The sequence below is a fragment of the Onychomys torridus genome, chromosome 11 (genome assembly GCF_903995425.1).
Source record: "Onychomys torridus chromosome 11, mOncTor1.1, whole genome shotgun sequence".
Taxonomy (NCBI): domain Eukaryota; kingdom Metazoa; phylum Chordata; class Mammalia; order Rodentia; family Cricetidae; genus Onychomys; species Onychomys torridus.
In genome coordinates this window covers 79513162-79657340 of record NC_050453.1, presented here as the reverse complement: position 1 = coordinate 79657340, position 144179 = coordinate 79513162, and the positions used below count along the sequence as shown (strand labels likewise).

At 43.3% G+C, this 144179-nt stretch overlaps 1 protein-coding gene across 1 annotated transcript; it reads left to right on the top strand.

Annotated features, from left to right (window-relative positions):
* Positions 1–130442: 130442 nt before the first annotated feature.
* On the top strand, positions 130443–130634 carry LOC118592927 (cytochrome c oxidase subunit 7C, mitochondrial-like). Its single transcript, XM_036202005.1, has one exon. It carries the CDS (start codon positions 130443–130445, stop codon positions 130632–130634), a length of 192 nt encoding a protein of 63 aa, XP_036057898.1.
* The last annotated feature ends 13545 nt before the right edge of the window (positions 130635–144179 follow it).

Here is a 144179-nt window from a genome sequence, read left to right as displayed (position 1 = left end):
GCCTTAAATGCCAGATTACTGGGTAAGAGAGGGAACCCAGTGTTGCCATGCAAGCGTTCTCTCTGGGGGAAAGGTATACATCTCTGGGCTCCACAGGGCTCCTCTTCTGTAGCTGCTGAGGGAGAGTCCAGCAGTGTGCTCTTTCTAACTTGGCTGCCTACTAGTCTCCCAAGAAGGTTTTCTTAACCTCAACAGAACTGGGAGGTTCTGTTCCCCATCGCTCCCCTTCCTTCCATCCTCTGAAAACCTCTCTGTTCCTTCCCTGTTCCTCTTGCTGCCCAGCTCCCTCCATCCCTCCCTTTCTACCTCCTCTGTTCCTCACATTCTCCCTCTTCACTGACATTAGCTGGGATGGGTGATGTTGCAAGTAAAACTAATGTTAAAGTTAAAACAGCGAGGGTGTGGGGGTGGGAGGGGTGCCTCGGGGGGTTAAGAGTTCCTATTTCTCTTACAAAGGACCCAAGTTAGATTCCCAGCACCTTTTTGGTTGGTTCACAAAGACCTGCAACTCCAACTCCAGGAGATAAGATGGCTTCTTCTGGCCTCTGTGGACACCTGCACACACACACACACACACACACACACACACACACACACACACACACGGAATAACACTGGAGAAGATTAACATGAGGGCTCAGAACTAACTAGATAAGACAGAACATGGGGATTTGGGAAACCACAAGCCAGCTGGCTCCATAGCTGGTCCTTCCCTCCCCTGTGAGCACAGACAAGTCACTACTGCCCTTACTCCCAGTAAACATCTCAACTTTGTGGAAAGTTTCACCTTTATACACATCTCTGAATCTAATATGTCTCAATGCAACAGACTGAATTGTGAATAAGGACAGCTTTTAAGATATTCTCTGCCTCCGGGTGATGGTGGTGGTACATGCCTTTAGTCCCAGCACTTGGGAGGCAGAGGCAGGTGAATCTCTGTGAGTTCAAGGCCAGCCTGGGCTACAGAGTGAGTTCCAGGAAAGGTGAAAAGCTACACAGAGAAACCTTGTCTCAGGGAAAAAAAAGATATTCTCTGCCTATTCCAGCAAGGAGAATATATCAGGGGTATAAAGAAGTGGAGAAATTGTGGTTGACATATTGTGCACCCCAATAAACTTATCTGGGGGTCAGAGAATAGAACAGCCATAATATTAAATATAGAGGTTAGGCAGTGGTAGCACAGGCCTTTAATCCTACCACTTGGGAGGCAGAGATCTGAATCTCTGTGAGTTCAAAGCCACACTGGAAACAGCCAGGCATGGTGACTCACACCTTTAATCCTAGGAAGTGATGGCAGAAAGTAGAAAGGTATATAAAGGTGTGAAAACCAGGAACTAGAGCTGGTTAAGCTTTCAGGCTTTCGAGAAGCAGTTCAGCTGAGATCCATTTGGATGAGGACTCAGAGGCTTTCAGTCTGAGGAAACAGGATCAGCTGAGGAATTGGCAAGGTGAGGTGGCTGTTGCTTGTTCCCCAATACCCAGTTCCAGGTTTGTTTTGTTAATAAGAACTTTTAAGATTCTTGCTTCAAGAAATAGTATGCCAAAAGTTGTACTATATTATAATTATAGTCTATTGCAAATTCATTACAGTATAATGTAATATATTATATACTATATATTATATTATTACTGTTATTACTATTATTATTATTATTATTATTATTATTATTATTATTATTACCTGGAGTACTAATATACTCCAGATACCAGAGACAGGCACTCTGTACAGTGTGATTCCCGCTTCTCTGTCATGCCTGTGCTAAAAATAAACCTTGATTGCTTGCTCACCCCCTGTGCCTGGTGTGAATTGTTCTCCATACTGTGGGTGGGAGCAGAGGAAACTCCTGTCCATCACAGGAGGGACATCGGGGCCACACAACGGAAATGTGGGGTTGAGGAGGAGAGCACCTGCAGGTGGCTGCCCCACAGCCTGCAGGAAGCAAGTGCTGCTGAGAGAATGGCCCAGTGAGGAAGTCTTCTTCTTGGATGCAGACATTACCCAGCTGGGTGTTCTGGCCAGGTCCAGTGCTACAGAGAGACAGTGCAGTCGAGGAAGAAGGACCAGCTCCTCTAGTGGCTGTTCATGTGGCCACCTCTCCCCAAAGAATGTCCAGAAGCTGCCAGAGCACAGCAAGGGCATGTGCCCCACTGGTGTGTCAAATATAATTAATAATAATAATAATAATAATAGAAACAAAGCTTTTGGAATCTGTGCTTGTCTGAATACTGTCTTGTGAATCTGTCTGTCCCTGGCTCTGTGTCTGTATGTCTGTGTGTCCCCACTGAAAGGTTTTGCTCTCTCTCTTACTGGACAGCACAGGAAGCATCACATGGGGAAGGAATGAGGGCTGGTTTGCAGAAATCTTTAATACAGTTTTACAAGGGAGTAAGTCATTGATTCCAACTGACACAGATAACAAACCGTTGCTACCAAGCTGTATGTTTTGTATGTTTTGTCCAACATGTATGGTGAATATTCATCACTATCATGACACACATACAGACACACATGCATTACTCTTAGGTCAGAGGAATGGAAAGGTAAGATCAATGCATGCGTTAGCTTAGTTAAAGGTGATGGCATGAGAGATCCAAGACAAGCAAGGATGGTTGTTACATTGTTCTCTTAAAAGCAGGTTAAACAATAGCCCCACTACACAGAAGGATAGCAGTCCTTTGTTCTTTGGTGTGAACAGCTTAGATGCAAGAATGTAGAACATCATAACAAACTTCTGCCCTGGATTCCTCCTTTGTGCCGTAAGCCTGTACTTAAGGTTTCCTCCCTCATTCAATAAAGAACATTCACCGTTCTGCTGAGGTGAATGACCTGCTGTCTTTTGTCTCTATTTTTTAATCCACAGCCCTTGCTCGGACATGGTGAACTGGTGGTGGTAGTGCACTACCACTACAAGCTGCATCCTTGGAGCTCCCTGCACCATTTACAGGTAGTTCAGCTGGTCAGAATGTCTCTTTACTGCAGCCACTGTTACTGCTTGGAGAGCCTGGAGAAGGAGCCTTGTCAGCCTTCTTGCAGGAGCTACCTGAGATTTTGAGTTCTGTTTATTTCCTGAACCTTGTAAGTTTCATTTGCATCTTGAGTGTTAAGTGATCTCCCTCCACTACTGTGAGGACCTGAGTTCAACATAAAAAGCTGACTGTGAAATACAATCATCTGTAAAATCCAGTGCTCCTCCAGGAAGTGATGGGATGGAGATAGAAGAATCCCCAAAGGCTCATGGCCCAGCTAGCCAGGCAAACATGGCTGGGAAAACAACAGAGATCCTGTCATGAACAAGGTGGAGGTCAAGGACCAACACTCAATATCCTCCTCTGATATCTCCATGCACTTGATCTCTCTCTCTCTCTCTCTCTCTCTCTCTCTCTCTCTCTCTCTCTCTCTCTCTCACACACACACACACACACACACACACAGAGATGATAGATAGATTAAAAATGAATAAAAAATGAATAAAATAAAACATATACACCAAAAAGTAAAATGGTTTTATTTAACAGCCTTAAGCATGTGCTGATCTCTGTGTGTACTAGACATTTAAACACTAGAAAGTGTTTTAAACCATTGGATTTTCAGATGTTTCTAAAATTAAATTTTCTGAGCACCACCATGATTCTTCATCTCACAGCTATAACTAGGTCTCTGGCAATGGTAATGGACTGACACTTAGTGAGGGCCCCCTGGATATCTTTGAATCTGACTACAGAAGTAAGGCTGTCACTCAGGCTACATGCCATCAGCTAGCATGGTTACCAGGTCCTGAAGACATGATATTCAGGCATGGAGTGATTGTGTGGTTCCTTTTTATTTTATTTTTAAATTGACACATAAAATTATACACAGGTGTCTTTGTTTCGGTGTCTATTGCTGTATTAAAATACCATGACCAAAATAACTTGGAGAGGAAGAATTTACCTCATCTTACAACTCTCAGGTCATACTTCATCTCGAGGGAACTTAGAGCAGGAACTCAAGGCAGGAACCTGGAGGCAGAAGTTGATGCAGAGGCCACAGAAGAACATTGCTTACTGACATTCTCCTCATGGCTTGCTCATCCTTCTTTCTTACAGAACCCAGGCACCAGTGAGCTGGTCCCTCCCACACCAATCTTCATTTAAGTAAATGAATTATAGGTTTGCCTAAAGGCCAATCTTGTGGGGACTTTTTCTCAATTGAGGCTTTCTCTTCCAAAATGACTCTAGCTTGTGTCATGTTGACATAAAGCTAGCCAGCACAAAAAGTATAGTATGTGTTGCATTAATTTTTCCTAGGGTGATAAGAACAAGTATCTACTCATCCCAGATAGGACAATGATGACAGACCGAGGTAAGCATTTCACCAAACTCCAGCTTGCAGACTCATGAACTTATTGGGCTTATTTACAGAGCTTGTGTGAAGGCAAAATAGGCTCAACACTGCCAAGTCCCAACTTCATGGAAACTGAACCGTAGAGTCCCACTTTCCATTAACCTTACACTTCCTGCATACTCTAGCATCCTGCCAAAATCACCTGAAGCCGGGGCAAGGCAGGAGAGAGTAAGAACTTAGGTGAGGGTCCTCTGACCCTTCTCTCCCTTCTTCCATTAGAGAGTATCAGTAGCTCCATCACCATGACCATGGACATAGTCGTCACTGTACTGTTCTTCTCAATTAGTTGTCATCTGATACAATGCCAACAATTCCTCCACTCCAAATTGGCAATGGGATGATCGTGCTATGCTTGGAAGAGAACAGCTATAGCACCACAGGGTACCATATAATGTTTTCATGCATGAATATATTATGCAGTGTTCAAATCAGAGTGACCACAACCACGTCCCATAATGGTCATCATTTCAGTGTTGTAAAAACAGCCCAAACTCCTTTCTGCTTTCTGCAACCAAAAAATACACCATATCCATCTGTAGTTACCCACTATGCAATAGAACCTCCAAGCCCACTTCCCCAATATTGCTACCTCCAAGCACTTGTTGACTAGCCACTTCCAATCCTTTTTTCTCCTCACCCTAGCTGATGATGGTTGCTAGAAGCTGCCCTCCCGCTTTGAGAAACCAGTCACTCTAAGGAGCTAGATTGCACAGCCTAAACTAACTCCAGCTAGAATCACTGAAGAAGAGGAAGCCTTAATTGAGAAATGCCTCCATTAGATCAGGCTGTAGGCAAGCCTGTAGGACATTTTCTTAGTAATTGATGTGGAAGGGCCCAGTCCATTGTGGGTGGGGTCACCCCAGGGCTGGTTGTCCTGAGCAAGCTTGGGAAGCCATAAAGGGCAAGCTAGTAAACAGCACCCCTCCATGGCCTCTGCATCAGCTCTAGCCTCCAGGTTCCTGTTTGGCTTGAGTTCCTGTTCTAACTTCTCTGATGATGAACTATGATATGGAAGCATAAGTCAAATAAACCCTTTACTCTCCAACTTGCCTTTGGTTACTTGCTTCAGCACAGTAACAGAAACACTAAGACTAACGGTTAAGAAACACTCTGCTGTGACTTGACAGTTCTAAATATATGATACCTGGCTCTTCCATCCTCTGACAAGTGTGCTATGTTGTGCTAAATCAATGACACTAAAAATCCTATCTCCCCATGAAAGGTTAAAAAGTTAGGAATTTCCTTCGGGGCTTTTTTCTGAAGGCCACTCTGGGGCACTTCTCTCTTTGTTTGCTTGTTTTCTTGTTTGTTTGTTTGTTTGTTTTTTGAGACAGGGTTTCTCTGTGAAACAGCCCTAGCATTCCTGGAACTCACTCAGTAGACCAGGCTGGACTCAACTCATAGAGATCTGCCAGCCTGTGCTGGGATTAAAAGAGTGTGCCACCACCACCCGGCTTGGGGCACTTCTCTAAAGATGCACCATCAGTACCACCATCCCTCTCATGGGAACTGACTCTCTCCTCTCTTATTCTCATTTGGAAAAAAAAAAATACACATGTATGGGAGTGTATGCTCATGAATAAAATGCAAGCAACGGCCAGAAGAGGACATCAGATACTCCTGTTAGGCCTTTTAAACCTTGTCTACCTTTGGATCATGTTTCTACCAGACATCAATACCTTTTCATGTGAGTGCTAGGAATCAAACTCAGGTGCTCCAAAAGAGCAACAAGTGTTCATAAGTGCTGAGCCATAGCTCCAGCCCTTACTGAAGCTTAGCTCCTCTGTGGGTTTTAAAGGGAAGCCTCATCTATGTTTGTACTATTTTCTGCCTGATGCTTTCCATCCCACATACAGACTTGATCTTGTCTCAAAATCCCTTCTCCAAATAAACCTCATTCCCTAAAAGCAATGCTATGTCATCTTTCCTTGCCCAGACCAATTGCACTCCATTGTCACATTTAAGTGACACTATTCCACTATTAACTCCCATGAGCTCAACTCCCAGGGGTTCCACATATGAATGAGATGGTTGTGTGACCATTTTCTCAGGAAATCTGATTACTTTTCCAAGGCCAGGACAAGTGTTGGGACAGTTAGATGATAAAGAAAAAGCCAAAAAACTTCCAAGAGAACTAAAAGGCTGGGAACCACCAAGGAGAATCTACCTATTCATTACCTCCCTCTCTAAACTGTGACCTGAAGAACACATTTGTAGCTACCAGTAATCATATTATTCTAACTGAAAGGTCTCAGGCTTAGAGTTCAAGGGGACACTGAGAGAAATGATCTTTGGGGCAAGAGAATTACTAGATTTATTAGCACCATGGACAGACAGACAGACTGCGGCATGGTGTGACTGTGAGGAGAGTGCAGGCCCACCTGCATGAGTGTGGGGTCCCTTCCATGTCTAAGAAGAAGGGACAGGCTCCATGCCACAGGACTGATGAGCAGCCACAGTCCCTTCTTGCAGGTAAGCCATCTCTCCACCAGCTAGGAAGGTGGGGAGGTCAAGAATCTAGACAAATGGTTGCTTTTGTTCTGGAAAACAAATTTAACCAACATGAGAGAGCTTTATAAAATGGTGCGGTTTTGCCCAACACGAGTAAGCACCTTTGCCTTGGGGCTTCTTTCTCATTCGAGGCTTCCTGGTGTTTTTGGGTAAAGTAACGCTCTCAATTACTTGAAAATACATTGGCATCTGGCATAAACACGATCAGAGAGAGAACAAGGTTTAAAACACCCAGCAGGGCTGAGGAGATCACTCAGTCATGAATCACTTGCCACTCAAGTACAAGAACTGAATCTGCTACCAAGAACTCATGTGACAATACCAGGCATGGCAATAGGTGCTTACAGTCCCAGCATGTGGAGGCAGAGACAGACACATCCCCGGGCTCATTGCCCAGCCAGCCTAAACTAATTGCTGAGTTCCAAGCCAATGAGAGACCCTATTTCAAAGGAGGTGGGTGCTATTCCCAAGAATAGCATGCAAAATTGTCCTCTGGCATCCACATGCACCCACACGCATGCATGCATTTTCATTTACACACATGTGCATTTAAAACGCCTCAACAATTTCCTTAGAAATAAAATAAATGAAAAATGGTAAATGAACTGTAGCTGCAGAATAAGCCTTGATATGTGTCAGAAACTGGTGACAGCATACAGCAAGTAGTGCTCACTGCCCTGGGTTCAGCCTCCACTCCCAAGTGCAGGGGGGATTAAGACCTGCCCCCTCAAGGGTGGCAGGGCCATAAAAATAGCAATATTGGGACTGGCAATATCGCTCCGTCAGTAAAAGCACATCCTGCCAAGCCTGACAACCTGAGTTCAATCCCTGGGATTTACAGAATGGAAGAACCAGTTCAAGAAAGTTGTCCTCTGACCTCCACACACCTGCTGTGGTGAACATTCACACATATATGCACATGCACATATATCATAAATAGATAGATAGATAGATAGATAGATAGATAGACAGATAGATACATACATACATACATATATGCATACATACATACATACATACATAGATGATAGATACAGAGATAGACAGATGATAGGTAGGTGATATATGATAGATAGATAGATGATAGGTAGGTGATATATGATTGACAGATAGATACATAATACATACATATGTACATAGATACATAGATACCTAGATGATAGATAGATAGATAGAGAGAGAGAGAGAGAGAAAGAGAAAAATAGCAGACAGATATGGATGGGTTTAAAGCTGGGTGGTTAAATGGATTGATAAGACATATTATATTATTGATAAGACATATATCAGTATTTAATATCCAGGGTGTTTCTCCAACTTTTCTCTTCAGCTCTGGCAATTAGTCCCAAGTAAAGAGGGTATCAGAGGCCCTCTGGCAGCCATTGTGGTCATGGAATATGGGCAAGCAATAAAGTGTGTGAGTGCGATGTTAGTCACTGTGGAGATTTCTTTTCCAGCTACCTTGCCTCTGTGAACATGTCACCAAACATCTGAGAATATGTGTGTGTGTGTGTGTGTGTGTGTGTGTGTGTGTGTCTATTGTTAAATGTAAATATCAATGATTTAACTGAACTCACAGAAAATGAGGTCATTTTACATCTTAAACCAGCAAAGTCAATTTACCTTGATTAATATGTTTTTTTAACTTAAATGAACAAATAACAATTTTCTTTAACAAACATGGTTCTGGAGCCTATGGAACTAAACCTTTACCTGCCTGGCTTTTTCTTGTTAACTGTGGTGTCATGGGTGTCTTCTCACTGAAAAGCCTCACATCCCCACCCCAACTTCCAATATTTAATAGGAACTAAAGCCTGAGCATCTCCCTGTCCTCCTGAGATAAAAACAAACAAAAAAACAAAACAAAACAAAACAAAAAATACAAACAATGCAACAGCCGAAGTCCACACATCCCCTTCTTAAATGGAATTCAATAACTAACATCCATCTATGAAAACAAACCCTGTAACATCTAATTTCCACACTAATCTGATTGTAAAGGCTTTTTAAAGCTCTGTGCATTGAGGAAAGAAAAGCCAAAGGGGAATGCACTTGATTATCAACAGTTACCTTTACATTGTGGGAAGATTGGTGATCTTTATCGCTCAAATTTCTCCTTTTCTGTATTTTCAAAGTGTATAAGTACATATGACTTGTCGATTTACTTGTTCACTCATTTGCTTTTAAAACATGGTCTCATGCAGACCAGCCAGTCCTTGAACTCACTGAGTAGCTAAGAATGACCTTGTAGCAGGATTCTTAAAGAGTCTTATTAATAATATCAAACCTGAGGCCAGTTATTGGGGTGAATGCTGGAAGATCAGAGACACAGAATAAGCCACAGCTATCTCACCTTGCTAGTTCCTCAGGTGATCCTGTTTCCTCAGGCTGGAAGCTTCTGAGTCCTCATCCACATGAAACTCAGCTAAACTGTGCTGCTCCACAGCCTGAATGCTGAACCAGCCCAATGCTTAACTAACTAAATGCTTAACTACCTATGGTGCCTGGCCTTCACGCCTTATATATTTTTCTACTTTCTGCATCACTCCCTGGGATTATGACTGTGTGTCCTGATCCTCTTCCCAAGTGTTAGGACCATACACAAATTCTGCCACATTCTGCATATGGGAATTTTTCCCTTTTCTTCCCCAAAGTGTTGATGATTGGATCCAGGGCTTTGTTCATGCTAGGCAAGCACTTTACCACTGAGGACATCTCTATCCTAGTATTATCTTTATATTGACTATATACAAACCTAGAATGACTTCAATTATAAAAGAAGTACATTAATCTAAAATATGTATCTTTTTACCCAATTGTCTTTGTCAGTGTTCTACTGCTATGAAGAGAAAGACACCATGACCACAGCAACTCTTAAAGGAAAACATTTAATTGGAGCTGACTTATAGTTTCAGAGGTTCTGACCATTGTCATCATAGTGGGAAGCATGACAGCATGCAGTCAGATATGGTATTGAACAGGTAGCTGAAAGTTCTACATCCAGACCACAAGCAACAGGCAGAGAAAGAGCGTCACTGGGACTGGATTGGGTATTTGAAACCCCAAAGCCTACCCCTAGTGACACACTTCCTCCAATAAGGTCACACCTACTCCAACAAGGCCACACCTCCTATAATCCCTGCCAAGTAGTGCCACTCCCTCATGATCAAGCATTCAAATCTATGAGCCTATGGGGCTGTTCCTATTCAAACTACCACACCAACATACACAGTCTGTATCATGTTATATAGTCTATTTCTAACAGAAAAGTTGGTACCTGGTGTAAATTGGGCTTTAGAAATGCCTTGTCCCTGGGCTGGAGAGATGGCTCAGCAGTTAAGAGTACTTGCTGCTCTTGCAGAAGACATGTTTGGTTCCCAGAACCTGAATCAGGGCAGCTCACAAACGCCTTTAACTCCAGCTTCAGGGAATCCAATGCCTCTCCTGTCCTCCACAGCCACCACACATCCATATACATAAGCAGTAGTAAGTAAAAGACAAACTTCTTTGAAATAAATTCTAGGCCCATAAAGGACTGCAAAAGTTCTATAGAAATGGTGTAACCATGAGGAGTAGGAACAAACAAACAGCTAAACAGAAAGACTGGGAATATTCCTGCTGATAAAGTATGAAACTATGGGGGACTGAGATTCGATCTTCCAACACATGTGCATATTTATGTTCATGGTGTGTGCATATTTATGTTCATGATGTGTGTATATATTTATGTTCATAGTGTGTGCATATATATGTTCATGGTGTGTGTATATATATATTTATGTTTAAGTATGTGTGCATATTTATGTTCAGTGTATGTATATATTTATGTTCGTGGGTATGTGTGTTCTATGCATACATTCATATGTGTTTTATGAATGTGGGGGTATATATGTATGCATGTGTACATATTTGTGTTCATGGGTGTGGGGTGCACATTCATGTGGAAAACAAAGTTCAGTGTCAGGTCGTCCTCCATCTCTCTTCAGCTTATTTTTTAATAGTCTTTCACTGAACCTGGAACCATCTAGGCCTTTGAAAGAGCTCTAGGCAGCTTCAAAGACAGTTATACATGGAATACTAATGGGTCTGAATCTCATCAATTCAGAAAATTCTCTATAGATTCCAACGCAGACATCTAATGCAGGCAAGGTGTGAGCCCTGCTGAGACTGAACAAAAAAAAATCCACACCTTTCAGATAACATCATGGAAGTAGCCTTCTGCTTTGCCCAGGCCTGGATGCTCACTCCAGCTCTCCATCAAGCCCAGAGTCTTGGCTGGCAGCAAGCTGGCCAGAATGCAAGCTTTAAATCCTTCAAACGGTAGAAAAAACTGCCAGAGTGCCCAGTGCAGCAGAGCAGACCTAATCGGCTTCAAATGAATTCAAAATGTTAAGACAAAGAAATCCAAACACTGAAGATTTCCATGGAGTTTTCTTTTGATGTTTGGGTTCTGGTTGTTACGGTATTTTTCCTTTTACAAATGCACCCATTCCTGTGAAGATATGGACAGTGCCACCCACTCTGAAACAATCAATAAAACTCCTTACACTGTACCAGCTCAGGCTTTCTTGTATCTAGAAATTCCAAGCCACTTGGGTCTAATCAATGCTTCCATCAAATACTTTCAGGCATTCACAGTGGCCTGGGTCATCCTGTCATGAGGAGCACAGATGGAGAAATAAACATCAGAAATTCCCCTTTAGGCCTGGACAGAGAGCTCAGTCAGTAAACTGCTTGCAACACAAGCCCATGGGCCTGAGTCCAAACCCTAGAAATCACATAAAAAAGCCAGGCATGGTGATGCATGTTTCTAATCACAGTACTGGAGAGGTAGACATAGGTGGATCCCTGGGGCTCACTGGTTAGCCAGCCTAGTGCTGGCTTGGCAAGCTCCAGTCTAGTGAGAGACCCTACATCCAAAACAACATGGTGCCTGAAGAATGTAACTCCTGAGGTTGACCTCTGACCCACATACCCGTTTTCTCCCCCATCCCCACCCCACCCCCGACACAAAAACAAACACAACTCATTCACTCACTCATGAGCACACACACACAAATTTTACTTTGAATATATAAATTTGAAAAAACATTGTCAAAAAATCTCAAGGACATGTAAATTGTTACAATTTATTCTAATTATTTTCAAATGCTACCAAAACTTGTAACTAATGCTGATGGTGATGCTGTGGATATCGCTCTGTGTAAATAAAGTTCTGATTGGCCAGTGGCCAGGCAGGAAGTATAGGCAGGACAAGAGAGAAGAAAATTCTGGGAAGTAGAAGGCTGGGGAGAGACACCGCCAGCCGCCGCCATGAGAAGCAACATGTAAAGACACTGGTAAGCCACACGCCATGTGGCAAAGTATAGATTAACAGAAATGGGTTAATTTAAGATAGAAAAGGTAGATAACAAGCAGCCTGCCATGGCCATACAGTTTATAAGCTATATAAGTTTCTGTGTGCTTTCTTGGTTGGGTCTGAGCGACTGTGGGACTGGCGGGTAAGAGAGATTTGTCCTGACTGTGGGCCAGGCAGGAAAACTCTAACTACAAATGGCGCCCAACGTGTTGGCAAGAAATTCCACCTAAAACCTGAGAAAAAAAGATTCTAAAACAGAGCTAAAAACAGCTTCCTAGTTGTCTTTCTTAAGTTAGCGGCAGCCTGCCGTTTTGAGCTACTATGGCGGGTTTCTGGCATGTGCGTCTGACATGCGTGTGGCGGGAATGAGGAGTCTACAAGCGGCACTTTACTCTGCTGCATGGTGGATTTAGCCTTTGCTAGTTAAAAAAAAAAAAAGATTTCTGGGCTATGCACTGCTTTGATAGAACTGCTTCTGATAGTTGATGGTACACATGGCTCTAGACCCAGAGCTGGCAGTAAACTGCACCACCACCATGTTGGGAAGCTGAGGTGGGTGGAGCCAACAGCCACAGCGGCATTTCAGGCTTACAAAGATGGATATTACACAGAGAATCTGGTTTATGTTGTCTTTGGGATTTTTAACTGAAGAAAAAGATTTGATTGTAAAAGCTGTTGAGTTAAATAAATATGTAAATTTTAAAGGTAACTTGACTTCAAAATTTGGATATAAGGATATGTTGCTTTGGAAAAGAGTCTCTGCTTTTGTTTCCACAGAAAGTCAGAGGCTGTGGATTTGTTCCAGATTAAGATACATCAGGTTTGATCAGCCAAGACAACCTGAAAGGTCTCCAATGACACCATGGCTCAGATGATCCAACATCCAGAATGGTTTCAAGGCAACTGGCTCAGAGGTTCACTCTAATGGACTACTCCATAATCCTAAAATTTTCTTTTTGTCCCCATAAGATACAGCGCCCCCCTCCAGCAGGAAGTAGTAAGAGAAACTACGCCCACATTTCCAAAATTATCAAGCTGGCTTTGGAGATGGAATTGGCTCACTCTTTCTCTAAACCCAGACATATTGCTAAAAGAAAAGGTTAAGAGATTCTTGTGTCCCAAATCAGAAGAGCCCTCTGGTATGGGACAGAGAAAAACCAATATTTTTCTTTAAAGCAGTTTGATTATAAATGAGATCTCTTTCTAAAGAAGAAAAGGGGAAATGATACAGATATAAAGGATGAAAGGGTAGATTAAGGAACTTACTTCTAAAGAGCAACAAAATGATACAGATATAAAGGATGAAAGGGTAGATTAAGGAACTTACTTCTAAAGAGCAACAATTTGTTTAAAATGTTTTACATTGGTATAGATTTTAGTCTATTGATACAAACTTAAAGTTAATTTTGTTATACTATGTATATATTTCTACTTGTGTTTAAGGTATTATGTTTGTATAGCTCATTTAAAATTGTAATGGATAATTAAAAATAGATTAATAATTAATCATCTGTGATAATCATACTCATAGCCATGTTAGTTAAGTCTTCTGGGTATACATAGAGATATTTCAGACAGATAGGTAATCTTCAAATACTTCAAAGACCTTCAGAATATGGCATTTAAAATATTTTTAAAATTTAGACTTTCGGAACAATGAGACATGTCTGCTCCTGGCAGCACCGATTTACTTCAGAGAGGAGGATGGGCATTGAAGACACTTCATATGGAGTTTATCTTCACCTTGGCAAAAATAGCCATTTGGGCAAGAAACTGTTCTTGCCTGGACTGCTCGATCAACTGGACATACAGGACCCATAGAAAGGTGACCACTGAACTTTGCTTGACAAAATGGTCCTCAGGCTCCTGCTTCATAGAGGAAACTGACAGACATTCTACGGGACACTGAGAGAAGTGACCGAGAGACTCTAGCCCTGTGGGCTGAAGACAAATGCCCCAACTTTACAAAGGAACATTAGGTGACTGTTCAGGCTGCCAGCTGTCTCTGTCTACCCTGCAAGACTCCCGAAAGTTGCTTGCATCCTTCTCCTGGTTCTCAGGTAATATTATATCCTTCTGAGGTCTTTGATATGGTTGAAGACTAGATAGTTATAATTTCCTCAGTTATGATGCAAGATAAGTTAGATATAAAACCTTAGACTCACAAATATAAGGTAGATAGGATATCTTCTTTAATATTGTAACTGTAATTCTTGCTTGATAATTGTTTTATGTAATTGTACTATGTAAAAGTTAAAACCTTCCTTAAAAAAAAAAGGGGGGGGGGAAGTGCTGTGGATATCGCTCTGTGTAAATAAAATTCTGATTGGCCAGTGGCCAGGCAGGAAGTATAGGCGGGACAAGAGAGAAGAAAGAGAATTCTGGGATGTAGAAGGCTGGGGAGAGACACCGCCAGCCGCCGCCATGAGAAGCAACATGTAAAGACACTGGAGAGCCACACGCCATGTGGCAAAGTATAGATTAACAGAAATGGGTTAATTTAAGATAGAAAAGGTAGATAACAAGCAGCCTGCAATGGCCATACAGTTTATAAGCTATATAAGTTTCTGTGTGCTTTCTTGGTTGGGTCTGAGCGACTGTGGGACTGGCAGGTAAGAGAGATTTGTCCTGACTGTGGGCCAGGCAGGAAAACTCTAACTACATGGTGATGATGGTGGTGACACATTTCAAATGAAATCACATTTACTGCCAAGCCATTGTGAAGAATGACTTAGAGGGGTCAAGATGGCCTCTGCCCACTGGCCTATTCCTACCATCACTGTCCTCCTCAGTGCTCTACATGTTCACTCTCCACCCTCCCCTTCTCTGTTTGAAGGCCTCTCTTCCTCTCCATTATGCCCAAATCCTTCCCATCAGTCACTGGAGTTGCCTGGAATCCATTCTCTCTCCTCCAGCCAGATTTCTGTGGTCCCTCCTCACCTCCCTGCAGAATTCTCTCAGAACCCTCAATGCTGTTATTCATTTGTTCGCAGCACTGAATCGATTCCTGTTCTGTGTGCCCCATGCACTGGTCTCCTGCCCCCAGGGAGCATGCTGTGCTTCCTTGGGTTGTATCAGCTAGCTCTCTTGTGTGTCTCTCACAGCATGGAGCACAGCGCTGGGCACTCAGTCAATAAATATGGAATGAAGCAGAGGGAATTTGGGCAGAATCTTTTGAAAGCCATTCTACTCATGTGTAAACTCTGCACGTTACCAGAGTGGGTCACAAAGGAGCCCCACAAAAGCTGTAGGACTAGGAGAAGGCTCTGTGCTCCAGAGGCCCTGGAGAAGCAATGGAGGGAACAGCTGCCCCTTCACAGGTCCCCCAGGACCCACAAAGGCTTTCCTCACACAGTCCTCAAACCTGCTTGGGTACATCAAGGAGAAGATGGACCCAAACAAGCTGCTATCAAAAGCTCAGCCCAGATAGATCAGTGCCTGGCTACAAAGGCCACACTGATAAAGGCAGGGGAATTCCCAAGGGACAAAGCACTTCTTACCTGGGGTGTTGTTCATTTGGCAGAATCTAGAATCACCTGGAAGATGGACCTGTTCAGAGCATGCCTGGGGGTGGGGCCAGCATCTTGGTTGCATTCCTGTGGCAGCATTCCCTGACTGGGACCCTGGACTGTGTGATTACAGTGTTGCACCTGTGTCCTGAAGCTCCCAGAGACCACCAAGGAGCCAGTTTCTGATGCAAGCACACAAGGGTTTTTATTATATTCAGGTTTGAACCCGGACGACAGCCCTACACTCTGACACAGCAGATAGAGGGAATATGGCCCCGAGCTCAAGTGTGGGATAATTTTTAAAGGAAAAAAATAAATGCAGGCCAGGAGTTACATGCCTTGGCATTTCTGGATTGGGTAAAGGGATATGGGGCAAGGCAATTTTTGTAAGTGTTGGTTAAATATTCAGGGTGAAAACACAATCTGCTGACAGGATTATCTGGATATCTGCAAGGGCCATAATCTGCCAACAGGATGTCTGCAGGAACATCTGGATCTTGTTAAACTTTACTGCCCCGTATCTTAATTGGCTGCTTCTAGGGTATCTGTTTGAATTTTGCTGTCATAGCACATTCCCAAGGTTCTTCCTGGAATTGAGTACAGCCCTCGGTCACTAGGTGGTCTAAGATGGTAACCCTTCCCTAAGATGGAGCCTATAAAGTTAAGTCTAGACCTTCACAGGAGAAGGACCTAAGCAGCTGTCTCATCTCTGTTCTTGGCTGTCACTTCCCCCACCATGATGGGCTGTACCCTCAACTGTGGCAAAAAGAAACACTCCCTGTCTTAAGTAGCTTATGTCAGGATATTTTATCATAACTACGAAAAACGAAACTCAGAGACCACCACAGGATGAGGTAGGTTGTGGGAGCCAAAGGAGAGGAAATGATAGCTGAGATTGGGAGACCCAAAGGGGAGAATCTGAATGCCAACAAAGACAGTGTCCACCCAGCCTCCGAGAAAGAACGCTTGCTCCATAAAAAGATCAGTGTGATCGCGCAGCTCAAGGCAGTGAAACTCTCACTTTAGCATTCCAACTATGGGGGATAGGAGGGGGCTCAGTTGGGAGAATACCTGTCTTGCAAGCATTGTGATAGATGTTCAATCCTCTGAACCCAAAAAAATGATGAGCATAGTGGCAAACATCTTAACTCAGCACTTGAGAGGTGGGGCCAAGAGGATCCCTGGGGCTTACCTGTCAAATCAGTGAGCTCCGGTTCAGTGAGAGACCTGTGTCAGTAAATAAGAACAGTGACAGGAAAAGACACCCAGCATCAACTCTGGCACCCACACATACACACACAATCAAGTGCATGCACACTCTATCCCACATACACACTCACAAACATATACATACATACACACACACATACACACACTCAAACATTCACCTACACATGCTCTTGCACATACTCACATATATACGCACACACATATGTACACAAATTCTGAGTCCTCACTGAAAGAGGGGAAACACTATTTCACAGACAAAAAGGTTTTATGCAGAAGGGTTTATATGACCTCTACATTCACGGGTTTGAATGCCAGAGGTCAGAGGTGAGTGCTGTCACCAGGGATACTAAAGGAAAGGCTAAGCTGGACCATGACAAAAGCTAATGGATGAAAAAATAAGGCAGGAGAGCTGGCTATTTAAAGAGGTGGGTACAAATTGCATCAGCAGGAATCCTTTGCAGGGATTGTTCTACATTTGTTCACAAGAAGTTCTTTAATAAGCTACTTGGGATAGAAGCTGTGGGCTGTAGCAAATTGCCCAAAAGTCGATTGAGAGAAAGTTTGTGAGGTAACTTACAAATGAAGGGATAGGTTGCAGGGTCTGGCAAAATTATGGCGCAGTCTGGCGGTGTCCTTTGGAGAACTCTGCTCAGTCTACCTCCTGCGTCCAGCATCCCAAAACCAAGAGAGAGACCTCCTCTTGATCCTGGGTCTTCCACTTCCTCCTCCGCCCTGCCTTGTGGGTGTGACCATTACCAAAGCCTCAATGGGGGTTGGAACTTCCAGGCCAATGCTGGGATGGCTATCCACTACAAAAGTTAATTCTCCAAAACACAAATTGTTGAATGTTAAATTCAAGGAATAACCAATTCACCCAAAATGCTAAGGCAAATCTTATAAAGCCAGTCCTTAGCAGTTTGCCACAGCTATTTCATAGCACCCTACCCAAGTTAAGTGTCTAGAGTGACCTTGTCCTGACCCTAGTACAGGAGAACTTCTTGCCACGCTAACAGGTGGTGTGTGATGTGTGGGCCTGGGTGATTTCTGCCTTCTGGCAGGTGGTGTACACTTCTATTCTCTCTCCATTGTCTATTCTCCACCACCTAAACCAAGGAGATGCTGAGAGAAGCATTGAGCCAAGACTAGTGGCTCAAGCCTGTAATCCCAGCACCTGGGAGGGTGAGGCAAGAGAGTTGCCTCTGGTTCAAACTGGACTACAGAGTGAGTTCACAGCCTGGGTTTTAGAATGAGACCTTGTCTGAAAAGTTAAACGCACAAAAAGAGTAACAGAAAGAGACAGAGGAGAAAGGACAAGCAGGAAAGAAAAGGGGAGGCAAAGAGGAAGGGAGGAAGTGGAGGAAGAGGAGGAGAAGAAAACAGCCAAGAGGAAGGAGCTGCATCAATGGCTGTTTTTGTTGTGCATGGGGGATCAGGCATGTGGGTGAAGATAAGAAGACAAAGTGTGAGACTCAGTTTTCTCCTCCTGCCATTGAGTCTCAGGTGAGTCACAAACTCAGGTCGTCTGTCATCTTCACTGCCTGAAACATCTCACTGGCCCATCAACTAGTGGTTTTATAGCAACTCACTCTTACAAGAACTGGCTGTAATAGAAGAGAAAGTGAGAGATGGTCTTGAACTCATCGGCACAGGAAAACTTTCTGAACAGAACATCGTTAGCACAGGAACCAAAATCAACTATTAATAAATGGGACCTCATGAAACTGAAAAGCTTCTGCATGGCAAAGGATACCATCATTAGTACAAAGCAGCAGCTGACAGAATGGGAAAGATTTTGACCAACTACACATATGACATAAAGCTGATGTCTGAAATTTAGAAATGATAAAAAAATAAAAAAAAAAAACTGGACATCAACTAATCAAACAACCCAATTAAAAATGAGGTACAGATCTAAACAGAGAGTTACCAAAAGATGAAATACAAATGGCTGAGAATCACAGAAATGTTCAATACCTTAGTCATCAGGGAAATGCAAATCAAAACTACTTTGAGATTTCATCTTAAACCACTCAGAATGGCTAAGATCAATAAAACCAATGACAGCTCATGCTGGCAAAGATGTAAAGTAGGAGGAACACTCACACATTGCTGGTGGGCCAGCAACTTGTACAGCCACTATGGACATCTGTGTGATGGTTCCCTGGGAAGCTGGGAATAGATCTACCTCAGGATCCAGCTATACCGCTCTTAGGCATGTACCCAAAGGATACTTCATCCTACTGCAGAGACACTTACTCAACAGTGTTCATTGCTGCTCTACACACAAAAGCCAGAAATTGGAAATAGACTAGATGTTCATCAATGGATGAAAGGATAAAGAAAATGTAATACATTTACACAATGGAATATTACTCAGCCACTAAAATACTGAATCCATGAAATTTGAAGGCAAATGGATGGAAGTAGAAAAAAAATTCAGTCTGAGTGAAGTAACCCAGACCCGAAAAGATCAATATGGTATGTGAGTATATATGGACGTTAGCTTTTAAGGCTTCACTAAAAGTAGCATCCCTAAAATTACAGAAGTTAGGTGTAGAGTAGGAGACTGGAGGGGAGGTGGGGGCGATGCGTCTCCCTAGAAAGGGGAAACAGAATAGACAGTAATGAGTGAGGTGGAGGGAGGGGGACTCTAAGTATCAAATGGGGAGAGAAAAAGTAAGGGAAGTAATATGGAGAGGAACAGCTAAAACTGAGGGCCATATGAGGGGTCGTATGGAAACCTACTACAGTAGAGGCTTCCTAAATATACATATGTGGAGGTGAAGTGTAGTTGCCAAATGACGGGAGACAGAGCCCAACTGGTATTGCTAGTCACCAAGTGAAGGCTCCTGGTCCAGAATGGGTTACATTAATTAACTTAATTAAACAGTCCCCCACAGGCATGCCCACAGGCCAACCTAATATTGGCAATTCTGCCTCGAGACGCTCTTCTCAGGTGATGCTATGTTATGTCAAGTGTGTAATTAAAGTTAACCATCCTAATGTATTAGGGCAGAAAGAAGCCGAGTGGCTGTAGAGGAACCAGGAGCAAGAAGACATACAGAAGAAAAGGATTGAGATGGATTGTATACAAGTATGAAATTTTCAGAGAATAAAAATAAATAAATGAATATTTTAAAAAGAAAATGGGACACACAAAAGTTAACACCTATGTTTTTTCCTCAGAAGTGTGGAGTGTAGAAAAAATGGTATACAGAGAGAAAATAATTGTAGTATTCAAATTTCTCAAGATGAATTGAACCAATAGGATGAACATATATTATAAAAAGGGATCTATTTGGTTGACTTACAGAATACCAGCTGGGTAATACCCAGCTCTCCCAGAGTGCAAAGAGCTCAGCAGTTACTTGCTTGATGTTTGGGGCTATATGCCTCTGGAGGCCAAGTCTGCCCTCACAGACCTGTAGGATTCTTGAAGAACTGGTCATCAGTCCATGTTGGAACACTAAAGAAGCCGGGTGTTGGTATTAGTAAAAGATGGAGGCCAGAGCAGTACCAATATAAGGATGCACTCGACAATAAGAAGCCAAGGCAAGCAAACAGAACACTGCTTTCCAGATGGTGCTTCCCACACAGGAAACATGTCCCTCCTCACAGTTAATCCTTCCTGGAAATGGCCTCACAGGTGTGCCCAGCAGTGTTTCTGTTAATGGATTTCATGTCCAACCAGGCTGACAATGAAGACTAGCCACCAACAAGGATTTCCTCCCTGTCCTTCAGTGGCCCATGCCTAGGGCTCCCAGACAGGCTTTAAAACACGTGGAGCCACTGGAGAGAAGAGGGAGTGTCCCTCTTTCAGGCTCCTCTGGGATGTGTAGGGGATCTGCATCTGTCCTGACAGGGGCCCACAGTCTCCTTCCTTTTTCCACTTCAGAGATGTCCTGCCTCTGCTGTCATTTACCAAAGACCAAGTGAATTAATTGCCAGGAAGTAAAAGCACAGTTTCTTCTACCACTGTGTGTGAGGTTTTCCCCCATCTGTCTTTCTCTGCTCTCTGCCCTATCCTCCAGCAGCATTCTGGGGATGTGATAAATGAGCCTGTTTTCTTTGGAGAGACTGGATTTTCTAATCAGTTAAGAGTAAATTTTCAAGATGTTATTGGTGTCCCTGGTGGCCTGTTCTGCCCCATTTAATCACACTAGCTTGAAGGCAGAGGAAGCAAAAATGTTCAGGAGAGGTTTTATTTTGCTTTTATGTTTTTTGTTTGTTTATTTGAGTATTTTGCTTTGTTTTGTTTCTCTCTAGATAGCTCTGGCTGTTTCAGTTTGAGGCTGATCTCAAACTCACAGAGATGCACTTGGCTCTGCCTCCTGAGTGCTGGGATTAAAGGCGTGAAGCTGGGGCAAGATTTTAATTTTTTATTTCTGTTTCAGTTGAACTCATACAGATGCTGGCATAGATGTCAGAACAAAAACACAGCTCACAACCCAAAGAGGCTAAGAAACAATGTATTCTGGAGTTGTTATGTCCAGATCATAGAGACCCCACCCCCAAAAGACCACTATAGAGATCAGTATGAAAGCAAAGAGCCTTTATTGTCAATCTCGGAGCTTGGGCTCTCTGTCCAACATAGCGATGAGTACATATAGCCCAAAGCCCTGGCAGGGTGGGGTTTTTACCCTAGCAGAGGTTGGGGTGAAGGGATTTCCAGGGTTCAGGACCCTGATTGGCTGACATTTGTCTAGGGGTTATAAGGAATGTTTGGAATAGCAAATATTTCCTCTAGATGCAGGCTCCACTGGGTGGGGTCAGCTTATGGCTTTTCCTAAGTCCAGGTGTTGCCTGCCAGAAGCTATGTCTGGGCCTCTAAGCCTGCCAATGGCAGCTGTGTGGTCAAGCTGTTTTGGGCCTCCCCACAGTCAGATTGAGTGGCCATGACCTGGTTACACAGATTTAGGTGACCTGATTGATCACCGTGTTCTAAGCCAGTAACAGTTCCATAGTAAGGGAACAAAGAGTCATGGTGAAGGATCTTTTTAAATATGATGGAAACACCAGGAAGGTGGGTTACAGTGAAGTGGGGGAACCTCTGCTATTGGCTTTAGATGCTAGCTGGTGACATTGGTGGAAGCTAGTGGTCCATCAAGATTTCATCTGTTAGTTTCAAGAAAGTTAGGTCAGACACAGAAGTGGACAAGGAATGGCCATGAAGGGAGCTGAAAAGATACAAGATGAATTGGAATGTTGTAGGTCCAGAGCCAAATTATAACTCACCAATGTTATAATCATTGAGGTTCTAACTAGTTAACAACCTTACTAAAGGTTTGTTGGAAAGGAGTATTATTTCCAAGGACTTTTATTCACACTGACCAGTTGTCCTGATGAAGACACAGGACCTGTTCCAGGACACAAAAATCTTGATATCTCAGCTGTCCCTCTTGACTCAAATCTACACCTGTAACAAGACCAAATCATCAAGGAAGCAGCTACTTCAGAGAGGAAGCTAAGGGATGAGAGCAAAATCTGACTGTGATGTCTGCACCCCATTGATGGAGCTGGTTCTGCTGATCCGCTGAATAGGCATCAGGCTGTGATGTCTGCCACACTACTGATGGAGCTGATTCCACTGATCTGGTTGAGTAGGTGAGTGTCTCCTTTCTCCTTCACTACACTGTCTGCATCCCCCTGAGGCTGCACACTAGGTCATAGAGGGTGCTATTCCCCAATGAGTAGCTGTACCTCCTTCCACAGAACCTCTAAACAGGCTCCCAAGGAAGCAGAGCCCTGTAGAGCCCCATGGCCCGTGGCCCCTTGACTGTAGCATGGGAAACTGATCATCTGGGAAGCATTTGTGCCATGAATGAAGAACATTACTACATTCATTTCCTTGATGTTGAGCGTGGTGGTGTAGTCTAAGGGGAAATTGATTGTATGGACAGTTGAGAGCTCGGATTATTCACCAAGTAGTCACATGCTCAGAGGAGAGAAGACACTTCCATTCACTTTCAAGCTTTTGAAAGAATCAGCAGAGGGCTCACCAGGAGCCTTCTAATTTAGGATTGGTTTTCCAGCACCATTCAGGGTTTCTTTGGTGGTGTGTCTGCTACTTTCAGCTTATAGATTTTTTTTTTTGGGGGGGTGGTCATGGCTATCATAGTTTTTCTTAATCTTCATTTTTGAAAAACACTTTCTAAAATGTAACTGTAATTGCAAGTCCCAAACTCCTTGGCTTCTAAAAGCTTTTTCCCATTGATGCAATTGTTTTTATAATGAAGCAGGTTTGTGACCTATTTTCACAGGGCTGATGTAAGAGAAGAGGAAGAACATGGACAGGGGATGTGAAGAGTAGACATTAACTCAATGTTAGTTCTCTTCCCTCCATGAACCTGTGATCTTTCCTGGGGTTTAGCAAATCATTCTAAAGGCACCTTTATGACAACAGGATCTTGTGGCAAGGGCCTGGTGGTATTCTTCAGTGTCTAGAGGATAAAATGAAGGCTTTGGAGGCAACTAGACTTGGCAAAACCTGTTCTTACTTGGCTCCTGTTCTTACTAGCAGCAGGACTCTCTAATATACCATAACTGACTTCATTGGGGTTTCTATTGCTGTGAAAAGACACCATGACTGTGGGAGCTCTTATCAAGGAAAGCATTTAATTGGGGCTGGCTTACAGTTCAGAGGTTTAGTCTATTATTATCATTGTGGGAAGCATGGCAGCAAGTAGGCAGACATGGTGATGGAGAAGGAGCTGAGAGTTCTACATCTGGATTGGCAGGCAGCAGGAAGAGAGAGAGACATCAGGCCTGACTTGAGCATTTGAAACCTCAAAGCTCACCTCCAGTGACACATTATCTCCAAAAGTCCTACACCCACTCCAACAAGGTCACACCTCCTAATAGTGCCACTCCCTGTGAGCTTATTGGGGCCAATTACATTCAAACAACCACAATGTCAAATCTGTTTCCTTATGAGCAAAAGGGGAGAAGTAATTATACAGTGAGGATTTAGTCATGATCAGACCACACATAAGTGTGTATGTATGTATGTGTGTACATGTATGTATGTATGTATGTGTATGTATTGTATGGATGTATGTGTGGATGTGTGTATATGTGTTTGTGGTGATATATTGTTTACCCTAATAAAATTTTCCTGAAGATCACAGAACAGAACAAGCCACTAGATTAAACATAGATGTCAGGCAGTGGTGGCACACACCTTTAATCCTAGTCCTCAGGAGGCAGAGATCCATCTGAATCTCAGTGAATTCAAAGCCACCCTGGACTTCAGTCTAGGAGAGAAACAGAGCCAGGCAGTGGTGGCACACACCTTTAATCCCAGTACTTGGGAGTCACATACCTTTAATCCCAGCACTAGGAAGAGATGGCTGGGCAGAGAAAGGTATATAAGGCATGAGGAAGCAGGAACTAAAGTTTTTTTTTGGCTGAAGCTTTTCAGGCTGAGGAGTCCTAGAGGTAAGAGGTGGCTGTGACTTGTTCCTTTGTCTCTCTTATCTTTCAGCATTTACCCCAATATTTGGCTCTGGGGTTTTTATTAAAAGGTCATTTTAGGGTTTGTGCTATAGTATTGTATATGTATGTGTATGTGATTGGAGGGGTAGATAGATATGTATGTGTGCATGTGTGGATGTATGGCTTTGTTATAGATATATGTGTGTTTGTATATATATATCTGTATGTATATATATACATAGATAGATAGATAGATATAGATAGATAGATAGATGGATGGATTGTGGATGTGTAGATAGATAGATAGATAGATAGATAGATAGATAGATAGATAGATAGATAGGGATATATCTAGTGTGGATGTATCTATGTGTGGGTATATGTGTCGAAGTATGGATGTACGGATGTATGTGTATATGAATGGATGGGTGAATGTATGAATTTGTTATGAATATATGTGTGTTTGTATATGTATCTGTGTATATATAGATGGATGGATGGATTATGGATGTATATATGTGTGGATGTATCTATGTGTGGTGTATGTGTCAAAGTATGTATGTGTGGATGTGTGGATGTATGTATGAGTGTGTATGTAATTTATGAGACCCAGCCCAAGAGAGCTATGATAGTCAATCTTGATCATCAACTTGATTGGATGTAAAACCAACTAAGAGTCAGAGTGGATCTGTGAGGGTGTTTTCAGGAAGGATTAACTGACAAGGAGGAAACCCTTCCCTGACATGAGAAGCCATATTCTCCAGCTTTCCACCCTACTCTAACTGTGATTCTACAGGATTTCTCCAGGCCTTATGCACCACTTGGGAACATATTCATGAGCTAAGCAACTCCTGGATTCTCATCCTCTCCACTGTTAGACCGCCCAAGTTGTATTGTTCAAGGCAACCTAATAACTCTCCTTCCAGTATACATCCATCCTTCACTTCTACTCCTCTAGAGATCCTGCTTACACAGGAGCCATCTGTCAAATGGTGGCCATTTTTATTTCAGTATCTGGAGGTGAATAAGTGAAGGACCAACTCTAAGGCAGTGTCCTGAATAAGACGGAAGTTCTGCTGAGCCCTGGGTTATCCTCTTGTTTTCCAGAAGATAATTTCCCAATTTCTGACCTAGGAACCCCTCCTATGCCAAAAGCAAGCTTGCTCTTCTGAAAGCAAGTACACTAGGGGCATATAGTGAAAAAGCTAATGTCAATCATTCATAGGTCACTGGACAGAAGGCCATAGTGTGATTTATGCCTATAGTTCAGCCAAGAGTCTCGTGAATAGTACACTTCACCAGGCAGGAATCGATGGCATCTCCTACATAAGTGTCCTTTCACCTCAGAGCCCAGAAGTCAATGACAGATGTCGAGAGAATTCTGAACTTCCACAGTGAAGCAAGAGGGAAGCTGAAAGGTGTGTGGTCGATTGCATCTCAGTGACCTCCAGAAGGTGATATTGTTGCTGAGCCTCAACTCTCTCCTCCATAAACTGGCTAAACCCTCAATCCTACTCAAGCAGTGTGTGGAGAGTGGGGTGCAGTACATGGTAGCATTAGACGAGTCATACAGGTAACAGGAGAAGAGGGGGAAATGGATGAAGAGAGGCTGAGCAGATGAGTCTTTTGGGAAAGTGCTTGCTGCACACACATATGGACCTCCCTTTGATTCTCTAGAACTCACATTTAAAAAAAAAATCTAGCATAGCAATATATCCTTGTAATCCTAGGACTGAAGAAGGGAAAACTGGATAGCCCCTAAGGCTCTCTGGCTGGCCAGTCTGGTCTAATTGGAAAGCCCTATAGCCAGCAAGAGTCCCTGTCTCCAAAGATCAAGATGAATAGTAACTGAGAAAAACACCCAAGACTGACCTCTAGCCTCCTCATGCAGACACACTTGCACATGCCAGACAGACATACACACAAATGCATGTACACACAAAAATAGATGAAACACAACTGTTAAACATTGTTTTTGAGACTAATTCCTCCCCAAACTGGAGAAGACATTCAGTCTCAGTTCTGAGAACTCCATCACACCTGCCACTGAATCCCCAGCTGAGCCCTCAGCACTAACACTCAGAGTGAGTGGGAGCTCTGGCCTCTTCACCTCCCACATTGAGATGAGTTCCTCTTGTCAGAACACAGGAGCATTTTCTGAGTGGGCTTTGATGAGGAGCACTCATGTTGCCTCAAGTTGTCTCCATGACAACTTCAACATCAGGATGACCTTCTCAGAGGTAAGGGAGGGTCTATTAGCCATTAGGCAGGTACATAAAGGGACAAATATCTGAACACTTAGGAAAAATGTGCTGCTCCCTTTAAACTATGGTGAGTCTGTCTCTAAATTTGCTGGTTATATTAGATAGTATTATCAGAGCTGTGAGTCAGAACACAAGCCCTGGCAGTGCTAACAAACCAGGTTCAAAAGGTCAAGTGTCAGTGAAAAGCAGAGAAGAGAGTCCAGTCACTAGGATCATACTAGGCAGAGGAACAAAATCCAGTGACCCTCAAGCTCATATCAGGCATAAGATGTGAACATTGCTAAGCAGTCTTGGTTAAAGTGTGGGCCTGCTATCACCTTTGTCTGGCTGCAGTCTTGGTCAAGGTATGGGCGAGCCCACCATCTTTGTTTGGCTGCAGTCTTACCCATAGGTCATGGGTGGTCTGACAACCAGTCAGAACTGTGTGAAATCTCTTCCCAGAGACAAGCTCCTCCTCTAGCAGACACAAATGGCTCATCCTTTTCCTTCTCCTAGAATAAGATTCCTGGGGAAAGTCCAGATAACCCAAGGGAGGGTCAGAAAAGTCTGTTTTTAGGATGCCACCATCCTTACCAGATGGTTATAATAAAAGGAACTGGAGAAAGTTACAAGCAGCTTCCTAATTGCAGAGTAATCCTGACACACTCTTTTTAGCTGATATAACGTAGACTTACTACAATAGAAGTTGATCACTTTTTCCAACATGCAATGAATGGAAAAGCATAACATCCACTGAGCATGTTTAAGATGCCTGGTTCAGATGCTCAGAAGATGCCATGGGTAGAAAGCACTGATTCCTTGACTTGGGCCACAAGGAAGCTAACAGCAGGTGGAAGACTAGCACATCTACCTGCATTTTGTGTCTGTGTCCGTTCTTTAGAGCTAGATACCTGATCCTGCTTGACTCTACACAAGCATGGTATTCTCTAAGGAGTGTCTGCTGACCTGACCAGGATTGTCTCCCTTCAAGCCTGAAGGTACAAAGACAGTGTTGGGTCCTGAATAAAATAACAAGGAGCAGACCACCGAAGTCTATTAACTAACTAGTTAGGGCCACAGAGAGTTATTTGGTTTTGTGACCCTGATGAGAGGCTTCAACACCTTTTTATAGCTAAAGATTATACACAGGACAGAGAATACATATCAGGATTTTGGCCTCTCAGGAATGCATTCTTAGGGTTAGAGTCTACAACTCTTATGGAGTGCACTCTGGGTGTCATAATTGATTACAGAGTATTAGTTCAAGATGTTTACATAGCCTGGGGCTGCTCTAACTGCTTTCCCATGTCTGGGAGAATGTAGGGTGAAGGGTCAGGTAGCTTGTTTTAAGGCCATTATCAGGCTATGGGCTTACAATTTTTCATATTCTTGGACTCTTGCCCTAAGCAATGGCTGTGACTACAACTTCTTGAACCACTGTGCAGCACCAGAACCAAAGCTTCATCAACCTGACCACACCTTGACTAAGACTGCTGACTATGCATGCCTCTTACCCCTCTGCTGTGGTTCTTCCTCCATTTAAAGCTAAAACTCACATGAGCCCCAAAGACAGACATAGGATGACCAGGATACTTTATCTGCTCTTCTTCCCAGTATATGACCATAGCACGCCTTTTGTTGGAATAACAGCTCCTGAATAATGACATGGAGACATTATTAATTATGAAAGCTTGGCCCTAGCTTAGGCCTGTTCCTAACTGCTCATGGCTCATTACCTCTGCTCAGAACCATGCAGCCCACTTCTTCCATGTGTGGCTGGCGGATCTCCACCTCTCTGATTCTTCCCCCAAGTTCCTCTCTCCCCCTTGGAAGTCCTGCCTTTCCTATATTGCCTAGCTGTTGCCCATTCAGCTCTTCATTAAACAAATCAGAAGGTGACTGAAACAGATGAGGTAAAACAAACACATCTTCACAGTTTATAAAGAGCTTATCCGACAGCGTATGACAACTCTTCTTTTGGTTTCCCCTTTAAGACAGGGTCCCATTGTATAACCCTAGGTGGTCTGAAGTTTGCTGTGTAGAGCAAGCTGGCTGTGAACTCACCACACTCTTCCTGCTTCTGCTTCCCAGGTACTGGGGTTGCAGGCGTATACTACCATACTCAGCCTAACTTTCCTTTCCTTTCTTTCCATCATAATTTATCTTTAATTGACATATTGGGACAAGTGGTCAAGCCTAGTCCTTTGGAACTTCCAGAACCAGAGCTTTTGCCCTGAAAGTAGTATGTAGGTTCACCTCTATGTGTGATAATGAGTTTGCCATGTATGGCTCTGTGTGACCATGTATGAGTTTCCATTGTGAAGGTCCCCCTGCTTTGGTTGTTGAGGGAGGCACAACTTAGTACTCCCCTTACTGCAAGTAGTAAGTTTCTCTTCTCCATTACCTCCTGGTTGTGCTTACAGCTTTGCACCCAACAAGATTCTACTTCCGGTTCTGTCCCTGTCACAAGGGTGACTCCTCATAACCAGGAAGCTTTTCCTGTCTTTCATTTGCTTGGTTACTGTGATGGTTAGTTTTAATTGTGCATCCCACTTTGACACAATATTGAATGACCCGGGAAGAGTCTCCATGAGGGATTGTCAAGGTCTGGTTGACCTGTGAGCATATCTGTAGGGGATTATCATGATTACATTAATTAAGGTAGGAAGACTCTCCTATTGTGAGTAGCACAGTTCCCTAGGCAGGGAATCCTAAACTGAGTAAGAATGGAAAAGTTGAGCTGAACACAGGTGTCCTGCATTTGTTACTCTCTTTCCTGATTATAAATGTGACATGAACAATTCCCTCAGGGCCCTCGTTCTGTGACTTCCCTGCAGTGATGGAGGGACCTGGACCTGTGACCTAACATCGCCTTTTCTCCCTTATGCATTTTACCACAGCAGCAGAAATGAAACTACAACATTTACCAAGAGCTTGTTGAATAGCCACCATGCACCCATCACAACTTTGTACACCAACCAAAAGGACAGATGTCTGGACAGACAGGCACTTTCACTACTGCGTGCTCCCTGGCACTGAGTTGGACAGAATGAATGTAAACCTCGACTCTGACCATGAGAACTCTTGTGCCTGGCTTCTGCTTAGTGGAATGATGTTAAGTTCCGCCCCCAGAGTTGCTCTGAGATTGCCCTGCACAATAGTTTATCCTACACTCCTTCCCTACCTCACCATCCACTCACATGCACAGATCTGAGCCCCTAAACTATCCAGCCACCTTGAGCCAGGGGCCAGCACCCCACAAAACTACTGCAGGCCACCTGCTGGTGTGGCCATCCTGGCCTGCCCCTCCTGGCCAGCTTCCTTATCTACTTTCCAGGGTCTATTCTGAATGGCCTCAGCCTGTTCTTGCCAGTCTCCTAATTTTAGGCTGATGATGCCCCTCCCATGTGACTGACATCAACCTTCCTGCTCTTCTAGGGTCCTTGGAACATCACTGGATGGAGTGCCCTCTCTGTAGCTCTGGGATCCTATCAGGAGAGGCTGTGGTACCATGCCCCACCATAGCCCTCTGTGGATATACCAGAAGCTTCATATGACTCTGAAGGCCTCTTCATTCTGATTTGAACTTTGAATGTGGGCCTGATTTTCCCAAGTGCTTAGTTCCCCAAAGCATTTGATCCCCCCTGCCACAGCAGCAGTCTCCCTACCTCCCACAGCCAAAGGGGAGGAAAGTTACATGTGCATTGTCAGCAACCAGGACAGAGTAATCTCAGGGGCACATAATGGCCCCCACACCCTCCAAAGTCCTCCCTTCCTTGTTCACTGGTGCCTGAAATTACTTCAAGAGAAAGCAGTATGTTTTAGCCCACAGTTAGAAGCAGGCCTTTAAACATAGATTTCTCTGGGTGAGAAAACCCAGTGATTAGTCTCTTACTGAATTATCAATCAATAATTCTCAAAGAAATGAAGAAGAATGTCCTGATCTCCAGGGGTAGAGACTGAAAACAATTATGGTCCTTCATTAAAGTACATTGAATAGCATAATCTAGTTTGGGACTCCAGAGGGACAATTGGTAACCTATGTGTGATAGTTTCTGTTAATTGTCAACTTGACACAATAGAGAATCACCTAGGAATGACGTCTCAAAGAAGGATTATCTACATTATGTCAGCTTATGGGCATGACTGTGTGAGATTGTCATGATTGTTAGTTGATGTGGGAAGACCCGCCCACTGTGGTGTGCTATCATTCCCTAGGCAGGGGATCCTGAAGAGGTGGTGAAGGCAAGCTGAGCACAAACTTGCATGCATTCATTGCTCTTTGCTCTTGACTGTGGATGTGCTATGACTTGCTGCCTCAACTTACTGTACCTTAACTTCCCTGCAGTGATGGACTACAACCTGGAATTACGAGCTAAATAAACCCTTTCTCCCTTAAGTTTCTTTTGTCAAGGTATTTTATCATGGCCACAGAAAATGAAATTAATACTGTGTTAAAATGTCAAATGCAAACATATTTGGGTTCAATAATTCCTCTTCTGAGCCGTCTCTGGAAACACCCTTGTTTATATGCATAAAGAGACAAATATCAATGACAGACTGGAACATTCTGACCGAGGCTGACCTGGGACCCAGCTGCTGATCTTGTGAAGCCCAAGAACTAGGAGGTGTTGGTGAGATTACCTTGCTGATCAACCTGTTCATCTGAGATCCATTCGGGAGAGGTTTCAGAAGCCAACATCCTGCAGTCTGAGGAAACAAGATCAGCTGAGGAGTTGGTATGTGAGTAAAACGACCCAAGAATGCAAGAGAAGGAGCCATTCAGCCCCCAGACCAGATCACCAGAGTCATAAGCCCATCCTACACCTACTGGGAACAGGTAAGGCCCAATATCCAGACCAGCAGACCATGTCTCTAGCCCCTAAGCCCCAACCATTGGAGTGCTAGGGACCAGGCAGGTACCCTTCCCTGCTCCCTCACCAAAAAAACAACAAAACAATAACAACAACAAAAACAACCGCTGCAAACACAACAACCACCAGAATCATAAGGCCACCCTCCACCAACTGGGAACAGCCATTGGAGCCCCAGGAACTGGACAGCAGCCTCTTTCCATGCCCTCTCACCATGAAAACCATTCCATGTGACACCAACAACCACTTGAGCCATAAGCCCACCCTGCACAGATTGGGAACAACTGCTCCCTGAGATAGACCCCACTAACACTGATTGGATTAAGCTGCTCCCAGAGAAACAGAACCCAGCAGCACCAATTTGACCAAGAATTCCCAGTGTGCCAAGACTATTGATTAGAACAAGAGAGGCACCCTCAGACACAAACACCACCTGCACTGAGCAGAGGAAGAGATGAGTAGACACAAGTGCAAAAATACAGGCAACAACATAAAGACCTATATGACAACATCAGAACCTAGTGATTCTACACCTGCAAGACCTGAACATACCAATGCAGAAGAAGCAGAAGAAATCAACCCTAAAAATGACTTTAAGAAGAGGATAGAGGCCCTTAAAGAGGAAATTAAAAAGAAAACTCCCTTAAACAGGAAATTTAAAAAAATCCCTTAAAGAAATGGAAGAAAAAAACAAACAAAAATTTGTAAGAAATCAAAGAAAGCCAAGAAAAAGTAATTAAACAGATGAAGGAAACAGTTGAATATTTGAAAATTAAAATCGAGACAACAAAGAAGACTCAAACTGAAGGAATGCTGGAAATAGAAAATCTGACTAAACAAACGGGAACTATAGCTTTGTAAGCATAAGCAACACAGAGTAAGAGATGGAACAGAGAACCTCTGATGTTGAAGACACAATAGAAAAAGTAGATTTGTCAGTAAAAGAAAACACTAAAGCCAAAAATGTCATAACACAAACATCCAGGAAATTTGGGACGCCAAGAAAAGACCAAACCTAAGAATAATAGGGATAGAAGATGGAGAAGAATACCAACTCAAAGGCACGGAAAATATATTCAACAAAATCATAGAAGAAAAGTTTCCTAACCTAAAGAAAGAAATACTTATGAAGATACCAGAAGCTTAAAGAACACCAAATAGGCTGGATAAAAAAAAAAAAAAAAAAAAAAGTCCCCTTGCCACATAATAATCAAACCACTAACATACAGAACAAAGAAAAAATATTAAGAGCCACAAAGGAAAAAAGCCAAGTAACTTATAAAGGCAGACCCCTCAGACTAACACCAGACTTCTCAATAGAGACTATGAAAATTAGAAGGTCCTGGACAAATGTTATGCAAACACTAGGAGACTACAGATGCCAGCCAAGACAAATACCAGAATATTCCATAAATCATAGTTTATAACAAAACTAAGAATTCAGGAGCTAGGAGATGGCTCAGTGGAGAAGTGCACTTGCTGTGCAAGCATGAGAACCCGGGTCAGAATTCCCAGCACTATGGCCAAGGCATGTCATGCAAACCTGTAACCTCAGTCAGTTGTGGGTAGAGACAGGAGAACTGCTGAGCTCGTAACTAGCTGTCATCCTCATTCCAGGTTCAGTGAGAAACCCTGACTCAAAGGAATAAAGCAGAAAAGGTGGTGATAAGAACACTGAATATCCTTCTCTAGCCTTCACACATATATGAACCTCACACATACAGTATATTCATACTGCACACATATATAGAGGCACACAGACACACACATTTCACACATACACTGTATACACACTACACACATATACACAGGCACACAGACACACACATCTCACACATATACAGAGACACACAGATACACACCCACCTCACACATATACATGCATATACACTGCACACATACACTATAAACATATACATACATATTACACACACACTCCGTATACATACACACTACACAGACATATATAGACAAACATATACACACCTCACACATACACATGTATATACACTACACCCAGATGTGCATACACACAAAAATCCATTCATAGGAATCTGGCCCAATAACCTGTGATGCTTCTATTCTATGGAATATTAGGTACCAATTAAAAGGTAATTAGGTAAGTATAACTGGGCTGTTATGAAAGACCTTAAAGATGGTATTAAGTGAAAAAAATAAATCTTTAAGATAACACATGGAGAGTAATCACACTCAGGGCTGAGAAGATGGCTCAGTGGATAGTGCTTGCTTCACATAAACCACATAAATGCCACGTGGGCATGGTAACCTTCCTATCATTCTAATATTCAGAGTCAAGCTGGCTGATTCCAAATTCAACTGAAAGATTCTGTCTCAATAAATAAGGCAGAGCACAATCAAGTAAGACCCCTGACAAAGACCTTAGACCTCCTCATACACATGTCCACACATACACACACACCATACACACCTATGCATGCAAAAATTGGTTGAAAAAGAAAAAGAGTAATTATACTCACATAGAAAGAAAATAAACCTGTTTTTCTTTCAATACATAGTATCAGTATTCAAATATATAAGGAAGAGATATGAAAAGAGATAGCAAAAACAAGAGTATTTAAGAAAACTGTAGTTGGAGTTGATATTTAGGGAGACATTAGTTATATTTGAATTTTAGGTGCCATGATAATGCATTTACTGCATACATACATAATTAAAAACTTTCAGTATTGTAAATCCTATGTTTGGAAAAAACTTCTCTATCATCATTGTACAAACTACACCACTAAAGCTACACAAAACTTCTCAGGGTCTGTGGTGCTATCTCAGTGGGTGAATTATGTGCTGTACAAGCACAAAGACATGAGTTTGATCCCCAGACTCACATTAAAAACAAACAAACAAACAAACAAATACAGTGGCACATGCATTTGGGAAGCAGAGATGGGAATCCTGGGAGAACCCGGGTCTTGACAGCCAGTCAGTCTAAGCGAATCAGTGAGCTCCAGGGTCATTGGGGGAACACTGTCTCAAAAATAAACACCTAGGGTGCAAAGGAGAAAGCATGGTCCTACCCATCACCATCATGGGCTGAGAGGAACAAGGGGTCCCATACACGTGCCCTGGGCAGTCCAGCCCAGGTACTGAGGAGAAAAAACAGGAGGCCCCCCAGTACCTCATGGCACCAGACAGTAGGTCACTATTATGGTGAGCAAAAGTATGGTGTGGTATGGGGGAGAGAGAGAGAGAGGCCCCCCAGTACCTCATGGCACCAGACAGTAGGTCACTATTATGGTGAGCAAAAGTATGGTGTGGTAGGGGGGGGGGGGGAGAGAGAGAGAGAGAGAGAGAGAGAGAGAGAGAGAGAGAGAGAGAGAATGGTTCATGTTCTGTGAACAGCGGCATATCCACAGAGGTGCAAGAAGTGAGCTGGGTGGCTTGATTGCTACCCAAGGCCATGGTGATGTCTGGACCTTGGCTGCTGCCAGGGCCCATGTCTGGGTTCATGTCCCTGTTGCAGCCAAGGTCTTTGTTGATGTCCATGATTCCTGATACCACAGAAGGCCAAGAGGAGAACTGGTCCTGTCCCTTACCAGCTGCAGAACTTCGGAGAGGGGGTCCTACACCTCACCTGGGCAGCACATTAGAGCTGATCTTGTTAGAGGGGGTGTGGATGAGCTGGCCCTGAGGGTACAAGGATGGGAGAGTGAGTTTCTTCCCACTTGTCTGCCATATAGTGGCATGGGTAAGGGAAAGATGCCCTCCCCACCTCACCCTTGCCACCTGTGGAAGATGAGGGAGCTGACCCTCCCCTTACCAGCTATAGCACTCAGGAAACAGGCCCTACCTCCCCTGGGCATCACAGTAGAACTGACCCTATTGATGGGGGTTGGGTGAGTTGCTCTGAGAACCTGAGCTTGAGAGCTATGGCTCCACCCCTCATCTGTGATGTGGTGGCATGGGAGAGGGAGAGCCACCCTCCCTCCCTCACCACCTGTGGCAGTTGGGAGAGCTGGCCCTGAGGACCTAAGAGCAGGAGAGCTGCCCTGGCCCCTCACAAGCTGCAGCACTTGGGAGAATAGACCCTAGACCTTACCTGGGCAACACAGTAGAGCTGGCCCTGATGGTGTAAGTGTAGGTGAGCTGGCCCTGAGGGCTTCAAAATCGGAGAACAGGACCTGCCCCTTGCTCATGGCTGCAAGGGATGAACTAGACAGGGTGATGCTGGTGAGCTCACTCTAGTGGTGAATATGAGTTAGAGCTGGTGGGCTGACCAAGCTGGCAACTACCCAGGCCCAGAACCAGGTTATGAGTCGGCCCACCCCATCAATGATTTGCTGGAGTACATGAAGAGGCACATCCTGCAGGTCCAAAGCTGCAGGATCTCCAAGACACAGGACAACAACTAGACATCCAAGAGGAATCCCATGAGGGTCCAGCACTGATAGTGTAGCAGAAGCAGAGGCCTCAGCCAGACCAATGACCCTTCGCAATGAACACTTGCAAGTAAAGATGAATGGACAAAGTGTTGTACTGTGTGACTCACTATGTCACACTGAAGCTTCCATGACATGATTTTCCTTTTCCCCCCTCTCTTAAATTTTGTTTTACTTTATTTTATTTTGTGGGGGAGGTTGTAAAGGCAGAGGGCAGATATGAAGGGACATGGAGATGAATGGGATCACTATGCATTATGTGAAAGACACAAAGAATAAATAAAAAGGAAGGGTTTTTGTTTATTGTTTGGGTTTTTGTTGTTGTTTTGTCCCCCCCCCCCCCCCCCCGAGACAGGGTTTCTCTGTGTAGCTTTGCACCTTCCCTGGAACTCACTCTGTAGCCCAGGCTGGCCTTGAACTCACAGAGATCTGCCTGCCTCTGCCTCCTGAGTGCTGGGGTTAAAGGCATGTGCCACCACTGCCCAACAAAAGTTTTTTTAAAAAGGTGAAGAGTGAGAGAGAGACAGCTGTTGTGAGTTTTCTTGGGGAAATGTGATACAAATATCTACTCACCCCAGATAAGGAGCCAAGAACAGACAAAAACAATGATTCTACCTAAATCTAACCCTACAAACCAGCATTTCTTGAGGTTATTTACAGAAGTACAGGGGTGATTTCAGGGAATGAATAACACAAACATGGGTGCACCACTGAAAGGCCCACCCCAGCCTCAGTGACACTTCATGGTGCTCCCTGCATAAAAACCTAACACTTTGAGAGGTCAGAGAGTCTCTTCTCCAGGTGGCTCAGCTAATCAAAATTAAATGTCACCTTTTTCCAGGCTAGAAAATTACAAGAATAGAGAAGGGAAGACAAAAGCCCAGGAAGGGTACCCCTTCACAGCATGTCCCTCCAGAGAATGAAACCACACATTTTTAAGGTGGGTTTGCCCCTTTACTTAACCCAATCAAGATGATCTGTCACTGACATTCCTGGAGCCTTGTCTCCAGGATTATTCCAAATCCCGCCAAGTTGACAGTCTATGTCTCAGCCACTGTACTATTGCTGTGAAGAGACACTGTGACCAAGACTACTCTTAGAAGAGTTGGTGTTTGCTTACAGTTTCAGAGGTTTAGTCTATTATCATAATGGTGGGGAGCATGGATGCATGCAGGCAGGTGCTGGAGCAGTAGCTAAGAGCTACATCCTGATCTGTAGGCAGCAAACGAGTCTCTGGGTTCGGCATGGGCTTTTGAAACTCAAGGCCCTCCCTGAAACATAAATTTAATTAATCTTATCAATAAAAACCAGGAGTCAGATATTGGAATAAAATGCAAAAGATCAGAGAAGCAAGTCATTTCCTACCTCTCTAGGTCCTCTGACCAAAAGGGCCGACATCCTGTCTCCACCTCACCTTATCCCTTCCTGTTCCTCTCTGTACAAACATCCAGACCTCTATGATTAGTTAGTGGCTAGCTCTGCCCTCTGACTCCAAGCAAGTTTTATTTGCCAGAACACAAACAAAATATCACACAACACTACCCCCTGTGACACATTTCCTCCAACAAGGCTACACCTGCTAATCCTTTTAATCCTTTCAAATAGTACCACTCCCTGTTGACCAAGCATTCAAACGTATGACACTTAAGGGACCATTCTTATCCAAACCACCACAGACTGTCATACTGGGTAATGTTTAAACAACAGAATTTTACTGCTTGAAGGCCAACATTAAGACAGATATGATGTCTACTAGGGTCTACTGTCTGACCCTATAAGGTATTTTCTAGATAAGTCTTTACACAGTTGAGGGACCAAGGGACCCCTGATGTCTTTTAGGGGGGCTCTAAAGATATCTAGAGATTCATGAGATATCTACCACATGACCTCATCACCTCCAAGAGGCTGTACATTCTAAAACCAGCAAATAGAGGATTAAAACTTCAATGTATGACGTTGAGAGAGGGTACAGTTAAGCCACAACAATGGCCACCTTGGAGTTTGGCCAAAACCCAGAGAAACCTGAGACACAAGGAGTCATGTTCAAGAAGATGGATTAGAGACAAACAACACCCATCCTGGTGATGATGGGAAGAATCCAGAACTCTCACACACTGTGGTGGGAAGAGAGGTGCTGTAAAAGGTCCTACATACTTCAGAAAATGGTTTGGAAATCTCTCAGATACTAAATATGGAGTTGCCATATGATGAAACAATCTCAGTTTTAGAATCAAAAGAAATGAATATATAGGGGCACAGAAAACTCAAATTTGAATGTTTTAAACCAGTTTTTCACAATGGACCAAAAGTGGAAATTATTCTAATGTCCACCAACTAATTAATGAATAGATAAAATATGATATATAGAAATATAGCCACATAGTGGAATATTATGTAGTACTAAAAACGAAATGCTTATACAGGAACCATGAATAAACATTAAAAACGTAACACTAAGTAGAGGAAGCCAGCCATAAAAGGCTACATTTAAATGGTTTCATTTTCATAAAATGTGTTAAGCAAATCCATAGAGGAAAATGTACATTTATGGCTGTCTAGGACCAAAAAGGTTGAGTAGAAATGAAGAGTGACTGTTGGTGGTTGCTGTGTTTCTTTATAAGGTAAAGAAAATGCTTTAGAATTTATATTGATTGTGTAAGTAGTAAATGTTCTGCAGGATATTGAACTGTACACTCAAAATGGGTGAGTTATATGGTGTGCAAGTAGTGTCTCCATAAAGCAGATTTTAAAAAGTAATGGAAAAAGAGAGTCATGGTACCATAAACCAGGTTAAACACCCATGGCTGAGCAGAGTATGGTGGCACAGGCCTTCAATACTGGCACTTAAGAGGCAAAGGCAGGCCCACCTCTGTGCACTTAAGGCCAGCCTGGTCTATATAGCATGTTCTGGGCCATCCGGGGCTATGCAATGAGACCCTGTTGCATAAAAAGTAAAGAAGGCGAAAAAAATAAACAGGCTAAGTAGGTCTCAGGTGCTGTGAGGGGTGGGATGAGGGGTAGGGTGGGGGTAGGTTAGGAGTGGGATGCGGGTGGGGTAGAGTTTGCTATTGTTGGCTCAACTGACACACTACCAAGATGCTTTCTAGATATGTATGCTCATACTCATAGGGATTGCTACTCTGCCTTAATCAGAGAAACTTTCCTTTGTAATGAAAGACAGTGAATGCAGAGATGCATGGCTGTTCAAAATACTGAGAATAAGTGATGGTTAATCAATCACTCAGCCTTCAACTCCACAATTCATGTGGGAGGCCAGCTCCCACCTTTTCAAGGGTTCCTATGAGGAAGAGAGAAGAAGAAGAAACTTTTAGATAGAAAGATAGCAGAGAGGAGACAGACAGAAACACAAGATAGCTTCAGGAGGATCTGGATCAAAATCCACCACGCCCTTCTGTCTCTTCAAAATGGCTTTTTCTAACAATGCCAAGTGGCAAGGCAAAAGACCTCCTCCTTGCTAAATCAAAGCATACTGCACAGCCAAGTGCACATTGTTCCAAATACCTGGTAACCACACCCGTGGTCCAATCATCCCCTCATACAGCTCTGCTGAGTAAAGCAAGCTCAGATCTCAGACCCTGAGTAAGTTCTCACTAGGAAATCTCTGTGAGTCTCTACACATTCATACCACTCCCTCTAAGGGAAGAATGCAGAAGAGAGGAGAGGAAAGGGAGAAGAAACGCTACTCTGTGGGCATGACACAACCCATGCAATCATGGCCTCATCGCAGCAAGGGCTACCTGCAATAGGCCTGAACAAGATGGGTCTATTAACAGCCAATCATAGATAAGGGAGAAACCATGCAGCACTGCCCTTCCCCTGTTGAACTAGGAGTCCTGATGGATTCTAGAAAAGGGGCAATGAGTTACAAAACAAAACAGACATGAACCGGGGAAAGGGAATTGTGCAGGTGGGGATAATGGGAGTGAGAGGGAAATAATATGTGAGGAAGATAGTAATCAAAATGCACTACAGATATATAGGAACCTATCAAAAGAAAAAATAATAAATTTTAATTCGTTTAATAAAAGAAAAAGTGAAGGCTGGGCGGTGGTAGTGCCTGCCTTTAATCCCAGCACTTGGGAGGCAGAGGCAGGTGGATCACTGTGAGTTCGAGGCCAGCCTGGTCTATAGACAGAGATCCACGACAGGCACAAAAACTACACAGAGAAATGCTGTCTCAAAAAAAAAAAATAGATAGATAGATAGATATAGATAGATAGATAGATAGATAGATAGAGAAAGAAAGAGAGAAAGAGAAAGAAAGAAAGAAAGAAAGAAAGAAAGAAAGAAAGAAAGAAAGAAAGAAAGAAAGAAAGAAAGAAAGAAAGAAAGAAATTTACATTTGGAGAGTTTTTTGGAGCAAGTTAGCCAAAACAGTATGATTGACTCCTTGGCCTCCACCCTTGGAGTCTGTTGATCTCCAAGCCCATGACACAGAAGCAGTTGGTCACATTCCTGAGGCACAGCCTGGAGTAGCTCATTTCCAAGGGTATCTACAGGGATTATTGCTAAGCTTGTGGGAAGAGCAGACTACCAGCATCCACTCCTCCTGATGGTGTGCTCTCCCACCTTCCTTATCACATATATAAAACTTTTTATGCAAGATTATTTTAGATAAAAATGTGATGGCTAATCTGGACCATCAATTAGATGAGATTTAGAATCACCATGGAAACAGATCCCTGGGCATCTGTCTAGAAGTTATCTAGATTAAATTAATAAAAAGGGAAGACCCACCCTGAATGTAGGCATCACTGTCCTATGTGGTGGGGCCCCCAAACTGAAGAAAAGTGAGGAAGAGATTGGAGAGATAGAGTGGGAGAGGACTAGAAGTTGAGTATGAGGAAAGTATATTGTATACATTTACAAGTATGAAATTCCCAAACAATTAAAAAGAATTCAAAGGAGAAAGTAAGCTGAGCACCAGCATTCATCTCTCTGCTTCTTGATGGTAGCTGCAATGTGACCAGATGCCTCACCCTCCTACTGCCTGCCTTCACTATAATAAACTGTGCGCTCAAACTGTGAGCCAAAATAAGCCCTTTCTCAAGATGCTTTTGTAGGGTAGTTTGTCATAACAATAAGACAAGTAACTGATACAGAAATTATGCCCCCAAAATCCACCTGCAAACCTAGTGGAGGCAGTAAAGAGAAAATTGAAAGTCTAATGATAACATGGATGTGAGGTGACAATGGTCATACAGCATGACCTGCTAAACATGAATAAGAGGTGATGGATGTCACACAACACTGTCTGCTAAACATGGATAAGAAGTGATGGATATCACATGACTTGGTCTGCTAAACATGGATGAGGGGTGATGGATGTCACACAGCATGGTCTGCTAAACATGCATGAGAGTTGATGGATGTCACTCAGCATGGTCTGCTAAACATACATGGAGGTGATGGATGTCACACAGCATAGTCTGCTAAACATGGATGAGAGGTGATGGGTGTCACACAGCATGGTCTGCTAAACATGCATGAGAGGTGATGGATGTCACACAGCATGGTCTGCTAAACATACATGGAGGTGATGGATGTCACACAGCATAGTCTGCTAAACATGGATGAGAGGTGATGGGTGTCACACAGCATAGTCTGCTAAACATGGATGTGGGGTGATGGGTGTCACACAGCATGGTCTGCTAAACATGCATGAGAGGTGATGGATGTCACACAGCATGGTCTGCTTAACATGGATGAGAGGTGATGGGTGTCACACAACATGGTCTGCTAAACATGCATGAGAGGTGATGGGTGTCACACAACATGGTCTGCTAAACATGGATGAGGGGTTGATGGGTGTCACACAACATGGTCTGCTAAACATGCATGAGAGGTGATAGGTGTCACACAACATGGTCTGCTAAACATGGTTGAGAGGTGATGGGTGTCATACAACATGGTCTGCTAGAACTTCTAGGAATAAAGTGCTGGAAGTTCAGTAACAGCTTCAGAAGAGCGAGAAAGCTGACAAAAATTCACCATTTTCCAGAAACAAAATAGAGAACTTTCCAAAGCAGAATCTGTCTCAGAGGGATGGCATGGTTTGGAGAGCTTTCCCATCTCAAGGTGAAGGGGTGATCATAGCCATACCATAAGACAGAGCCTCAGGAAACCAGCACTGTACTTTAGTCAACAGACTTTATTTTACATTTATTTATTGAGAGGGGAGAGGGTGGTAAAGGTGTGTCATGGTACAAATGTGGAGGTGAGTGAGTCCTTTCCTTTAACTATGTGGTAGCCAGGGATGGAACTCAAACTGTCAGGCTTGGCAGTGAGCCCCTGTATGCTGAGCCATCTCACAGGCCCAGAAATAGACATTCGTAAATGACTCTAAAGAGGAGAGAGGGAGAGAGAGAGGGAGAGGGAGAGAGAGAGAGAGAGAGAGAGAGAGAGAGAGAGAGAGAGAGAGAGAGAGAGAGAGCAGAAGGAGAAAGAGGAGGAGGAGGAGGAGGAGGAGGAGGAGGAGGAGGAGGAGGAGGAGGAGGAGGAAAGCAAAAGGCAGCACCAACAGTGAAGGGAGGCTCTGGGGAAACCTCTCTCCTAGACACTCCACCAGAGCAATGGCAGGAAGTCACTCTTTAAAATGCCTTTTCTGGGCTGATGAGATGCTCAGCAAGTAAGAGGACTGCTGCCAAGCCTGATGACCTGAGTTCAATCCTCACTCTATATGGTAAAAGGAGAAAACAGATGCCCACAAGTTCCTCTCTGTGGGACACTTGCACACCATACCACATTCACACACACACACACACACACACACACACACACACACATATACACACACACACACACACACACACACACACACACGTGTGCACGCACGTGCACTTATACACACATTTACACTACAGACAAATAAATAAATATAATTTTAAGAGGCCCCTCCGAGAGAACCTTGACCACCCCATATCATTTGTTCATTTGTGAACTGCACACTTAAAAAACCCAGAGTAAGCATCAGAGTAATATACACTAAATTCTAGCCAGCAGAACAGCTCTATACTGTGCGGAGAAACTGAGTCTGAACTATGCTATATTCAGCAAGACAGAAACCTTGTCAGAGACGGAGACTGCAAGGAAACAGACAAGGCTTCCAAGCATCCACTGACTATCAGGAAGTACTGCTCAGGGGCTAGACCAGCATATGTATCCCTACCACTGAAGAGTCTTTCACTGATGAGTGAAGCATCTGTGATCTAACCTTACAAAAGACCACCCAGGATGTGACAGACATCTGAAGGAACACAGGATGTGACAGATATCTGGAGCCCAGGAAGGAACATGGGATGTGATGGACATCTGGAGCCTAGGAAGGAACACCAGAAAAGGATGGAACCATTACCTCCTGAGAGCAGGACTAAGTCATCTGGTTGCATCTCTTCTGTCTTTTCAGCCTGCATAAGTCACAGCTGTTTCACCCCCCATGTCCTTACTGCCCCTTTCTTTTTTAAGATTTTTGTTATAATCATGTGTCCACAGCAGGGGTCATGCGCATGAGTACAGGTGCCAATGAGAGGTCAGAAGCATAGGGTCCCCTGGAGCTAGAATCCCAGGAGATGTGGGCCACTCCCACATGATGTGAGTGGTCAGGACTGAGCTCAAGAGCTCCACACTGCTAAGCTGCCCTTTCTGGTTTCATCCCTCTGTGGTCATTAGTCTCCCTCTGCTCTGATTCTCTCCATCACCCCCACAGTAACTGGCACTGGAGTGCAGCACACAGTATCATCAGTGTTCCTTCACATCATAAAACACTGGAGTTGAAGAGACAATGTGATGTGACTGTTGCTGTATTTTCAAAATAGGAACTTGAAGTGATTTCATATGTTCTATCTGACTGCAATGGAATAGTTAGAAATCAGGACAAGGAGATGCCATAGAACTGTGCAAACACATGGAAACTGAACAACACCTGCTGAATGACAATGAGCCACTGAAGAAATCAGATTGGAATGAGAAATTCCCCAGCATCAGTGAAAAAGAAATCAAACCCACCAAAAGCTATAGGATATAATAAAAGCAGTTCTAGGGGGATGTTTATAACTAGGTGCCTTCATTTAAAAAAGAAATCAGATTGTTTTTCACTCGTTAAGAGCACTGGCTGCTCTTACAAAGAAAGGCCTGGGCTTTGGTTCCCAGCACCCACATGGTGACTCACAACCACCCATGATGCCCTTTTATGGTCTCTGTGAGTGCCATGCATGCTCATGGTGCATGCACATACATTTGTCAAATATTCATACATCATAAAATAAAATAAATATATCTCTTCTTTAAAAATCAGAGAGATACCAAAAAAATAATTTCATTATGGCACCTTAAGTCATTGAGAAACAAGAGGAAGCCAAAACTGAAATCAGCACATTGAAACAAAGAATTAAAATTATGGCAAATATTAGACAAGAAATTTAAAAATCTACAAAGAATTGATGAAACAAAGAAGAATTGGCTCTTTCAAAAGATAAACAAGGTTCTCAAACCTTTAGCCAAATGAGCTAAGAAGAAAGTCGACCCAAATTAACAAAAGTAGCGGTAAAAATGGGACAATTAAAAGAGATATCAATGAAATTTAGAAAATCATTAAGACATACCTGAGAAAATTATATTCCAATAAACCTGAGAAATCTAAATGAAATGTATATCTGTCTAGCTATATAAGACCTACTGAGATTAAACTAAGAAGACATAAACAATTAAGATATCTATAAAAGCAAGCTGGGCAGTGGTGGTGCACACCTTTGATCCGAGCACTATAACTAGGGAGGCAGAGGCAGGTGGATCTCTGTGAGTTTGAGGCCAGCCTGGTCTATAGAATGAGTTCCAAGACAGCCAGGGCCACACAGAGAAACCCTGTCTTAAAAACAAAAACAAAAACAAAACAAACAAACAAAGATATCTATAAAAGCAATACAATCAAAGCTGTAATTTTTCTATATTTTTATTAATATTTTCCCATCCTGGTCATAGTTTCCACTTTATCCCTCCCTTCATCCCATCCTCCTCCCTTCCCAGTCCCTCCTCTATCCTACCTCCTCCTCCCATCCACTCCCCCTTTCTCTTCAAAAATGTGCAGGATATCAGCCAGCCATGGCTTATCCAGTTGCAGTAAGACTAGGCACCCCCTCTCCTATTAAGGCTGCATGAGGCAACCCAGTAGGAGGCAAGGGTCCCAAAAGCAGGTAACAAAGTCAGAGACAGTCCCTACTCCCCTCAAAGCAATACGTTTTTAAAATTTCCCAACTGAACAAAACAGGGCCAGACAGATTCACTATGAGTTCTACAGACCATTTAAAGAGCTAACACCAGTTTTCTCCAAAGCATTCCCTGAAATTAAAGAGGCAGCATGGGGGATACCTTCTGTTTATGAAGCCGTTATTACCAACACCAGTGAGAAACCAGAGGCAAGCTCAAGCATTAGGAAAGAGAGCCTCACAATGATGAGGATGGGGGTATGATGGCCCCTGAAGTGGGAGAGCAAGTAAAAGAGATACAGCATCATGCCCAAGACAGCACAATGGGGCCCCAAATGGAGCAAGAGCAGTGCTGCATTGGGATACAAGGCTTCAGATGGGCTGAAGGGAGTGGGGCGACTCCAGGTCAGAGAGGAGCTGCATTCTGAAATAGGCACTGTGGATAGCTTGACTTGAAACCTGGGGAGAAAAGACTTCTGCTCCCTCAAAAAGCTGAGAACCAAGAAGGTGTCTTAGGTCTGGAGAGATGGCTCAGCATCTAGTAGAGGACCCAAGTTTAGTTCCCAGCTCCTAGATCAGGTGACTCACAACTGTCTGTAACTCCAGCTCCAGGGAATTCAACACCCTCTTTTAGCTATACTCACAAGCACAAATCTACACACACACACACACACACACACACACACTTTAAAATAAAATGAGGGGCTAGAGAGATGGCTCAGTAGTTAAGAATAAAAACTGCTCTTGCAGAGGTTCTGAGTTTAGCTCCCAGTATGCACATCAGGTGGCTGACAATCACCTGAGTCCAGGCCCCAGTGCCCACATCAGGTGGCTGACAATCACCTATAACTCCATCTCAGAGGATCCAATACATTCTTCCTGTCTCTCAGGGCAACTGCCTTCACTTGTACATATCCACACACATACATACACTTAAATATGAAGAAAGTCTTTACCAAATAGAGAAACAAAATAATATGAAACATGTTTAAAAGAAGGTTTCTGGTTTTTATAAGCTTCGAAAGAGTGGCAGGAAGTTCCATCCTACATCATGCAGCCTGGCCCAGCCTACACGCCATGGAGGCAGAGAGGAGGGCATGAGATTGTATATTTTTTTTCTCTTTTGTGGTCCCAAGATTCTGTATAGCTACATAAAATTATATGTACTTGGCATGAAAGCAGAAGCAAAACTCTTTAAAAGAGCAGCTGGGACTGATGGTAGGAGGTAGGACGGTGTGGTTAGGGGATACAGGAGGAAAGACGTTCAGAGTATACTGTCCTTGTATGAAAATGTCCTGTGTGCCAAGTACCATGAACACTGAATACACACGACAAAAACTTCAAAGAATAAAAATTTAAAATGAGACTGGGTAGGAGAGACAGCCCTGCAGTCGGGACACTGACTGTTCTATCAGACCAATAGTTACACCATGAGATTTCAGAACTCAGCACTCAGGTCAGATATTTCCTGGCACCTGTGATGCCAGCTCCCAGACAGCTATGTGCCCTCTGACCTCTACAGGTACCTGCACACACATACAGGTACACACACACACACACACACACACACACACACACACACACACACTCAATATTTTTAAAAAATGAAACTAGGGACTGCAGAGATAGCTCAGTGGTTAAGAGCACTCATTGCTCATTCATCCTCAAGGACACAGATTCAGTTCCCAGCATCCTCATGGTGGCTTACAAGCACACACAACCCCAGCTCTGGGGAACGACATCCTCTTCTGAACCCTGCAGGCACCAGACACTCATGTGGTTCACACACACACATGCAGGCAAAATACTAATACTCATAAAATAAAATAAATCTAAAAAACAAACTTTAAAAACAATGGAAGTTAAACTTCAAATGTTATGCCAAGCATAAAGAAAGACAGACAGACATAAAGACAAGCATTCCTTCACAGTAGTTTTTCTACAAGTTTTTCTACAAGAGTAAAATTCTCAGAACATAATAAACTTCCAAATGATAAAACCCTGCTTTAATGGAAATAGATAAATTGCAAGAAGCAGAAACTGAGAAGCCAGGTGCACAGAGATACAGCAGAGCAGCAATGAAGTAAGAAAGTCATGCTCCCTGTCAGCCCACGGGCTGTCCCAGCATCCTCCAAGCATGGTGGGACTTGCAGAAATCCAGGTCACTCTGCCACCCAGGCACCTGAAGCATAAAATATAACAAAAGACGCAGACACTAGAAAACTCTGATGGGAATTCATAGAGAAAGAGAAGTTCAGGAGAGCAGCAGGAGGCATGGCACAACACAGGCCATGATTAACTGCAAATGAGTGGAGTGGCTGGAGAGGCTGGGAGGGGTGAGGTCATCCCAGGGAAAGGAGAAGGCATCCCAAGTGGGGAGGGCCATTTGAACAAGGCAAATGCAGGGCTCAGAAGAAGACTGGCCTGGAAAGTTTGCCTTGTGTTACTTTTCTTTATTTTGTTATTAGTGTATCATCCTGGTTTCGTTTCTGTTACTGGGATAAAATACCCTGACCAAAAGCAACTTAAGAAAGGTGTTGATTTGGGCTCACAGTTCCAGGGCACTCCATGACAAGTGGAGGCGCTTGAGACAGATGATCACATCTGTAACATGAATTGCTAAATGGTGTTTTAATAAAAACTCAGAGCCATATATTGGGTGAATGCTGAAAGATCAGAGAGACAAAGGAACAAGTCACTGCCACATCTCACCTCACCAACTCCAAAAAGTCTCTGACAGAAAGTCTATGAGTTCTCAGCCAAAATGCTCCAGCAGAAAAAGCTGAAAAGGATGCTTCTGTTAAAAAGCCTTTAGTTCCTGTCTCCTCACAACTCATATACCTTTCTCTGGCCAGCCATCACTTCCTGGGATTAAAGGCATATGTGCTTCTCAATACTGGGATTGAAGGTGTGTGCTACCAATGCCTGGCTCTGTTTTCTCTCCTAGACTGAGTCAATCTCATGAAGTACAGGGTGTGTTTGAACTCACAGATTTCCAGATGGATCCCTGCTTCCAAGTGCTAGGATTAAAGGTATGTGCCATTGATTGTCCTCTATGTTTAATCTAGTGGCTTGTTCTATTCTCTGATCTTCAGGTAAATTTTTTTAGGGTGCAGAATACATCACCACACATATCCCATCCATAGTCAAGAGCAGAGAGAAATAAGTACATATGTGCTTGCTGTAATGGTGCTGCCCACAGTGGGCTGTGTCTTCCTACATAAACAAACAATCAAGACAATCCACTGCAGACACGCCCATAGTCCAACCCAATGTAGGAAAACCTTCATTGAGACTCTATTCCCAAGCAAAACTATGTTATATCAAGTTGACAAAGTTAACCATCATGGTATATTGTGATAAGCATTTTTAAGATTTATTTTTTTATTTTTAATTATATGTGTGTATGTATGTATGTGTATCTGCACATGAGTGTGTGCACATGAGTACAGGTACTCATAGAGATCAGACACCCTAAGTGCTAGAGTTACACAAGGCTGTGAACCACACAACATGGTACTGGGAACACAACTTGGATTCTGTGCCAAAGCAGTATGCACTCCTAACTGCTGAGCCATCTCTCCAGCTCACAGTGGAAAGTTTCATACATGAATGTTCACTCCAGTCCATTATGTACCTTGTGTTCACTACCATCCCTTTTCCCTCCCTTGCCCTTTCCATCACTCACCTTCCTTTCACTTGTCTCTGCAGGATCTTTCTGTTCTCTCCTCTATCAGTCACCTCCCAGCTGAGAGGCAACTAACATACTCTGGATTCCTGCTGCACTCCCCAAATTCCCCAATTACTTTAATCAGAGGCATTCATGGTATTCTATCAATTTTCCTGAGTTCAACCAGTCCTACAATTATTTGACACATGCAGTAAAAATTGCAAAGTGGGCCTGGGGAGAAGTCTCAACAGACAAAGAGACTTTCACATAAGCACGAAGATCCAAGTTCCATTCCCAGATCTCACATCAAAAAATAAATAAATAACAGGGCTTCTGTCACTTGTAATCCTCATGCTGGGAAGACAGAGGCAGGCAGGTCTCTGGGGCTGGCACTGGCCAGAAAACCTAACTAACCTATTTGGTGAGGTCCAGGCCAGTGAGAAACATGTCTCAAACAACAAGATAGCTGAGCAGGTAAGGTGCTTACAAGCCTGTAGCTTGCACTAAGGCAGCTTATGATGCAAGCATGCAGAAGTCAAAGGCTAACTCTGGTCCCAGCTACTTTCTAGACCCACCACAGACTCCTAACTTTCCCTGCAAGTAAGATGAATTAGTCCACATTTTACACCTATAAGAACAGATTTTGAGTGCTTAAACTGTTTGTACTAATTCACCAGAGGCATGTGTTGAGATAGGTTATGACCCCCAAATTTGTGTGACCCTCAGAGAACTACCAACCCACAGTCCAGAAAACCTCATCTAATTCTGCTAAGAAACCAATAAAAATGATCATTATTACAACACTAGTATTATTATTTTGGGTCAAATGCTATGCCAAGGACTCCCCTTGAGTTATTGTTAAATTTAAGAAAAGAAACTTTTCAGGGTGGAACTCAGCCAAGCCCCAGCCAGCTGCTGGAATCCAATAAACACCCCACCCCTCACCATGTGGCTAGGGGGAGAAGAACTCAGCCAAATGACCAACCTGGAGCCCAAGCAGAACCATAGGCAGTTGGGTACTACAATGATCTCTTTGTGGAGGAAAATGGCCCAGCCCACCATCATGGCAACCTGAGTGGGGCAAGGAGACCCACATGCAGGCCTGGGGCTGTCCTTCCCAGGCTCTGAGGAGAAAACATGGACCCACCTGGTACCTTGCAGCACCAGCCAGGTGGGCACTATTAGAGTGAACAGAGGTATGGTCTGGTGTAGTATGGAAGAGTGAGAGACAGAATGGTTCAGGCCCTGTGGACAGAGGCATAGCTGAAGAGATGAGAGAGGAAAGGAGTGGGCTGAGGTGGTGAGGGAACTGACCACTTGACTGGCTGCAACATACAGGAAAGCAAACCATGGACTTTGTCTGGGCAGCACAGCAGAGATGACCCTGTTGATGGCAGCAAAAGTAAGCCAACCCTGAGAATGTGAGCATGGAAACCTAGCCCCATCTCTCCTCTGTCATAGAGTAGCATGAGCTAGGGAGAGTTACCTTTTCCCTGCTCCCTCCTATCAATGCCTATGGCAGGTGGGAGAGTTAACCTTGAGGTAACAAGAGTGGGAAAGTTGTCCCTATCCCCACCAGCTGCAACACTTGGGAGAGCAGGCCCTGCATCTCTCCAGGGCAGCACAATAGAGCCGTGCCTGTTAGAAATGGTGTGGGCGAGCCAGCCCCAAATTTGTGAGCATGAGAGAACTGTCCCCATTTCTCATCTGTCCCATGGCATCATGAGTGGGGAAAAGATGATCTCCCACACACCCACCAACACTGAGAGAGGTGGAGGAGCTGACCCTGAGGTTACAAGATCTGGAGAACAGGCTCTGCACCTTGCCTGAGCAACGCCATAAACCCAACCCTGTTGGCAGAGGTGTGGGTGACCCAGTCCCAAAGTAGTGAATAAGGGAGAGCTGACCCCATTACTCATCTGTCTTGAGGTGGAAGAGGGTTGCCCTCCTCCTTACCCTTCTCCCTGCCCCCCCAACAACACCTAGGACAAGTGAGAGAACTGATCCTATGATTATAAGAGTGGGAGAGCCCCAGGAGTCCAGTTGAAGAGAGGGAAGAGGGATTATACAAGCAAGGAGGAGGCAGGTCAAGATTGTGATAGGGAAATCTACAGAGACAGCTGAATCAAGCTCATAGGAACTCACTAAATTTAGACTGACTGCTGTGGAGCCTGCAAGGGATTGGACTAGGCCCTCTGCATATGGAAGACAGTTGTGTAGCTTGGTCTGTTTTAAGAGCTCTTGGCAGTGGGATCAGGATCTATCCCTTGTGCCTGAGCTGGATTTCTGGAACTCATTACCTATGGTGGGATATCTTGCTCACCCTTAATGCCAGAGGGAGGTGCTTGATCCTGACTCAACTGAATGTACCAGGCTTTGCTGACTCTCCATGGGAGGCCTTACCCCTTTGGAGGACATGATGGGGATGAGTAGGAGTGGGGAGCTGGGAATGAGTGGGAGGAGAGATGAGAGGGGGGGTCTGTGGTTAGTATGTAAAATAAATTTTTTTAATTTAAATTTAAAAAAAGAATAGGAAAGCTATCCTTGACCGCCAACAGCTGCAACACTCAGAAAAGCAGGCCCCGCAATTTCCCTGGATAACACAAAAGAGGCAACCCTGGTGGTGAAGGTATAGGTGAGCCAGCCCCAAAGTAGCTAACAAGGGAGAGCTGTCCCCATTACTCATCTCTCATGAAGCAGCATGGAGGGAGAGAGTTGCCCTCCCCCATCCCCATCCATCAACGGTTGAGGCAGGTGGGAGAAGTGGCTCTGTGATCATACAAGTGGGAGAGCCATCCCTGACCCCCACCACCTGCAACACTCTAGAAAGCAGGCCCTGCACCTCACTGGGTCAGCACAATAGAGCCAACCTTGTTGGCAGAGGTATAGGTGAGCCAGGTCTGAAGTTATAAGTGTGGGAGGGCTGTCTGTCTGTCACTACTCATCTGTCATATAGTGGTGTGGGTGGAGGAGAGATGACCCACTTACCCCTTCCCTACTTACCACCTGCAACAGATGAGAGAGCTGATCCTCCCCCTTATCAGCTGCAGCACTCAGGAAATGGCCCTGACTGCCACCTAGATAGCAGAGCAGAGCTGCCCAGTGGTTGGAAGTGAAGGTGACCTAGCCCCGATGTTATGAGCAAAGGAGACCTGTCCCAATTATTCATCAGACATGTGATAGCATGGGCAGAAGAGAGATGCCCTTCCCCCCAAGCCCCATCCATCAACGCCTGAGACAGGTGGAGGGCTGACCCCGGAGTCACAAGAGCAGGAGGGCTCTCCCTACCCCTAACCAGCTGCAACACTTGGTAGAGTGGCCCCTGCACCTCTCCTAGGCAACATGATACAGCTGGCCCTAATGGTGTAGGTATGGGAGAGTCAACCCTGAAGGCATGAAAGCAAGGGAACTGGCCCCACCTCTAGCTCATTGCTGTGAGAGGTAAATTAGCCATAGCAAAGCTGGGGAGCTCACCCTGGTGGTGAGGACATGGGAGAACTGGCTATCAGACCAATTTTACAGCTGCCCAGGCCCAGAACCAGGGTTATGACTTGGCTCCAGCATCCATCCCATCTATAACCTGCTGGAACACATGAAGGGTCCTAACCCATAGACCCAAAGCTGCAGGATCTCCACAACACAGGACAATAACAGGATATCCAGTAAGAGTCCTAGTGTGAACCCAGCAACAATGGTGTAATAGTAACCAGAGGCCTTAAACCAGACCAATGACTCTTTGCAATAAACACTTGCAAGTAAAGATATATGGACAGAGGTGTTTACCTGCGACTCACTGTGTCACACTGCAGCTTCCATCATGAGATTTTTAATCTTTCTCTTTTTTCTCTTAAATTTGGTTTTACTGGGGGTAGGCAGTGCAGGGGTGGAGGACAGATGCAAAGGGACAGAGAAATGAATGGGATTAAGATGCATAATATGAAAGAGATGCATAGAATAAATAAAAAGAAAAGAACTTTTCAAAGACTCACTAATATTTCTATTTCATCACCATAAACAATCAGAATCATATTTGTGAGGTTGTGCCAGGCTCTGCTGCAGTAAGATTTAATTCCAAAGTCTCATTGGCTTTGAAAAGATAACATTTAATCTGTGGAGCCATCCATGCCAGTGTCTAACACAAATCAGTGAAGGCTCCATTCTAACACTCTCTTAAGGTCCAGATCAGCAGATTTTGTCACCAAGTATGCACCATCTTTTTCATCATCCAGAGAGCAAAAACACAAGCATGGTTTGTATGTCATGGAATTAATCCCAATTTAAATTCAGGACAGTACAGTGGGACACATACAACAAACACGTGCATATGTGTGTGTGTGCTCATGTTTATGCAGGTGCATGCATATGCATGTGGAGCCCAGAGAACAGACTTGCCTGTTGCTCCTTGAGTGCCATCCATCTTATTTGGAGGTTATTTGCAGGGAGGGGTGGTTGTTGTTTGAGGCATAGTCTTACTATGTAGTGTGGAATCACTATGTAGACCAGGCTGAGCTTGAACTCAGAGAGATCAACTTTCCTCTGCCTCCTGGGTCCTGGGATTAAAGTCTTGTGCCATCCTGTTTTTTGACACGATATGTCTCCATGGCCTGGAGCTCACCCAGTAGGTTAGGCCAGCTGTCTGTCCAATTCCTCTGCCTCCCATGCAATCCACCTGCCTCTGTCTCCCCAGAACTAGGGTTACAGGCACATGCAAGTACATCAGCTTCTTTACATGGGTTCTCAGGATCAAACTCAAGAACTCATACTTGCAAAGTAAACATTTTTCTGACTGAACTGTTCCCCAGAACACATATATACTGGGTTAACAATAAATTCTCAGATAGGTTCAGAACAATAGACTAAATAACAGAGCTGAGCCTTGAAACTGCACCGTAGGATCCAGATAAAGAATTCCTCTAAACCTGTCAGAAATGCTGATCCATACAAGTTAGGAAAATTCAAGTGCCCTTATTAGCATCAATCATGGACTCCCATCACATCCCAGAGACCTCTCAGATGCATAGTACTATCCTCTGTCCTTTTTAGGTTTACTCCCAGCTCCTACCAGACACCACTTATTTCTGACATGCATTGCCTCTGTAGTCCAAGGTTTTTATGCTGCTTGTCTTTTGGTCTGTATGTTTATATATCATCACAGTCTAAGAAGTTGCTGCAAAACAATAAAAAAAAAATGCTTTGAAAATGAGTTCAAGGAGTTAGAGCAGTGGCTCAATGATGAAGAGCACTTTCTGTGGAGTGATGAGGACAAGAGTTCATATCCCAGCACCCCCACAATAAACCAGGCATCCTGCTCATACCTGTAATCCCAGATCTAAGGAGGTGGAGACAGGAGGATTACTGAAGCTTGCTGGATTCTGGCCTTGGGGAGAAAACAAGAGCACCAGGGTCAGGGAGAGACCCTGCCTCAAAGTAATAAGTGGAGAGTGCTAGAGGAGCACACCAACACCTTCGTCTAGCCTCTGAGTACACAGGCACACACACAAATGAAATTAATTAATTAAACAAATGAATCTTTAAAAAGAAAAGAAGTCACACAATGTAAAAGTGGAACATGCCAGGAACAGTGTAGTAGTTAGGGTTTCTATTGCTGTGAAAAGACACCATGACCATGGCAACTCTAAAAAAGGACATGGAACTGGATCCAGCTTACTGGTTCAGAGGTTCAGTCCATTATCATCATAATGAGAAGTATGGCAGCATGAAGACAGACATGGTGCTGGAGAAGAGCTGAGCACTCTACATATTGATACACAGGCAGTAGGAGACTGTATCACACTGGGTGTAGCTTGAGCATATGACACTTCAAAGCCAGCCCCCACAGTGATGTGTTTCCTCTAAAGCCACACCTACTCCAACAAGGCAACACCTCCTAATAGTGCTACTCTCTATGGGCCAAGCATTCCAAACACACAACTGTATGAGGGCTATTCCTATTCAAACCACTACAAATAGTACTATACAGAGCTTCACCCATGCTGGGGGTAGGTAAACTTGTTTGGAATAAGTGCAATGTATTTTCTGATATAACATATTTTCCCAGGCATTTAAGGAAGCGTGAAACAGATGGTCCACAAACCATAATTATACCCAAAAAGATAAAATGTAAACCAAGGCCAGGCAGCATGGCACATACCTATAATCTCTGCACTCAGGAGAATGGCAATTTTGGAATATCCTGAGTTGTATATCAAGACTCTTTCTCAAAACAAACAAAAAACCAGCCATTCAGAGGAAGCTCAGCTACTTGTTCTACCCAAAGAGGATAGACCAGGGGAAAAGAAAAACAAGTTTAAATGCAACTCCAAGAGTGAATGGCAAATCAGAAATGCTTTGTGAGCCTCTAAGAGATTTGGAAGAGCATAGGATGTGGTTGGTTGGAATTAGAAAGCCTCCTCTGAGGGCAGAAAGGAATTATTTCCTCCAGAATGGGGAGACATCTAGCAAAGACTGGGGGCAAAGCTCAATTGCTAAAGACTGGCCTTGCAAGCATGAGGATCTGCACCAGGTAAAACACGCCAGGCATGGTGGCACACACTTGTAATCCCAGCACTGGGGAGGCAGAAGCAGGAGCATCTCTGGTGTGCACTGTAAGCAAAAACAAGCACTTCCTCCCTTAGATTGCTTCTGTCTGGCATTTCATCCCAGTGACACTGTACATAACCATGCACTCTTTCAGGCTGGGTAGAAACTTTTCCTACTGGCACAAACAATTAACTTGGAACTTGTGCACATGGTAAAAACCTTAAATCTTCATGCCTGGTTAAGAAAATAAATAGGACTTTTGAAATGAAACTGGCAAAAAGAAGAAGAAGAAGAAGAAGAAGAAGAAGAAGAAGAAGAAGAAGAAGAAGAAGAAGAAGAAGAAGAAGAAGAAAAGCCAAGAAACAGACCTCCCTTGGCCAGAAATTCTGCCCCTTGTAGTGTTTAGGGTGCATTGTATGGCTTGTAAATGTGGCTTTGGGGACTAGGTTTGGCCACTCACCTCCACTGCTTACAAAGTGTTCAAAGGGTTTCAACAGTATGAAGACTGTGCCCTGAAAAAGTCTAACCCTTACTTGGTCTTCTACAAAGGCAAGACAATTGATATTTCGAAGACCGTTGACCAGAAAGTAGTGATGGGTCCTTTAGAGATGACTCAGTGGTTAGGACTAGTGGTAGCTCTTCTAGAGGATCTGATTCCCAGCAACCACATCAGATGGTCCACAACCCCAGTAACTCCAAGCTCCAGGGGAGCAGATGCCTTCTCCTGTTGTAGAATATTATTTTATGGTGTGTTTTGTTTATGTTGCATTTGTTTAACTTTGTGAAGCTGTGTTACTGTGCCTGTCTAAAACACCTGATGGTCTAATAAAGAACTGAATAGCCAATGGTAAGGCAGGATAAAGAATAGGCAGGGCTGCAGTCAGAGAGAATATATAGAAGGAGAAATCTGGGAGGAGAGGGGAAAAAAGAAGTAGCCAGAGAAGGAGGAATCCAGGGGCCAGCCACCAAGCTACATAGCAAGCCACAGAGTAAGAGTAAGACTTACAGAAGTAAGAGAATGGGAAAAGCCCAGAGGCAAAAGGATAAATTAAGGAAAGCTGTCAAGAAACAAGCCAGGCTAAGGCCAGGTGCACATAAATAAGAATAAGCCTCTGTGTGTGATTTTTCTGGGAGCTGGGTGGTGGGCCTCCCAAAAAGAGTAAAAATCCCCAAAACATTACAGCATACCAACTTGGGGCTCAATCAAATATTCATCTAAAGCCTGAGGAAGCTGGAGAAAAAAAAAAAAAAAAAAGATGATACGGCTCCTTTAAGAGGATTTGCCTGCTGGTTAGCCCTTGAGCAGCCAGTACATTAAGTAGGAACAAAAAACTAAGCCAAAAAACGCCTACCATAGCTCAAGCATTGGTATTTTAGAGTTCTAGGAAGGTTGGATGCAGTTCTCAGCACGAACCTCTGATCAGGCTCATAAGCTTTCAGCTTAGCTTTCTTCAACCTGAAAGGTGAGCAGAGCGAGCCGTAAAAGCCATGTGCAGAGTTCCATGCCTCTTAGCAGTTTAAAGTTTGTTCATGTGGTCAAAAAGGCTAAAAGATACTCAGTAATAGAGGTCCAGATGGAAAAACCTCTAAACAGGTTATAGTGATTAACAATGTGCATACATTGAAGAAAAGGAAAAGGGTAGGTATAGTCATAGGGAAAAAAAAAGAATATAAAATAAAGTCCTTAAGGAGAGAAAAAAAAACATCTAAGATGGGAAGTACATAAGTAGTCTGGATTTTGTATTTTATTGTTCTTGATTTCAGATTTTTTGGTTGTTGAAAAGCAAAGGACAGTTGCAAAGTTACCTGGAATTGAAAGAGGGACTGTTGAAATTAATCAACCTATATGCTTTAGGAATTCCTTAACTTTTAAAAAGTCACAAAATATATTTGTCAAATAGAAATCAAAAATGCTTTAGAATTTTTTCCTCACAGGAGATGAGAGGCTGTGGATTCCTTCAGGGTTAATATGGATCAGGTTTGATCAGATGAGACGTCCTGAAACTTGGCAGGTGATAACTATCACCAAAAGTTACTGCTGGTCTTCCTAGGACTTGGTCATTATCTGAAAATATTCTCTCTGGGACCCTAAAGATACTTTGTCCACAGATGGAAGTAATATTTAGAAAATTATGCCCACCTTCCCAAGAGTTGGGGGGTGTGGGTGGTTTTTGGTTATTTGGTGGGTTATGGATGTTTGTTTTTATTTAGGGGAATATAGGAATGATAGACTAGAAGGGTAGATTGCTGAATCTACTATTAACTAAGGAACAACTATTGATCTCAAATATTTTGTATCTGTAAGGACTTTTGTATACAGATTTTGTATACAAATTTTAGGTAATTTTTGTTACAACACTATATAGAGAGATATAGATATATAGATATATAGATATTTCTACTTGTATATAAAGGATTGTTGTGTGTTGATATAAATTTAAAGTTTTTTGTCACACTGTATATATGTTTCAACTCTTGTCTAAAGGGTTTTGGTGTATTGATGCAAATTTAAGGTTGTTTTTGTTACCACATATTGTATATGTGTTTATTCTAGTTTAAGATATTATATCTATGTAGTTCATTTAAAAATATAAGGTAAAGTTCCAGTTTTTGAAAGCTATTATTATAAACTATATAGGATAATCAAGAAACACAGGTCAGTAGTTAGTCAACCAAATTTGTAGATATGTTAGGAATGTTTTCTAGGTTAAGTGGATGTATTTTAGATAGATGGTCTTCAAATACTTCAAAGATCCATAGAATATGGCATTTGCAACATTTTGTTGACTTCAAGTTTTTCATGACAATGAGACACATCTGCTCCTGGCAGCACCAATTTACTTGAGAGAAGAGAAGATGATGGGCATTGAAGAAACTCCTTATGGAGTTTGCTTTCATTGTGTCAAGGTTAGCCACTAGGGGGGATGAAACCTGTTCTTGCCTTGGACTGCTGACAATGTACTGTGCAGACTGGACATATAAGAAACAGAAGAAAGTGACTGTTGAACTTTGTGAAAACAAGACAGGACAGTCCTTCAAAATTCCTGTTTCACAGAAGAGTCTGTCAGATATTCTGCAGGACATAGAGAAAAGCAACTGATGAACTTTGCCAATAAAAGGCAGAACAGTCTTTCAAATTTCCTAATTCACTGAGAAGTCTCCTAGATACTATGGGCCTGTAGGATGAATGCCCCAATGTTGAAGAAGGAATTTTAGGTGACTGTCCAGGCAGCCAAATGTCTCTGTCATTGCTAGAGTTTTGGAAGTTGTTTGCAAAGCACATTTTGTTTATTTAAATAACATTATCTTTCTAGGGTCTTTGATGAAGTTGAAGACTAGATAGTTATAGTTGCAGTTTTCCCTAGTTATGATAGAGTATAAATTAGGTATAAAATTTTAGATTCATTAAGATAGGATAGATAATGGAGTATTTACTTTTCATTTGCCAAACACAAATGAATGGGAAATCATTACATTGTGAATGTAATCTTTATTTGATAAGAGTTCTTATTGTGTACAGTCTTATTGTGTTAATGTTAAAACCTTTCAGTTTTTTATTTAGACAAAAGGGGGAAATGTTTTAGAATATTATTTTAAGGTGTGCTACTGGGGGCTGGGGAGATGGGGGCTGGGGAGATGGGGGCTGGAGAGATGGGGGCTGGAGAGATGGCTCAGAGGTTAAGAGCACTGTATTGCTCTTCCAGAGGTCCTGAGTTCAATTCCCAGCAACCACATGGTGGCTCACAACCATCTGTAATGAGATCTGGCGCTCTGTTTGTGCTCTGAAACATTTGTTTAATGATGAAAAGATGTGTTTGATTAAATAAAATTCACCTGTGATCATGAGGCTGAGCCAGCAACTAGCTGACAAGAAGTAGTAGAGAGGAGCCAGGTGAAGGGTTTTTAAGGAGGGGTGAGAGATGCATGAGGGCTTTTTGGAGGATTCAAGCAAGGTGAGGTACTTGCTATTCAGCCTCTCTGAAGAGAAGAATTCCACCTTAACCTTTGAATCTTGAGTTCATTAGAAGGACAGAGGTTTAGTTAAGTTTCCTTTGTAGTTTTGTAAGAGTCGGAACCTGAGGGAACAGCATTACCTCCATCTAAGGCCCTTGTGGCCTAAAGCTGCTGATAGCAGTGGAGTTGCAGTGGCTGATTCTTTCTCTCTCTCTCTCTCTCTCTCTCTCTCTCTCTCTCTCTCTCTCTCTCTCTCTCTCTCAGACACACACACATACCCACAAACTTAAAAGTAAAATAAATCTTTTTTCTCTCATTGTATTTTTTTTTTAAGCTGAGGATCGAACCTGGAGCCTTGTGCTTGCTAGGTGAGCGCTCTACCCACTGAGCTAAATCCCCAACCCTCTCATTGTATTTTTGAATTTTTATTTTATTTTTAACTTAAACTATAGTTACATCATTTCCCCCTACCCTTCCCTCCCTCCAGTCTCTCCCATTCCTCTTACTTGCTCCCTCCCAAATTTGCAGACTCTTTTTGTGGAAAATCACAGCTGGTCAAGATAATGTATGTATACCTTCATTAAAAGAATTGGCTAGCCAGGCAGCATTGGAGCACACCTCTAATCCCAGCACTTGGGAAGCAGAGGAAGGCAATCTCCAAGTTCAAGGCCAGCCTGGTCATCAGAATGAGGGCCAGGGCAGGCAGAGCTACACCTAGAAACCCTGTCTTGGGGAAGAGAATTGGCTAAAGACAGTACAAGTGCTTATATATGATGAGAACAAAGCAGAGGGTCTGTGATCACAGTACAGCACTACCTTTTATACATATGTATGTAAGCTTATATGTATATATAAATATATAAACAAAACCTGCTGCTTCTGACTAGTGTTGCCTGTATGTATGTAAATTCAGGGCTGACCATTTAGTATTGGGTGACCAATGAGGGGGCTCATTCTTGGGAAGACTTTCTCCTACTTTCAGAATTCCTTAGTTACCATAGCTCTTTATCTAGCAGTGGGGGGCCTGTGAGAGTGCCCCCTTCATGTTAGCATGTCCACTGGAGTATCTGTTAGGGTCTTGTTAAGGCAGTGGGGGGGCTGTGAGAGTGCCCCCTTCAGGTTAGCACATCCATTGGTATACTTGTTAGGATCTTGTTAAGGCAGTGGGGAGCCTGTGAGAGTGCCCCCTTCATGTTAGCACGTCCATTAGTGTTGTATTTGTTAGGGTCTTGTTAAGGCAGCCATTTTATTGAGGTGTTATGAGTGCAGCTTCCCTGTCATTTCTAGAAACCTCACAATGGATTTCCTGGTTCTCTGGCTCTTATAGTCTTTGCGCCTCTCCTCCTCAATGTACCCAGAGCCTTAGATATAGGAGTTACATTACAGGTGTGTCCTGGGCCGGGCTCCCCATCAGTTGTCCTCTACACAATTCCTGACTCTATTCTAAGTACTCATCCTTATACAAGTGTGGCTCTCCATCCTCGGGAAAGACAGTTTTCCTTGTAACAGACATAGACCAATTCAGAAAGTCACAAGTGGTCAAGATAAATCATTCTTAAAATGAGTATCACTAAAAGCATGCATACAGATTTCATTCATAGAACTGACTAAAGAGGGGGAAATGCTTGTTGATGAAGAGGACAAGGCCTGGGCCTATGGGCATAATGCAGTGCTAACTTTCCTGTATATCTACATCTAATTTTCCTGTATATCTATATCACTATAAGTTATATGTATGCACAAAAGCTAAGAATTCATTAACTAGGCTCTTATAAGTTTCCATGGTCCAAGGAAGGTAAAATTTCCTATTACTTTTTCCCATCATCCATGTGCCAAGGTTCTAGGGGCCTCAGTCTTAATGTTCCAGGGTATCTCTAAGTCACAGCAAATCTAAAGCTGTCATGTCCCAAACAGAGACAAAAACAAACCATTCTCTGAATTCTTATATTTAATAACACAAGACACAAATCCATTTGAGAAGAAATAGGCCTGATATGTGAATCAAAACATCAATATTTTATGTTTCATTCATCAATCATTCATTACCTACTAGCAAGAAGCACCTTCCAGGGAGTGTCTCTGGGTCTCATCCCAGAGCAGGCACTGTTAATATTTCATGCATGGGGGAGGAAGTAGCTGTTTGGGCATGATAGCCCTGCCCAGGTAGCACAGGGAAAGCCACGCTCTCTAGCAGGCAGAAAAAGAACACATGACAGGCAGTACCCAACACACTGCTCTCTCTGGGCAGGGCTAACATGCCACAAAAATATGAGCACCTAAGTTTGATACACAGAACCCATGTAAAAAGCTAGGCACAGTGTTATGTCCTTGTGGTTCTAGCACTGGTTAGTCAGAGACATTTGGATCCCTGGGGTTCACTGACCAGCCTAATTAGAGAACTCCAGACCAACTGAGAGAGCGTGGTCCCACATGGACGGCATCTGGGAACAGCACTGAAATTTCACTTCTCTTTCTTCTCCATGCACACATGTGCACCCACACACATAACAGACACAAAAGTAAAAGATTATTAATTATTTCATATTTTGATTGTTTGATAATGAAACCTCATTCATCATAAAGCATTTGTGGAAAACTAACAATGTGTTTTGGCTCCAGAAAGATCCTAGGAATTCATGACACACCTATAAACGTGTCATCTCCAGGGCAATGGCCACAATACCTGCCATTTTCCTGCTGCTTGCTGCCCTGGGTACATGCTATTTTTAACTTTTGTAAACTAAAATTTAAGATGGCGAATCATTTTATGAGACTCAGCAAATACTTAACTTATTTTTCCTTATCAAGTTCACTGAGGAACAACTTACAAGCAATAACATCCATCCATGAGAGAACATAATTTAATGAGTTTTGATAGCTGTGTGCACCCCAGAAAGCCCCAAATCCCTCCACAATCAATATATAAGACAGGTCTAGAGGATGGCTCAGTCAGGAAGTACTTAGCATGTAAGCGTGAGAACTTAATTTCAATCCCTAGCTCCCAGGTAAAAGCTGGGCACAGCAGTGTGCATCTGTAATTCAAGTGCTAGGGAGGTGGAGTCAGGAGGGTGTCTGGAACTTCAGCCAGCCCAGCTGAATCAGTGAGCTGCAATCAGTGAGAAATGCTGCCTCAAAATATAAGGTAAAGAGGATGTGGAAGATGCCTAACAGGGGAGGGTAGGCCTCCAAATACATGAGTGCATATGAACAGTCACACACACAACAGAGACAGACAGACAGACTGAAGATATGAGACATTTTTTCTTATCATTTCCAAAATATTCTTCATACCCTATTGCTGTCCACTCTCCATCATTCTTTGTTCCTGGGCAACCCCTGATGTGTTGTCACTATGAATTAGGTAATATTTTCAATTTATTAAGATTTGAAAGCTGGAGAGACAACTCAGTGGTTCAGAGCACTTTCTGTTCTTGCCGAGAACCAGGACTTAGTACCCACCTACATGGCATCTCACAACCATGTAACTTCAGTTCCAGGGGAAGCAGACACCTTCTGGCCTCCATGGGTACAGCATACACATGGTACACAAACATACAAAACACTCATACACATCAAAACATTTTTAATTCTTAAGATGTTCACTTAATTTTTATTGTGTGTGTGTGAATGTGTGAAAGTACATTCGTGCAAGTGCCTGTAGAGGGCAGGAAAAGGTGTAGGATCGCTGGAGCTGTAGTTACAGCAGTTGTGAGCCATCAGACATGGCTGCTGGGAAGCCCACTCAGGTCCTCTGTAAGGGCAGTACTCTCTCAAGCACTGAGTCATTCCTCCAGCCCCCAAACTTATTACTGTCTTTGTATGATGTGAGCAGGCATGCATGTGGAAATCAAAGGACCACTTTGTGTGGTCAATCCTCACCTCCCACCTTTATGTGGCTTTAGAAGAAACTCAGAACTTCAGACTTTCTGAATGAGTGTCTTTACCCACTGAGCCATCTCACCAGCTCCTGGTGGTATTTTATATACCTGGACTCACGTGTTGTGAGCTCTTGGACCTGGCTCTTTTCACTCAGCATAATGACTCTGAAATGTAACTGGACTGTTGGTGGATCAGTTCATGGTCATTCACTAGTGAGTGGTTTCCCACTATGTGAAGATATCAGTATATATTCCACTCACCTGGTGATGGACATTTAGACTGTTTGCAGTTTGGGGGTTTGGGGGTTTTTGTTTTGTTTTGTTTTTGTTGTTGTTGTTGTTTCAAGACAGGGTTTCTCTGTGTAGTTTTGGTGCCTGTCCTGGATCTCACTCTGTAGACCAGACTGGCCTCAAACTCAGAGATACACCTGACTCTGCCTCCCGAGTGCTGGGATTAAAGACATGTACCACCACTGCCCTGTAGTTAGAGTTTCCCTGCCTGGCCCATTCAGGACAAATCTCTGTTACCTGCCAGTCCCACAGTCACTCAGACCCAACCAAGAAAGCACACAGAAACTTACATTGTTTAGAAACTGTATGGCCGTGGCAGGCTTCTTGTTATCTACTTCTTCTATCTTAAATTAACCCATTTCTGTTAGTCTATACTTTGCCACATGGCTTGTGGCTTACCAGTGTCTTTACATGTTGCTTCTCATGGCGGCGGCTGGCGGTGTCTCCCTCCAGCCTCCTACTTCCCAGAATTCTCTTCTCTCTTGTCCCACCTATACTTCCTGCCTGGCCACTGGCCAATCACAACTTTATTTACACAGAGCGATATCCACAGCACTGCCCAGCCCTGTTTCCAGTTTCTATTTACTATAAATAAAGTTGCTATAAATTGAGTTCCTGAGTCTTTATGTGGACACAGGCTTGCATTTTCCTTTTGTGAATAATTAGTGGTAGAAGAAACAGATCATGTGATAGATGTATGTAGAACTTCCTTTGTAGTATTTGTTATATGAGACTTTTCCTAGGGAGACATCACACACACACACACACACACACACACACACACACACACACACACACACATTTACTCACTGCAAATATGGAACTGACAACAGACCAAGGTAGAAATTGCACCAAAGTCCAACTTGGTGAACTGCTGTGGAATAATCCTTTTGTACACTGTGGAGATTTGTCACTTGGATTGGTGTAATAAAAAGCTGACAGGCTGGTAACCAGGCAGGAAGTATAGGCAGGACAACCAAACTAAGGATACTGGGATGAAGAAGGGTGGAGTCAGAGAAGTTGCCTATAGACAGAGGGAGCAAGATATGCTAGAGGACAAGTAAAGACATGAGTCACATGGCAATACATTGATTGATAGAAGTGGGTTAGTTTAAGCTATAAGAGCTGGTTAGTAATAAGCCTGAGGTATTGGCCAAGAATTTATAATTAATATTAAGCCTCTGTGTTAGTTATTTGGGAGCTGGTCGCTGGGAAAGAAACTTCCACCTACAGGGAACCTATTGGGATTACTAACAGGAGTATGGGTGAGGAGGAATTATTTACAGGATCAGGGATGCCTCAAAATCAGCTGCATCACTGAAAAGCCATCCCTGACATGAAGGAGAAAAGGAAAATATCAAGCTTTAACATTAATTAAATATTATTAGTAATCTTAATTTGGAAATACTGGGTATGCAGGAATACTGAGTTCCTTCTTCTCTGATCTGAGATTACAGTGTGAAGCTGAATTACTGACTCCCACCTGTGGGCACCTAATTGCCCAGTCCTGAGCATTGACAACTCCTGTTTGCTAAAGATGAAACTGTCTTGACTAAAACCCTGCAAATCTCAACTCCTAAAAAACTTGCTTAGCTCTGATGGGGAAAAAAAAAACAACTCCTTTGAGACAGGGATAAAAAGACCACTCTAGTATGATCAGTGGTCACTAAGACAAGATTATAACAATGCCTACCCCTAGCTAAGCAAAGAACTATTTCTGGTGGGGCTGGGCCTCTTTGGGCAATAGCTCAGAAGCTATAGGTGTGTGCTAATTGAAGAGTTTTTTTTTTTCCTTTCTCTCCAAGTGCTAAGAGTTTCTTAGCACACAAGTGATAACTCATGAAAGCTGCAACCCTGGAGTGACCACTTGACTTGCAGCCCTCCTGAGTGAGAGTCGCTCTCAGCTAGTCAGTCTCCTCCCCCAGAAGTGGTTTTCTGTTTCTATGACCTTTTGGGAGGGGCATGAACCTTGTAACTTGGAGCTTTCTCAAACATGAACTTTATCTACTCCTGAGTCTGTGAGTCTCTCTCTCCTTCTTTGAGGGAATGTTTCAACTCAGAGAAAATTGCTATGCAACAGTATTTTTGCCAGAGCTGAGGACCAAACCCAGGGCTTTGCACTTGCTAGTCAAGTGCTCTACCACTGAGCTAAACCCACAACCCCTATTTTGTTTGTTTTTAATATTATAAGTACATCATTTTCCCTCTTCCCTTTTCTCCCTCCAAACCTTTCCATCTCTCCTTGCTCTTTCAAATTAATGGCCTCTTTTTCATTAATTATTATTGTATGTATATATGTATATGTATAAACATACACATGTCTAAATATAACCTACTCAGTCTATACATTGTTATTTACACATATGTTCTCAGGGCTGACTATTTGGTTTTGATTAACCAGTTGGGGTGCTCTTCCCTGGGGAAGACCATTTCTCCCACTCTCAGCATTCCTTAGTTCTTTGTGTAGACTTGAGACCTGGTGATCTTTCCACCATTCACTTTGGCATGTCTCTTGTTATTGTACTTGTTCAGCTCATGTTGAGGCAACCATGTTAGTAAGACTCAGATAATATGGTGCACTGGATTCAGTGGGCACAAGGCACACATGTAGCACTCATAAACTCATAGAGGCAAATACTCATACATATAAACCTTTTTCATTTTGTTGTTGTTGTTCTGTTCTTTATTGTTGTTGTTTGTTTGTTTTATTTAAGTCAGGGTCTCACTATGTAGCTCTGGCTGTCCTGGAACTCACTATGTAGATAAGATTGGCCTCAAACTCAGAGAGATCTGCCTGTCTCTACCTGCTTCCCAAGGCTTGAATTAAAGACATGCACCACTGCACTTGGCTCAATAAAATAAGATTTAAATTAATTATTCTTTTAACAATGTTAATCCCAAAGATGGAAGGAGAAATACCACTGACCCAAATCATCATAGCCAAATTAATAAAGCAAGCAATTAATTAAAGAAAATATTTTTATTCATGTATATATGTTGCCTCCCTTAAGGCAGGACTCAAGAGGTCAGCATTGCATGTAAGGGAGATAGGCCTTTATAGTTCTGTGATAGGAGTTCCCAAATGGGGGATTTGCTGGTCAAAATAGGCACGGTAACAGAAGCAGAACATGAGCATAACAAGTTAGTCCTAACAAACTCCTGAAACAAAGACATGGTTGTAAGGTGGACATAACAAGTGAGTCATAGCAACTGTAGGCATAACAGGGTAACCATATAACTTTTTGAAACAAAAATAGGGTTGCAAGATGGTTATAAACACTTTTTTTAAACAAAGACATGATTGCCATTCCTGGAACAGGCAGTTAAGGACCATTTGTGGTTAAGGTTACAGGTGGGACATAGAACAATCCTTGAGAAACAGAGATTTGATAATAAACAGGAATGAGCCTAGTTTGTCTTTACTATAAAATGGCTTTTAAGCCTATATAAAGGCAAGCAGATTCTTCATTCCTCCTTTGTTTTATGTCCCTGTCAAATCCTTGATATGTTCTTACCATTCTTTGTCAGAGGGAAACAAAATTTGTAGTGCAACAAAAGATACATTGCTCATTCATAAATTACACCTATTTAGCTAGCATAGATTTTGGTATGCCAATGGACACTGTAATAGTCATTTTATTATTCCCTTTACCTGGGAGTTTCCTTGGACCTAATATTCCAGCCATTTGTTGAGGACAAGGTGTGACATATTCTCCTCTGTAACTACTTCCTGCTGAAATTAGGGCACCATTGTCAGGGCCCAGGAAGGCTGGGATATTAGCCAAAAGCCAGGATGCAATTAAGGGGTATTTATCAGAAGCATCTGATTTGCTGACCCAACTAAATTAGTCAGGAAATCATCACATCTTGGTTTATATCAGCTTTCACCAAGTCCAAGCTTTCAGGTTCTGTAGGACTACAAGGGGCTGGCTCAGTGTAGGACCCCTTTGGAGCAGTTTGTTGTCTGTAGCTGATTTCTGGATGGTGTCTGTCAGATGAATGGAAATCTGATGAGATACAAACTAGGGGTTTTTTATGTGAAATGCATTGACCAGGCAGCTGCTGCTAAACTGATGAAGGTACATTTAGCTATCAACACCATCAGAGATCTAAGAAGGATAAATTACAGCAGGAAGTATAATCCAAATGGCCTCTGTATGAATTAAAATGACAAAGACTTACCCACTACCTAGATAATTGACCTGGGAGCCTATGGTCTCAGTGGCTTCACTGGCCTTGGGCTGCCAGACCCAGGTTTAAGAGATTTTCCTGTAGAGGAAGAACTGGGGGGCTGACCTACTGTCATGAGGCAAAGTAGAGCAGTCAACCCAACAGTGTCCACAGTTTGTGCAGAGCCCTAGCAGCAGGTGAAGCATGGGGCATGTCTGCCCAGTGGTTAGCATTACCTCAATCCAGGTGGAGTGGTCATGTCCCATTTGTCTTCTTTGGAGAATTTAGAGTTGCTGCTAGGAGCTGGGATGTCTGTCTGTCATAGTAAGCTCTTTTCATTAAACATTTTAAATGCCATATTCAGCACAGTTTTGAAGGCTGTCTATTAAGTACACCTGATTTTGAATAAATTTTATTTGTTTTTAGTTACTCGTTCTAGGTTTAACCATGAAAACATATACAGGAGGCTAAATAAAGCTTGTCCCTGTAAAATGGAATACATTTGTAAATGATTTGATCATTTATAAAGTGACTATTAATCTTAATGCCTTTTGTTTTTATTTTTTGGGATTTGCACATCATGTGCCCCAATCTCATTCATTTCCCAGTCCTATATCTGCCCTCCATGCTTATAGCCTCCCCCCAAAAAGAAGAAGAAAAAACAGAAAGAAAAAAAAAAAAAAAACTTCTCACCAACCCCTCTAGGCAAGGATGTGATCCTCTATCAATTGCTTTCTCTCATACCAATCAGAGTTGTTGAGTCTCCAGTTCTACCATACATGTAACACTCCACTCTTCAATCTATCCTGCCTCTCCATCACATGATAGTTCATCATAGTACCATTGGTAGCTGAGGTGAGTCACACCGTATACCCTTTTGTCCAAACAGCTTTACTTGCAAATATTCATTTTTGATCTGGTTCAAGGCCTCTGGCTAATGCTATGCCATCAATACTGGACCCTCTCTGAGACTCTTCTCAGATATCCTGCTGTTGCCAGAATTCATGGAGATCCTGTGGCCATGGCTCTACAGGATGGACCCTTTTACCTACTTCAGCAGCTCATTGATGGGATAGGTGATAAGATGGACCAATTCAAAGCCCTGGCACTGGGCATGGGTGGTAGCTGAGTTGGTCAGCTGGAGGCCTCCACAAGACCTCCTTTCCTCTCATTGAGGGGAAAAGACAGCAAGTGCTTTTGCTGCAGTTCAGCAAGAGGCAAGACCAGCTCTCGCATGGCTGGCAAGATGAGGGGCCAGCTCTCATGGGCCCATACCATAAGGAGCAGGATCATCTCTCCCTCACCCCATCACTGCTGACTCTGCAGGTCAGCAAGAGATGGGGCTAACTCTCCTAAGGGTGATGGCCAGCAAGGGCAGGAAGAGCTCTTCCATCTGTGTCAGCTGTTGAGGCACAGGTTCAGCTCTCCTGCACCCATGCCACAAGGGGTGGGCCCAACAAAGGGTAAAGTCAGCTCTCACATGCCCAGACCATGAGAGCAGGGCCAGTTCTACCAAACCCATGCCATTAAGAGTCGGGCCAGCTCTTCAATGCCCAAGTCACTACTGGCACTGAAGGTCAGTGAGGGATGGATCCAGCTCTCCTGCACCCACACTGAGAGGGGTAAGGCCAGTTCTCCTGTGACTAGAAAGGGGTAAAACCAGATAAACATGGTGCTCAGACATCAACATGGCTTCGGGTAGCAGTCAAGACCACAGACATCCACTTGGCCTTGAGGTAGTAACACGGGCCAGGAACCTCAACACAGACCCCAGCTGCAGTAGACCAAGGACCCAGACATGGCTTTCAGCAGCATCCCGGGCCTGGACATCACCATGGCCTTAGGTGGATGCACAGGCCACTCAGATCAGTTTGGCCCCTAGTGGCAGCACAGGCCCCAGACATTCACAAGGCCTCAGGCTACAGCCCAAGCCATGGACATCTGAGCTGCCCTTGGTGGCAACATGGGCCACAGACATCAACACAGACCCTGGCTGTAGCAGGGCCATGGATCCAGACATGGCCCTCAGCAGCAGTCTGGTCATGGGTGTCACTGTGGCTCAGGTGGCAGCATGGGCTACACAGATCAGTTTGGCCCCCAGCAGTAGCGCAGCCCTCAGACATCAACATGGATTCAGTTGGCAGTGAAGGCTCCTCATATCAGCTTGTTCCTCACATCATCACATCTGCAGTTCTACCCCTGCCCACAGAACACAAACTGTTCCACTTCTCTTTCTCTCCATTACATGCTCTCTTTCCCATCTCTCCATTATATATTTGTTCAACATAGTGGCACCTGCTGCCCCAGCCCATGGGGGCCAGAATGGGCACTTGTGTGTCGTCTTCCAGACCAGTCCCTAAGCTGTATATCTTAATTATCTTTAATAGTGTACAACAAGTAGGTAACCTTTATAAGATTAGGATTCTACAGTTTTATCCCTGTTAAGTTTAGCCTTTAAAAAAAAAAATCACAGTTCTAGAACTGAAGCTTTTTAGTATCAAAATAAAACTTTAAATTATGAATATAGTCCATAGGGAGAATGGCAACTTTATTTTCCTGGTCCTTTCATAGTGCACCATTGCAGAATGTCATAGTTTCTTATATGATTCAGTTTATCAAAATAGCTGAAGCTTAACAAAATTAGCAAAGACAAGGAGGCTAGACATGCATTCTTAAGTCAGTCTCTTTTAGCCTGAATAGATCTTAGGTAAAGAGAAGCATTCTATAGCCTCTTTGTCAGGCTGCTTAGGTCACTGTCTTTCTGTACAATAAAATAGAAATATCCCAGTTTTTGGTGTTCAGTCATTGTAGCTCTACCCTAACTTTAGTTGGATGGCAACTACATGGGGTGTTAGGGATTCCAATGCATTGGGCCTTTCTCAGGGTGAACCTTTAAGTATAAAAACCATATTTTGGGGTTAACATAGTTCAGTTAGCAAAAACAGTTCATCAGAAGCAGAGCTATAGAGGTTAAAAAGCAAGATTAGCACATTTGAGTATTTGCCCAGAACCATAGACACTGATGTTTGAAGATTACCTGTGAAGTCTCCATATTATTAACCTTCTGTTACAAGTTTTAAGTCAACTTTTATTACAGATTCTGTAGATTTTTAATCATATCCAATAAATTTATAAACCCTGAGGTACAGAAAGCTCATGTAATAGTCTTATGAAGATAAGGAGTATATCTTAGGAAAAGTTTTAGGCAATTAAACCAATGGTCTAAATTCCTCAGCTGCTCTGTCTTGCTCATTTTTTCCCTTGTCATAAAGTCAGGTGGCTTGCCTGACATAGGATAGAAACTTTCCAACTTCAGAGCCAGCTTTTCAATGTAGCAGAAGAGCATAAAACATTATTTCAACATTACCCATATCCAAAAGACATTGGATTTTTGTCTTTTTTAATTTTGTTTTCTGTTTGTTTGTTTTTTGTTTTTTAAGAGAGGGTTTCTCTGCATAGTTTTGGTGCCTGTCCTGGATCTCACTCTGTAGACCAAGCTGGGCTTGAACTCAGAGATCTACCTGACTCTGCCTCCCAAGTGCTGGCATTAAAGTCTTGTGGCACCGCTGCCCAGTTTCCAAAAGACATTTGAGTTCCTGCTAAACTGAATTTAGTGACCAGAAAGCTCAGAGGTGAGGACTTCTAAGTCTTTGCAATCAAAGTAGCCATGGTAAGTGGCAGCAGTGGATTTGGACCTGGGAGGTGGGTGCACAATAGGGGCACAGATGGTGCCATGCTGGAGATAGGCGATTGCCCACATTTTCCCAGCCTGGTGGCGTGGAAGTGACAGCAGCTAGAGCTTGATCCAGCTCCCAAGTTCACCTGTAACTGGCATAGAAACACATACTAGAGGAGAGAGTGAAAATGAACCCAATACATAGAACTCACCCCAGGCAGAATTCACAAAGACAACCAAAACACAGGACAAGACACCAAGTGCCATGGCATCAGAGACAATGCAACTGGCATCTTTCAGAAGTTCACCAGTTTGATCAAAGAAATTTTCTTAACAAACAGGAGGGTTTTTTCACTTGTCTCCCCACAGAACCCAGACTCTGGGAACTCATCAGAGGCTTCCTAAGTGTCAGGATTCCATGGTTCAATTAGGCCAGGCCTTTCTGAGTTCCATCTTGGCTCCTGGTATTCCTGACATACTGTGCTGGGTCTCTCCAAAATCCAGGCTTGGTCCCGGGGATCATGAGATGTCCTTATGGTTCCTCTGCTCTATTGTGCAGCCTAGGCATTGAAACCCTGCCAATGGGTACTCAGGTGCCCAGGCTCTCTGTATTTCTCAGTCCTAAGTATCACCAGGGCATCCACAGCATCCCAAGGCAGGTCAGTTATGAACTGATAACTCTGGCTATACTCCCAATTAATCAGAAATAATGAGCGGGTCGTGGGACATTCTTGAAGGAATACCAGCCTCATCAGACTCCTATGTCCCCAGGTCAGGGATTCCATAGGACCAGAGAACCAGAAACAAGATGTCACAGAAAAGGTTAAAGAATGTCCATGATCTAGCAGTACTGAAGGTATGCCTCCAAACGTTGGAATATCTCCAAGGTGAGCACCCCCTAGGGAACACCTCTTCAGTTCTGAAGGCCATAGAGAAGAGTCTGACTTCTGAATCTCTGAATTTGGGTTGGAGTCTTGATCTCAATGAGGAACTCTAAATGTTAATCTCAAAGATGGGAGGAGAAGGACCACCAACCCAAATCATTATAGCCAAATTAATGAAGCAAGCTTTTTTATTCATGTGCCTGGGCTGCCTCCCCTAAGGCAGGGTTCAAGAGGTTAGCATTGGATGTAAAAAAGACAAGGCTTTTATAATTCAGAGGTAGCAGTTTCCAAATGGGGAATTTGGTGGTCAAAATAGGCAGGGTTACAGGAGCAGAACATTAGCATAACAAGTTAGTCCTAACATCCTCCTGAAACAAAGACATGGTTGTAAGTTGGGCATAACAAGGGAGTCATAGCAACAGTAGGCATAACAAGGTAGCCATATAACCTTTTGAAACAAAGGTAGGGTTGCAAGACAGTTATAAACATTGTTTTTTTAAAAAAGACATGATTGCCATTCCTGAAATAGACAGTACAGAACATTTGAGGTTAAGGTTACAGGTGGGGCATAGCCCAATCCTTGAGAAACAGATTTAATCATAAACAAGAATGAAACCAGTTTGTCTTTATTATACAATGGCTTTTAAACCTAAGATGAAGGCAGGGTGGTTCTTCAACAGCATATATGATTGGGAAGGAAAAGAAGTAGGGGAATAAAGATTTGGAGGAGAAGGAATCAAAATGGATTTGGATTTGATCAAAACACATTATATGCATGTAGGAGATTCTCAGATAGAAAAAAATGTCCATTTATTATACTAGTTTGATTCTTTTTTATTTTTTTTTATTTATTTTATTTATTTATTTTTTTTTTTTGAGACAGGGTTTCCCTGTGTAGCTTTGTGTCTTTCCTGGAACTCACTTGGTAGTCCAGGTTGGCCTTGAACTCACAGAGCTCCACCTGCCTCTGCCTCCCAAGTACTGGGATTAAAGGCGTGCACCACCACTGCCTGGCCCAACTAGTTTGCTTCTATGTTGCTGTGATAAAACACTAACCCGAACCAACTTGGGGAAAAGAAGAGTTTATTTCATATTGCCATTCCCAGGTTGTAAGCAGAGACTGTGAAAAACACTGCTACTGGCTTCCTTCCTTTGGCTTGTTTAGTTTGCTGCTTTTTTTTTTTTTTTTTTTTTTTTACGATTTATTTATTTATTTATTATGTGTACCGTGTTCTGCCTACATATATGCCTGTATGCCAGAAGAAGGCACCAGATCACATTTTAGATGATTGTGAGCCACCATGTGGTTGCTAGGAATTGAACTCAGGAACTTTGGAAGAGCAGCCAGTGCTCTTAACCACTGAGCCATCTCTCCAGCCCTTGATTTGCTTTCTTACACAATAGAGAACCACACAAGTAGCCCTCCCACATCAATCATTAACAAAGAAAATGTCCCATAATGCTGTGGAACAATCTTTGTACACTGTAAATATATATTACTCTCATTGGTTAATAAAGAGCTGGCTGGCCTATAGCTGGGCAGGAAGAGATTGGGTGAGAGAGCCAGACTAGGAAGATGCTCTAGATGCTTCTAGGGCAGAAGAAGGGCCAAGTGTGAGGAGTCTCAAGCCAGACGCAGAGGAAGCAGAATGTGTAGAAAATTAGATAATAAGCCATGATTGACACAGTAGAACTGGGATAAGAAATATGGGTTAATTTAAGTTGGAAGAGCTAGTTAGTAACAAGCATAAGCTATCAGCCAAGGCTTTATAATCAATTCTAAGTCTCTGTGTGGTTATTTGGGAGCTGGCCAGTGGTCCCAATAAAAAACTCCACCTACACCATAACATGCCAACAAGCCAACCTGTTGAAGGCAATTCCTCAGTTGAGTTTCCCTCTTCACAGATGACTCTAGTTGACAAAAATTTAACCAACACATGTGCCTTAATTTGTGTTCACCTAAGAGACCCACACTGATTTTCTTTAAAGAAAAAAAAAAAGGAAGGAAGGAAGATAGAAACAAAGAAACAAAAAAAGTGAAAACAGCCAGTGTTGCAACACATGCTTGTAATCCTAGCACTGAGGAAACAGAGACAGGCAAAGGCCTGGAGCTATAGCCAGCCAGTGGAGCCTACTTGGCAAAGGCCTGGAGCTATAGCCATCCAGTATAGCCTACTTGGCAAGCTATAGCCAAATAGAGAGACCCTGTGTGAGAGACCCTTCTCCAAAACACAAAACAAGGTAGACAACTCCTGGGAATAGCACTTGTTTATGTCTGTCTCTCTCTCTCTCTCTCTCTCTCTCTCTCTCTCTCTCTCTCTCTCTCTCACACACACACACACACACACACACACACACACACACACACACACACACACACACACACACACACCAGTGGAAACACTCCTAAGGAAGGATTTGGGGTCATCTCTGGACTTTTGAACATTTTAGAGAACCTCTAATAGCAATACAGACTTATTTCAGTCAAAAGGCTATATGCAATCCCTTCCAACACTAGAGATTTAAAACAACCACCCCTTTAATACGAGCACTTGGGAAGCAGAGACAAGTGGATCTCTGAGTTCAAGGTCAGCCTGATCTAGAAAGCAAGTTCCAGGACAGCCAGGGACACTCAGAGAAACCCTGTCTTTAAAAAACAAAACAAAAAAAAAAAAAAAAAAAAAAAAAAACTACCAAATAAAGCCTTCCAGCTTGTTCTAAGGAAAGGACATTATTGCCCTTTGCTTTGTGCCAATTTAATGTTTACACCAAATATATGGTCATATGATGCTAGTGTCATTTCACTGCAAGGCAATCTTGAATAAATTGGAGCCAGTAGGGTCCTTACCTGGCTCCCCATGGCCTCTGTAGATGTTTCTGGCCCCTCCAGCTGAGTGAGGCTTGCATTTGCAGTGTCCCTGAGTTCACAGCCCCACTCTTCCTAGCTGTGTTTGGGAGAAGTCTGACTCTGCAGACACTGGGGCTTCGTGGTGCCAAGTGTCTATTCCAAGGACTGTGAAATGCAGAATCCTTGCCACAAGGGAGCACAAAACAAAGACAGTGCTGCTGTGGCCACTTTGAATCCAGCCCCCTGAGCACACCTAGCCTGCCTTCCAGAATTAGATAGCCTTTTTAAAAAAGATCCATGAGACATTCAAATCCTTTCCTTTGTGGAGAGGCCTGACTCTCAGAGAGCAGCATTCTGTCCTTCTGGTATTGTCATGATCAATAAGATTCAATAAGTACAGCTGAAACCGAAAGGCCTTCCCTGGTGAGGGCATCCCCTACCCCCTACCCCCCACCCACACCTTCCCAATTAACATAGGTTCCCCGGGGCTGGCTAAGAGTTAATTCTGCCTGGTGGAGTGGTAGGTCATTCAAAAAGTCCTGCTTCTAAAAGGAACAATGGAGGCCGTTCTAAATTATATTCATTTTGCAGCACCACATATTTAGCAAAGAGCAGAAGTTAAACACCGTTCAAATCATGAGATCCTCAGAGTCATGCCACCGCTTTGCAAAGCAGTCTGCCAGCCTCATCAGAACTTCAGTATGACCCAGTGATTCCGCTCCTGCACATGACTACAAAGACAATGAGAACAGGTGTTCACACAGACAGCGGAACAGGCCTGGAGAGATGAACCCATTGGCAAACTGCTTGCTTTGCAGTCATGAGGCCTTGAATTTGATCACTAGCACCTATATAAAAAAATAAAGAGAGAAATATCTGGGCACAGTGGTGCACATTTGTAATCCCATCACTGGGAAGACAGAAATATATGAATTCCTGAGACTCCCTGGCCAGCTGGTCTAGACAAATTAAGATCTTGTCTCAAAAAAACATGGAGAGCTACTGAGGAAGACATGTCATATTGTTGTGGCCATGTCTTGAGACCAATCCCACCCAGTGAGACCACCACAGAGCCAGCTGATATCCAATGCAAAACACACAGGGGTTCATTGACAACAAGCAAGCCCAGGCTTGGTTGGTATCCAACACTCAACTCAGCAGGTGGAGGAGGACAGCCCTGAGCTCTCAGGATGAGAGGTTTTTAAAGGGAAAAACTGTGAGCAGGGTGATACAAGCCTTAGCATCATATGATTGGCTGAGGATATGTAACCTTTGAATTTACTGGTTGGGGGTTACAGTTATCATTTGGGGGCATGCCTGCACAAGTCCCAGGCTTTGTCCTTGAGCTGCCATGGAGGCTGGCTGGCCTAGCACATTTCACATTGACCCATGCATGTAGCTCTAAGTTGGTGAGTAGTCTCAGACAGTAAACAACTGGCTGAACCTTGACCAGTCAGAGTACATGCAGAAAGGGAGCTACTGCAAGGACTATGTCATGGCCCTCCCAGAAATTGCTTGCTTAAGTCTCAGGAAACTGAAATTGAGGCCTGATCGCTGAGAGAAGACTGAGCAGCATGTTATGGTGTCTGCTTAGTCCTTTCAATATTACCCTCTGGTTTACACACACACACACACACACACACACACACACACACACACACACTCACACACACTAAAGTAAGATTTAAAGACCAATTGCCCTGATGCTTCTGAGTCTACATGCAGATGCTCCAGGCATTGATCCAAGCTGAACAGACCTTAAAGCGTCTCAGACCAGGATCCAAGAGAAAGTCCCAGATGATTCTAGATCCCAGTCATCTTAGTCTGCTCAGCTGTCTTTTCAGTGTCCTCTTCAAATCCTAGAACATAATGGAAAGTAAGGGCTTCACATGCAGTGTCCAGGGGAGCTGTACCACAGCCATAGTCACTGGAATCTCTGGTCACTGCACTGCTGTCTGAGTCTTTGACAGAGAGTGTTGGCTGCTGATGAGGGCTAAGAGCAGGACAGGAATGATGGGATGGCTCATTAGGGCCTTGAAGCTTATCTGGGGTGTTTGAAGCCTTGCTGGATTTAATCTAGATGGAACCCTGTTCAGTCTGTGAGGAAGCTATCCCCTCAGCAGATGCAGACACCTTTTTTTTTTTTCTTTTTCTTTTTTTAATTAGCTTGAAAAGTGACATGTTTCTTTATGGGATTCTCATATTCTCATTTCTAAGAATAACTGTCATTGTGATGGTTAATCTCTATTACCAGCTTGATGAGATCTAGAATCAGCTGAGAGATAGGAAGACCTGTGAAGGATTATCTTAATTAGGTTAATTAAGATGGGAAGACCTGCCTGCTGGGTAGTGCCATTCCCTGGGATGAATCCTAGACTTTATAAACAAGAGGAAGTGGCCTGCCATTGCTTCCTGAAGGTGGACCTGATGGGGCCAGACTGTCACTGCTCCCTGATAGTGGACCCCATAGGACCAACCTGCCACTGCTCCCTGATAGTGGTCCCAATGGGACCAGCCGGCCACTGCTTCCTGTTTGTGGACATGATGTGAACAGCTACTTCAAGTTCCTGCTGCCTCGACTACCCACCCCCCAATGATTGACTGTTCCCAGTGGACTGTTGTTATAATTGTGAGCCTAAAGAAACCCTTACCTTATGGAGTAGTTTTTATGAGAGAATTTTACCACAACAACAGGAAAGTAACTAAGACATGCATATTTCATTTTGGCTGATTTCCCCACCCCCACTCACCCCACTCTTCCCAGTCCATGCTTTCCCCAGTGGACCCTTCAGCCCCCAGAACCCCTTCTGCTTTGTTCTGCTGTATTTTACATCCCCAGTTGAATCTTTTTCCCTGAAATTTTCACAGTTTCATTTTTTCTCTGCTCCTGAATGAAATCCCACTGTGTACATGCCACATTTTTATTATCCATTCACCTATTGACATTTAGGTTGACTCCATTTCCTCACTATTACAAAGGAAGCAGCAGGGGATGGAGAGATGGCTCAGAGGTTAAAAGCACCGACTGCTCTTCCAGAGGTCCTGATTCAATTCCCAGCAACCACATGGTGGCTCTGTGATAAGATCTGGCACCCTCTTCTATACACATAATAAATAAATAAATCTTTAAAAAACAATCAAACAAAGAAGCAGCAGTGAACACAAAGGTGTGAATGTCTCCAGTAGGCTATGGCATCCTTCCAGCACATGCCCAGGAGTACAACTGAGTCATGGTAGTTCTAGTTTTATTCTTTTAAGACACCTCTGCACTGGTTTTTGAGGTGGCTTGACACAGTTTCATTCTCACCATCCATGATCAGCTCTTCTTTCCCCACATTCTCTCTATGATTTGTTGTTTGCTTTCTTTTTAATTTACTATTTATTTGTTTGTTTGTTTGTTTATGTGTCTGTGGAGGTGAGGTGTGTGCACATGAGTGCAAGTATATGAGGTGACCAGAAGATGGTGCCAGATTCCCTAGAGTTGAAGCTACAGGCGACTGTGAGCCACCTGACATGGGTGCTGGGAACTGAGCTCAGGTCCTCTGCAAGAGGACAAGCTCTTTTAAATGCCAGGTCATCTCTCTAGCTCTGTCACTGATTTTCTTGATAATAGATACTCTGAAAGGGGTAACAGAAAATCTCAGCACAGTTTTAATTTATATTTCTCTGATAGCTCAAGATGTTGAACACTTTAAAAAAAAACGTGTATTGGCCATTTGTATTTCTCCTTTCAAGAACAATATGTTTGGCCCATTTATTGATTGTCAGTTTGGGGTGAGGAGTGTGTTGTGTGGTGTGTGTGTGTGTGTGTGTGTGTGTGTGTGTGTGTGTGTTTAATTTTTGTAGTTCTTATGTAGTCTAGATATTAAGCCTTGTCTGAACTCTAACTGGTATCAACATCTCTTACCAGAGGAGACCTGTCACTATTGTCAGTATTGTGTTTGTCTTTAGTGGCATCAGTCATTACTCATACATCAATGACAATCTCAAATCTTTTCTTTCCTGAATCTCTTTTGGAAGAAGGAAAGAGCCACATGATGAGGTCTTCTTCTCGTTAGTCATTGTTCACTTACTGTCTCTATAGATCAGGGCACAGGACAAAGAGATGAAACAGAAAGAGTAGTGCTTGTGTTGAGGCTCTCACAGTCTAGCAGGAAGGACATAAGGATCATCTTTAATATTTCAATTTTCTCACTGTTTACTGTCTTCCGCCCACTGTAAGCCTCATAAGAAAATAGATCTACTGCATTCCCTTAGTCATTCACATTATGTACCAGATAAAAATATTCACTAAAGGACTGAATTCAAATGCCAAATGATCACCCCATCCATCTAGGACTGAACAAGATCCACAACAGAATATGGACTATATAATTTCAAAAGGTAATCTAGTTGGGCATAGGGGCACGTGCCTGTGATTCCAGCACTCAGGAAGCTGAAGCAGGAGAATGACTACAAGTCCGAGGCTAGCTTGGCTACATAGGGAGTTCCAGACCAGCCTGTGCTCTCTCTCTCTCTCTCTCTCTCTCTATATATATATATATATATATATATATATATATATATATATATATGTATGTATGTATGTATATATATATGTATATAAACATGCATGCAAACTAGGCAAAAATGCTCAGGAGAACAATTAATCACACAGACTAGATGAGGAGGTAATTAATACTCCTCCAGGACCAACCTGTCACTCATCTTCTCTTAGCACCCCTCCTTCCTGACTACAGTCCATCTGGGCTCCAACCCCCCTGTCTTTCTGACCTAGAAACTGGATAAGACCCACCTGGACACACTCAATGCTGAAGTAATTGATGCTGGCTTATGGCCAGCTCCAGAACAGAGTTCCAAAACCACAGATTATCTCTATCTGTTATTATTCACAACAAACCCACATATTTCTCACCTCTTAGGGAAATGACCTTTTGCTTCTCTTTTCTCTCATTTAAAATTCCAACTGTTTCATGCTGGATGGTGACATCCCTGATGGATCTCCAAATCTGGTGATCCTTTTTCCCCAGTATCCATGAGCCTCCTAACACAGAAGCTGTCTCATGCCAGCAGCCTAAACCCAGCCCACAGACTAAGGCTCTCCTCCCCATCACTCCAGTCCACAGGCTGTTTTTTTTTGAGACATTGTTAATACAGAAATGAGGGCTGAAGCCTGACTCAGAACAGGAGGAACTCATGCCTTTGGTCCTGGGTGATCACAAGTCAGCTAAAGCCAACCCAGCACTAGACATAGAATAGGAGTCAACGTTAACTAGGTGGTCTGCAAACCCCAGTAGCCAAGATAAAAAAAAAAAAAATGTCGCAGTCCTCCCTTTTCCTTGGCCTTGCACTTGGCCTGTCTTCCTCCTGTAATTAGATCATTGGAGACCATATCAATAAAATTGGTTCAGGCTTCCTCAGCTTCCCCAGCTGCCCCTGAGGACTAAGACTGGTTTCCACATCTTAAATAAAGTTTCCACACTGGGCTGGAGTAAGGAATCAGGGCCAGGAGCTGTTTCCTTCCTAGGAGAGTTAAGTCCTGCTCCTTGTGAAAGGGAGACCTTTGGCTCTAAAGGGGAAAGTTACTCTTTCCTATTATGTTTCTGGGGCTGAGGCTGGAGCTGGGGCTGGGCCTAGGACAGGGGCAGGGGCTGGGGCTTGGGCTGGGGCTGTACTTTTGTAATGGTTATTCTTGATTGTTCACCTGAAAAGATCTGTAATCAACTAAGAGATACTCTTCTTGGCAGCTCTGTGAGGATGTTGCCACAAATAATTAGCTAGGAGTAGAAGACCCTCCCTTAGAGTAAGCGGCACCTTGCTGTAGGAAGCTGGGATGGTGGTGGTGGTTGTGGTGGTGATGATGCTGTTGATGATGTTAATGCTGATCCTACTATTGCTACTGATAATGATGATGGTAGTGGTGATGCTGCTACTGATAATGCTGATGCTGCTAATGCTGTTGGTACTGATGGTGGTGGTGGTGGTGGTGGTGGTGGTGGTGGTGGTGGTGGTGGTGATTGTGATGCTGGTGATGATGATAATGCTGATGCTGTTGGTGCCACTGATGATGATGCTGTCAGACTCTTTTTTGTCCTTCTCACATAAATTGAAGACAAACAACTCCCTGGAATTCTCCAGGCCTTCAGCACCAGGTTGGGACTGCTGAAGCATCTAGCTTCATGGATGACTTCAGCCACATCATGTAAGTCATTTTAGTGAAAAAGATGTGTAGATAGATAGACAGACAGACAGTTGTCAGTTTTTGTTTTTGTTTTTGATTTTTTACATGAGCTCTTGGGAACAAACTTTGATTCCGAGGCAAACACATGGCCAAATGAGCCACCTCCCAGTCCCAATATTGAATTTTTTTTTCTTTTTGTACTGAGTATCCCAAACCTGGATTCTACTTTACATATTTGATTCTTCTCACTTTAGATGCTAATTTTCACAGGCAATACTTGATCTTTACTTGAATTTCATAAGACTTACTCTTCAAATGCATTATCACATACACAATCACAAGCTGTCCTAAACACATGGAAAAGTTTTCCAAAACAGGACTGAGTAACAAAACCATTTTTCCAGCAACAAGTGCAGTCACGTGACAACACAGGCTCCTCCTCTTCTCAGGAGGATTTCCTTTGAAGCAAACACTTGGCAGTTTCTACAGCTTCTCTCTTCAACTGAAGTAGCTCGCATGCCCATCTTTTCATTTCTCCTTCCTTCTTTCCTTCCTGTCTACCCTCCCTCCTTCCTTCCTGACAGGGTCTACATACTTAGACCAGCCTGGCCTAGAACTTATGATCCTCCTGCCTCATTCTCCCCAGCCTACTCCACCACACTCAACTTCACCCATTTTCAAGGGATGTCTAGTGTCATGTCAGCCCCGCTTCTCCCTGCACTCAAGATGCTTCTGCTCCTCCTACCACCCTAATGTTGGTATGAGTGACAGGTCCACATCCTACCCCCCACTTCACATTCACACTTCCCAGTAGAGGTTTCTGCTCACACTGAAGATCAAAAACTGTAAAGGAAGGAGGAAGGAGGAAAACACAGGTCACACAGGTAACAAGTGGCACTCAGAGAGAAGGCGGTGGAGTTTCATGAGCAAGGACATGAGTCAGCATGTGTTCCAACCTGCAGGAAGGTGAGAAGAGCAGCTGAGGACATGAACAGAGGTGAGTGTGAATGCTCACAAGGCTGTGAGGACCAGTAAGGACAAATATCCACCTCAGAGAAATATGTGCTCCTAAGATCAACACAGGTGCTGGGTGTTGCATAACTCATGATTGGCAATTTTGTAGTACAAAGCAAGCCTCTTTAAAATATTTGTACACTTCAGCCCAGCAATTCCAATTTCAAGCATTTATCCCAATATGCAATGTATGGTGGCTTTGGTTAACTCCCACCTCAAACAGATCTGCTGGAAAAGGCATTTCTGAGTTGCACAGAAAATGCTAACAAGTTTTTGCTCTTTACACGTGTCTGTGTGTGGTGTGTATGTGTGCTCATATGTGTAGGAACATATGGTGTGGGTACACCTACACACATGCATGAACATGTGTATAGAGACATGAAAATGGCATGAGCAAGTGTTCCTCAATCACTCTCTGGTGCATTAATTGAGGCAGGGTCTCTCCACTGAACCAAAGGCTCACCTAAACAGCCAGTTTAGCTAGCCAGCTCTCCCTGGGCATCCCCCATCTCTTTCTTCCAAGGCTGGAGTTACAGACAGGCTCATGTCCATCCGGCATTTATGTATGTTCTAGGGACCCCAACTCTACTCCTCACATAAGTGCTTTATCCTCTAAGTCATCTCCTCAGCCACACCTTGGTTTGATTGCCTTGGTTTATAAATATCTTCAATGTTTTTATTTTATTATATGTTGCCATAAAACACAGAAACATAAAATTTTAATATTTATTAGGATATATTAATTATACATAATTATGAGCTTCATCATGACTTTTTCACACATGCTTCAGCATAACAGAAGATAACCAACAGACACACTCTTCTTACCTTCATACACACAAATGCTGAACCACACACATCTGAACACACACATGCATGTATACCCATACAGACGCACATAGATTAATCAATTAATTAATTATTTTTAAAAACATACCTGAACAGAAGGAAATGGCCAAAATGTCACCAGAGGTCCCACTGTGGTGTAATTAAGGGTAATCTTTGTCCACTGGTACTTGATAAGTTTTCTTTAAAAAAAAAAAAAAAAACAGTATTTGGGGTTGGAGAGTTGACTCAGTAGTTAAGAGAACTTGTTTCTCTTAAAGACAGAGGACCCAGGTTCAGTTTCCAGCACCCACAGAGCAGCTTATAACTGTTTATAAATCCAGTCTGGAGGATCAGAAGCCTTCTTCTGACCACTGAGGGCACCAGGCATACATGAGGTGCACATCCATACACGGAGGTAAAACACTAATACACATGGCTTTAAATCTGTAAAAAGGACTGTATTTTATTCTGATTTGTGTCTGAGCGTATGTTTCTATGTAGGTGAGTTCCCAAGATGGACAAAAGCAGGTATTGTATTCCCTTGTGAGCCTCCCAATGATGTGGATGCTTAGAACCAAATTAGTGTCCTCTGAAAGCTCAGCAAGCACTCTTAGCTGCTGAGCCACCTCTCCAGTCCTTCTTTCTAAGTTTTCGACAAAGAATATGAATCATTCGTTCACTGAAATATATTTTCTATACTGTGTGTGTGTGTGTGTGTGTGTGTGTGTGTGTGTGTCTGCACATGCACTGGGTACCTGCATACATGCATGTGTGGATATCTGAGGACAACTTGCAGGAGTTACTTTTTCCCTTCTAACCATTTAGGTTCTGGAAATTGTATTCAGAGGTCACCTTTTTTCCACTGAGACATCTGGTCTACCCTGGAAAAAAAATTTTTTTTAAAGCAATATATTACCTGCTGCCTTCATGGCTCCTTGATCATTACATTACCTCTTTCTTTGTGCATGTGTGTCTCTGTGCTATATGAATGCACGTGTATATGTGTATATCTGAGTATGTATCTATATACCTGTGTATGTCTCTGTATATTGGTCTGCCTGTCTGAGTGTGTACATGTGTATATAAAGACTTCTTAAATTACTGGAATGTACTAAATATCAAGAAACTTGGAGATAGTGTTTAAGATGATAGCTACATTCTTAATCCTTTTATTTTATTGGTATTATTTCTTTACCAATAACAAATTTCACTAGAACTGTCTGTAAATGAATTCAATACTTTTGAGGTGACAGTACAACCTTCCTTAGTCTCAAAATCTGTGCCACCACACCTAGCTCAATAATTACATGCTGATCATTTTTTTTAAATAAGTGTGCATACAAGTATAAATGTCAACTATCCTGACTTAATCATTACAAATTATATATGCAATACTAAGAGATTATACCCCATAAATCTGTACAATTACATTGATACTTTTATTAAAAGATTTCAATTGAGAGAGCAGACAAGGCATTTCAATCTTCAGAACCCACATGGTGGGAAAAAAAAATATCAACTTCCACAAAATATCCTCTGAAGTCCACACATGGACCATGGGCACTTGCACAAAAATAATAATAATGTTTTCCAAAATTTTAAGTATTTAGTTTAACTGTTAGGTGTCCCAGTGGTATTGGAGAATTATAAAGTGAATGTTGACAAGACACATTTGGTATCAGAAGTTGAGTTGCCCTACTTTGTGTGCCTTGGGAAACTATTCCTTGAGCCTCCTCTAGTGGCCTCCCAACACATGTGATCATCAGTGATGTTAAGTGAGAGTAAGCTGCCTGCAAGTGTGGTATGAACCAGAGAGCACAGTGTCACACCTGACCTTAGGGTGCCCGGTCCTATAATATTAGTCAAAGCTCCTTGCCTCTGGGCCTGATATGAACAGTAAAGAATGGAGACTTAGAATCCCCAGTGCCTCTCCACAGCTAAAGTGTACTAGTTCCAGTCTATGATTTTATAAGGCTTGGAACTCAAGTCATTGTTAATAATGCTCTTCACTACTATTGTATGTGGTGAGTTTGTCTATACACACTGACTGAGGAGAGAAAGAAAACAGCATTCAATTGATTTTCAGCAAAAATCAATTCTAGAAAAAAAATTTAACAGAAGCATTCAAAAATATATAAACTTTCTCAAGGAGTGAGTCCAGCCAGGGGGGTTTCTTCTTCTAACCAGGCACAAGATCTGGCACTGAATGTCTACTAGGCTTTCTCATCCCAGGAAAATGCCTCTTGCTTGCTATTCATGTGTTTGCACAATCCCAGATTAGATGCTCAGTTGTGAGTGCCTCTTCCACAGGTCTAAATGCCTTGCAGCTCAGAATCATTTGTGACTACATGAAGACACCATTGGTCTCTCCCTGCAGGATGTTTAATAAAATTGTTTCAGGAAGTGGATTCTGCAGCCACACAGCAGTGATATATGACTGTAAGTTTTCACTCTTGGCCTCCATCCCTTTCAATTCCTAAACTACACTTTTTCCTGCTGCTCCCAGAGCCCATGAAAACTATCTCATCTCAAGGAGTCTTCACCTTCCAGCAGCATCTGCTTCCTTCTATCATCTGTTTTCACCAGATTGTCCATTTTCTATTTCGTGTTTTTACATCCCCGTCTTCTCTTACATGCTGATATGTGTGTGTACATGTGAGACTATGTGTGGGTACATGTGGAGGCCAGGGGTTGATGCTGGATGTCTTCTTGAACTGTTCTCCAACTTATTTTCCTATAGAAGTGTTTTCTCAATTGAGAGACGCTTTTCCTAAATGGCAGTGGCTTGTATCAAGTTGACAGAAACCTATCCAATACAACCTGTTTGTTTTTTTTTCTTTAAAGGGGGGAGTGTGCTAGAGAGATAGTTCAGTGGTTAAGAGCATTTTTTTTGCCCTTGTAGAGGACCCAGGTTTGGTTCCCACAACCATCTGCAACCCAGTTGCAGAGAATCCATCAACATCTTCTGACCTTTGTGGGCACCAGACACTATTGTGATACGTACACACACACACACACACACACACACACACACACACACACACCACACACACACACACACACACACACACACACACACACACACACACATCACTCAATCACATAAAGCATTTTTTAAAGCCAATGTGGTAGCATGTACTCATAATTTCAGTACTAGGGAGTGGAGACAGGCAGATCCTGAGGGCTCACTAGCCAGCCACCCTAGCATGTTTGGTGAACTCCAGGTTCAGTAAGAGATCTTGTTTGCAACAGGGAGGTAGGGAGTCAGTTAGGCACTTCCAACCAAGCCTGATGATGTGAGATTGATTCCTGGAACCCACATGGTAGAAATGCAAGTTGTCCTCTGACCTTCACTTTCACACACACACACACACACACACACACACACACACACACACACATAAATACATAAACAATACTTTAAAAAGATGAGTGTTACCTGAGTAACATGCCCATGGTTGACCTCTGGCCTATACACACATGCACACACACAAACATGGGAGGGTCAATTGCATTTGAGTTTGCATAGGAAAAACTCATACTAATAAATTATTTATTGAATTTCAATATATCAGGTGCCCTTTTTTTGATCCAGCAATCTTCAGAGTTCTCAATGCAATGTGGTTTGATATTTGTTGTATCAATTATGAAGGCTCCAACCTCTCCTCCATGGTGGAAAGCATTCTGAAACTCTCGTAAAAGCTTTCCCAACTTCTTTGTAACTGGCTTGGTGTGCAACATTGGAGTAAACATGAATCTTTTATTTTCCCAGTACCTGCCACCAACCAGGCTCACTCACAACCCTCTTCCCCATCTCCTGCTGGGAGGCAGCTCTCTTAATGACATCACAGTTGGATCCATACTCTTTTGATCATTTTTGGCTAATTAAATCAATCCCATACTAGTTCTAAAGGCTTGATGTTATTCATTGTAGAGCTTCAATCTAATTTTTAATTCAAGGTACAGCTCACTCTCAGCATAGGGCAAGTTCATGAGCCTTGGGGGAAGGCAGGCAGAATTGAGTGCTGGATTATTTGTTGTTGCTGCTGCTGCTATGAGAAAACATCATGAACAAACAACTTATGGAAGAAAGATTTTCTTTTGACTTACAGTTCCAGATGGATAAGAGTCAATTGCAGGGAGCTGGAGCAATTGCTCGGTGGCTAAGAGCACAAGCTGCTCTTCCAGGGGGCTAGAATTCAATTTCCAGCACCTATATGGAGGGCTACAAAACTGTTTATAACTCTAATTCTAGGGGATCCAATGCTGTGTTCTGGCTTCTCAGGACACTGCACACACATGGTACACAGACATACATGAAGGCAAAACACACACACACACACACACACACACACACACACACACACACACACATAAAAGAGTAAAATGAAAATTTAAAACAGAGCCCATTGTGGTAGGAAGACATAGCAGCACACAGCAGACATGGCTGCAGGGGCAGAAAGTTGAGAACTCACCTCTTCAATAGCAAGCAGGAAGCAGAAGTGAACAAATTGGAAAGGGCTTGAGCTTTTAATCTCAAATTAATACCATGCACAGTGGCATGAGTCCTGCAGCAAGCCACTCCTAAACAGCACCAACTAATGGGGACAAGTGTCCAAGTGTCTGAGCCTAGGACATTTTCCTTCAAACCACAAGTGATGAATTCCTCCTGAACATCCCCAGTGTTTGTTCCTCTAGGGTTGGCATGGGAGGAAAGGGAACTGCCCCTTATGTGAGCCATAGACAAAGGTCTTTCTTGGCCTCATGCTATTTTGGTTAGGGGTTGAACTCCCATGAAAAACATTGAACCTTCCAGATGAATTCTAGCTATGGTCAGTCCTTCAGATTCCATGACAACTCTCCCACTTATTCTTCAGACTGAGGTCCTGGACCCATCTCATCAGAACCCATGGGACCTATGAACACCAGCAGGATCCACTTCCCTTGTCTTGCTGGGTCTCAGACCACAGCTGCCTACCATCGGCTACCCAATTTCTATGTGCCCATTTCCATCTACACCAGCATATCAATGTGACATCTAGCCACACAAAGCTGAGAAGAGATTCATTGTCACTTGTGTGGAGTTGGAGTCACCTAAAAATCTGGTGGAGGCACACCCCACCACTGTATGCCTGAGGGTGTTTCCAGAGAGGATCAACTAGAGAGGGAACTCATGAAGGTAAGAGGTAGCATCACGTGTGCTGCGGTCCTAAGTAGAAGAAAAAGAAGAAAGTCACCAAGCTCCCAGCTCAATAGTCCAGCAGGTTCAGCCACTGTTGTGAGTCAGATTGCCAGGAAGGATTTGCAAAGGATTTCTGAGCAAGAGAATTTTAAAGAAGAGGGCATCTGTTGGTGTGGGGGTTAGACAAAGAAGGATACAGACAAAATCAAGAAAAGGTCCTGTTTCATCAAGAAAACTAGGGCTTAGGCAACCAAGGCCAACCACCTTCCTGCTCTTGTATATCCCATAAGCTGAGTAATTTTTTTTATTTTTATATTTAATATACATGAGTAAAACATATATTATATATTATTAAATATATATATATATATAATAGTAATTAAACTTAACATATTTTAACTAATATGTATTATATTTTAAAATCCTACCATGTATAGTACTGCACAATCTTAATTTCAGCACTCAGAATGCAAAAGCAGGTGAATTCTTTGAGTACAAGTTCTGGTTGTTCTACAAAGCAAGTTCCAGGCCAGCCAGAGGTGCACAGTAAGATCTTGTCCACCACCACCCCCCAAAATACAAAACCTTCTTAATTTTTAATGTTGACTGCAAAGCCTACAAAAGGTGCTCCCTGACCTTTTTTCTAGTAGAAACCCTGAGCAATGGACTAGGAAAAATTAGTCAATAAATGTTTGTCACACAAATATGAGGACCTGAGTTTGATTGCCCAGAGCCACATCAAAAATCTGGGCACAGTGGCACACATGTGTAATTCTAGTGCTGGGGGTAGAGTAGAGACAGGAGAATCCCTGGTGCTTAGTGACAAGCCAGTCTAGAACATTCCAGATTCAGCAAATCCCCTGCCTCAAAAACAAGGTGGAAGGGTCAGCAGGATACTTAGTGAGGACGAGTGTTTGCTAAGAAAGCCTGACAACCTGAGCTTAATCCCCAGTGGAAAAGAGAACCAAATTCCTGAATTATTCTCTGATCTCCTGTGTGCCATGGCATACAAGTACCTGCACATTTGCACACTAATAATCATAAATAACATTTTTTTAAATAGCTAATAATAGGACCATGATGAGTAAGACACCTCACATCAACCTTGGCCTCTACATGTGTGTCCACACACATGAACATATGCATGCATGTGCACACATACACACACACACACACACACCAAAACAAAAAACAATAAAATATGCATGGTAAAGAGTCTCTCTCTGATCCCCGTTTGAAATGTTAGTAAAACATTTGGGCGGTGATTTGGAAGATGTTGCTATGAACACATGTTGGCTACATTAGATAATCTTTTGGAGATGTGTGCTTAATTATTTAAGGTTGAAATATCACAATGATTGTAATTTATTCTAAATGCTTCAATAAAGCAGATGAGGCAAACATGGAAGAATGTTAATGATCATTAACTTGGGGTGATGGATCTCTCCCTACCAGTCTCGTTATCATATGTATAAAAATCTACAATTAAAATTATGAACTTAATGCTCATCTTTAATTTTTCACCTTCCGAGGCTACTCCATCATCTAAGCCATGTCTGTCTAACTCTCTGATTTGCTTCCCAACCTCCGTTTTCCATTACGACTGCCAACGTTTTACTTAAGTCCCCACCACAGATCACCAGCCAGAGAGATCAGGCTCCTAAAGATTTCACTTTATTTTTAATTATATTTGTGTACGTGAGTACAGGTGCCTGCAGGGACCAGAAAAGGGTGCTGGATCACCTGGAGTGGAGTTACAGGTGGTCATGAGCCACCCCATGTGAGTGCTAGGCACAAAGCTCAGAACCACTGCAAGAGCATCTGAACTGCTGAGCCAACTCTCCACACCCAGCAGGTCATTTTCTTTGGTAGTAAAACAAGCCAAAGTAGCTTAAGTGAGGACCCAGGATGGGAACATCAGAAATAGTGACATCAGTACCATCAGCTTCATGGGGTCTAAAATCAGAATGGAAACTCATATCTAGGAGTGTCTGGGAGGGAGATTCTGGACTGGGTTAACTGAAATAGGAGCCCCCACTAAATGTGGGTGGCAGCATTTGGTAGGCTGAGATCCTGGACGGAATGAAAAGGAAAAAGGAAGCTGAGCACCAGAAAGCTGGGGGCAGAAACTGAAGTGCAGACCATGGAGAAACACTGCTTACTGGTTTGCTCTCATAGTTCTCCCAGCTTGTTTTTTTATACACCTCAGGACCACCTACCCAGAGGTGGCACCACTCACAGTGGGCTGGACCCTCCCACATCAGCCAAGAAAAATACCACACAGACTTGCCTACAGGCCAATCGAATGGAGACATCCTCTTTTTGTTGTGGTGGTGGTCGTGATTGTTGTTTCAAGACAAGGTCTCACCATTTAGCTTTAGCTGTCTTAAAACTATGTAGACCAGGCTGGCCTCAAGTCAGACATCTGCCTGCCTCTGCCTCCCTAGTTCTGGGATTAAAAGCTTGCTTTACTACACTCTGCTGGAGGCATCTTTTTTTAATTGAGGTTCCTTCTTGTTAGGTTTTATCAAGTTGACACAAACTATTCAACACAGGCTGCCCTTTTTTCCTTTGAGCTTTTCTTACTGGCTGAGTCTTTCCTCTTCAATAAGATGTTGTAGGACACCATCCTCTTCATGATCAGCTACCTCCTCATCAGATCCTCTGTGCCTGCCTGCAAGAGGCCATCAGAGCCTGTGAACTGGCGACATTCTCCAAGCCTGTGGACTGGTGACACTCTCTCAAATAAGCAGAGAGAATCATTCCCTCTCAAAGTTTAGGGAGGCCCTGGAGTATAAATGCTGTGGAGGGTTGAAGAAGAGGGATCCATCTATCACTGTGAATAAGCCATCATCCATGCTTGGTGAAGACACCCCAATGCAGCTGCTTTGGGGTTCACCCACACTCCTGCCAATACCCTCTCCATGTTCTAGACGTAAGTTCAATGAACTCAATGGTTCCTCAGGGCAGACTCTGGTGGAATTATACCTTGGTTTGTCATTGGGACCTTATGGGGAGATCATTTGCATCTCCCCAGGGAAGAAATTCTCATATCAGTGGGAGAGCTTGCTCTTCTTCCCCTCCAAACTCTTCAAGACTCAACACCCAGAAAGAAACATCCAGAGAAAGAGCAGCCCCACAGCTTCCTGTCATCTGGCACTAGCCCCTGTCATTAGCCATCATGTCAAGCTTGTGTGAATTCATTCAAATCTCAGGAGCTTGCTCCAGGTTTACCTTTGAAACAGTAGAGCAGGGGGAAATCACTCCTACCCACCCACCCCCAGAAGCCTCTCAGCTATCACAGGGCAAAGGTAAAGTGGGATGGGGGGAGTGCTAGAATCTAAAATGAAGCCATCTCTACTTAGCAAGACTCACCCCTCATTAAGCAAAACTACATTTAGGGCTGAACACTCTTCACAAAAACCATGGTCCTACACCTGCTTGACAAAGGAAATGAGTCCTTCTTTTTTAGAAAGGGCCACCAGGCACCATTCACCAAGAGAGAAATAAAGAGAGAAGCAGAGAGAAATGGGGGAAAAATCTCTCAGAGACATGCCCAGACACTTGTCTCTAGTTGATTCTAGATCGTCTCAAGTTGACAACTGATGTTAACCATCACCTCTGTTTCATTATGAGAATTATGAGTAGGAAGTAGAGGGCCCCATTGTACAGGCCATATCTCTAAGAGGAGACACTGGAATAAAACAAAATGCCCAACAGTAACAACCCAGGTGTCAGGGCAGAGAGAACATCACACTAGCAGGACTTTAAGGGTGAGCACTGGCACCATCTTGCACATTCCATTAGTGTGAACCTCCAGGAGCTTGGGGGCCCCTTGTTAACCAAGCTTCAATGGAGCTCCTCTTAGCCTACTTCTCAACTAGGTGTTCCTCTGGGCTGCTGGGTCTACTCTTAGTAAGAATCCTCTGAACCAATTTATGAAGAATTTCCCACCCAAGACAGACAACCAATCCCCTTGTCCTCCACCTTGCTATCTAATCATACTCTTCAAATGAAAGACACCTTTATATTCCAACTGAGTTATGAACCTCAGAGCGTGACGAAGCTGTGATTTATTCTCCACATTACTCAAGCCTCCAGACCTATCCTTTGAGAATTCTGTTCTCTTAATGAATTTCCTGAATCTAGTAATTTTTTTATGCCAAAAATGGGGGAAGAAAGGGAGGGGGAGGTTTGTCTCAGGAGTTTCCTGCTCATTCCCTGCGCCTGCCCATTGGCCCAAGCCATCTCTTTCTCTGTTGTATTTAAAATTCCTACACAAGACGGGGCTTGTTGTCAACTGCCATTCATGGACCAAGGAGTGACTCATGGGGCCCTACCCCTTCCTGCTGAACTACTGACAACTGATGGATTCTGGGATAGGCAATCATGCCTTCAGTGAGCTAAACAGTGAGCCCATCAGGCTCTGGTGGATAGTTCCAAACCCATGGCCATCCCGGTTCAAATATGTGGGCCAAAAAACAAAATAAAAAGCACAAATGTGGGCAAGGGAGGGGGATGAATGTCATGAGGAAGATAAGATACTGTGGGATGAAAGTAAACAGAATGCACTATAGAAATGCATGAAATCATCAACGGACAAATGTGATCAATAAATTGAAAGCTTTTTTTTTTTTTTTTTTTTTTTAAAGAAGTAGCAATGTCCAGGTAATCTACGAAAAAGAAAGACTATCCCAAGATGAGAACATGCTCTATGTGTGTTATCACCACTAAAAAGCAGCAGCCTTCATGTAAGAACAGCCAAGAACACTGTTAACTTTTCAGTAAATACAGTGGGGGCAGAAGCAGGTGAATCTGTGATTGAAGGTCAGCTGCTCTAGATAGGAAGTTCCAGGCCAGCCAGGACTACACAGTGAAACTGTCTCAAAGAGGGAAGGGAGGGAGGAAGGACAGAGAGAGGGAGGGAGGTAATAAATACCATGAGGCCTGGAGAGTTAGCTGAATGAGTGAAGGCACTTGCTTCTCTTTTAAAGGATCAGAATTCAGCTCCTTGCACACACATTGGGTAGCTCAAAACAACCTATAACTCCAGCTCTAGGGGATCCAATAGCCTACTCAAAACCTGTGTGTGTGTGCACACACTAACACACACACATACACACACACACACACACACACACACACACATACACACACAAATAAATTAATAAATAAAAAAACTTTTTAAAGAATCAACACCAAGAAATTCTGGATAAATACATGATCACCCTTTTGAATAACAATGAAGTCCTATAGAAGTACCTAGTACTTCCCAGAAGGCAAAAAGTCTTATTAGCTTTTACTGTGACAACTTGGTCAGGAGGATGGAGAATTGGTAAGTGCTATGAAAACTGGGACTCAATGCTCACACAGAACGAAATCTGACAAAGAAAGTATGAACTTGGAAAAAAAATTTCTCACGAACGAAGGTGATAATACAAAAAGAAAGAAAACTTAGCTTTCACTTTAGAGGAAAAATAAATAACTCAATTGATAGATAAACAGACACTTCCCTGGGAATTCATAACCACAAACCTTCCTTCACACAGATTTTGGGCTCAAGTTTATATAATCCAAGTTGATCTGGGAAACCCCAAGGAAAGAAGAAGCAACACTCAACTTGGTTCTCAACTAATGATGTCCTGGGGGACTTGACCAAAGCCAACACTCCAGAGTTGGCTACATTATAGAAAGACATAATATTACAAACATATCCATTCTCTCCAAACAGACTCACAGAGTCAACAAATCCCATCAAAACCCTAGCAAGCGTTTTCATGGAAACCAGTGCCACAAACCTGAGGTCATTGCCTCCATCCCACAAAGTTGTGAGAGAGAAGTGATTCCCCAGATTGTCCTCTGACCCGAACACACAAGCATCTGCATGTGTCTGCACATAAATAAACACAAATAAATAAATATATAACAATTTTAAATATAGATACAAGACGTGGTTGGAGTGATGGCTAAGTGGTAAAAGCACTTGATGCTCTTGCACAGGACCCAGGTTCAGTTCCTAGCATCCACATGATGGTTCACAACCATGCATAACATTAGTTTCAAGGGACCCAGCATCTGCTTGGGCACCAGGTGTGCATGTGGAATACATACATATATGTAGGCAAAAGATCCATATACCTAAAAGAGAATAAATAAAATATACGAATAAAAAGATTTTAATGTAAAAGCAAGAAAGCCACACATACCAAAAAAAAAAAAAAAAAAAAAAAAAAATTCCAAGGTAGCAAGTAGAACTGCCCAAGTAAAGAAAGACAACTGTAATCCTGCGCTCTGAGGATGGCCATAGCTAGGGACAGCTAAGGATCAAGCAGGGCACAGAGGCTGAAGTTTCAGAAAGAGCAGAGTCCACTGGCAACTGTGACCAAGATTTACCTGGCCAAGAAGATTTACCTCCTTGTCCCCAATGAAAGGTTAAGCTGGAGAGTCCTAGAAGACTGGATCACCACAAACACTGGCACTCCTGTTTACTAGAAAGTCCCACAGTGCCCATAGGCTTAGACCCCAGATGTGGCTTCAGCCTTGGGTTCACACAGTAGTTTCATTTCAAAGAAGGAAAGTCTCACCATCACTCACCCAATCCCTAGACACAAGGCTGCTATAGCACAGTAATGTCCCAAGAAATAAGCCAGTGTTGGAAACAGCACTTCTCTAAAGGACAAAAAAACACTGCTCTGCATATCCTGTCCCTGAGCACAGATACCCCACTGCACTATCAAAACCCCCAGCTAGGGTCTAGAGAGATTGCACGGTCTACATAGTGCTTCTCATGCAAATATGAGGACCTGATTCCAGCTTCCCAACACCCATGAAAAGCCAAGTGTGATGGCATGTACCTGCAACCTCAAAACTGAAGGGATCCAAAAGGAGATCCTGAGACCAGGCAGTACAAATCCACGTGGAGGCTCCTCCTCCAAGAACAAAGACTTGAGCTACCATATGTTCCATCTGTACCATCCTTGGGTAGATAGCTGTGCTGATTAGTTTCAGCAACTTGAGGCAAACTAAAGGCATCTGGGAAAAGGAAAACTCAACTGACATTTGCCTTGATCATATTGGCCCATGGGGAATTCTCTGGATTAATGATTGATGTTGGAAGGCCCAGCCCACTATGGGTGGTGCCGCCCTTGGGCAAGTGGTCCTGGGGTATATAAGAAAGGTGACTGAGCCAGCCAGGGTGAGCCAGTAAGAAGCATTCTTCTATGGTCTCTGCTCCCATTCCTGCCTCTATGTCCCCACCTTGAGTTCTTGCCCTGGCTTCCCTCAGTGATGAGCTATAAAGGATAAGCTGAACACTTTCCTCCCCAAGTTGGCTTTGATCAGTGTTCTATCATGGCAACAGAAACCTAACTAGAACAACACCCAAAGAAATCTAAACAGGAAAACCTCAGAGATATTTACACGCCCATGTATATTGCTGTTTTGTTACAAAAGCCAACATTGGGTGTTCATTAGTGAGCAAATGGTTGGATAAAGAATATGTGAAAAATACACACAACAGATGTTTATCCTGCATAAAAAAAATTAAATTACATTATATCCAAGAAAGTAGATGAGACTGGAGATCGTCATCTTAAGAGATAAGTCAGACTGAAAAATAACCATAGCATGTTTTCTCCGAATGGGGATGTGGTTGAAACATACAGAGTGTGTATGGGAAGTAGAAAGGAATCCATAGAGGGAGGAAGGGGTCAAAAGGAGTGGAGGGGACAAAAGATAACAATGGGGGAGAAAACAGAAAACATCACAGGTCATGTCTCACTGACAGAATATACATTTAATTGGAAGTCAGAGGGTGGACAGTGAGATGGCTCAGCAGGGAAAGGTGCTTGCTGCCAAGCTGACAATCTGAGTTCAGTCCAGGTCCCACGTGGAGAAGAGAACCAACCCCTGTAAGTTGTCCTCTCATCTCCACACACGTCCTGAGTGCTCTCTCTGAGGGGACTGTCCAAGGGGAAGAGAGGGAGCAGTGATCTGGAAGGAAAGCAGGAATACAATAATGGGGGGGGTGAAAATATCATAGCAAAACCCACTTGGGGTACAGTAAATAGAAATATAAAGAAGGGGCTAGCAAGACAACTCCAGGAGAACTAAGTCCAATAAACTGTCCTCTAATTGCCACACCCTTGTGAAGGACTGTGCATGCATGCATACACACAGACACACACACACACACACACACACACACACACACACACGCACGCACGCACGCACGCACGCACGCACGCATGCAAATAAATAAATAAATAAATGTAGCAAAAAAATTTTAAAAATTTCAAATAAACAATATTGCAATTCAGTGAACTAAAAAACCATAAACCAAAATTAAAATTAGTAAGTGAAATAGCAAAAATGAAAAGAGCAATAAACTAGAAACAAAACATCAATGAAACAAATAGTTGGGATTTTCTTTTTTAATGATAAGTATAATTGAAAATCTTTACCCTAGCTAACCAAGAGGGGCTGGGAGGGACAGAGAGAGAGAGCACAGAAATACAGACACAACAGTTCATTAAGGACAATTACCAACAAATATGCAGCAGCCAACTGGAAAACCTGGAAGAAAACAGACCAATTTCTGCACATCTGTGATCTACCAAAACTGAACTGAGAAAACACAAAACGCTGGAACAGACCAATAGTGAGCGACCAGACTGAATCAGTAATGAAGCCTCCAGGAAAGAGCAGCCCAGGCCCAGATGGCTTCACTGAAGAATTCTACAAAATATTTGAGGAAGAAATAATGCCAATCCTTCTCCTACTATTCCAAAACTCTGTTAAGTGGGAATCTGCCAATATTGTCTGACAAGGCTAGTATTTCTGTGATCACAGAGCTACAGACTGACAATAAAGAGGGAGATGTGGGCCTGGAGAGTCGGTCAACAGTCAAGAGCACTTGCTGCTTCTGCAGAGGACCTGAGTTTGGTGCCAGCACCCATGCCAGGCAGCTCATAACCACCTGTAACTCCAGTCCCAGAGGATCTACCACCTTCTTCTGTCTTTTACATCACACTCACACACACACACACACACACCCACACACACACACACACACACACACACACACACACACACACACACAATCTTTAAAAAGGAAAATGACCAACTAATGGCCCTGATAAAAGGATGTAAAAATTCTTTAGCCAGGTGGTGGTGGTGCACATCTTTGATCCCAACATACAAGAGGTAGAAGCAGGAAACAGAGCAAGTTCCAGGACAGCCAAAGCTACAAAGAGAAACCCTGTCTTGAAAAAACAAATAAACAATAACAAAAATTCTCAATGAAATATTGACAAACTAAAGCCAAGCATAGTGGTTCACACCTTTAATCCCAGTACTCATGAGGCAGAGGTAGTTAGATCTCTGTGAGTTCGAGGACAGCCTGGACAACATAGTAAATTCTAGGACAGGTTCTAAAGCTACACACTAATTCTCTGTCTGGGGGATGGGGTGGAGAAATTACAAATGTATGTATGTATGTATATATGTACATGTGTGTATATACATATATAATGTGTTATATATTATACATACATATATATAAAGCAACACACTAGAAAGGTTATATACTATACCCTGGTCAAGTGATTAGGGATTTAAGAATGGTTCAATATACACCAAACAATAAAAGCAATATGTGATTGAGCTCACCAATAGGTTCAAAGACAAATCCTATATGATCATCTTATAGAAAACCACCTGGCAAAACTCAACACTCTTCCATGAAAATTAAAAAGCTCAGCAAACCAGGAATTGGAGGAGTATACTCCAACACAAGAAAGGGTACAAATGACAAAACATTGTCAACAAGAGACAGGAAAGTTAATCAAACATCTCCCTGAGATCCTGACCAAACACAAAGATTTCCACTCTTACCACTCCTATTCAACAAATACTGGACATCATATAGAGAGTATACAGGCAATAGAACTAAGGGGCATTCGAATTCAAGAAGAAACCAAAGGCTGGAGAGATGACTTGGAGGGCAGCATGCTTGCCATGAGTACAGGTGCACCTGAGTTTAAATCTCCAGAACCCACATAAAGCAGGACGTGGTAGCATGCATCTGTGTCCTAATTTACTTCTCTGTTGGTGAAATAAAACACTGATAAACAGCAATTGAGGGAGGGAAGGTTTCCTGGCTAATCTATGTCAACTTGACAAAATCTGAAATTGAGAAAATGCCTTTTGTAGATTTGGCTGTAGGGAAAGAAAAAAAAAAAAAAAAAAAAACTGGGGCCGGAGAGATGGCTCAGTGGTTAAAAGCATTGGCTGCTTTCCCAGAGGTCCTGAGTTCAATTCCAGCAGTCATCTGTAATGAGATCTGCTGCCCTCTTCTGGTGGGTAGGCATACATGCAGCCTGAACACTGTACACATGATAAATAAATAACCAAAAAAAAAAAAAAAAAAAAAAAAAAGATTTGGCTATAGGCAAGCAAGCCTTGGAGGTATTTTCATAATTCATGATCAGTGGGGGAGGAAACAACCTATTGTGTGTGGTGCCATCACTTGGCTGGTGGTCTTGGATTCTACAAGAAAGCAGACTGAGCAAGCCAACAAACAGCACTCTTCCATGGCCTCTACATCAGTCCTGTCTCCAGGTTCCTGCCCTGCTTGAGTTCCTGCCCTGACTGCCATCAGTTATGAACAGTGATGTGGAAGTGTAAGCAAAATAAACCCTTTCCTCCTCAAGTTACCTTCAGCCAGGCTATTTCATCACAACAATAGAAACCCTAACTGAGACAGGAATTATTTGGCCAACAGGTTATAGTCCATCAGCAGAGAAGTCAAGGCTGGAACTGAAGCAGAAACCAGAGAGGAATGCTGCCTACTGGCTTGCTCCCCCAGGCTTGCTCAGCTACCTTTCTTACACAGGCCAGGATCACCTGCCCAGGGATGGTACCACCCACAGAGGGCTGGGCTGACAGTTGGCTCTCATTACATCAAGTACATCAAATAATTATCAAGAAAACTCCCCCACAGACATGCCCACAGCCAGTCTGATAGAAGAAATTCCTCAGTTGAGACTCCCTCTTACCAGGTGTGTCTAGGTTTGCACCAAGTTGACAAAACACATCTGTAATACAAGTACTCTTAAAGGGAGATAGAAGGCAGAGAAAGGAGACTCTTCAGAAGTTTGCAGGCTAGCTAGTCTGCTGTACACATTGAGAAACAAGAGGCCGTATCTTAAACAAGGTGAGGGCTGGCACTCAAGGTTGTCATCTTATCTCAACGCACATGCTGGGGCATGTGTACACCTGTATTCACACACCATGTGCTGTACTTACACACCATGTGATGCATTCACACACCATGAGCATACACACACACACACACACACACACACACACACACACACACACAAATAAGAATGTAAGGACTAACTAAATAAACATGGGTTGACAGTGCAGAAAATCAATGTGCAGCAGGTTCGAGACACCCCGTCCCAAAACAATAATATAGTATGCAGCAGAGGAAGACACCCAAGGTTCAGCCTCAACCTCCATACATATAGGCATAGGCAAGTGTAACACACACACACACACACACACACACACACACACACACACACACGAGTGCTAAAGACATAGCTCAGTTGAACAGCACTTTCCCAGCATGCTTACTGCTGCAGTCCCAAGCACAGAGAAAGAGAAAAGAAGGCAGGGAGGAGAGGAGAAGGAGAGAGTGAGAGGTCACCAGTTTGTTTCTCCCCTGGCCTCTGGCATGCTCCATCATCATCCAGGATGCCATCACTACCTGGGGGGATGCCCCACCTCCATCAGGGTTTGGCCCTCCAGAGAGACACCAAGCCAGTGTATGGAGCCACACTGCTCTTTGATGGCACTTACAGAGTTCAGTGGCAGCCAGTTCTTTCTCTTGCACAATAGTTTTCCCACTGATGATGAGAACAGAGCAGCCTGTGACTCTCTCCTTCACTTACGGTTGCTTAAGTTTCAATGCACAAGACAATGGGACCAAAAACAATTTCTTCATTTTCCTTGATTAGTAGTTGATGCTCCTCTCTAGTTTTATCCAATATATATATTAGCTACTCTAGGTTTTGATGAAAGGAAGTTATTATATGGTTATGGACTCATGCTCACAAGCTCAGCTGACATCAGGGGGAGGATGAGCAGGTACGACTGCCTCAGAGCCAGTGTGAAAATTGTGGGTACCTGATTCTAGAAGGCTTCTGGTAAATATTCAACAAGCAAGGCCAGGAAGATGGCTCAAGCATGAAAGAGCTTACACATGAGCTGCAGGGCCTGGGTTCCAGTTCCCAACCACACAAGGAAGCCAGACAAGGCTCACAAACCTGTAATTCCAGCACTAAGAGGATGAAGATAGGGCACGCCCAGGGGCTCACCTGCCAGCCAGTCAAGCCAAATCCACAAGCTCCAGGCTCAGGAAGAGCCCTTGTCTCAAAAAATAATGTGGAGGGCTGGCAAGATGGCTCAGTGGGGTGCTTGCTGCCAAGTCTGACAAGCTGTGTTTGATCCCCAGAAACCACATAGTATAGTAGGAGAGAACCGAATCCCATAAGTTGTCCTGACCTCTCCATGTGTGCCATGGCATGCCCCATACACACAGTAAAAAAAATAAATAAATCTTTAAAAGTTTACAATTAATAAATAAGGTGGAGATCAATAAGGAAAACACCTGATATTGACCATTGGCATCCACATGCATGTGTACACACATATACAAACACAAAATTTTAAATTATGACATTGTTGTCTGTTTTCTATCAAAGAAAGAGCTTGTTCTTCAATGTGGATCCCTGTCGCTTTGTCCTGCTATCCAGTGTAATCTCTCAGCTTCAAACCATGTGAACAAGGATCATATCTAGGGACAGAAGTCATAGATGAGAGTAAAGGTATAGTACCACAATGTCCTGGGAAAGAGGGCCAATGCCAGGATGGTGGCATACAGCTTTGATCCCAGCACTCAGGAGGCAGAGGTGATTGGATCTCTGTGAGTTCTAGGCCACCCTCAGCCACACAGCGAGATTATGTCACACACACACACACACACACACACACACACACACACACACACACACACCAGCCCCAGATAAATAAGGGGCCCAACTCCGAAGCGTCTCTGGACCTCTTAGCTGGCTGTAGCCTTCTCTCTGCCCAGATCCCACTGCTCCTATTGGGGATAGAGTCACCATGAAGGCATGATCATCCTGTCCTTGAATGGATCATAGGTTAGTCTCAGCTTTGCCACTAGTACTGTGACTGGGGGAGGCTGGGTTCACAATCCTACACAAGCCTCAGTTCTACAAGGACAAAATACAATTCACACTGATACTATTTCATGAAATGCTGTTGATACAGCTCAGCTTGTTTTGTTTACTAGGTGTGCATGAAGCCCTGAATTCAATCCCAAGTATTACCTAAAACTAGGCATGGTGGTGCACATCTATAAATCAGAGATGAAGGTACAGAGAATTGAGAGTTCAAGATCATCCTCAGCTACACAGAAAGTTTGAGGCCAGCCTGAGATACATGAAACTTCTGTTCAAGACGTATGTGTGTATATGTTTGTGTGTGTGTGTTCACATTTTTAGTAGAAGACCTACTCTATTTCACAAGCATCTAACAAAATGCCTGGAGTAGAAGTTATTAGTTCACTCAATTATTATCATTATTGCTGCTGCTACTCATTATAAGCAGTTTAACAGAGCACATCTATAAAAGCCAAACTTCAACAGGAATCAATAAAGACCACACTTGAAGAAATACCTGAGCAATCCCACCACTATCCCAAAAAGGTACTTGCTTCAAATTAGAAACAGGATCCCACAAGACATGCTTCCATTTGCGGAAAGATTGTCACCATGACTCCCAGACCTATTAATGACAAGACTTCTGGAGCAGCCCCAGAGGAGTGCAGGCTGTGGGGAACCACACACAAACTATATAGAAAAAGAGTTCCTGTCAGGATGGAGATTCATAGTCCCCCATGGAAGCTCAGCTGCAGCCTAGAGAGCACACATAGGAAAGCCACATGGCCATCCACTGTGATGGAACTAGAGAGCAGAGGAGTGTTGAGATAAGCCCCTCTCCTTAAAAGTCAGAGCACCTCTTTGAAAAGGATTCTGTTGTTTTCTATTTGGTTGTTTGTATAACATTGGAGAGGAAGAAAAATGGTAATACAGGTTGATCAACCCAAATATTGAGAATGTCCTCACAAAGTGTTTTCTGTTTCTCTCCTTAGAAAAACAGAGGCAGAGGACTGGTGCGTGTCTCAGTTGGTGGGGGATTTTCTGAATGTGTACCAAGCTCTATCCCCAATATATAAGAGGCACAGCCATAGTAGGACTGCTGTGGTTATGCTCATTGTAAATAATAAAACTGATTGACCAATAGCAGGGCTGACAGATATTGGGCAAGACGGCCTGACACAGAGAGGGTGCTGGGAAAGAAGGGCAGAGTCAGGGCAGGAGAGAGAGAGAGAGAGAGAGAGAGAGAGAGAGAGAGAGAGAGAGAGAGAGAGAGAGAGAGAGAGAGAGAGAGAGAGAGAGAGAGAGAGAGAGAGAGATGCTAGCCAGGCAACCACTCAGAAAGCAAAACATTCTAGAGGGGACAGGTAAAGCCACAAGCCACATGACAACACATAGATTAATAGAAATGGGTTATTTTAAATATAAGAGTTAGCTGTTAACAAGCCTGAGCTATTGATCAAGCATTTATAATTCATATAATCCTCTATGTGTTTATTTGGGACCAGTTAAGACAGGAAATGTCAGTTTACATAGGACACACCTGTAACCCTAGCTTTTAGGGAATGTGACAGTTGAGGATACCCTGAGTGAGAGATCTTGTAAATAGAAAATCAGTCAATCCAGATCAATTAAAACCAAAAAAATAAGCTACTATTTTCCCCATAACTCATTTAAACTGTATCTGGAAGGCCTAGTCTCAAGTAGTGCTTTGCAGGAATATAACAAGGAGAGATGGGTAGCTACTGTGGAGGATCAGGACCAGGAAAACTAGACCTTAGTCTACAGAAAAGAGAGAAAACATGAAGCATGTGAACAAGGCATATAGTCAGGGCTCCATTCCATTCTGCCAAAATAACCATATAGTGGGGCTGCTTTTAAGTGCCAAGTCTAAACAGAAGCCAATTTGGCAGAGGCATAGGCAAGTAGAGCTCTGTGATTTTGAGGCCAGCCAAGGCTTCATAGTGAGACACTGTCTCAAAAACTGTTGTTTTGTTTTGTTTTGTTTTAACAGAAGACCCACTATATTTCTAACAGAATCCCCAATTTGGGAGAACAATAGAGAATAGATTGAAAGACTACATAAATTTCCTAATCTGGTCTAACCTGTGTTCTGCAAAATGCCCCCTTCTCAGCCTTCATAATGGATTGTGGGTACCATACATGTCACAGACAGTCTCTCACTCAAAATAAAACACATAGTCAGACAGAAAGTGGAGTCTAAAGACCTTCATTCTTGTAGTGGTTTGAAAGAAAATGGTCCCAAAGGGAGTGGCACTATTAGGAGGGGTGGCTTTGTTGGAGTAGGTATGGCCTTGCTGAAGGAAATGAGTCACTGTGGAGGCAGGCTTTGAGGTCTCATATATGCCAAAGCCACACCCAATGTCTCAGACCACTTTCTGCTGCCTGTGAGTCAAGATCTAAGATCTTTCAGCTCTCTCTCCAGCACATGTCTGCCTGCACCACCATACTCCCAGCAGCCATGCTCCCTGCTATGATGATAATGGAGTAAATCCCTGAACTGTAAGCTACCACCTTAATTAAATGCTTTCTTTATAAGAGTTTATCATGGTCATGGCATCTCTTTACAGCAATAGAAACCCCAACTAAGACAATACTCATCAAGTCTCTCCACCACTAGAAAAACAGTGTCTTGAAATTGTGCCATCAAAGACTCATTGCTGAGCCAGTAAGATGGCTGTTAGTAAAATTTTTGTCATGCAAGCATGAGGAACTAAGTTCAATCTCCCAGAACCCACTGAGTAAAAAGGCCAAGTGTGGTAACATGCTTGTAAGAAGCAGGGACAGGTAGCTCTCTGGGGATCACTGGTCAACCTGGCAACTTACAGGCCAGTAGAGATCCTATCTCAAGAAGCAAGGTAGAAGACAGTGAGATGGTTCAGCAGGGAAAGAGACCTGCCACCAAGCCTGACAATCCCTAGGATCCACATGGTGGAATCTAAGAACTGACTCCCACAAATCATCCTCTAATCTCCACACATGCTGTAGCATGCATGTCTACATACACACACACAAAAAAAAAAAGTTTAAAGATAAGGTGTGCAACTCCTGAGGAATGACACCACCAGAAATTAACATCTGGCTTACACACACACACACACACACACACACACACACACACACTATCAAAAAAAATAAAATAAATGGCTTATTGTTTATTTGGGGCATTAAAGGGAAGTTCAATAATCTGGGGCTCAAAGGGGCTCACAGAGAGTGAATCACCAGCCAGGGAGCCTGCATAGGACTTAACTGGGCTCTATATATATGACAGTTGTGTAGCTTAGTCTTCTTGTGGGACTCCTAATAGAGGATCCAGGGCTGTCTCTGTTGTAGGAAAGTTTTCCATAGTCCCTCCTGGTCCTGGAGCTACTCAGACCCAAGTAAATACACAGAGGCTTATATTATTTACAAACTGTATAGTCTATGGCAGGCCTCTTGCTATCTAGCTCTTATATCTTAACCTATAACTATTAATCTATATATTGCCACACATTCTGTGGCTTTACCTGTTTGTTATTACATGCTACTCTCTGGACAGTGGGATGGGGGTCTCTCTCCTGACCCCCTCTTTCCCTTTCCTGTCTCTCTCCTTTCCTGCCTACCTCTAAGCTGCATTGCCATAACCCAAAGCAGTTTATTTATTAACCAATGGGAACAACATATATTCACAGCATACAGAAAGACATCTCCCAGCATGCCTCTGACTCTATTGTCTGCTTTTGGGACCCTTCCCTCCTACCAGGTCACCTGATCCAGCCTTAATAGAAGAGGAAGTGGCTAGTCTTACTGCAACTTGATATTCCATGGCTGGCTGATATCCATGGGAGGCCTGACCTTTACTGAAGAGAAATGGAGGAGGAGTGGATGGGAAAAATGCTGAAAAAAAAGGCAAGTTCAGAATAGATATGAGGAGAGGGATGTTCACCTTCCTCTGGCTTCAGAAAGGAGAAGGAGGGATGTAAGAGGGGCCATGTGGCTTCTGATGGCCTGAAAAAAAAAGGCAAGTTCAGAATAGACATGGGGAGAGGGAGGTTGACCTTCCTCTGGCTTCAGAAAGGAGAAGGAGGGATGTAAGAGGGACCATGTGATTTTTGATGGCCTGCTCTGTGGGCTGCTACATGGCACTGGAATACAGATACATGGTAGAAAACCCTTGAAAATGAGCCTGAGGGTGTGAAGTCAGGACCTAGAAGTAAATCAGCAAAGGGAGAATTAAGAGGATCAATAAAAGAGTTTAATGAAACATAAACAGGTGTGGGAAGGGCTTGAATAAATCCAAAGTCCATCCATAGCTGGTACTTAAGGTGCAACCCTGCTTCTTGAAGGTTGATGTTGTGGATCACGGCCATGCCCTACTCCAGGGCATCCCCAGAGACAGTGCCAGAGACTGAAGTTCTGGCTGCCAGTTCAAATGTAGGACCTGGCCTTGCATAGTATCTTCTTGTTAATTTATGAGTGTTGGGGAAGAATGGGAGCTGGAAGGCTGTCCCCAAAACACTGGCAAGCAAATCTTGCCTGGCAAGGGGACTCAGAGCTGGCAGGAACAGAGTCAGCAAGCAGGTCCAGGTTCCACTGAGATATGCACTACAGTGCTGGAGACAGACAACAGGAGCATGTGTTGCTCAGATGCTTTCCAGTGAAGACCAAGGTCCTAGGGGCCCCCAGCACACTACACTGGAGCCCAAGCAACCCAGATCCCTCCTTATGTTCCCTCACTATTTGTGCTTTTATATAATGCCTCCTGTGGGGCAGGGAGGGGAGCCCATGAAGGTCCACACTGGAGCAACCAGCAAAGCCCTTCTGCTTCAGCGTTCCCGCTGTTGAACACTGGTCCTACCCTTCACCAAGCCTGCCAGGGTTCAACCACTCTCAGTCACAGAGAGGCCAGCCCCTGATCTGACCTCACCCTGCCTCTGTGATGCTCCACAAAATGGATGCAAAAGCTGGCCACAAGCTCTTTCCCTCCTAGCCAAGTCTCACGCCCATGCCATGCCACCCCAAGCAGCAAAGAAGTCCCAGCTCCTGTCCATCCTGATGAGGAAGCACTTGTCGCTTCCTGTGACCTGAGGCCTCAGCATGGAAACCCATCTATAGGACCCCAAGGGCAAACCCTCAAGCACATCCACTTCCCAGAAAGAATGGATAGTCCTCTGGGACATATGTCTCTTGTGTGCCTCCTGCTTCCCACATGAGTACCTGAGAGATTGCTTCTCTCCCCACTTCCCAGCACTGATAAGGTAAAATTGGCATGTGTTGCTGGGACAAATAAATACCTACCCACTTTTCCTTCCCTTCTGCAGGGAGTCAGGCTAAGGCAAGGGACCCACACAACCCAAAGGACTGTAGAAGGTGACCCCTCCTCTCAGTCGAAGTGTGTCTCTCTATCCACCTGAACTTAGAAACTTGGGCATGCCTTCTGCTCCAGGCAGACAGGCGGCCGTGTCAGGAAGGCAGAAGGCTGCAGAAAACAGAACAGGGCTTGGCACCAATGCAAATCCCCCAGCTGTCTTCCCTAAGAAGTGACGACTTTGGGTTTCAGCAGAACCAGAAGACCATGGGACTTACAATTAAGGAAAGCTTGCAGATCACTGTGGAATCTTCTAGATGGTATTGTCCTGGACTGTTTTATGTCAATTGACACCAGCTGGAGTCATTCGGGAAGAGGGAACCTTAATGAAGAAAACCCCCCAACCAGACTAGTCTGTGGGCAAGTTGGTGGTGCATTTACTTGATTAATGATGGATGTAGGAAGGCCCAGTTCATGTGGGCAGTGCCATCTCTGGGCTAGTGGCTCTGGGAACTATAAGAGAGCACACTGACCAAGCCACAGGGAGCAAGCTGCTAAGCCACACTCCACCATGGCCTCTGCTTCAGCTCCTTCCCTGGCTTCCCTGGATAATGTACTGTAAGCTATATGATGATATAAACGCTCCCCTCCCAAGTTGCTTTTGGTCATGGTATGTTATCACTGTAGAAACCCCAAAACAATCACAGACCTCAAAGAGCTTCAGTAGTTACCAGCCCAGAAAGACAGTAGAATTGCGTTCCCAAGGTTCCTGGGACTCTCAGTGAAGAGATGGAAATGCAAAACGTAGCACAAAACCTGTCACTTACCATGTGACTATGACGCAACTGTCATTTCATTATGGGGTTCCCCCACTGACGGCCATAGGCCCGAGCGTAGAAAAAGTCTGTGCGTGTGCAGGTTGATGTCTCGGTTATGGCTGAGTCCTCATCTGCTCAGCACTGTGACCAGTTCCGCGTCTTTCTGCTGACCACTGTCCAGCAAGAGAAGAAGCTGCTCTGACCAAGGCTGAGAGCTTTCCAGGGTACAAACATAATGTTAGAGGGCAATGTGACAACATGACCACTTAGTTACTGTTACTTTGCACACAGACTCCCACACCCTCAACAGCTCAGGAGGAGGGGTGGAAATAATATGGGGAGGCATGCGGTGAAATGTGCAAGGTCAAACCAGCCACAATTCCAGCATAAACATGGAGGCATTCCCAGGCCCCACACCTTACTGAGAACTATTGGCAAGATTATTTTCAAAGAAAAGATATGAAGTTGGATTGGGAGGTGAATGCGTTAAGGGCAATATGGAAGGAACTGGAAAGCGAAATGGGGTGGCTATGATATTCCACTGTAAATGCATGAAATTCTCAAGAAAAAACAAACAAAAAAAAGGAAAAAAAGAAAGAATCCCTCAGCCGGGCACTGTCGCACAAGCCTTTAATCCCAACACTCAAGAGGCAGAGGCAAATGGACTCTGAGTTCAAGGCTATCCTGGTCTACACAGTGAGTTCTAGGCCACCCAGAGTTACACAGTGAGACCTTATTTGTTCTCTTTTTAAAAAGTCTCACCCAATTTCTCATCTCCTAATACAACTGTGGTGGCAGCAGCAATCCCGACTGTTGGAGAAGCTGTGTGAAAGTGGACTGCTTTCTCATGCTTTAGCTAATGTTCCAGGCATCTTTTAAAAAAAAGAAAGAAAGAAAGGAAAGGAAAGGATTGCTTTATAGGTCAGCTCTGCCCTTTCCTGCCCCTTTCTTTTCCCTGAAGAAATTTCTGGGCTTTGAAAGATGGACTCGATGCCATTTTCCTATCTGTTCCCTCAGTATCAACACCCCAAAGATTTCCATTTTCTTTATTGCTTTGCTCTCCTCCTCTGAAACTTCATATTCCTCTCCTGTGCCCGTGTGGGGCTCAAGTGAAGACCTGAATCTTATTAACACAGCTTCACCTTCTCCACAGAACACCGCAGTCCTAGATATCATAACCAGAATGTCACTCAAGCCTTGGCCCCACGTCCGACATCACTCTGCCCTGAGAAATGCTAGAAACTACCTGGATGTCAGACGAAATCACTGAGGGTGAGTGAGCACAGTGGTGTGTGAGGAGTCAAGGAAAATGCACAGGGAGGGATGCCCACACTTGGCTCCAGTAAGTTCCACCAAGTCGAGACTATTACCAAACCTCATCCCATTCCATTCTCCCCATTCCAGCAGGCAGTATAGTGTGTGTGTGTGTGTGTGTGTGTGTGTGTGTGTGTGTGTGTGTGTGTATGTGTGTGATGGTTAGTGATAATTATCAGTTTGATGGAACCTAGACTTTTCCTGGGAGCTGAATCTCTGGACAGAGGGGGTTATTTTGATCATCTTAATTGATTGTCTTAATTGTGGATGAGGCCATCTCTGGACCAGGCATCCTGGACTGTGTGTAGTAGAGAAGTTGAGTGTGAACATGCATGTTTGCACTGCTCTCGGTTTCTGGTTGTGGGTTCAGGTGTGAGCAACTGTTTCAAGCTCCGGCTGCCTTGGCTTGGGCACCGTGATGGACTGTCCCGTGAATTCTGAGCGCAAATGAACCTGTCTCTCCAGTGATGTTTCTGTGGAGTGTTCGGTTACAGCAACAGGAAATAAACTTGCGAAACCTTCCATTGTGGACAGCGTTTTCAAGACGGAGTTCCTGCTCAGTTGCTTCCATTAAGCTGAAAAGTGACTGCCCCACCACACCTCCCTCCTAACATACAGGCACGCATGCAGGCACGCATGAGCACACACTTCTACCAAGAAAGTACTAGGCTGAGGTTTTCTCAGGAAACTCATCCCTTGATGTGAACAAAGCTTGGCTCCTGCTCAGCAGTGATGGCCTTGCCCATGCTCTTCAGGGAAAAGATGCTGGGTGAAAGATAGGAAGGAAGGAAGGAAGGAAGGAAGGAAGGAAGGAAGGAAGGAAGGAAGGAAGGAAGAAAGAAAGAAAGAAAGAAAGAAAGAAAGAAAGAAAGAAAGAAAGAAAGAAAGAAAGAAAGAAAGAAAGAAAGATGTAAAAAGATAAAGCCAAGGCTCCTGGAAGTAGAAACCACTCCCAGAACCCCGCAGGGGGCCCTCTGCAAGCCAAGCTTGGCAGGCAAGGCCAGGTGGTGCCTGAAAAAGGGGACTGCTGAGCCTCCCTCTAGGGCTCCTTTGCCCTCTCTGCGGCCCCCTGCCGCTTGGCTTATTTGAGGAATGCATACTCTGTGCCTGTGCTAGGACAGTCCCAGCAGCACTGGCCCCTAGTCCTTCGCCTCCATAGGAAGGAATGAGGGCGCTGGTATGCTGTAAGGTCCCCAGGCCTCGCTTTTTGTGAACTACCCAGGATGGCCAAAGGTTGAGTGGCTGAGTTCTGTTGAGAATATTCGGCAGGAGCCCAGGGCTGAGTGGGAGGTGACCGCTATAAAAGAAACAGAAGATGCCACAGAAAAAGAGGCCATGGTCACCAGGGCCTGACACAGGGAGGGTGTGGGACAGGCCCTAACAAAGGTATCTCTGGAACTAGAGACAACAATCTTGCTTAGGTGCTCCGGATTGAAAACACGTGCTATTCCTATCCACCTTGATGCTCCAAATGCCTGTGCAGGACTGACCTGGGGCCAGTCTGCACTTCAAGCCTCCCAGCCCCTCAACACAGCAAAAGGACTGTGTTGCCTTTTCCCTATTGTTCTGCTTGTTGGCTTGCTTTCACTGTTTCTCTTCCCGGTTTTTTTTTTTTTTTTTTTTTTTTTTTGCTTCCTCGTTAACATCATGTTTTGCGGAGGATTAAGAGCTTCAGAGACTTAGAAACAGGCCAGGAGGCTGGGCAGAATCCGGGTTTTGAGGTTTCCCGGGAAAGCCGCCAGCACCCTGGAGCTTCGTGGACTCGTTTGTGTCTGCTGCCCTCTTTTGGCCATTTTGGAAAAGTGCAGGTAACGGAGGTAAGACACTGGACCTTCAAGAAGAAAATGTTCAACTGTAGTCTAGCACAAAGGCTTACCAAGGAAGGAGAAAAGAGAGGAAGAGGAGAGACAGGAGGGAAAGAAAGAGGAAGAGGAATGGAAGATAGAGGAGGGGATGGGGAAGGAAGAAAGCGGGAATGGAGGGAGTCTGTTGAGATTTCATTTCTGAAAATTTAGGCCAGCAAGGTGGCCTAAATAAGTAAATAAAGGTGTTTTGTATCACATTGGGTATCTCAGTGACCACCTACACTCTGAGATGCTGAGAACTCGGTAGCTGCTCCATCCATGGCTTACACCACACAGGCTGCAGACATTTAGAAAAGACCATCAAAACTGTGTCTCTGAGGAGTGCTTCCCAAAGGCCTGTGTTAAAGTCCCCTGTGACATTGCCAGATGACAGACCCTTTAAGAGACAAGGCTAGGCACAGTAGAGATGGCTCTGCAGTGAAGAGCCCAGGTTGCTTTTCCACAGGACCCAGGTTCGTCTCCAGCACCCACGTGGCAGCTCACAGACACCTCAATCCCCAGTCCCAGGAAATCTCTACCTTCTCCTGGCTTCCTCAGGCACCGCATGCATGTGACGCTCAGTCATACATGCAGGCAAAAGACACAAGACAGTGAAAGGAGAGAGCATGAGGAAGTGTGGAAGAGCCAGGGCCTCGTGGGAGTGTTGGGATTCTGCTGAGTGCCAACTGCGTGACCATACATGCGCAGTTCAGGAGCTTGACATCTCACCTCAGCAGTGCCTCATCCGTGTGCGCTGATGCTTACCTATGCGTGGCATGGCCATGCGATCTGCACATGCATAGCATAGCTCTGTAAGGTCACCTGCACCTTAAAGTGCTTTGTTCTGTTCTCTAGACCCCCACCATCTTTCTCTCTCTGCACGTGGTCCTTCCCCAAACCTGGTTCTCTTGTTCCCCCAACCCCTCTTCCTTCTGATAAAGCTGATACTGATACTGGGTTTTGTTGTGGCCATGACTTTTCCTTGTAGTAACCAGCGCCTAACCAGCACCACTTATCATTCTTACTGGGAGGCCCTTAGTTCACAATGGAGTCTGAAGAGGACCTTGCAACCCATCTCCTGTCTCATTCTGTTTCTTGCTTATGATGTAAGGAATTTTCCCGGCCACACACTCCCCCAAGGGCAGTGTGTCCATTCTATCTTGGATTGGAACTGTGAACTTTCCTCTTTCTAAGCTAATTGTCTTGGGTATTTCATTATAGTGATGGGACACTGACTAGTACATATCTCAAGAGAAAAAGTCTCCCCTCCAGATACTCCTCTTCCAGAAAGAAGGGAAAGAAGAAAGGAGGGAACAAAGGAGAGAAGGAAGAAGAAGGAATATTCAAAATACTGACACCAAATAACCCAAGATCACAGGTATTTATAGCAAAGTGGGGAATAGTGTAAGCTTTAAATATTGTAAGTTTGGGCTTTCAAGACTATATCTGTTTTGAGTGCTGGATGCATGCCTTTTTAAGACAAAATTAAACACTTCTGGATATTTAAGAGATGATTTTACATAACAAAAGTTTTAAATGTCAGAAAAAAGGATTTGTATTTGGTCCTGTCCTAAGTAGCCTGGGAGGATTCACTCAACTTGCTGAGGGTGGGTTTGCTACAGTTGAAAAGATAAAGGGAGACTCAGGGCCCTAGTGGCCTCTGGCCAGCAGCAAATCTAGCAGCAAAATTATGTCACCCACCCAAGATGACAGGGACAGATCTTGCTTTCAGAGAAAGAGAGAACCACATGCCTTTTGCCTTTTGTAGTCACACAAAGAACAATGCTGATCAAATCTGCATAGAAAATGCTCTCTGTGGGAAGGTTTTGCATTCTATGCAGTTTCTTCCATATTTACAGTTTGATTGTGAGTTGAGAAAGAACAATTTGGTTTTAATCACATACTCCTTCAGGTGAATATCTCTGAACAAGGAAGCTATTTCACATTGCAAAGTATAGGGGGCTGCAATTTAGATGTGGAGGGTCTCATATGAGGGCCTGTGGACACACAAGTGTGAGGACTGAGTTTGACCCCCACAGAAGAAACCTGGGTGCAGCTGGGAGGTGGCCCAGCAGGTAACAATGCTTGCTGCACAAACCTGGCAATCTGAATTCTATTTGTTTTCTTTTGTATAGCCAAATACAATAACATTCCCTTGTGATTTCAATAGTGGGAAGGCAGAGCCCAAAGGCTCTCTGGAGCTCACTGGCTGGCCAGCCTAGATGAATAGGTTGAGCCCAAGGCCAGTGAGAGACTTTGCCTCAAAACAAAGGTGAACCCAGAAAGAAAAAAAAAAAAAAACAACCCACACAGCTATGGTCACCTAATTTTTAATAAAGTTATCAAAACACACTGGGAAAAACAAACCATGCTGGCAAAACTCCATTCACACACACACACACACACACACACACACACACACACACACACACACGACATACACTCCCCACAAACACATAAATATATAAATATAAATAAAAATAGTAAAATTTTCAAATTAACTCGAAATGGATCAAAGACTTTCATGGGAGACCTGAAACTCCTCCCAGAACACAGGAGCAGACCAGCTGAAGGTACAAGGACGGACAACAGCTTTCCGGCATTGACTCCAGCTGCTCAGAATGATAGCAAGAGTGGTAAGTGGAACTGCATGACATTAGAACGTCTGTACAGCAAAGGAGACCATTGACAGAATGGAGAGACAGCTACCTAAGGGGAAAGGCGGAAGGGGACCTGCCACCTTTACAGCTGACAGCTAATATGGAAAACCAATAAAGAACTCAGATCACCCATCAATAAATGAGCAAATGAATTGAGCAGACAGTTCTGATCCCCTCCATCTGGAATCAGGCTTGAGTTAGTCCCTGTGGTGATTCACATACAGGGACATGAGAAAGTCAGGCAAGGGAGTGTCAGGACCCAGCACCCAGACTGTCTGGCAGGCCTCTGCACATCTCCTTCCCAGGATTACTAGCCCCATCCAAAGCCCAGAGTTCATAAAAAGTGACCCTCTGAATTCTGGGATACCATTCAGGGGGTATTTATGGCATTATTACTATGGAAATATGTAATGGCACCTCTGTAAGCCACTCAGTCTTTTATTAATAATGGTTATTCACAGTCCAGGAGTCAAAGGCTTTTCTGTATGGATACTAATTAAAACTGGCCCCATAAAGAATGGGAGGAGGACCACAATAAATCTGCCATGAGTCTGACCATCTTGTGTCACTGTAGCAGAGAAATTTATCACCAGAGCGGAGTGACAAGCAGGGTAAACCTCGGATTGTAGGCAAGGGGCAGTGTGCTAGGCAAAGTATTTTCCCTACCATCACCTGAGTGTCTGTTACTAGGAAAGAACCTCTACATCCAAAATTACCCATCATCCCCAGACTCTGCAGCCATTCAGGAGTAAGGAGAAAAAAACTCCACAATGCCCACCAAATGCTGTTCTTGGCATGAGACCAGGTTAAATCCCTGAAGAACTCCTATGTTCATAGGTGTGAGAGCAAATATGCATTGATTCGGCTCATATTTCTTCAGGAAGAACGGGAACTGCAAAGGTTTTTTTCTTCAGCATTTGTATAGGAATACATGACAGCAGCATGCAGGAAGGAAAATTGCATTAGACCTGAAGAAGAGAGATTAACATACCAAATAAACATGAGTTATGGGAGATGATGGAAAACTGGCACACCAGGAAATGAGGTCATCACTAGATCCAGACATAAATTCACGCACCTATAGACGCCTGATTTTTAATAAAGAAGCCAAAATTATACAATGGAAAAAAGAAAGCATCTTCAACAAATGGTGCTGGTCTAACTGGATGTAAACATGTAGAAGATTGCAAATAGATCCATATCTATCACCATGCACAAAACTCAAGTCCAAGTGGATCAAACACCTCAAAATAATCCAACTACACTGACCTTGATAGAAGAGAAAGTGGAAAGTAGCTTTGAACATTGGCACAAGAGACAACTTCTTGAACAGAATACAAATCACACAGGCACTAAAATCAATAATTAAAAAATGTGGTGGTTAGTTAGGTGGTGGTGGCACTCACCTTTAATCCCAGCACTGGGGAAGTAGAGCCAGGCAGTGCTCTGTGAGTTCAGCCTGACAGTCACTGCCTGAGGAAAACTCTTACCTGCCTTTATGACCCTGTAAGAATTCAAGCCTGGTGACCTTGCTTTGACTAGAGCACTACTATTGCATGGGTATATAACTGTAAACCTCAGAGACTTAGAGAGGATTTTGAGGATTTTGACTGGAGAACTAGATGGAGAACTGGAAGAATGAGATGGAAGATGAGGAAGAACCAGATAGGGAAGAACAAGATGAGAAAGACCAAGATGGGGCAGGACTAAGATGAGAGAATTAAGATAGAACTTAGAGGGGACAGCAGATGCAGGGAGAGAGAAATCAGGCAAGAAAGGAGCTAGGCATGAGTTCAAACTGTAGCTGTGTAGACAGGATTTTATCCCAGAGAAATAAAGTAGACAAAGAGTTTGGTGTACTTAGATCATTTCCAGAAAATAATTCTTGCCATCTCTAGCTTCTTTTCTTGGCTCCATGGGAAGAATATTATTAAGGCAGGTCTTTGATAATATTTGAGAACATACCATGTGAAATAGTCTTCTTTGCTTAGCAAGAAACACGAGGCTGGGTCCTGCCTATGATCCTGAATGTTGAAGGGACAAGGTGATTCACAAGCTCAGACCTCTTCTCCTCCAGGGGAGGGAGCAGTTTAAGAAGACTCAAGACTTATGGCTGAGCATCCCCTCCCCAGGACTTTTGTGTCTAAGCCCCAACTAACTCCATCTGTGAATACACAGCAGGGGTCACTGTGGTCTAATTAGCCAGCTGGTGTGAATTCTGTTTTCTTCAATTATAAAGCCAACAAATATTACAGAAAATAAAAACAGAACATGTTTTTAGTTTTTTAGGGGGAAGGGTTTGTTGTTGTTTTGGGGTTTGTTTTTGGAGAGATATAGTATTTTATATCCCATGCTGGCCTTGAACAAGCTTTGTTGATTTTTTGATAGTTTCATATATGTATCTTGATCACACCCACCCCAACTTCCTCCCTCCACCCCCTCCAAACCCCCCAAATCATCTCCCTCCCAACTTCATGTCCCTTTCTGAAATGATCCATAAGTCCAATCAGTTCTATCCTCTCTGACTCCCAAGAGCTAGAATTACACCAAGTGCCACCATGCCTGCTTTATAAGGAGGAACCAAGGGCTTCATGTATTCTAGGCAAGCATTCTATCTATGACGCTGTCTCCAGCCCATGATCACAGAAATCACAGAACGGTTAAGGTCCCAAAAATAACAGTAAGAATAAAAGGCCACTAACAATCTCCCTATCCACACAGCATCATTGTCCATACTGTTGGGTCTTCCTTCTATTTATACTTTTGCTTTGATCTTTCACAGAGGAAAAGATCACCTTCTGCTTCTCCCCCTCTCGCCTTACTAAATAAAGAAAATACCAATAATTTGGTGTTTCTGTGGCTTATGGCCTAGAAGGCCCAGTGAAGGATCAAAAACAAGTTGTTACTGTTGCCATGGAAGAGGGGCTCTCAAGTCTCTCCCTGAGGATTTTAGGTAGTTAATAGTTGCTGAAGTGAGAGGCTTAGAAGGCCCCACCCCTCTGAGATCTATAGACAAGTATGTATATGCCAGGTCCTGCCAGACTATCAAATAGTCCTTGAAGGCAGGAGTGAGGATTGAGAAAGAATAGATATGAGAAATAGAGACATACAGGGTAGCACCTAGTGTAACAGATGTAAAAGAAAAAGACACAGAACAGCATTGGGAGGGCTCTGGGTCAATACCACAGTCACCCCAGTTTATTCTTTATGAGCTTTTTATACACCAGCAAGGGGAGAGTCAAAAGACCTCCCCCTCTCAAGGACAAAGTACAGACAAGTGGAAACACTTGCTTAATTCCCAAAACATCTTATAGCCATGCCTTACAGCAAAGTATCATGTAATTAGGCCTTGAAATCTAAGACAACTAGTAACCACACCTTTGGCCAAAACATCCTATCATGCAGCCTTGTGGGGCAAAACAAGCTTGAACTCTCTGACCTTGAGTCAAAATGGAATAAAGCCACACTGTTGAGTTTCTGTGGGCCCCTACATATATGGTTATGCACTAAATAAAAGATGTACTATAGTTAGTTATTAATTACAATTATTTATTTTCACTATGAAAACATTAAGCAGGCCGGGCAGTGGTGGCATACTCCTTTTATCCCAGCACTTGGGAGGCAGAAGCAGGTGGATCTCTGTGCGTTCCAGGCCAGCATGGTCTACAAATCGAATTTCAAGATAGGCTCCAAAGCTATACAGGGAAACCCTGTCTCAGAGAAAACAAAACAAAAAACAAAAAACCAAAATTTAAGTATTAACTAAAATAGCATTAAATATTAAAACAGTGGGGCTGGTTGAATTATTTTTTACAATTAAGCATCATTTGTTGTCTCTAAAAGCAGACTTAAAAAACTATAAAAGAAACTACTATAGTAAAGAATCAATTAGGCATCACAAAGGACTATTAGTAAATCTTCACAGGCAAAGGCAGTCAGAATTCAGATTAGAAAAGGCATGCCTTGAAATTCTTCATAAAGAACAAAAACTTCAGGAGGCTAAGACTGATTTATGCCTTATAATCTATCAACTTTTTCTAAAGGATCTGAAGAATCAACAGGTGACTCTCCCTTAAACAAGGATGTAGTGTTCTCTCTAGTTTCAATGCTGACCCAAACATCTGGCCATCCATCGTTTATCATAGGCCTTCTCAATCATGACCATTTAATTTACCCATTGTTCCCCAGAAGAGTCAACCTTCTAGCCAACCACTGAAATTTCTAAGAGCTGGTAAAATTCCCAACCACTCTTGGCCCTCTATTTAACAAAAGCACTTCATTAATAACCTATTAGAAACAATAACTATCCATCATTTATTTACAAATGTTCATTGCATTTTTCTTCCATAAAGAATTGTTTTTATGCAACCTAGATTCTAACCTGCATATTTTACCAACCACCAGACAAAACTGAAATGTAACAATGCAACTTTCTGTTATGTCATCTCTGCTGTTGAAAACAATCAAGGATTTTATAAATATCCTTCACATTGACTTGACAATAAGTCATTGCATGCAATTATTGCAAGCTGCTACTAGAAGCATGTATATTTCTTTTAATGTTCCCTTTAAAAATGGGTCAATTGAGAGACTATTTCAAACAAGTTAAACAAGTTATAAAATTATAGTGCAATTTTATATTTATAGAAAAATTCAATACATACATAATAGTAAACACAAATATGGAAAAGTATACTCCTGATTTATGTTAAGAGAAAATTTTGGTTGATATATGTGGGAGGAGGTCTAGATAAATTTTATCTACTTACTATATATTACACAGCATAGTTCTATGCTTAACAATGCATACCTATTACTAGGAAATTCAGATATTTGTTTGTGTGTTTTTTTCCAGATAGGGTCTCACTATGTGTGGTTCTGGCTGTCCTAGAACTTACTATGGATACCAGGGTGGCCTTGAACTCATGGAGATCTGCCTGCCTCTGCCTCCCAAGTGCTGAGATTAATTATGTAAGCCACTACACCCAGCTCAGTTTTTTTTTAATGCAAAGGATTTTTATTTCTCCATATATGTATCTAACAGTTTTGACTTTTACTAAGTAAAAATACAACAAAAGGGGCTGGAGAGATGACTCAGTGGTTAAGAGCACTGATTGCTCTTCCAGAGGACTTGGGTTCAATTCCCAGCACCCACATGGCAGCTAACAACTGTCTATAACTCCAATATCTGACACCCTCACTCAGACCTACATGCAGGCAAAATGCCAATGCACATAAAATAAAAATAAATAAATTTAAAAATACAACAAAAAAGGCAAAATGCCTATATTTTCATTATTCTTTTAAAAATGCTCTCATTTTTAATCAATAAATTTGTGGGTATGAGTGTTATGTCTGCATGTATAATTGGTGCCTTTAGAGGCCAGAAGAGGCCACTGGACTCCCTGGGTCTGGAATAATAGATGACAGCTATGAGCTGCCATGTGGGTGCCAGCAATAGAATCAAAGTCCTCTGGAAAAGCAGCAAGTGCTCTTCATGGCTGAACCATTGCTCCAGTGCCCACTACTCTTTCTGAGGGGCCCTTGTTAAGCTCACACTACCCAGTGAGGGCTACGCTCATATATATGCTCTTCTGTTTCTTTACATCCTTTCCTTACCCTAAAGAACATCTTAAAAGTGTCATTCTCTTGAGTCAGCATGAAGAGCCTGCTCTGAGAAACTCCTTATGACCTGGTTTGCTTCAGAGCAACCCTAAAGTTATTAAAGTTAGTCAAGAACCAACATGCCCATTGAAAAGAAACTTCATCAACTCTTAAAAAGGCAAACTACACAAACAGTTCTACTTTGGAAATGAACAACTAGGGACATATTGTTAACCTAAAAAACTTCACAAATGTTCTCGCTCTTTTTCATTATATTCAATAAGAACCATGTGTTATAAAGTACTTGATGGGGACTATGATGGGAAGACTAGGAAGTACAATCCTCTTCATTGTCTTTGTGTTACCTATGACATGTAATGCTGAAAAACTTGGTTTCTTATGCATTATACACACTAGAAATGAAAACAACTGATCTGTTGATCATATCATCTAATTTTGCCAAGTCAGTATGTGGAAATGCAAGTTTCCCATCTTCAATCTGTGGAGGGGCATCCCCTTGACCTTGCTCATCAGGAGGAGTTGCTGGGGAATTCTCATTGGAAGAATCAGGTGATGAAGTCTTGATTAAAAATTAAACATTCCAGATATAAGTTTCTATAACACACACACACACACACACACACACACACACACACACACACACACACGCAGAGTAGTCCAAACACTAACAGATTAGCATTAGTTTTTAAAATGTTACTAGCATAAAATTTTACAAAGACATCATTGAAAGCTTATGATTTAATATGTTCTTTCAAAGTTTGTGCTGAATTACAAGATGAAATAGCAACCTAATGATGAACTTTTACAATAAGGGGGAAGAACACAGCTAAGTCACCAAGCAGAAAATTCAAATGCTAGAAGCCCCATACAAATAGCTAATTTGAAATCTATAACTTTAGAAACTTGTTTTGTTTTAAACAACCAACAAAATAAGTTGTCCTGTATTTATATGCTCACAGAAAATAGAGGCAAAACCAATTTTAAACATCTATAATATCACACCAACAAATAAAATACCAGCAACGACATTTTAATTACCTCCTTGTGATCTTATTATGAACTAAAGTAAAACTGCCCATGTATGCATAAATTTTCAATAAAATTGGGACTGTAACTATCCCTTTTCATTCAATATCTAAGTCGTCAAAATTTTCAGTATTACAATAAATTAAAATTAATGCAAATGAGTCTTTGTCATGCATAAATCTTGTAGAAAACACATTTTTATTTAGGACAGGACACTAGAAATATTAACTACAACAGTATAGACAATTTCTTTTTTTTTTTTTTTTTTGAGCTGGGGATCGAACCCAGGGCCTTGTGCTTGCTAGGCAAGCACTCTACCACTGAGCTAAATTCCCAACCAACAATTTCTTTTGAAACTAATGGCATCATAGTCAAATTACATTCTAAAAACTTCTCAGATACATCTGAGGAATGTTCATCCCACTTGTCATTGGTTTTTATGACATATTAGAAGTCTCAAATTTTAGTCTACATGTACAGATTTTAAAGTTAAAAATTTGATTAAGAAATTCCCTTTATGGGCCAACAAGATGGTTTATTAATGCTCTTGCCACTGAGCCTGACGACTTGAATTTAACACCCAGAACACACACAGAAGTGACTTCCCCAGGTTATCTTTTAATTCTCTTTATGTCAGTAAAGCTTATGAGAAACTGAGCCCTGGGCTGGAGGAATGACTCAGAACTTAAGAGTACCCACTGCTCTTTCAGAGGACTAGAGTTCAATTCCCAGAACCCATACCAGGTAGCTCATAACCTCCAGTTCCAGGGAGATCTCACACCACCTTTGTAAGTATCTGTACTTATGTGTACATACCCACACAAAGATGCATATATACACATATAATTAAAAATTACAGAAAGAAAACAAACAAACAAAAACTAAGCCATAAATTGGGCACTGACTAAATCTTTGGTTGCTTCTTTGTGGTCCAACAGCATCAGAGCTTGTGAAATAAATAAAATCCTAACACTAAACAATACAAAATAGCCTGGGTAGTGGTGGCACACACCTTTAATCCCAGCACTTGGGAGGTAAAGGCAGGCGTATCTCTGTAGGTTCAAAGCTAGCCTGGTCTACAAAGTGAGTTCTAGAATAGCCAGGGCTACAGAGAAACTCTGTCTCAAAAAATCAAAACCAAAACCAAAACAAAACATAGCAAGAAGGAACAATGAGAAATTTTATAGGTAAACAGAATGGTTCTATAGGTAAGAATGTAATATGCTTTTGCTCTTTTGTTTTAGAAATGCAAGTTATCTTCAATAGATGAACACAATGTTCATATTAATACCTAACAAACATGTAAAATACCATCACAAACCTAAGACCTCTAAAAATCAAGTATATTTTAAAATAAAAGTAACATGTCTTTTTAAAACAAAGATTTGTTTATTTACTATGTATTACAATGGTCTGGCTACATGTGGTCTGCACACCAGAAGAAAGAACCAGATCTCATTATAGATGGTTGTGAGTCTTCATGTAGTTTCTGGGAATTGAACTCAAGACCTCTAGAAGGGCAGCCAGTGCTCTTAATCTCTGAGCCATCTCACCTTCGAGCCACTAACATATGCCTTTAATCCCAGGACTTGGGAGACAAAGATTGGTTTACAAAGGGAGTTCCCCCCCGACAGCCAGAGCTACATAGTGAGAGACCCTGTCTCAAAACAAAACAAATGTAATGCTAACAAACAGGATTTCTTTTCATTGGAAAGCCCTGCAAAGCCATGAAAATTGCAAAAAAGAGGTTAGAATCCACACACCATACAGGTAATAAAGCAGAAAAAAAAAAAAAAAGACGGAGAAAGATAAACTATTAGCTCCTGGTTTAAAAATAGTAAACATTGGTATCCAACATCCCTTTGACTATATTTGAAGAAACTTGAATACTGGCCTTTAAATTTATGGGACAAGAAAGACTTTATTTTGTCAGATTTTGTGACCATATGCATTACGATTTTATGTCTCAAAAATGGGAATTAGAAAAGGAAATGAATTAATAAGCTGGCACACTTGGGAGGGAGGACCTGGCTCGCTCATTTCTCTCAAGTGGCAGAGGAAAGGGAGGCAGAAAGAAAAAAAGGCCTTTTCTACCAGACTAAAAATAGAGTAAGAAACCTGTAACACCTGAACAGTAAAAACCTAGCCACAAACCACTAAGTACTCTACAATAATAACACGTTTGCTTTAAAAGTTATCCATACAAACACCACAAAAATGTGTATCTCTGTAAGCATAGTGCCTGTTATTCATGTATACATTTATACACAAACCAACTAGTTTACCCCTAACAGGAGCTGCATTATCACAAATCTTACTCTTTGGGTTATTCAACTTAATTCTTCAAAGTATAAAACTGTATAGATTAGAAAGGGTTGAGATAAATTTCAGGAGATGAAAACAAGAAAATTAATTCCAAAGAAAGTAAAGAACAATTAACTGTCGGGCGGTGGTGGCGCACGCCTTTAATCCCAGCACTCAGGAGGCAGAGGTAGTCAGATCTCTGTGAGTTAGAGGCCAGCCTGGTCTACAGAGTGAGTTCCAGGAAAGGTGCAAAGCTACACAGAGAAACCCTGTCTCAAAAAAAACAAAAACAAAAAAAAAAAAAAGGAAAAGAAAATCCCCCATTCAGGACTTATCCCAGGTGCGTGAACTGGCTTTTTAGAACCCATTCCCTGCGGTGGGATACCTTGCTCAGCCTTGATACAATGGGGAGGGGCTAGGCTCTCCTTCAACTTGGTATGCAAGATTTTGTTGACTACTATGGGAGACCTTACCCACTCTGAGGAGTGGATGGGGGTAGAGTGGGAGGGAGGTGAGGAAGCAGGAGAAGGGGAGGGAGGGGGAATTGGGGTTGGTATGTAAAATGAAAAAAAAAATTTAATGAATAAATATATTTAATAAAAAACAAACAAACAAACAAAAAAAGATGGGTCTAGGCTGGGCATGGTGGTTCACACCTTTAATCCCAGCACTTGGAAAGCAAAAGCAGATGGATCTCTGTAAATCTGAGACCAATATGACCTACATTGTGAGTTCTAGGACAGCTAGGGTTATATAGAGAGACCCTGTCTCAAAAAACCAAAAAAGATGGATCTACATAGAAAATCTGCTTACAAAATCAAGTGTTTTTTGTTTTTTTTTTAATTAGTAAATTTTACAAGTAAAATCTTCCAATGGGGAATAGACATCAGGAGAACCAGAAACCTTACATAAGCCAACTGAGAAAACAGAAAAAATAATATTACTTTAAGAGCTTTAGGGCAAGCAAAAGACTGACCGATTCTAAGGTCTTTACAAACATTATTTCACTTGATCCTCAAACAATGCCATGAAGTTCCATTACTGTTATCCCTATCAAATGAAGAAACCAAGGCTTTGAGATTATTTAGTTTACCCACTCATAAAGCTGATGTGGTGCAAAGGGGAAATTTGATTAAAATGCCAGTAATAAGTCTTTGGTCCATATTTCTTTAAAAATCTTATTGTAAATTGACAATTTATGATTTTATATGTATATATGGTATACAAAATGGTGTTCTCATTTACTTGGTCCCATAGGCTACACTGAATAATACAAGGGTTTCTCCCAGAATCGACAGAGGGCTTAAATTGTTCATTTTATTGAAGACTGACAATGTAAGACATCTGAAAAAGACATTAAAAAAAATGTTGCTGTCAGCACTTGAGTTTTTCTGTTACTGTTGAAGACCTGTATTTACTTTTCTTAAACAAAACGTTCATTTTATGGTTGCTTCACAATCATTTCCTGCCCCGGCCAGCGGGGTGTCAACGAGGGGCAACCCACCTGTGGGAGAGAATGAAAGGGAAGGGCGACACAAAGAGATGGACAGCAAGACAGTATTCTGATCAAGCCACCAATCTTTATTTTTCTCCACATGGCTTATATAGCATAAGGGGGGAAGGGGCAGGAAGGAGGGAAAGGGAAAAGGGGCGTGTAGAACATGGAAGGGGTGCAAGACGTGTGAGGCAGATAGTGCAACTGCGAGATGTTGGCTAAGGTCACTGGTCAGGGGCAGTATATTCTGTTGTTAGGCTACCTGACCCTGGAATGCTCTTTACTTCGGTTGTCATGGCACCTGACTGTGGGATGTTCTCTTATCTTTGGAGGCCTCTGGTTACTGCTCTGGGAAGGGGCTTATGAGTTGTTCTTTGGTCTAGCTAGTACTTTCCATGGTTCATGTTTGGTTCCTGACATCTTGGTCCCTAACAATTTCCATCATGTTTCCACTCTCAGCACTCTGAGTATAGGAGATATACCAATGTGTCTTTATCTTTAATGTCTTACCTGATTCTGTTGGAGAGGGGTCTGGGACTGTCCATCAGGAGCTTGGCCCTGGTTGCCATTCCCTCCAACTGGAGAGCCACAAGTTGTGGCTGTCACAATCAACACAGGGCAGATCTTGCAATTTTGTCTGCTTATGTAGTTGTCTTAAAAAAAAAATTATAGTCCACTTACAGAAGATGAAGTACCAGCATTTGTGAGTCTTAAACAGTTCCAATTTAAAAATAAAACATTTTGCAGAGACCATTGCATAACCTACAAGTATAAAAGAGACCATTTTGTTAAAAGATGTATTTGAGGGGGTTGGGGATTTAGCTCAGTGGTAGAGTGCTTGCCTAGCAAGCGCAAGGCCCTGGGTTCGATCCCCAGCTCAAAAAAAAAAAATGTATTTGACATATATACAGTGCTCTGTCTGCATGTATGCCTGCAGGCCAGAAGAGGGTGCCAGATCTTATTACAAATGGTTGTGAGCCACCATGTGGATTCTGGGAATTCAACTCAGGACCTCTGGAAGAACAGCCAATGCTATTAACTGCTGAGCCATCTCTCCAGCCTAGTCTGATCCAGTCTGATAAGTCAGAGCTTTTCTAATTAATAATAAGTCTCTATGTTGTTATTTGTGAACTGACAGCCCAAAGGAAAGTCTGACTACAGGGGTCAGAACACCTGGAACTGGAGTTAGCTGTGAGCCACCAGGTGGGTGCTGGGAATTGAACACAGGTACTCTGGAAGAGCAGCCAATGCAACTATGGAGCTATCTCTCCAGCTACTTTTTTAGAGTAGCCTTGGCTCCCTAGCAATATTGAGCAGAAAATACCCAGAGTTCCGGCTTTTCTCATGTGTGCAGAGTGCTTGTCTATCACAGACAAAGCCCTGAGTCCCACAATCCCTAGCACTACCAGAATGTTTCATAGTGCTTGTGTGTGTCCGTGCAAGTGGAGGCCCAAGGACAGCCTCAGGTGTCATCATCACTCAGGCACTCTCCCCTTTGTTTCTGTTTGTAGACAGATTCCTCTCACTGGCCGGGGACTCTTCAAGTCAGCCATGCTGGCTGTCCATGGGTATCTCTGCCTACTTCCACCTCCCCAGAACTAGGATCAGTTACCAGCACTTACAAACCCCCTAAGCCCCCACCCTTACACACACACACACACACACACACACACACACACACACACACACACAAAGACACACACAGATACACAGACACAGACAAAGACACACACTTTTGAATATTGGTTCTAGATGTGGAACTTGAGTCCACGTGCTTATCTGGAATGCACTGAATCCTTCCATACTGGCCTCTTTTCTTTCACTTATCCATTGCATTGTGGTGAACTTTCCAAGCACTCCCACCTCTCTCTAGAAAGTAGGGTCTTCATATGTAACCCAAGCTAGCCTCAAACTTTTGGCAATCCCTTACTTTTGCCTCCTGAGTTTGAGGATTACAGGCCTGTACCACCATACCTGGTGGCAGCTGCTTTGTGGGTTTGTTTTTGTTGTTATTTGGTTGTTTTCTGTTTTTGTTTTTTTTTTTTTTTCTTTTTGAGATAGAGTCTCACTGTGTTATTCAGGCTGGCCTTGAACTCCTGAATGTCCTAGATCCTCTTTTCTCTGCCTTCCAAGCAGCTGGGGCTTATTGCTCATGTCAGCATTAGACTGACTTGGTTTTGTACTTGCAAGAATCACACACTCTTCTTAATCTAGACATTTTAATGAGGAACACCCTGAATGTTTGATACCATCAAGGAAAATCTTTGTATTTTCCTCTGTTTGATTTTTTTTTTGAGACAGGATCTCTCTACATAGTCCTGGCTCTCCTAGAATTTGCTATATAGACCAGGCTGGCCTCAAACTCATAGAGATCCTCCTGCTTCTGGCTCTAATGCTGGGATTAAAAGCAGGCATCCATGACACCAGGCTAGGAAAATCTTAACCCTGGTAAATGTTCCATAATTTTTATTGTCTACCTATATTTGGCAATGGTATGAATTCTATTTAGAGAATTTGCCAACTCTTTCTTTTGTGGACAAATGCCATATTGCTTTTTCTCTTTTTCCTCTGTTGAGGTGGGGTTTATTTTTGTTTGTTCATTGTTGTGTGTATACATGATAAAGGGGCCTGTGTGCCTCAGCATGTGAGTGGAGGTAAAAGGACCATCTCATGAAGTTGTCTGTCTTGGTTTTGGTTTCTCAGCTGTGCCCTCTGAAGGGAGTGGGCTGACTATTCCAGGGATCCTGTGTGCATTATTTTTAGCTTTCTCTTCCAAAATGTTTCCTGAGCTGTAGTGGTGGGCACATAAATACAGATGCCCCATTTAGGGATGAGTTCTCAGCCTCCTAGTCTCAGTCTGACCAGTCACCTATCTCTGCATTGACTGCTCTCTACCACACAAAGAGGCTTTTCTAACCAAGGCTGAGAGCAGCCCAGGTCTGCTGGTCCCAGCATAGGTGGGTTAGATAATTTGCAGGCACTACCCCATACTACAGTAGGTAGTTGACAGAGGAAGTAAGGAGAATCATTTCTTAATTTTTTATTTTGCATGTATGAGTGTTTTAGTGTTTTCTTTGTCAAAGGAAAATATTCTTTATTTAAATAAAAACATGTTAAGATGACAAACACAAGGGTTGTGTTTTAGGGTTTTGCCTGCATATATGTTTATGCCCACAGAGGCCAGAAAGTGGTGGTGGATCCTCACCAACTGGAGTTACTGATGGTTGTGAGCTGCCATGTGGTGTAGGAATGGAACCCAGGTCACCTGCAAGATCAAGGGCTCTAAAACACTTGAGCCATCTCTTCAGTTCTGAGAATCATGCCTTATGGAGAATGTGGCCACTGATCAGTTTTCCATGTTCCAGTGGACAACCCTAAACTCCTGCAAGTACAGGCAGCACTAATTGGACTTAGTGTGTTCAAAAAACAAAAGGAAGACATGAAGTTGGGAAGACAGTGTGTGGAAAGGAATTTGGAGAGAAGAAATGGGGCTAGTTATGATCATATTTCATTGTATACATGTATGAAATTCTCAAAAATAATGGAGAAAACTAGTGATAATTAGGGCTGGTGAGAAGACACTTGCCACTTGTTAGCATTTAGGCCACTGTAACAGCAGAAAAGAAAGAAAAAGAAATGCAAAGCATGTTTTATTTTTTTAAATATCTTAAGTCATTTTTTATCATTACTTAAGCTTTTCATCCTGCAACCTTCATAACTTGCTTTTATATATTTCAATAAAACTTTTATATTGTTTTTTCTTTTTAAAACATTTAAATATTTTTATATCTAAAACCTTAACATCTCAGACCCCATAAAAACTTTGCTTATATTTAAACCTCACAACTTACTTGAACTTTAAAGTACTGAAAGTTTCACATTTTTATACCTCAAACTGTTTTCTCAGACCCAAAGTATCATTTATTTAAGGTTTTTTGTTTTTTTGTTTTTTTGTTTTTGCCAGAGCTGAGGACCGAACCCAGGGCCTTGTGCTTGCTAGGCAAGCACTTTACCACTGAGCTAAATCCCCGACTCCTATTTAAACTTTTATCCTCATATCTCAGGTCTTTATATTTTTATAAAAAACATTACGTTTTCAAATATCTTTTTTATTTAATTTTTTTAGTTATCTTCTACTTGGAATTTGATACAGGTTTTTTTTCAATCTTACCCAATAATAATTTGTAACCAATTCTCTTAAATGATGGTGAATATTTGTAACCCATTGAACTCAAATGACCCAAATCTATGTATTATTTATTTTCCTGTGGAGACAAAAGTATAATTTTTTAAACCTAATGTATCGTTAACATTTTTTAAGCATTACCAGGGTTAAGATGGGAAGCTAATGATGAACTTGGCTTAGGAAGAAAGGGAGGGGGATTTAGATTCAGGGTATATAGGTGGTTAACTCCCCCCCCCCCCCCCCCCCCCTCTCCCCCAGGCTGGGCTCATGACCTCAGCCACCGCCTGTAGGGTCGGACCTATCTGGCCCTGCTCCTCCACAACAGCTTCTGCCTACGGAGAAGCTACCAGCCTCAGCTGAGCCTCCATGGACCACTCAGCCACTCTCCTCCTGCACCTCCACCAGTGACCCCGGCTACCCAGGCCCTCTGTGCCTTCAGAATGCTCATGCTCGCGCCCCTCCAGATGCTACTGCCCTGCAGGGCCTGGTGTCCTGCCCCCACCCCCCCCCCGCCATGTGTATAGCATGTTAATTTTTCTTATAATTGACTAAGAGGGACGCTATGGGATGGTCTCCCTTTTCTCCCCTAGACCCTTGCCTAGCATACTAGAAGGATGTGCAAGCCACTGCTCACAGTAGAATGATTGATTCACAAGGGGAACTTTGTGACCTTTTGCAGTGCAGATGCAGTGCAGATGCTGCCGCCCTCCAGCCTGGTCTGCTCAAGTGTGGAGCCCTGCTCTCTGGGAACTCACACCCTGCTTGGGAGGGCCTGGTTAGGGCTGCTGGAGGCCCGGGTCTCAGAACTTACCAGGGACCCAGGGAGTGCTGAGCAGTCAGCACGTGGCCCCACTGTTGAGCTTTCCCTGCCCACCAGTGCTGCAGGTCTGATAGTAATAAGGAAGGCTAGTAGTCAGAAACAAGTAACATTTACATAAACATAAGAACCACTTTACCAGGATCAGAAGGATTTTTGTTTTGTTTTTTCCTTCTCAGCCTCTGCATGCCCTTTGTAGCCCGGTACTCCCACCAGGGTCTGCAGGAACCAAGAGGAGTTCTTCCATGCTCAGCATCAGAGGTTCTCCCTCCTGAGATTAAGTAAACATTGTAAGAGGTTCATTCTACACTAGAGTGATTAGGACCATGGGCCTGAGTACAGGTGTCTGAGATGGTCTGCACTTGGCTGTGCTGGGGGGAGGTCTTTTGCTCCACCCCTTTGGCATCACTATAAATACCCCAAGGCAGAGACAGTCAGGGCCCATTAGAATACGTTCCAGGCCCTCTCGAGGCTATCTTTTATTTTTTATCTGTTTATCTCCACAGTCTAAATCCTTCTACCTAATATTTCCTGCTGCTCCCACTCAAGAAAACTCTGGGGAGCTGTGGGGTTGATGGGTAAACACACCACAGAATGGCACCAGAACAGGGACTAAGAAAAAAAAGGAGGTGGGGAATAAAGACAAATGAGTGAGGACTAAAGACAAAGTAATAGGCACTAAAGATATAAAGGAAAATAATAGTTTTATAATAGAGCTTTTGGCTAAAGTGCGAGTTAGGTCCTGCCAGTGGAAAAAGGGGCATGCCTGGTGGTGTTATGGAATATAGATAATTAAGGGGCAGGGGGTTTTATCCTTGAGAGAAAAAGAAAAATGGACTGGAAGATGCACAAAGTTCTCTTCTGTCAAAAGTTTCTATCTTCTATCTCTTAATTTCTATCTGTGAAAAATAAGTATAAGGTATAGTGTAGTAATATAGTGTAGGAAAAACTTAGAAGTATAAGATTGTGTAAAAAAAAATAAGGCAACTAGACAGAAAAACTCTTCAATTTTCTAACTTTGGGGGCTATGAACGCAAACTGGGTGGAAAAATCTTTCTTTCAACTTTATTGGTAAAAAAAAAGCTCTTCTTTGAGCTTTTTGGGAAGAAAAAAGTTTCCTATATAAGCTTTTCGCCTGGGGACAGCTAAAATGCTAAGTCCAAGTGGCAGGAGAAGGTGATTTCTCCCTGGGAGCAAAAAATGTGGGTGTAAGAAGCCAAAAAGTTTAAAGTTCAGAAGTTCTGGGAAAAGTTGGTCATTCTCTTGGGGAAAAAAAAAATCTTTCTCTTAAACTAAAAGCTTTTCTTGAAAATTTGGGGGGAAAAATCTCTCTAAAATGCCTTAATCTTTCTCTCTCAAACTAAAAGCTCTCTTAAAAAACTTAAAAACTCCCTTTCCGTCTTCATGCTCTGACTCGAAAGGTCATGAAGAAAGACTGTGGTGGTGTGGCGGTGTCTTCTGCTTTTCAGCTCTGAGCCCCTTGCAGAGCTTCCAGGGGTGCCATGTTGGGCCAGAGTGTGTGGATATTCACCACCTACGTGGACTGTTCCAGCCTCTGTGAGGAGGACCCGGGGAAGAATTTGCCATTGTTGGTGGAGAACAAGTGGTGGTTGCTGGCTACGATGACTGTGCACTTTGGATCTGGATTTCCTGTTCCTTTCTTCATAGTAAGGCATGAGATACTTAAAAAATGAGGATATTTAATTCATCCCTTTAACAGAATGAAGATTAAGAGATGTGATCTGGCCGGACAGTGGTGGTGCACGCCTTTAATCCCAGCACTCGGGAGGCAGAGCCAGGTGGATCTCTGTGAGTTCGAGACCAGCCTGGGCCACCAAGTGAGTCGCAGGAAAGGCGCAAAGCTGCACAGAGAATCCCTGTCTCAAACCGCCCCCCCCAAAAAAAAAAGATGTGATGTGAAAATTGGAGTAAACTCGTATTACTAAATAAAATTGTAAATAAACCAGTGACCTACTTAAAAAAAAAAAAAAAAAAAAAAAAAAACTTAAAAACTAAAGCCTTTAACTCTCTCAGAAGGACAAAAGTTAGAATCACCTGTGATTAGCTCTAAGGGAAAACAAACCCCTTAAGATAGCAAAACCTGAATTCTATTTTTCAAGCTTTAAAAATCCTCCCTGCAATGTAGGAGGCAGGGGTGGATTTCCTAAAAACCTCTATTCAAAGCTCTGTCTCTTCAAGTTAGTAAAAGACAGTGGGTCAGAGTACCCTGAGGGAAATGCTTGGGAGAGTACCAGTGAAGGGCTAAACAGGGCAAGAAACTGTTTACCTAGGAAAAGAAAAAAGCCAAGCATTTCAGTTACTGCTGAGCTGAGGCATTGAGGGTTTTGCTTGAGTGAGCACTTGTGGGGATGAAAGGGTGCTTCTAAAGGCTCTGACACAAAGATCCCCTGAAGCAATGCAAACTGTCAAGCATTGTTTCCTAGCTTCTTACAAACAACTGAATAGCAACTAGCCAGTACCTCTGAGTTTGAGTAAATTTCAGGGATACTAGTTCCTGCAGTTGTAAACAAGTTCCTGGAGCTCACAGCTCAGGCAGAAAGGTAGAGGACCCAGGGAAAAACTGCTAAAAAACAAAGCTAAAGCCTGCGGAATGGCACAGTTATTCGCTTTCCTGCAAGTCCTGGGTTGATAGGTGTAGCATGACTCTTATATGGTCTTATTAATAAAAACAAACCCGGAGCTAGGTATTGGGGTGAATGCTGGGGGATTAGAGAAGCAGTACAAGCCACAGCTACCTCACCTTGCCAATTCCTCAGCTGATCCTGTTTCCTCAGACTGGAAGCCTCTGAGTCCTCATCCAAATGGATCTCAGCTGAACTGTGTTGCTCAAAGCCTAAAAGCTTAACCAGCCAAATGCTTCTAGTTTCTGGTCTTCACGCCTTATATAACTTCCCCAAATATTGTGCACCCTAATAAACTTACCTGGGGTCAGAGAACAGAACAGCCACTAGATAAAGAGGCCAGAAATTGGTGACACACCTGCCTTTAAGCCTAGCATTCCAGAGGCAGAGATCTGTCTGGATTTCTGTGAGTTTAAAGCCACACATTGCTGCTCAGAGATGGAAAACAGTCCTAATTATACTTCTGGTCAGTTTTCCTGCACCCAGGCTTCAGAACCAGAACACCTGCTCCTGTGAAGAAGCATTTATGTGACAGAGAGCAGACCAGGATGTTCATCTCTGTCCTACCAGGTCTACCTTCCTCTCCTCTTCCCCTTCCTCTCCAGTATGCCTCGCCCCTCTCTCCTCCTCTCCAGGCTTCTGGAAGGAAAGGATTTTCTGATAGGGACCTGAAAACTTTCCCTTCTCCCTTCTCTCCTAATCTCTCCTTCTCTCTCCCCCTTTCTCCTTGTCTTTCCTTCTCTCTCCTAACTCTCCTTTGCTCTCTCCCCCTCTCCACTTCTCTCCCCTTCTCTATCCTTCTTGATCTCCTTCTCTCTCTTTCTCCCCTTCTCTGCTCTTCTCTCTCTCCTTCTCGATCTCCTTCCCTCTCCCCTTTTCTCCTCTTCCATTTTATCCCTTCTCTCTCTCCCATTCTCTCCCCTATTCTCTTTCTTTCTCTCTCCCCTTCTGTCTCTTCTTCTCTCCCCCATTCTTGATCTCCTTCTCTCTCCCCTTCTCCTTCTTCCTCCCCTTCTCTCTCCCCTTCTCTCCTCCCTTCTTGCCCTCCTTCCCTATCCCCTTCTCTCTCATTCTTTCCCCAATTCTCCCATGCCTTCTCTCTCTCCTTCTCAGTCTCCTTCATGAGCTCTCCTTCTCAATCTCCTTGATCTCCCCTTCCCAATGTCCTTCTTGATGTCCTTCTCAATCTCCCCTTCTCAATCTCTTTCACGAACTCCCCTTATTGATGTCCTTCTCAATGTCCTTTTTGATATCCTTCTCTATGTCCTTCACAATCTCTTTCTCGATCTCCCTTTCTCAATTACCCCTTCTTGATCTCCTTCTCAAAGTCCTTCTTTATCTCCTTCTCAATGTCATTCTCAATCTCCCCTTCTCCATCCCCTTCTTGATCTCCCCTTCTTGAAGTGTTTCTTGATGTCCTTCACAATATCTTTCTTGAACTCCTTCTGCATCTACCTTTCTTGATCTCCCCTTCTCAATCTCCTTAATTTTCTTCTCAACCTCTCCTTCTCGATCTCCTTCTTGTTCTCTCCTTCTTGATCTCTCCTTCTTGATCTCCCCTTCTCCATCTCCATTACTCAATCTCCTTCTCGATCTCTTCAATCACTCCTCAATATTCTCAATCTCATTCTTGATCTCCCATTCTCGATGTCCTTCGTAATATTCTTCTCGATCTCCTATTTATTTGTTTGTTTGGTTGGTTGGTTGGTTGGTTGGTTTTTCGAGACAGCGTTTCTTTCCTAGATCTCGCTCTGTAGACCAGTCTGGCCTTGAACTCACAAGGTTCCACCTGCCTCTGCCTCCCGAGTGCTGGGATTAAAGGTGTGAGCCACCACCTGGCTCGATGTCCTTCTTGACCGCTCTTTCTCAATCTCCTTCTTGATCTCCCTCTCGATGTGCTTCTTGACCTCTCCTGCTTGATCTCCTTCTTGATCTTTCCTCCTCAATGTTCTTATCAATTTCTCCTTTTCAATCTCCATCTCAATCTCCCCTTTTTGATCTCCCCTTCTCTATCTCTCCTTCTTGATGTCCTTTTAGATGTACTTCTTGATCTCCCATTCTCGATGTACTTCTCAAAATCTTCTCGATGTCCTTATTGATCCCACCTTTTTGATGTCTATAGATGTAACCATCTTGTTAAATAAGAAACACAGAGCCAATTGCAGAGTTAAAAGCCAAGAGGTCAGAGCTATAGCTGAGAGCTGAAAACCTTACCCTTCACTGCTACTCTGTCTTTCCTCTCTGCAAGAGAGCTACTTCCTGTGTTTTTCTCTTTTTTATAGACTTTCTGTTCTGCCTTCTCATTGGTTGTAAACCCAACCACATAACCTCGTCACTGCCTGTCTGTACAGACCTCCAGGTCTTCTATGGTTGGTATTGAGATTAAAGGCATGTGTCTCCATGCTGGCTGTATCCTTGAACACACAGAGATCCACCTAGCTCTGCCCACCAAATGCTGGGATTAACAGCATGTTAGGGTCGACGTACAAAACAGAGAGCTTCACTCTGATATCGGGTCATAAATGAAGCTTTACTTTAACACGAGCTCATGGGGCACCAGCGTGAGGACAAGCTGGTGACCCCGAGTTTGAGGCTCACAGGCCTTTTATGAGGCAGTTCTACCAGGGCAGGGGAGTGGGGTCACCCCGAGTGCAGACACCTGGATGCCAGATGTCTCTGCGGTCTTTCTCAGAGTCTGGGTAGGTAAACGAATTCCAAGCTTATCTAGCAAGGTGTTATTTGGCAAACATTCTTCCCAAGCGATTTATCTTGCAAACATAACCCCAGGGGTCATCCTGCAAGCATCCTGTTAGCATAGCATGATGGGCTAACTTTTCTGATATGGGGCGTGGGGGCAGAGTGCAGTATTTTCCACTGAATCTGCAATTAGCAGAGCTAGTGGGGGAGAGCCTTGTTTCCCTTACAATGGCCCTTTCATTCCTCCCTTTCTCTTGTGCCGGCCTTTAATCCTAAAGGCCACTGCCAGATACTGGCTGGTATCATTGTCTCAGGACCATCATCTTAACCTCATTTACCTGGGATCGTACAAAAGCCGAGATTCGATTGAGGATACATGGTCCAATCATGAGGATAAGAATTAATACAATAAGTGGTCCTGTGAGGGCTGACAATAATGTAGTTAGCCATGGGGATTGATTATATCACCCCTTATTACATCCGTATTTTTTTTATTATATTTATAAGTTTTGTTTTTTTTTATCCTGACAGACGGCTGGCGATCTAGGGTTCCTAGGGTCAGTTGTAGGGATATCCCAGTCATCTGACCCTGCTGCTAGCTGGCAGAGGTCTGGGTGCAAGTCAGGCCATCAGCCCCACAGTGGGTGCTGATTAGAGGTAATTTTTTATACAATTTTTTCTTGGCCTGATATAACCTGCCAAGTCTGAGACATTGGTTGATGTGGGTTACTTGCGGTCGCACTGGCGACGAATCCGAAGCTTAAGAGGATGGTCAGTCCGTTCCGAAGTCCAAGAGTCTTCTGGCACTTTGGCTGGCTTGAGGTGGGAGGCATGGATCCAGGCGGCAATCCCGTCCACCTTGACTGCCGTTGGAGTGGTCAGCAGGACTTGGTATGGTCCCTTCCATCGGGGTTTCAAAGTCTGATGCTCGTGTCTGTGGACCTATACGAAGTCCCCCACGTGGAACTGATGGGCAGCGCTGTCCCCACTGGGTTGGTATGCAGCGGACAGTTGCTTTCACAGTGTATGCTGGACAGATGCTAAGGCTTGTAGCCTGTCAGACAGAGGGGAAAGCATGATTTCTCTTTGCTGGAGGGTTAGGTTCTTAACTGGGGGTGCACACCCAAGAAGCAGTTCAAAGGGGGTAAGACCCATGAAGGAAGGGGTATTTCTAGCTCTAAAGAGGGCACATGGTAGGAGCATCATCCAATCTCTAGAGCCAGTCTCCATGGTCAATTTGGTTAAGGTCTCCTTAATTGTTCTCCTGTCCTGAGCTCTGGGGTCTATAGATATAATGTAATTTTTAATCAATCCCCAGTATTTTTGTCAGTCCCTGACTTACCTGGGCCATGAACGCTGGTCCATTATCTGACCCAATTACCTGAGGCAGTCCAAATCTTGGGAAGATTTCTTCCAGGATTTTTTAGCAACTATTGATGCAGTCTTCTTTTTGGTGGGGTAGGCTTTTACCCATCCTGTAAAGGTATCTACAAACATTAGCAGGTACTTTAGGCCATACTTAGCTGGCTTTACCTCGGTGAAGTCTGCTTCCCAATGCTGGCCAGGGCGGGTTCCTCGTAGCCTTTTTCCGGGGGCCAGTTTTCCAAGATATGTATTTACCTGCTGGCCAGCCTGGCAAGCAGCTATCATCTTTTCTGCCATTTGTTTCTTTTTAGATGGAGAGAGGGTCTTATCTTTTGTAGTCAGCTGGATCAATTTTCTGCTGCCCAGATGGGTTAATTTGTAGATCCTTTTTAGACTGTCTTTCAGAAGTTCTGGGGGTGGAGCCTCTTCAGGAGCTGAATACTCCGGAGTCCAGGCGTGAATGGCCAAGCTCCTTGGATCCCGGAGGGCAGCCTCCTTTGTCTCTTGATCGGCCTTCCTGTTTCCCGCTGCCATTGGGGAGTCCCCTTTTTGGTGCCCAGGGCAATGTACGATGGCCAGCTCTCGGGGTAACATTACAGCCTCTAATAGGGCCTTAATTTTTTTATTTTTTTTTTTTTTAGCCGATGTTAGTAGCCCTCTCTCTCGATATATTGCCCCATGCACATGCGCTGTTGCGAACGCATACCGGCTGTCAGTATAGATTGTGGCCCGTTTCCCTGCAGCCATGGTGAGAGCTTGCGTGAGTGTTATCAGTTATGCTTTCTGGGCTGAAGTTCCTTCCGGGAGGCTACTAGACCAAATTACCCGATTTTTGTCCGCTACGGCTGTTCTCGCTTTTTTCTGCACCCCCCCCTCAGGAAGCTGCTGCCATCCGTATATCATATCAGATCAGAGTGGGCTAGAGGCTGGTCTGTTAGGTCTTTTTGGACCCCGGTCTCTTCGGCTAGGATGGCCTCACAGTTATAGACTAGTTTATTTTTACCCTCTTTCAGGGAGATTGGGTGGCCGGATTTAAAAGGGGCGGGGGCCCAAATGTGATGCGGTCTCGGTCTAGTAGCATTGTCTGGTAATAGGTGGGCCGGGCATTGTTCAGCCATCAGTCAGGCGGCTGGCGGACAATGCTCTCCAATGCATGGGGAGCTATAACAGTCAGATGCTGTCCCAAAGTTAATTTGTCCGCGTCTCTCATCAAAGTAGCCACTGTTGTCATTGCCCGGAGGCAAGTGGGCCACCCTCTAGCCACTGGGTGCAGTCGTTTGGATAAGAAGGGGATGGACCTTTTTCAGGGTCCGAGAGCTGGCGCTAGTACACCAACCGCCACCCCCTTTTTCTCATGGAGGTATAGGGTGAAGGGCTTACTCACATCAGGAAGGGCGAGGGCAGGTGCCGACAGGAGTGTCTTCTTTAGCGTCTCGAACGCTGTCTGGTGTTTCTCTTGCCAGACAAAGGGTTCTTTTCCTGAGCTGGAACTGCTGTGGGTTTTAAGGTGACCACAACGGGTGGCTGTTCTACTGCCAGTCCAGGTCCCCCCCATCTCTGCCCAAGCCTCTGGGAACCTGTGGGTCCATTTTTTATTTTTCAGTCCTGTGGGGACTATAGTCAGTTGGGCCGAGGGGATGGTGGTCCCATACAGCTGATATTTCTCTGTTGCTGGGAGTTCTTTACCCAAGTTGACTGTTTTCTGAGTGGTCCAGGGTCTCTCTCTGCTTCCATTTGTTCCTTGGACCAGTGACTTTCGGGTAGACAGAGGGCCTAGTGGATGCTTGATGGCTGAATAGACTGCCCCTGTGTCCACCTCAAAGTCCATTGGGGTCCCCTCCATTTTAAACGTTACCCGGAGTTTGGGGAGGGGGTCCGACTTTCTCAGTCATCAAGGGCCAAGACTGACCGGCCTAGTCTTTTTTTTTTTTTTTTTTTTTTTTTTATAATAAACCTTTTTTGTTTCCTTGACTAAATCTCTCAAACTCAGTTCCTGCAAACCATCTAATCTCTGTAATTTGCGTCTTATGTCCGAAGCTGACTGTCCTATAAAGGCCATCGCTACCGCCCCCTTCTGTTCTTTAGACTGTGGATCGAAAGGCGTATACCTCCTGTATGTTTCCATGAGCCTTTCAAGGAAGGCAGAGGGGGTTTCGTCAGGCCCTTGGAGAACCTCATCTACCTTAGCCAAATTAGTGGGCCTTCTGGCCGCCGCATGGAGACCCGCCATTAGAGTCTGGCGATAGAGGGACAGATGCTCCCTACCTTCCGGAGTATTCGGATTCCATGTTGGGCGCCTCATCATGAGGGCGTGCCCTTCTCTGGCGGGTGCCCTGTGCAGGCCCCGAAGGGGAGACCGGGGCCGGTCCGGATCCTGCCCCCACTGGCGGCGGCAGCGGCGGCGGCAGCGGTGGCGGCAGCGGTGATCTGTAAGGCAGTGGGGGGTCTAGGTCAAGAGAAATGAGATCAGCCTGAGAATCAATGGGGGAGGGGAAGAGTTAGGCGAATCAGAGGTTTTGGTTAGAAGGAGAGAGGTATAATCAGTAGGTGGTGCAGATGGGCCGACCTGAAATGTCCGGACCCACTTAGGCGGGTTTATCATTAAATCTTTCCAGACCCAGATGTGGGCTTGTTGGTCCGGATGCCCATGTGAACCTGGAATGAAGATTTTTTGTTTGACTGTTCTGATTATATTAAGATCAAAAGTACCATCTACTGGCCACCCGACTCCGAAGGTGGGCCATTCAGACGAACAGAAAGTCTGTCACTTTCCTTTCCTCATCCGAACCACCAGGTTCAATGCGCGGTCCGTCACTGCCGACCAATGAGAGAGGGTTAGGGACAAAGGGGTGGAGGCAGACTTGGCGGCCGACTGTCCCATTCCGAACAAGTATAAACAGACACAGAAGGACACAAAAATTGAGACACAACACATAAACAAGACAAGCCGGCAAAATGGTAGGGAAAATGAAGCCAAAAAAAAAAATTGTCTATTGGCCCGGGCCGTCTGAAAAATCTCCTAGACAAAAGGGAACCAGACGGGGCCCCTGTCTCAGGGTCCCCACACTCCAGAGCGTCCTCCAGAGCTTCAGCCTGTGGGTTCAGGACACGTCTGTCCCCCACCGTCCAAGGGTCCTCACGGGCCGCTTGAACAGCTGCTTCCCTGCCGACTCACCACCGTCCTTATCAATATCGGTGGAACCTCCAAATGTTAGGGTTGGTGTTCAAAACAGAGAGCTCCACTCCAATATCGGGTCACAAATGAAGTTTTACTTTAACACGAGCTCATGGGGCACCAGCGCAAGGACTAGCTGGTGACCCCGAGTTTGAGGCTCACAGGCCTTTTATGAGGCAGTTCTACCAGGGCAGGGGAGTGGGGTCACCCCGAGTGCAGACACCTGGACGCCAGATGTCTCTGCGGTCTTTCTCAGAGTCTGGGTAGGTAAACGAATTCCAAGCTTATCTAGCAAGGGGTTATTTGGCAAGCATTCTTCCCAAGCAATTTATCTTGCAAACATAACCCCAGGGGTCATCCTGCAAGCATCCTGTTAGCATAGCGTGATGGGCTAACTTTTCTGATATGGGGTATGGGGGCAGAGTGCAGTATTTTCCACTGAATCTGCAATTAGCAGAGCTAGTGGGGGGGGGGGCTTGTTTCCCTTACAATGGCCCTTTCAAGCATGCACCACCACTTCCCAGCTTCTGCTATGGCTGCTCTGACCCCAAGGCAACTTTATTAATATACAAATAAAATCATATTTCATACAAATTAAATATCACCACAGATGTCCTTTTTGATCTCTCCTTCTTGATCTCTTTCTCGATCTCCCATTCTTGATGTACTTCTTGAAATCCCCTTCTCGATGTCTTTATTATGCCCACCTTCTCAATCTCCCTTTCTCAATCTCTCCTTCTCAATGTTCTTTTTGATATCCTTCTCAATCTCCTTCTCGACCTCCCTTTCTCAATCTCCTTTTCGATGTCCTCCTCGATCTCTCCTTCATGAGGTCCTTCTCGATCTCCTTCAAGATCTCCTTGATCTCTCCTTCTCAATATCCTCGATCTCCTTCTCAATCTCTCCTTGGATCCTCTTCTGTATCTCCTATTCTCAATCTCCCCTTCTTGATATCCTTCTCGATGTCCTTCTTGATTGCTCCTTCTCTACCTCTCCTTCTCGATCTTTCCTTCTCCATCATTATTTCTCTCTCTTCTTCTTGATGCCCTTCTCGATCTCCCCTTCTCAATGTCCTTATCAATCTCCCCTTCTTAATCTGCTTCTTGATCTCCTTTGGGGGGGTGGATTTTCAAGACATGGTTTCTCTATCTAGCTTTGTGCCTTTCTTGGAACTCACTCTGTAGTCCACATTGGCATTGAACTCATAGAGATCCACCTGCCTCTGCCTCTCAAGTGCTGGGATTAAAGGTGTGTGCCACCACGGCCCTGCTCTTGATCTCCTTCTTGGTCTCTTCTCCATCTACTTCTCAATCTCCTTCTCAATTTCTCCTTGATGTCCTTCTCAATTTCCACTTCTTGATCTCCTCAATCTCTCCTTTTCAATATCCTCGATCTCCCACTAGATCTCTCCTTCTCAATCTCCCATTCTCAATCTCCCCTTCTCTATCTCCCGTTCTTGATCTCCCTTTCTTGATCTCCCCTTCTCAATCCCCTTCTTAATCTCCCCTTCCCAATCCCCTTCTCGATCTCCTTCTCGATCTCGCCTTGTCTATGTCCTTGAATTCTCCTTCTTGATCTCCCATTCTCAATGTCCTTTTCAATCTCCCCTTCTTGATATCCTTCTCAATGTCTTTCACAACCTCCCCTTCTTGATCTCCCCTTGAAGATCTCTTTCTCAATCTTGATCTCTCATTCTCAATGTCCTTCTCATTGTCCTTCTTGATCCCCACTTCTAGATCTTCTCAATATCCTCAATCTCTCCTTCTCAATATCTTCAATCTCATCTCGAGCTCTCCTTCTTGATGTCCTTCTCTAACTCCAGTTCAATCTCCTTCATGTCCTTCTCAATCTCCTTCTTTATCTCCCCCTCTCAATCTCTCCCTCTCGATCTCCCCTTCTCGATCTCTCCTTCTTGATTTCCATCCAGATCACTCCTTCTCAATCTCTTCTTCTTCTCAATCTCTTCTTCTTGATGTCCTTTTTGATGTCTTTCTTGATCTCCTCTTCTTGATGTCCCTCTCTATCTCCTTTTCATTCTTCTTCTCCATGTCCTTGATCTCCTTCTCAATTTCCTTCTTGATCTCCTTCTCAAAGTCTCCTTCTTGATCTTATTCTTAATCTCCCATTCTCTATGTCTCTCTTGATATTCCCTTCTCAATGTTCTTCTCAATGTCTTTATTGATCTCTTCTTCTCAATCTCCCCTTCTTGATCTCCTTCTTGATGTCCTCCTCAACCTCTCCTGCTTGATCTCCTTCTTGTTCTCTCCTTCTCAATATCCTTCTTGATTTCTCCTTTGTGATCTCCTTCTAGACCTCTTTCTCAATCTCCTTCTTGATCTCTCCTTCTTGATGTCTCGATTTCTCCTTCTCAATCTCCTTCTTGATCCCATTCTCGATCTTCACCCTTTGACCTCTCTTTCTTGAGATTTCCTTCTCGATCTCTCTTTCTCAATGTCCTTCTCAATGTTCTTTCTGATCACTCGTTCTCGATCTCCCCTTCTCTATCTCTCCTTCTCAATTGCCTTCTTGATCTCTTTGATTTCCTTCTCAATCACCTTCTTGATCTCCCCTGCTTGAGCTCTCCTTCTGGATTTCTTCTTCTCGATCTCTCCTTCTCCATGTCCTTCTCATTGTTCTTCTCAATCTCCCCTTCTTGATCTCCACTTCTCAATCTCTCCTTCTCAATCTTGTTCTCAATCACCTTCTTGACCTCCACTTATTGATGTCTTTCTTGATGTCCTTCTTGATCTTTTTCTAGATCTCCTTCTCAATCTCACCTTCTCAATCTCGCTTTCTCAATCTCCCCTTTTCAACCTCTCATTCTCGATCTCCTTCTCAGTCTCCCCTTCTTGATCTCCTTTTTGGTCTCTCCTTCTCAATCTCCTTCTTGATCTCTTTCTTGATGTCCTTCTCAATCTTCCCTTCTCAATCTCCTCCTCTATCTTCCCTCCTCGATGTTCTCTTGATCACCCTTTCTTGATGTATTCTTGATCTCCCCTTCTCTATGTCCTTCTTGATCTCCTTCTCCATCTCCCATTTTCTATGACCCTCTTGATATCCCCTTCTCGATGTTCTTCTCAATGTCCTTATAGATCTCCCCTTCACAATCTTCTCGATGTCCTTCTCAACCTCTCTTACTCAATCCCCTTCTTGATCTCTCCTTCTTGATATCCTTCTAGACCTCTCTTTCTCAATCTCCTTCTTGATCTCCTTCTTAATCTCTCCTTCTTGATATCCTTCTCAATCTTCCCTTCTCAACCTCTCCTCAATCTTTCCTTCTTGGTCTCTCTTTCAGTGTTCTTCACAATGTCCTTTTCAATCTCCCCTTCTTGATCCCCTTCGCTATCTCTTTCTCGATCTCTCCTCAATATCCTCAATGTCCTCCTGGATCTCCCCTTCTTGATGTCCTTCTTGATCTCATCTTCTCAATGTATTATTGATCTTCACTTCTTGAACTCCTTCTTGGCCTCCTTCTCGATCTCTTCCTCTATCCTTCCTTCTCAATGTCCTTCTTGATCTCCTCCTCTATTCTCCCTTCTTGATGTCCTCTCAATATCCCCTTCTTGATGTATTATCGATCTCCCCTCCTCGAAGTCCATCTCAATGTCCTTCTTGATCTCCCATTCTCTATGTCCCTCTTGATATCCCCTTCTTGATTTTCTTCTTGATGTCCTTATCAATCTCCCCTTCTGGATCTCCCCTTCTCAATTTCCTTCTCAACCTCTCCTGCTTGATTTACTTCTCATTCTCTCCTTCTCAATCTCTCCTCAATTTTCTTCTTTATCTCCTTTTCAATCTCCCCTTCTCAATCTCCTTCTCAATATCCTTCTCCATCTCCCATTCTCTATGTCCTTCTCGATCACCCCTTCATGATATACTTCTCGATGTCCTTCTCGATCTCCCCTTCATGCTCTCCTTCATAATGTCCTTCTCAACCTTTCCTGCTTGATGTCCTTCTTGATCACTCCTTCTCAACTCTCCTTTTCGATCTCCCCTTCTCAATTTCCCCTTCATGATCTCCTTCTCAATCGCCTTCTTGACTACTCTTTCTCTATCTCCTTCTTGATCTCCTTCTCAATCAATTTCTCAGTCTCCCCTGCTCGAGCTCTCCTTCTTGATTTCTCCTTCTGGATCTCTCCTTTTCCATGTCCTGTTCATTGTCCTTCTCAATTGCTCCTTCTCAATCTCCACTTCTCCATCTCTCTTTCTTGATCTTGTTTTTTGATCTCCTTGTTGACCTCCCCTTATTTATATCATCCTTGTTGTCCTTCTTGATCTCCCCTTCTTCAATCTCCTCTTCTTGATCTCTACTTCTTGATCATTTTCTCAATCTCCTTCTCTATCTCCTTCTCTATCTCCTTCTAGATCTCCCCTTCTTGATCTCTTTCTCGATCTCATTCTTGATCTCCCCTTCTCAATTTTTTTCTTGGTCTCCTTCTTGATCTGTTTCTCAATCTCCCCTTCTCATTATCCTCTCAATCTCCTTCTCAATCTTTTTCTCAATTTCCCCTTCTTGGTCTCCCTTTCTTGATCTCCTTTTCAATCTCTCTTGGCTTCCTTCTCAATCTCCTTTTCTTGATCTCTTACTCAATCTCCTTCTTGTTCTCCCCTTCTTGATCTCCTTCTCAATCACTTTCTTGACCTCTTTCTCAGTCTCCTTCTTGATCTCCCCTTCTTGATGTCATTCTCAATCTCCCCTTCTCAATGTCCTCCCTTCTTAATCTTCTCACTGATGTCCTTCTCAATCTTCTCAATGTCCTTCTCGATCTCTCTTTCTCGATCTCTCCTTCTCGATCTCCATTTTGATCTTCTTTTTGATCTCCCCTTCTTGATCTCCCTTTTAATCTCTTTCTTGATGACTCCTTCTCTATGTCTCCTTCTCGATGTCTTTCTCCATGTGCTCAATTTCTCCTTCTCAATGTCCTTCTTGAACTACTTCTCAAAATCCTTATCCATATCCTTCTTGTTCTTCCCTTCTTGATGTCCTTCTCAATCTCTCCTTCTCTGTGTACTTCTCAATCTCCCCCCTCTCGAGCTCCTTCTTGATCTCTCCTTCTCCATGTCCTCTCGATGTCCATCTTGATCTCCCCTTCTCAATCTTATTCTCGACCTCCTTCTCCATCTGCTTCTCAATCTTCCCTACTTCACCATCTCAATTTCTACTTCTCAATCTCCTCTCCATCTCCCTTTCTAGATCTCCCCTTCTAGATCTCTCCTTTTTGATCTCTTGATCTCTTTCAATCTCTCCTTCTGGATATCCTTCTCAATCTCCTTCTTGATCTCTCCTTCTCAATGTCTTTCTTGATATCCCCTTCTCAGTGTCCTTATCAATCTGCCTCTCTATCTCCCCTTTTTGATCT

Excerpts from the sequence above, each read along its gene's own strand:
- LOC118592927 (XM_036202005.1), top strand. The coding sequence starts at position 130,443 with ATGTTGGGCCAGAGTGTGTGGATATTCACCACCTACGTGGACTGTTCC.